Source organism: Chiroxiphia lanceolata, chromosome 3 (assembly GCF_009829145.1).
Source record: "Chiroxiphia lanceolata isolate bChiLan1 chromosome 3, bChiLan1.pri, whole genome shotgun sequence".
Taxonomy (NCBI): Eukaryota; Metazoa; Chordata; class Aves; order Passeriformes; family Pipridae; genus Chiroxiphia; species Chiroxiphia lanceolata.
Genome location: NC_045639.1, coordinates 108,563,934 through 108,708,112, shown reverse-complemented (window position 1 = coordinate 108,708,112; position 144,179 = coordinate 108,563,934).

Genomic DNA, 144,179 nt, shown 5'->3' with positions numbered 1-144,179 from the left:
TATCTGAATATCAGTGAAGACTTTAATCTATTGGTCTTATTGCAGGTACTGTGCATTTCTAGATAAGTGCTGACCAATCCTTTTTCTTCTTTCTTTTTTTTTAATCAACAGTTCAAATCTAAATTTATCAATCTTTGTTCCTGACTAGATGAAATTAATGGAGGACATATAAATGCAAAAATTACTTAAAACTAATAAACTGTGTTCGGTGATAGTCTAAAGAATACAATCCTTTTCAGTGAAAAGTCATAAGACATATACATGGGTTATTTGTGAAATCCACAGCTTATTTTATCTAGAAGGTGAGATTCATCTCTACTGAGATATCTGTGAAGTCATGGACTTCAAAGTCAAAAATATGTTCACTGCTTAGCTCTAGTGAAGTCAAAGACATTTGGATCATCCCACATAGAAACTATATATTATTGTTATTTCTTCCCATTACCTGAGATCTCAATGGGAACATAACTAGTAACGGATCTCTAACTTAGAGAGTTGTAATCACCTTTTTCAGTACTGCAAGTGTTCCCATCAAGCTTGCTTTTTGTCATGTCTACATTCAGTGTGACTATGTTAAGTGTGCGCAGTACTGCTGTGATAACGTATCGTGAGATTCTAGCGCACAGCAAATAATTGGTTTTATGCTTATATTTTTCATACCTCATAGTTTCTTTAGTTCCTGCTAGATTCTATTTGCCATTTTTTAAATTTAATTTTTAATTAAACAAATTATAAAACAGCAAAATCTTTTTCCCTCCCTTATAGAAGCTCCATATTGGTTGTTCTTCAATGCACTTCATGAACGTTAACAATTTCCAGTAGCCTAGTTACATTATTGTATCTTTCTTATCTACCATTTTCTTGCATTTCTGACAGCATGGTGTCTCTTCTATTTTGAGTCCATAATTCCTACAAATCTCCTAGCACTTAAGACTGTCAGTTCTATATTTTATATTCATCTCTAGTGAATCTCGTTCATCCTCTTACATATGATTAATAGTTTCTAGGTTCTGGCCACGTGTGATACATTATAGATTTATGTTTTTTCTACTATGTCTCTTTCCTTAACCTTTTGTGAGTGATCTTCTATATATTCATAATTAAACTTTCTGGGTAAAAACTAGTTCCTACTTGAAAGGCATATGTTTATGCATTTCCATGTATATATTTATAGGCTTCTTTGAGGTTTAATTTAAGTGCATACAAACAAACATCTATAGTCTTTAGATGTGCCTTAGGTTGTACAAGTGGACTATACAAGGCAGTTTGCTATGCTGCAGAACTATGCAATCCTCCTGACCTTTCTGGAGCAGCAGCTGAAGGCCAGATAGAATTCCTTAGAGCACCATAACTGATGTTGGATGCCCACATTCAGGCAATGGTGCCCAGGTGCCACTAAAATCTCTCACAGAGCACTTTAAATGGCAGGAGACACGTACATGGGGGTAAACCCTACTCATTGCACACAGTGAATCTTGAGGTAGACATCCAGGTTTTGTCTGCTGTGTGAATTCTATGCTTTCCATTGAGTATAAAGGGGTGTTAGACATATAATGCACTGGTTCACACCTAAATCTGTTCTTAATTTCTTTTATTAGGTTTGCCTTCTATTTAAAACTTGTCACCTCTTTTTATAAATCTATACATATCTCTTCTAACCTTGTTAATCTTCCATTTATTTCTAACTAGAAAGCTCATGCTGGTGTCTTTACAGTGACTCCCTCTCAGTGGCATTTCGTTCTTCTTTTAGTGTTAGAGCTTTAGGCAGGATACATTCTGTCCATTTTCTGTCACTTCAAGAGTAGTCAGTTACAAGAAAAATCTGTTCCCGGACATTCTAGTTCACTTTCAGCCTGTTCTGCTCTATTCTATGATCATTAAGCCTGTTCAACTTAAACTCATGTTCTGTGCCTTGCAAAAAATGATAAATTTAGTCTAGCTCCTCTGCTCAACTCTCTTATATCAATCTTTGTTCCATGAAATACTGCTACAAAATTTTATATATTTGTGATGGAATACTTTTTTACTGTCTTGACCATATTTTTACCATTAATTTCCCATTCTCCAAGAACTTGCTGTTTATCTGAACCAGAATAGCCTTGATATAACCTTATTACTTCATCAGAAGTATTCTTAAATAGCTATAGTATTATCTTGTAATGTTTCTACAGTTTTCCTAGTCAACTATTTCAGGTACTGTAACTTCCATGTAAATTTGCCATGCAAAAATAGTTCTACTCCGGTTTCTTGTAGTGAAGCCAAGGGTCTAAGTTTGTCAAACTCTGTACCTAAGTGTGGATTCCACTTTCTTCCCTGTCATTCCTGTTCAAATATGGATTATCATGATATATTTTTCATCTTTCTACTTCAAATCTATGATGTATTTTCTAATTTTAAAACGATTTAATGTTGATGTTATTGTTTTAATCTGTAATTGTATTAATAGTATTATGCAACATTTTTGCATTTTCTGTTTTGATTCCTCCTTGGCCCTCACAAAATCAAAGTATAATATTCATACTCTTCAAAAAACCTCCATTGTCTGGACCCATTTTTTCAGTTTCAGTCGACTCAGTTATTGACTTACCTTCCAACTGTCTTAACCAGTGGATCTGCTGACTGATCTTGGGTGTCTAGGAATGACTTTTTTTTTTATTTCTTTTAATGCTCTCTTATGATTTTCAGATCTCCCCTTGCATTTCAATATAGATTTTGCTGACTCCTCATGTCCTTAATAGTCTGTTACAGTTTTAGTTAAATGGGGAAGATTTTTTTGTTGAATTGTTTCATCACTCTGATTCTTAGCAGGTCTTTTGACCTGCTCTTGGATGTTTAAGACAACTCTAATGTTATTTCTTATTACTAACTATATTGCTAATAATGTTATACACAAGTACATCATAGTTTGGTGCTGGTTTCCTAAACTACTGAATTCTACTTTAATCGCAGAGAGAGAGAACCTCAAAGAATTAAAAAATTAGTTAATTTATGTGACATTTGAAGCTGCAAAAGCTGTTGTCCTTGTTCTTACTACAACAGTCTAGCCTGCAATACTAGTCACTACATAAATTCAAGAGAAATACCCTTTTTAAAACTCTCATTCCTTACCTGTTGTGTTATTTAGTGCAGACAGAGCAATAAGTTCTTAATCAGACTATAAATTATTTGGAGAAGAAACAATCAACAAGATTCTCGCTTGTACAAAATCATTATAACTCCATTGACTTCAGCAGGACAATACTGATTCTTATAATACTGTCAATGGTCATGCCTTTTATGACATTTTTCTTAGAATTTCAGCTTTGGGAGCTGTGTTTATGTGAGAATCTCAGCTTTTAAAATATGCATCTTGACAAAGCAGAGCTTGAAAACAGAGCTTAAGTAAATTATCAAGACTTCATATACACAAGATGAATAGAACTCCATACATATCTTACAAATGTCTTAAAAGCTCAAATATTTGTGGCACTTTCATAATTTCATTGTGTGAAACCAGAAAGGGCTGCAGGAAGTAGACCCAGTTAACTAATTTTAAATACTTGGATTTGGCAAAGAGAATTTGGCTTGGTATTGGCTTTGATATATTCTGTTGTGTGTCTAACAGAATGTGGGGAACTGTGGATTTACTAACACTAGGAGTGCTCCTACTATTCTGAATCCTCTTCTTGTGGTAGTGGTATTATTACCACTAACACCACTGATACTTTGTGAAGGAGGAAAACACTTTTTATCTTTTCAAATAGGGACCATGCAGCTAAACAAGAGAGCTGGTGCCTCTAGATCAAATATCTAGAGATGGAAGATTCAATGCCTTGCCCTTGGCTCCCCACCTCGAGTATGGAGCTTTAGGGACTTGAGGGTGGCATATTTGAATGAATAATTATTTGAACCAAGTCCTCTTTGTGAAGTGAGATGTGTTAAATAAGCAATGGAATTAAGATAATGACTTGTTTGCTATCATGAAACCCAAATTTTTCTTTCTGTTATCCATGACAGAGCTTTATGTGACTCACCTGAGAAGACAGGTGTCTCTTCTGTGTCTTCTTTAATAAGTATGAGCGTGAAAATGAGCTTTTCTTCACTGCATTTTTATCAAGGGAGGAAGAAATTGCTGGCTGCTGCACTTTATCTGAAAAGTGTATTTAAAAAGCAAAAACAACAAACTCATTAAAATTGTTGTTTTCTTAAGTGAAGAGGTAAGGGACTGGAACATGGCAATTATATTAAATCAGGTTGCATTTTAAACTGCTTTGTGCTCTCATAGGAGAGACAGGGTTTTATACTGAGTTCTGTAAATGGGCATTTTGAAACAGAAGACTTTTAAAAACTGTCATGCTTAATGATACCTACAACAGAATACCAAGAAGAAGATAAAAGATCAACTCTGTTATTCCCACTTTGGCTCTCAGGAAGCGTTCTGCAGAGTATCCTTCAATCTTTTAGAAATCTCTGAAAACTAGCACTAGCTGAAAAGTTTTCCACATTTAATAACATGAAATAGGTTTCAGTCAAACCAAAGTGTTCCTGAAAAAAAGTCTGCTTTCATGAAGAATATCTGGTTGAGTTTTCATGAGGAACATCTGGTTGGGTTTTCATGAAAATACATGAAACTGTAAATGGAACTTATTGTTAGTGGGAAAAGAATGCTCAATAGTTATTAAAAAGGAACAAAAAAAGAAAAATTCCAATCCATAGAATGTCTCTCCCTATACTGTGCACACAAAAGAAAATTTTTGGATCAACATGTTCTAGAAAGTTGCAAAAATTCTATACATAGTTAGAACTGGATTTTGCTACTTTAACAGTGAATTAATCCAGAAAAATGCCAGAATATAATTGGAGCAATGGTGAGATACTCAAATATTGATGGGTCCTTTTGAAATCTTGTGAAAGGCTATAGAAATATTTCTGCTGAATTCTGATGCTCTTTGAGGACCTGCTTTTTATCTTTATAGTAGTCTACTAGCCAAAGGCTTTAATAGGACTGGAGAAACAGAATGTTAGCTACGAAACCATTCTTATTACAGGAGTTTATTACTATAAATAGAGAAATAATTCGATCTCATTTAAAAGAATAATTTTATTTATTCCTAATTCTAAAGACAGTGACCATGAACCTCTGGCACCTTACTCTTTTTGTTTTTACCAGGAGTAGGGATCAAAGTCCATCCAGATATGTAGACTTTACAACAATACAGACTTCACAATATTTAGTGGTTGTGTTGCTAAATGGTAATTTTCCATTCACTTCTAGCCAGAGTATAAGAGAAAAGTTGAGATTAGTAGAGGCGTATTATTTTGATTTATTGGCTCACTGATTTTATTCGTTATGTGTGAATGATTATTTTTTTTGCTGCAACATAGGTCTAATTAATTGTTGTGGTACTAGGAAGGTTTTCACATGAACATTTTTATCATCTTATGTCACAAGAAATGAATTAGAAAATAAAATATTAACAAATGGTTTTATTTTATGGTTAACCTTGATGAAGGCAGCATCCTTGCCTTTTCCTTGTCCTTCTGTTTCTAGCATGACAATACATCTGTTGTCAGCAAAAGCTTTACTTTTGTCATTCTGTTGTATATCTTGACTGATAAGGATTTTAGGGTGTCATTAGGGATCTTCCTTCTGGAACACAAACACTCTTCTGTTTGAAAGAGTGAATCACAGCTAGCTGTTAATTGTCAGGACTATGACACTGTGCTGAAAATTTCTGTTTCATGTTACATGCAGAACAGTATGTACTGTAGTATATAAGAATAATGTATTACTCTTTTCTAACAATAACAACCAGATATGAACAAGAGAGCTTGGAAACTACAGCACAGGAGAGAAGTACCCCACCCTAAACATATGCACATATAAAAGGAAGTGCTGAGAATTCCTAGGAACTAGAAGCAAACAAATGTCATTCTGATCTTCCAGGAGGGCAAGAAGAACCCAGGGAACTACAGGCTGGTCATACTCAACCTCAGTTCCTGGGAAGGTGATGGAGTAAATCATCCTGGATACCATTTCCAAACACATCGAAGTTGACAAAGTCGGTAGTAGCAGTCCGCATGAATATGTGAAAGGGAAATTATGGTGGAAACTCTTGATAGCCTTCTAGGATGAGATAATTGGTTTGGTGGATGAGGGAAGAGTAGTTGATGTTGTTTACTGTGAATTAAACAAGGCTGTTGACACACCCTGTTGGCACTTTACAGGCCCTGATGTCCTTGACCAGCCCCACCTGAAGCCCACACCCGCATCCTCATTGCCATCTCAGCCCAGGGACTTTAGATCACTGTGAGCATGGTACAGTCCAAACAGAGATGTGTCTGACAACAAATTATAAGACAAACTTTATTAAGGCATTAAGAAAGATCAGCAACAATGTGCCTATACAGCAACTCATCCAATCACTGATATCAAACACAGGATCTATTCAATGCCATGGCTCTGGGACGCTGCTGCAGACACTTGGTGTCCTGCTCATCTCTCAGCAACAATCATTCAAATGCATTTTAAGTCCAAATAAGAATCATACCACCCCTTGGCTCCTTGTTACTGTGATTTGAGACATCACACCTTACATTAAATGTAGATGGCACCCTGTCTACCATGACAGCACTGGACAGTGGTCAGGGTGTCAAGAGGCATATGTCAGCAGTATGTTCAGTCTGACAGTGTTGGTCAGGGGGCAGGGTGTCTGCAGGCAGGGTGCCAGGTGATCAGACACTGGAACAGGTTGCCCAGAGATGATGTGGAGTTTCCATCCTTGGAGATATTTAGTATCCGACTGGACACAGTCCTTGGCAACCTGCTCTAGAGGACCCTGCTCTGATCAAAGGCGTTTGACTACATGATCTCCAGAGGCCACTGTCAGCCTCAAGTGATTCTGTATTAAGTATCTCAAAATAAATTAGAAGACATGAGCCACATCTATGAAAATAAGAAAGAAGAAAAACAGAGAGGAGAAATGTAGCAAAATATGAACAATGCCATATTCCCAGGGTTATTTAAGGTCTCTGAAACCATATCTCCATGGACTTTCAACTTCTCTGATTGAGACTAGTGTTAATTAGATGCCTTAACACTATTAAGGCTCTGGGCAAAATAATCGCTGCAAGATAAGTCGATGTACCTTTCTTTAGTTTTATGGCATTATTTCCATTCCTTATTAAGACATCTGTCTCTTTGTTATTGATAAAGGCAGTGCACCTCACCTTCCATCTTTCTTCCTCTGATGTAGACATCCAAGTGCCATGATTTACTGAGCCAGAAGACATACCACAAGACTCTCTTATTCTGTCAAGAAATTTTTATGCTAATGGAAAGAAGGTGTAGATGAGTTCAGTAGTGCCAGTTATTTAAGAGGTGTTTACCCCCAATATGCCTGTGTAAGGGGATGCTGCTAATTCAGTCCTATATGTTGCTATTGGATCAAGTCTTCTATAAGGGAATTAGAAATTCTGTTTCACTTCTGTAGCTAAACTGTGAAAAATATAGACACTTCATCCCACATATTTCAGAATTTAGAGATTTGTTAACATAGAAAAGAAGAATATTGTGAAGATATTTCAAATTGGTCCTTAGGAGAGTTACCAGACATTCAACAAACTAGAAGAAAGCCAAATATGGTTTCAGATGATATGGGCCATGTTTGTCTTTGGTATGAATGTAACCTGATTCTTTCTATAACATTTCTTTTAAACAATCTTATGGATGCTTTCTGTGAGACTAGAAGGAAAATCTAGGGCTGCTCATGAGTGAACATTCGTTTGTACAGTTCATTTTCTCAGCACTACATATGCTCTACTTCAATATAATATACTGCTATGACTGTACAGCACATGCACAACTCTTGCAAACAACAAAATGTTGCCACTCAATTAAAGGTATCAAACACTTTATAATTTGCTGACGTAAATCAGTAGATAGCACAGTGGAAGTGCAGTACATCACCTTGTGACTGTGCACTGAATAGCAGTACTGCAATGTTTTTAAAAAACTAATTTACCCAGACATGGCATGCTACAAACCAATGGAATGATATTAAATATAAAAGGGTAATTTCTATGTGGATTCAAGACAAGAAACCAGCTTCATGATACCATTCTGCACGTCTCAGCTGATTAAATATCAAGGCTTTTCCATTCACCTTTCCTAAAATCCTAGTTTTCCCATTTTTTTAAAGGGCCAGTATTTTATGCTTCTACATTTTTCCTTGATGTTAAACATAATTTTTTATTATTAACCACACATTCTCTCCCCATTTCTTATCAGCTTGATCTTTATCTATTATAAAATACAGTTATCTTTCATATAATAAGATGGTGAGCTTCCATAACCTCCGATCTTGTAGGTTACAACACTAACTCTGTAATGGAAGTGCTGTAATTCACATATGAATGCAAATTCCTTCACAATATTTCTGCTATTTAAATAGTGCCATTACATTTTTTATTCCTCTCTTTTTAAACATGATTTCCTTGAGTTCCTTGTGGGTTGCCGAAGGGGGTCCACCACCTCTTAAGGAAACAAGTTTCCCTTCCATCTCTCCCTTCTGGCTTTCACAGTTCTTTCATCAGACAGAGTTTAGGTCTGGACAGTTGCCTTGGCAATTCCCACCAGTTGCCTTTATGGCAAAATGTGTGTTCACAGCCCCCTCTGGCCACTTGAACATGGATTTCTTGGTAGAAATGTGAAAGAAGATGTCTGTGACTGATTTTTTCAGGCACTATCATCAGAGTACTATAGAACATTGTTGCAAATGGGACAGAAGATGCAGTCCTGGTAAGGGAAACACTGAAAGCCACAGGAAGGTTTCGATGACTTCTGAATTACATGTGATCCAAAAGAACTATGTGATCAAAAAAACCCTGGGACTGAAAAGGGATAAAGAACTCATCTCATCTATTCTGCAGCCCCAATACAAGATTAGCTGTCCTCAACTATCCCTCACAGCTGTAGTCTTTAAAACACAGCCTGCCTAAACTTAGTGACAAGACTCATAGATTTTCTTTCCTTACAGTTGAAGCTGAATGTCTATTGAACCAACTTAAACCCATTACCCTTGCTGTAACCACAGGGGACCTGAACAGTCTAGTCCTTTACTCTCTATAGATACTTTTTATGTTATTATGTGTGCTCTCAGTCTTCTCTTCTATAAACTAAACTACTCCAATTGTTTCAAACTCTACTCATCAGTTTTGCTTTCTAGATCACTGATAATTCCCGGTTGGTCTCCTTTAGCTTCTTTTGAAACTTCTTCACGCTTTTTCTGAAATGCAGTTCAGAAAATGAAGCACAGTGTGCTTGCTGAGACTGAGCACAGTATGCAGCACTGAAGAAAATGAAAGAACTATTTCATATTGTACAAATTATATTGCTCTTTACACACCTTAGTAAGTTGTGCATCATTTTTTCAACTTATTTTTTTGACCATTCCTTCAACTTCTCAAAAAAATTCTGTTCTGGCTCTCCAGTATGTAAAAGTTACATACTCCAGAGAAAAAAGTTACTGAGTCAGGACCCACTCGGTATTAAAGAATCTTGGCCACGTAGTAGATTGCAAGCTGAACACCAGACAGCAGTGTTAAATGGGAAAAAATATTTTAGGTTTCCTTTTGACTGTGAGACAGATCAGACATTCTCTTTGATTTTATTTTGCATTGATATCCACATAATAGAAAGCTTCCACCCTTTTTTTATTTTTTTAATCTGGGAAACATAAAGCAAATATGGTCTTGCTTTGCTGGCATTTTGAATAGGTTTAGGTTTGTTCTGGCTGAGCTCTGAGATCATGCCAGACCCGTGAAGATGTTTTTGCAGAGTTTTGAGGCCAAACTGATAAACCATGTCCAAAGTATCAGTCTGGAATGGGCACCCCTCTAGCTCTTTTCACAGTTTTTAATTGGTTCAGTGTGAAAACCAATTCAGTTTTGCCTCTGACAGAAAAAAAGCCAACAAAAATCCCCACAAGCAAAAAAACGATGCTGTGATGCCTGTCACAAGGAAAAACTCCTGAGTTCATGCAGTTAAAGCAAGAACAGGACTGAAGCAGTTTATTGATTTATTAACAGCATGTAATTAACTTGCAATCAGTGAACTATATATTCAGGATCCGTATCAGCAAGACAATCGACAAACCACAATACCAGATACAGAATGTTAATGGACACCTACAAATTTCTAAGCAACCTTATAAAACATATCCCAAGAAGTTCTAATCACACCTCCATGCACACAAACACATGCACATTCACATGGCTACATGCATCCCCTAATACACTCCTCACAGGCTGTGTGGGTATCCCACATCCCTCCCTCTATGGTGTGTAGTCCCTACGTGTGCCCCACTTCCATGGGGGACACAGATGCTCCAGCACTACGTGGTCCCTGCCTGCCAGCATCCTGGCCATTTTGCCAAGGAAGATTTTCAGGACACTTCTGTAGTGGTTGGTTGGGGTGCTGCTGGTGCTGGAAGAACTTCAACACCTGTGCTCAAAGTGCCTGTGTTTGCACTGGGAAGGGCTGCAATGACACCAGATTTTGATTTCACTAATTTTCTCAAGTGGTCACACTTCTGTACTCTGATCATCTCTCCTTTTTGCATCTGAACAGATTACTCACTGACTGTATTTTTTTAGTTACTGATGTTCTGTAGCTACCCCTTTTGGATTTCTTTTTGGGATGCATTGGAAAGGAGCTTCTTTGTGGTTTTCATATGCGTGTTTTTGGTGGGATGCTTTCTTTTCTTTTTTTTTTTTTTTTTTTTTAAAGTGGGAAAAGGGCAGTGTTTTCCTTCTAAAAGTGCTGGAAATGTTTGGGATCTTTTCTTGTCACTGGAAGAAACTGTTTTACATAACTCTTCTAATTCCTTTTAACTCTTCCCAGTTGTACTAGATCACACACAAATGCCATGTTGACTCATACTTTTGCATCAGATTGCCTTATTGCAAATCTAAAGATTTTTCCTCCTTTTAATTTCTTTTTATTTTGATTGTGGAGGATTTCCAGAAAACTGGAATATTTTCTGGGTTTTTCATGGGTTTTCTGTTTGTTTTTGTTTGTTTTTTTTTTTTTTGGTTGGTTGGTTGGTGTTTTTGTTTTTGTTTTTCTGGTGAAAACATATGTAGATAATCATTAAGGAAAGGAAGATTTTTTTAAATGTGGAAAAAAGTAATTAAAAGCACTTCCACCTTCACCAGAGCCTTCTTACCATGCAGCAGCACACCTGCTTTTGTGATATTATTTCCACATTTTTTGTTTTCTAGTTCTTCCGGTTTCAGCAAATATAATTTCTGCAGCTGTGCTGCCTGTGAATAGTCAGGTTTGTACTTTTGATCTGCTCATCTCTTTTCATTCATTTTCCCTTAGAGGTCAGACAACTTTACTGGCTACTTGCTGGACATACCATTGCAATTTTTTTACTCTTTCAAATCTACTTCATGTCAGCATTCTCATCCCCAGCAGATGATTGGGTTAGACTTTTGTCTACCAGGCATCAAAAAGATACCTACTGGGTTTTTTATATTTTGGTAATGTTGTTATCCATATGAAGAGTAACCCAGGGAATGTAGCCTTGACTTAAGGCATTGCTTCACTTCATCTGTTTTACAACTCTCAGCTTGTGATCATCTCACTGTATAATTAACAAGAAACATGCAGGATCACCTGGTGAATGATAATATTAGAATTTACTGTCAGTGAAAAACAAACACAATACTGTGTAAAAGCAAGAAAGTTATTTTAAGACCTATTGAGTAGTTGGTGTCTACCAAGAGAGAGAATCTCATAGATATAAGAGGGTTGGAAGTAGGCAGATGTTTGAAACTGCTCTAAAAGCCTGTGTTAGAAAGGCTAGTACCCTGCTGACCATGTGTGACTGGAAGTAATCTTCAGAGATTAGAGAAGTGAAGCGGTCTAAACCAATAAATTGCTCAGTGATTTCAATCCCCACTTTTGCTGTTAGAGTCAAGAGGTCAGTTAAGCTCAGTATTTCACAAATTCAGGATCAAACTCATGGAGAAGAATGCTGCCACACATAACATTATGCTATATAGCACTCTATGAGACAAATTAAGAGCTTGGATTTTTAAGGTTGGTGGTAAAGGAATATGTTGGTGAAAATCCCCAACACATACTTATTTGTAGAGGCATGTCATCACTATAATATTAGTACTTACTTGCATTGACAAGAAAATATTGAAAAAGAAAGTTCAAACAAATTAATGTAATTCTTAGACACATAAGTGAGAGTATGCCTATAAAAATGCCTGCACAAATGTGTGATAAAAATTAGTCTCAAGTATAAACATTTCACATTTTAAATTAAATAAATGTACTGATTTGGGTTGGGTTAGAGTTAATTTTCTTCACAGCAGCTTGTATGGGCTATGTTTTGGATTTGTGTTGAAAGTAGTGTTGATAATGCAGGGATCTTTCAGCAATTGTTGCTCAGTGCTCACAGGGCATCAAGGCATCTCCTGCTGCTCTCACTGGGGCTGCACAAGAAGTTGGGAGGGGATACATACAGATCTCACCTGACCAAAGGGATATCCGGTACCATATGTCGTTGTGCTCAGCAGTAAAAGCTCAAGGAAAGAAGGAGGAAGGGAGGATGTTCAAAGTTATTGGCATTTGTCTTCCCAATTAGTGCATTACGGAACCCTGCTTTCCTGGGGATGGCTGGACATCTGCCTGCTGATGGGAAGTTGTGAATGAATTCCTTGTTTTACTTTACCTGCGCATGTAAGTTTTCCCTTATCTATTAAATTGTCTTTATCTCAACCCATGAGTCTTCTGATTTTTGGCCTTCCTATTCTCTCCCCATCTCACTGAGAGAGCACCTTTGTGGGGCTGAGCTGCCTGCTGGGATTAAACCACAGCAGTGGGCAAACTAATGAAAGTTTGATTTACTGCTTTTTTAGAGATGAGGAATTGAGACCTAGAAAAAGTGTTTAATTTTAATGACCTAGATACTTTGGTATGAGGATAACATTAGCAATGCTGGATTTCTTCTGGTCATGTGAGAAAGGGGAGAGCCACAATATTTAACTTTTGAAGCAAGGAATAGTTTAAGATATTAAAAAAAGACCATGGTGCCGATATGCAGTAAGGAATAGCAAAAAATAGGCTATTTCTTAAGCATTACCTCACGCTTTTTCAGCAAAAGAGTCACTAATTCAGTGTTAGATGTATGGAATTGTTGAGTGCCAGGATAACCACAGTGGATGAGTAAATCCCAGTTATCCTACAGACAGAAAAGCACTACAGCAAGGAGCTGTAGAATTTGGGTTAAAGGTCCTCGGTAGAACTATAGGTTTTGTCTCCCAGCCTTAGTACTGACGTGCCATGACTAGTCTGAGTCTTTCACATTTCATTTGTGGTATCTAATACAGTGAAAAGGGACATTTAACAGTTTATGTCTGCCATTGGTTGGGGCTCCTCCTCAGCTTTTGGCAGTGTGTTGCTAAGCTAATGTGCTGAAGAATGGGGACTTGTATGAGTACACCTGAATGGGTTGTGCTCCTCGTAGTCTGACACAAGCCTGATTAAAAGAGACTCTGTGGGATGTGAAGCTGAGCAGATGAGCCTTGATCCATGGTCTGTGTTGCTGCTGGCAGGAGCCCCATAGGGCCCTTTGTGGTAGATGGTGCTGGGATGGCAGAAAGGACATCCCCAAGCAAGGGGACACATGACCTCCAGGGAGAGCATCCACTCCCTTCCACGGAAGTGCGACAGATGTCTGGGCAAGCCAGGACTCTTCTGAGATGGTGTTGGATCTCCAGAGAATCCTCATTTGTTCATCTACACTCCTAACTGTTAGCTACACCTTTACGTAAAAAATAGATGAATACTCTTGCTAATCTTTTGGGGGACTTGGAGATTTAATCATCTTCTCAGGCAGCAGAGTTGTGTATTTTGAAAGGAGGATTCGCAACCCTCAAGGGTTTCCTGAGCTTTCTTATTCTTTTTCTTTCAAAAGCTAGAGGCAATCATTTCTTCAATCAACAACCTTGTGGAGATACTGCCCCTCTGCTTTCATCCAATGTTTCAGGTTAATGAAGCACTGAAGATGTGGAAGGCCTACATTCAATAATTACCTTTCTCTGATAGGCTACAAGATCCATTTGAAATGAAAGTTCCAAACAATAAGTCATAACTTAATTAGAAAGAAGCAGAAGTAATAGCAAAACTGTTCCTCCTTGAGAAGCCGTTCCCTTTTATCTCTGAACTCAGCACTTATCTCAGAAAAGTGAAAGTGAACTCTTTCCAAAGGGGAGCAAAAGTTTCTTTCATTAATAAGGGGAGGAGGAGAGCAATTTTCCAGGGCTGTTGCTTGTGTATTTTACATAAACCAGTAAATAGATAAATTAGTTAACTACCTTTTCAGAAAATGGATTACTACCCAGACCTTCATAGTCAGAACTATACCATGCAAAATATAATGATACAGAGCTTGCCATGGTAGGAAATTTTTCTTGCTCTTCTTGGCGCTTTGCATGACTAATTTTTCAGTGTCTTCCAAGAGAGACTGAAAGACTAAATTCATTTATCTTCCTGGCTTTAATATGTATTTCAATTTTTGGAGCACTCTGAGAATTAGAAAACTTCGAACTCTTCAGACAAGAAGCCCAAATCTTCGGTGACTGCTTTAGTCCCCAAGTGCACAGATAAGATATTAAGGTATTAGTATTTCTTCTCTTCTCCCCTCTCCTCTTCCCTCTCCTCTCCCCTCTCCTTTCAATATGCTAAAGCTCTAGTCCCAAACTTAAGTATTACTCTGTTAATCATTCTATTAATTAATTTATTTTTTGTAAAACAATTTAATATGATTTGCCTAAGAATAAAACCCCAGAAAAACAAAAGAAGTAAAAGAAGAGGGAACATTTAGCCCAGACTAGATTAGCATGTACTGTTTTCCTTTGGGAGTAAGAATAAAGTGATTGTAAAATAGTGTTTATAATTATCACATTGGATAAAGGTCAGATAAAAGCCAAGCTTTATTATAATAGCTTCATTTCACAAATTAAAGGGAAATCAATACAATTCATTAATAGTGATTTAGGGCTCTGGATCTCTCTAAGGTACTTACAGGGCCCCCATTAACACAGTGTCTGAGCACTTACAAATCTTTAATGTATTTATCCTCCCAACACTGCTGCAAGCTAGATTTCTAATCCTTACTTCATTTTGCATTGGAGCATATCCCAAAAAGTGTGGGGAATTGTAAATGAAGGAGAAAGATTAAACCATCCCATGTCCTAGGACACTCTGTCTTTAGTAAATCATTGAATCATACAATGACAGAATAAAGCAGGTTGGAACAAGTCTCAAGAAGTGTGGCAGTAAATCTGCAGTATATGAGAAAACTGTGGTTTAAACATGTTTCAAAATGGCTTTTTGTAGTCTCTTTGCTAACTCATGCTTTCTTCTTCCCAAGACCCCCCACGACAAGTGTTATCCCATGCAGGAATGTCCTGGGAAGATGTCCTAGGGGGGGAAGAGATCCAGAAAGAAGTCCAATGTCCAATTCAAAATGAGGGCATCTTTGAGTTCACACTAGGTTTCCCAGGGATTTACACAGCTGGATCTTGAAAATCTTCAATGATTGATACCACAGAGCATCTCTGTGCATCCTATACCAAAACCTGACTGTCCTAATACAGGAAACCTACACCAGTACTAGGCTCTGGACTGAAGACATTGTGTATGACATCCCATATTCTGTACAAGATCTAAAAGTGTAATGTTTTTCTCTCAGGGAATATGGCCAAAACTTACCTATATAATTGCATAGAGCTCTTGTAAGAGAAACAGATTGATTTTTAACCCTGAAGTTAGAATTACTCATGTAGAAAGCTCAAGTTCCCAGTCTGAGAGACAAAAGGATCAGTTTTAGCCATCTAAGTGTCATTGTGGCTACAGTTCTTCTAATCCCAGGGAGAATTTTACAAGTAAATCTCATAGACATGGGGATCTACATCTCTTCTATGTCATTTCACTCTTGACTGGCTTATGATGGAGATGTAGCTGTCTTTCTCCAGATCCCTTCTGCAGGTACTTTGATTACCCTAGTCCTGGCCTCCTTTCTCAGGGATGGAAAATACACAGGGCAATTACAATTGCTGAGATTTAACACTGACCAGACCGATCCTCAAGTACCCTGAGCTTTGTGCCAAAGTGATTTGCCTATGGGGAAGAGCACTGCACACCAAAGCTAGTTGGAAGAGGACAGTATGCTGTGAAGAAGCTCACATTTCCTTGCAATTATGAGTTGGAAGTCTGATGGAGCAAAGCCAGCTTTCAACACATCATGAAGACAAAAAAACTTGGAAATATATATATATATATGTGTGTGTGTGTGATAATTGTAAAATATTTAGACAACAAAGAGGAAGGTGTTGAGGATTTACGATAGTACATTACTCTCTGTTTGTAATTTTCAGGACAATTCTATTACAAAGAAAAATGGAATGAAAATATTATAGAAATTGGAGGAATATTTCTATTTACAACATGTCCCTAGACATATACCCTTCTATTTTGGTGCTTTTTTGGGTTGGTGTTTGTTTGTTCATTTTTGTTTTGGTTTTTTGTTTGTTTGTTTTGTTTGTGGAGGTTTTGTTTGTTCATTTGTTTTTTGTTATTGGTTGTGTTGTTTTGCTTTGTTGGAGCTTTTTTTTAGTTACTAAAACACAGAAGAATTTGTGGTTTGAGAGCCAATTTTGGAATTTGTGGAGAACTAAGAAAAATTCTGATAAAATATCAAGCTGCGACTGGTATCCAGAATGAAAAATGTTCAGTGATACACTTGAAACTAAACCTTGAAAAATGCAATTAGAATTTGATGAGGCAAGTAAATCACATGGATCAAATTAAAGCTTAAATGTTATGAAGGAAGACACAAAGAGGTCCAAGGTGGAGTCCACTGAAAACTACAGATGGAGCAGCATATACTATACCTTGGAAAATAAAGCAATACAATACAGTGCATTGACTGTTATCAATTACAAGGATATGCAAGGAAATGCAGAATACACACAGTGTGGACAAAGGATGACAGTACTACCTTTAGCTCTGAGAAATTCTTATTACAAGAATGAAGTATACCTTAAGATGGATGGACTAGTAGTCATAGAACAAACAGAGAATTTATTAACTTTAAGGTACAGAGGTTCATAAGCCAATATGTCACTGAAATTGTAATAGCAGCCCAGGAATAAATAAACAAAAGAAATAATAAAAAAAACCCACACAGCAAATGTCAATAATAAGTGGTCAACATATAAAACATAGGATTTAAGGTGACGAGCATCTCACCAAGAAGGCAAACAATAGGTTTGTGTAAATAATAAACTTGAGAAAAATGCAGCCCAATTCAGGATTGCACCGAGAACAAAAATGTCCAGTATACAAAGAGAAATTATTCAATTCCTATTTTGTACTCAAAAAGTAGACTTGTTGGAGGCATAAAAAATTAAAACAACAGAGGAAGAATGTGATAAAACCTTGTAATACAAATAAACTTTCTGGAGCATATATTCAGAAACCTATATTTTGGGACCATTTATATTTACTTCAAAAATTTATTTCTATTTCAGAAACAGATTGGCCTAGTTTGTGAAGAAGAAGTGTTTATCATCTAGTCCAATGCTCTTGGCCAATATACGGAATCAAGATGCACTCATAGAACCTGGAACTGAGCAGATGATAGATAAGTATCAGCTTTTGGATACAAATCAGAAGAGAAATCTGGCCCAACTGCCTCAAATTTCACATACAACATGCTAAGAATCACTCACAGTTGCTACTTGAAATAGAGTTATTATCTGTGTCATCTGTGAGATCACCACACTTATGACCCCGTTCACTCAACAGCAATCCTTAGCAAGACTTAACTCTTAAGAGCTCAGTTTCTAAACCATAGCCTTGGGGCTGGAAAAAAAGACAAGACTGCCTTCAGAGAAAGCTGTGTTAGAATAGAGAGACTTAAACAAGAGACAACTAGATCTATGACAGTTTCTGAAAGAGGAAAAAAGAAGAGAAAATCTAGCAGTTCTTTATTCAGCTGTAAAATTTAAAACAGAATAAACTCTGATGCAGAAAGCAAAGGCAAATGGTCTCAAATATTTTTCTCTTCCTGAGTTTGAACATATTTGATACCCCTATGGTCAGACAGTTTTTCAGAAGGTCACACAGATTGTTTCTGCAGACAATATGTTGTACACAAATGCAGTACTTTTTTTGATGGTGCAGAATATCATAAGATTAAGACAGATGATTTTTTGCAGGGTAGAGAGTGAAAAGCAGTGGAGGAACATAAACGGAGGTTCCTGTCAGCTCTGACAGGGTCAGACTTACTGGAGTACCATGAAACAGTGAAAAATATAACATGTGAAATACACCTTGAAGAAATGTTGACACTGCAAGGTGCACACAGAGATCACAGGTAAAGTTCAGACCATCATTAATCTTGTCTCAGTAGACAAGAAGGAAGGATACAAAGACTCCCAGAAAGTAAAAGCAAAACAAAATACTTGCTCTATAGCAGGACACTACAAAAATGTCCAGGGGAGACAGGATTCAGTTCTAAATGAAGGGAAACCAAATGAGTTGATTAATAAATCCACAGTTGTGAAAAACCATGAAGTCTGTGTTGCTCAGAGACTCCACTGAGAAGAAAACTGTCATTACCTTTTCACATCAATACAGTCAAAACTAGAAAGAAGTGAATTTTTGTATCTTTACTGAAACAGGATGACACCATTCTTGAAAAGTGCAAAACTGTTTAACTTTAGTATATGGAGAAAAAATTATTCACAACAAGACAGTGTGAGATGGAGCTGACCATAAAATACTAATGATTTGGTGAAAAGGATTGAGAAAACAGCCTATGTTTATGACTATATTAAGTTAATCAGTTGGTTGATCCATGATGTATATCATATGGTATGTAAGTATGTTGTGTGTTGTAGAAATATACAAAAACACCAAATAGTTTGGGATTGGAAGGGATCTTAGAAATCACCTAGTTCCAACCCCCTACCCTGGCCAGGGACATCTTCTACCAGACCAGGGTGCTCAAAGCCCCATACACCCTTTCTTGATCATTTCCAAGGAGGTATTCTGCAAACTCTCAGGGCAACCTGTTCCAGCGCCTCACCACCCCCATGGTATAGAATTTCTTCGTAATATCTAATCTAAACCTGTCCTCTGTCAGCTTAAAATGAACTATTGATTGTGACAATGGTTAACAGCTCTCATTGTGAATTTTTGTTTCCCTTGTGACTAATTTAAATTTTCCTTGTTACATCTTGTTCTCATCACCTCTTTTTCATCTACTGTGTACCTCTGAGAGGAGCTTGGTGCCATTTTCTCTACAATCCATCAATAGGTAGTAGAAGACAGTGATTAAACTACCCATTAGATTTCTCTCCTTCGGACTGAAGAGATCCAGCTTCCTCAGCCTCTAGGTCATGTACCATGACCTCCTAAACACACTCCCCACCACACATACACCTTTTTCCCTATGAATCCTGAAGTTACAAACTGAATTCAGACCTCACTGAAACATGGTGGTTACTGACAGACTCACTGCCACAATTGAGTGGAGTGCTTACGAGCAGCATACACTCTACTGGCTATTAAGAAGAAAGATAGGATATTGTTTAGTAGCATTCATATGGCATTTCTAAGGTGTTACAATGAAAAGACATTTGAAGGATATACCAAGATTGTTATAAACTGAAAAGCCTTAAAAAACTATTTTTCATTTACAGTAATACAATATTTTTAGCGCTGTGAACATTGTTCACAATGCTCTTAACTCTGTTTAGGCTCATCAGATAGCTGAAAAAAAATTAAGACTCAAAAAAACTGGTCCAGGAAGAGATACTGGAATTTTTAATGTTTGGAATTTTTTTTTCTGCTTCTCCTTGATCTTTATTCTCACTCTCTTGATAAAATCTAAGCAGAAGATTATTATTTCTAAGGTAGAGATCACCATGTCACATCTATAGTGGGTTAACAAAAATAAAATCTGACAACGGCCCATGGAGTGACAAAACAACCATCTCTATTGTGATTTAGTTAGCTTGTGGAGAACAGTATCAAAATAATAAAGTGCCTCCTAATAAGAGGGTTAAAAATTAATATTTACTCTTTAGATGTTAGTGCAAGTAAAATACAGAATGTAAATAATGATACATAGATTGTTCATTAGAAAACTCACAGCAAGAACATTAACATTCTTAAAAACTGGCATTAAATCTTGCAGATACCAAAAAGTGGCATGGTTTAAGGTCATGGACTTGCTGCTAGTTCTTCAGAGCAATGTTAACCTGTTGACAGAGTAAACCCCCAGCATCACAAGATATAGCTCTGATGTGATGTTCTTAGTCTAGAGACACACTGTGGAAGGAGGGGTATCATTGTCTCAGAGCCATGGAAAAGGCATCAGAGGCTTTAAGCCCTCTTTCACAGAAAGCTGTCTGGCAGCAACCCAATAGCCAGACAGCCCCAGGACCCTAATTCATGGAGAATTAAATGACCTGGTGCTGCTTGAAAACACCCTTGCCCACATAATGGGAGAGTACCAATTATATTGTCTCAGCTCCAATTTACAGTAGAGAATTTCTGAATATTAATTAGTGAGTGGTGTATGATTTCGAAATATTTTCTTTCCCCTGTGGTATTGTTGTCTGGTGACAGCCTTTGTACAGCTGGTGAGAGGAGAGTAACTGCACTTTCAGGTGGTGGTCCTGACTGCTGCCCGGAGCTGCTCTTCATTGCAAGGGGGCTTGTGTTAACGGAACCTGAAGTGCATCCTTCAGTTTCCTTGGCAATCTCTAAAGAATACATTGCTAGAATTATTCAAGAAAGGGAACAAAATATAATTTAATCCCAGGCTTTGACCAATGCCTAAACTGCTACATAAACCTGCCTGCCTTTGGACTTTCAAAGTGGTACATAACCGAAACTTTCTAGGAGAACACTACTTCTGCGGATACTTCTTTTTTTATTACCCTTATTTCTCAAGCGAACAGAAAATAAAGTCCCTGCTTTTCTGTTCATACAGAGAAAAAGGCTTTCCAACAAACTATGGTGAAAGAATGGGAACAATGATTCCACTCACCCCTTTTCCCATGAATAAGGAAATAGAATCAGGACCTTGTGTAGACAAACACAGTAATAACAGCAAACTAGGGAAAAAACAAGCACAGAACTGGCAGTTAATTAATTTTTATATTTCCAGATGAAGTATCTGATGGGAGAAAATAACTAATCATTATTGTTTTGTTTTTTTGTATTAGAGATATATGCAAACACTTGACTTAGTGGTGAAATTTTTTGATTTGTGTTCTACTGAAGATAAATGTTATAACTTCAAAATTAGGCACTTTTATGGAAACAGATGGGATTTGAAATGAACAACAATAAAGTTAACTTCCAGCATAGAAAGACTGTATGTCAGCTCTCTAGCTGAACTTTTCAGGATCATTAATAAGAATTACAACATTCTTAAATATGCAATCTTAATGAATCAAAGTTTCCTATGGGCACCTTCTGCAATACAAGCTTTATGGACCAAGCACTGGTTTCTGTAAAAACTCTGCTGTTATTGAGCAAAAAATATAGGTGAAAATACAAAAATTATGCCTCTTCTGGCCTAACCACAAGCAAGATTGTATCTACCTAGGGATGCTGGGGCTTGTCTTTCCACTTTACTATGTTTATTGAATTAAGCTGAACCCACAGAATGAAAGGGTCTGTACACATGACACACTGATTTGGTTTACAGGACTGGAAGAAGATCAGTCCCATTGGGTTCTCCCCAGATTTATTTCAGCCCCCATCCTACACAGCAGAAGCTATTGTTTAGCTTCAATCACACAAGCACTCCCATTATTTAAGGGTATTTTTAAGGCCTCCAGGGATAAAAAAGGAATGTCTCTTTCTGGCAAAAGACTTGCTAGGTTCTCAATCCATGCAAATACTTGCAGGTCATATTTATCATTTTCCTAAGCACAAAATTTGCAAAAACATCAAATCTGTATCAAGCTTGATGCAAATCAATTTTATCACATACAGTCACCCTTGAACTTTCCCAAAATTAAAGAATTGGAAGAAAACATTATTTCCTAAGATTATAACTTTAGACTGCTGGAAAATATAAGAATTCTGTTCTTTGGCCCTTTTCTGACCATAATAATAACAAAAGCCTTTCAGGAATCTGGTATCATAGATACAAACACAAATATCACCCATGTTGCAAAATAGTACAGTAAAATTACATCTTATGGACATAGTAAAAAAAAAAAACCCACCCTAAAAATTACTGGAATTATGAAAGATTAACGAGAAAAACAGACAAAAAAAAAGAAAAAAAAAAGGAAAAGCCTAACTCTTTAACCTAGTTATATAGGAGCTATTTTTGAAAGGATAGAATACATGTAAGAAACAGATCAAAACAAGCACCTCTGAAAGAGGACAACCTTCTAACGGAAATAATCCTACTGGCAATTCAAAGCAAAAAACTGTTTTAGTTCCCTAAGAATAATTTCAACCTTTAATTTAATTTCTAGTCAACTTGTAGTTGCTTGAAATATATCTCGGCTAGATCCACAATGTAAGAAGAACCACAAGGCAAAATACCTACAAATACTTGCAAGACAACAGAATATTTCATGTCTACATATAGTTATATATATAAGACAGGCTAAGAAAATTTCAGTGTGCTCTTCATTGCAGAAGTGAGCCAAGCTATCTTAGTTTCCAAAAGTCGTAATTAGTCTTTGCTATACTTTAAAACGTACTTTCATCATCACTAAGTTCATGCAGTGTGTTCTGATTTCTAAATCATCCTTTTGGAAGTTTTTGTGAATCAATTTTTATTTCTTGATCTTCTGTTATCATAAGTGAGATTAAAGCCTTCCTTTGTTTCTATTTACTATTTGTATTGCAATAACATCTAGAAATCCCAATTATAAACATATAAGAACCAATAATATTTTTCGTGTTGTATAAACGCATATTTAAAAATTATGCCTGACCCAGGGGATTTGCAGTCCAGACAATTCTATTGTGTTTAAGACATTATATATATATATATTACCAAGAGGATTATATTAGTCTGGGTTACACTATTGATTGAAGTACATCTTAGAACAAGTAATTTTGTTTTTCTAGTTTTTCTCAAGCCCTGGAATGAGAATAGCATAATATTAATTCATCTATCCCAGGAGAGTGACAGAAAAAATCACTACTGAATTCCTGTCTACAGATTTAAACTTGTTAAAAAGGGTATAAATTTTAGGGCTTCTGACTATTAAGAGTTAATACTCAGCTGTCAAAACAATTCGTATGAGGCATGGATGAAAAAATAACAATAATTATATTTTGTTGCATATTGAGGTTTTCAAATTTCTTTTTGTTCTGTATGTTTATACTTTCTTCTTTTCCTCATATAATAGAGCTATTTCAATCTCAGTATGCCATCCTTTAGGTAAGTCTTCCATCATTTTCTTTACCTCAAAACCAGCCATAAGAACCAATATTACCTCTTGAAATTACATTCTTCTGAAGTATTTGTACTCATTAATTTATGTATTTCTGCTATTTTTTTTTAGTTTATCTCCTTCTTAACTGGAAAAAATTTTCCTGTGATCTCATCATAAAAACTACTGTAAAAGTCTTCAGCTGACTCCAAATGCAGTACATCTGTCTTAAAAAAAAAAACAACAAAATAGCAAAAAAAATCCCTGCTTGTCTCACTTTGTTTATCTCCCTGCATATTTCTGTGCTACTGCATTTACAAAAATAATCGCATTTCTATTAAAGACAGGGTACAGTGTGCTTTGTTTTGAATAGGTTATTTGTAGCCTGATAATCTTGTGAATTACCAATATGCTGCAGAGCAAGGGGAAAATGTGATTGTAAAGGGTATGATGATGATTCAATTGGGTTTGTGGTCATAATGAATCCTTTCCAACTGGCATTTCAGCCTTTGTTCTGTCTTTGTATGTATTATCTACTTGTGCTGTGTATTCATACGTTCTCTTCTGTGGCAGCTGTGCACTTTTTCTTTTATAAGAATGGTAATCACCAAAGTTTGGAGTGTATTTAGGACTATGTTTTCTGGCTTTGTGTGATCCCTCTCCTGCCAGCAGCCTTGTGAGGGAGTACTGAATTCACATCCATCACATTACCTCAGCATGAAGGACTTGTGTGGTCCCACCTCCCTCTATTCCTACTGTGCTGCTGTTTCTTGTAGCATGTATTTGTGGACAGCTCAGCTCACCACAATGCATATTTTCTTCCTTCTCTATCCACAGGTTTATGTTTCTGCAGCTGCTTCTTTCTGTCATATCATTTGAATTTAATAAAAATGCTTACATATTGATATAGTCTATACATTTGAAGGATAGAAAGGAACGTGTCGAAGAAGTGGTTCAGCTAACCTATGTTAAAATAGAACTCATCCTCTGACAATACCCCTCTCCTTTCACTGACTGTACCTGGAGCCCATATAAGCTCCTTACTTTAGAATAGTGTAAATGAGCATGGTTGATTTCACATTTTTCCTTCCCTTGTTATAACTCAAAAATCCGTTTTAAAAATTGGATTTAGAGTGCTTTCCTACACCTTGATCCTCGAGACATGGTTTATATATTTAGGCAAACTGTTACCTGAACATCAGAATTAAAGATGCTGAGTTCTTATGGGCTTTAGCCTTATTTGCCTTCTTGCCATTACATGGCACCATCTCATTTTCTGTACAGCCTCCTGCAGTGGCGATGAAGCAACCCGAAGCAGAGAAAAGTCACTTTTACATTAATGTGTCTGAGGGTGTCGACAGAAAGAAAAGCAACTGGAATAGGGACAGTCTTTCATTGCAGTTACATCAAAAGCTGAGAGGACATCCAGCAGTCAGTGGTAAGATGTCAGTTTCTCTGTTGAGGAGATTTTGTTTTATTTTATTTTTTTTTTCTTGAAAGAAGTGATTCAACACGAAGTATCTGCATCAGGTTTTGTGTGGTCTGATGGCTGCATGAAAACTGCCACGTTGCAGTGCTCCTGTCAGGTGATATCAGATACTTTTCTTTTTTTTTTTTTCTTTTTGGTCAGCTGGTAGACACCATGAAGGTTTTTAATTAGCTCCTCTCATTACAAGAAAGTGCCTAATTACAACTCAATATTCACCAGTAAGATACTTGAAAAGGTTTTGTAATAAATAGCATAGGATGGTTTTCATAATTTCTAGTTCAGCCTTTCAATTAGCACATCTGTGTGGACAAACCAAGGTGAAAAGTGACAGACATGGAATGAAAGAGGGAACTGGGTTAGTCCTGCAGCTTCCACTAGCTATTTTTAATCAAACAAAAATGATTATACAGAGGGACAAAACTCATTGATTTTGTCTATTTAGTTGTTAAAAGCCTTTACAACTTATACACCATGGCACAGTAAAGTGCAAGGAGCAAATTGGCTTCCTGTTCTTTGCAATAGGTGAAAATATGAATGTTGAGTTTGAGCACAGTGTTATTTATGCACTAATATAAAAATTACAGCTATGTGCTGTGTGTGTCACTTCACAGTTGGAAATCAAATTATACTCCTGCTGGAATATTGGCACATTGGTATCAGCTATAGCAGCTGCTTTGCCTTCTCTGACTTTTCTTACTGTTGCTGCTAATGAAAAAGGAGGCTGCTGTCTCTGCTCTTAACAGCACTGTTTTTCTCTTCACTTGAAAAGCAAGCAGACAGTCTGGGTCTTCTCATGGCAGAAAAGGAAAGGAACATTTAATTGCTGCTGAAACGCTTGTACAAAAGGTCACCAAACAATATAAGTTCTTATTTGGTACTGAACTTTAAAGTGAAGAATTAAGGATTGTTTGAAGGGATCCAGCAGTTAGTTGATGTACCAGATCTTCAGTATATAGAAAAGAAGGAGAAGGAAATCTAAACTTGATGGGAGTTTCCTAGCAGGTTACGAACAAGCTTGGCAGCCATCTGTACAGGGAGTGCTCATGAAGCCTCTTTAAGGATATCACCACAATTTCTCATCTATGGCCTCATACAAGCACAGCTGGAGGAACACTGAGAGTGATTATGCAGAAGCAGTAGGTCTTAAACCCAAAAGAGTTATGTATTGACAAAGGCACAGCTTCTCAAAGGTGGCATGAGGCACTAAATTATAAGTATCTCAATACTTATAAGTCATCCAAACCCATCCTGGCCCAAGGGAATAGTGGATATGAAGAAATTCTCTGTCCCATTAAGTAAACTCCAGACCTTCTGGTGTTAAATCAATGATTCATTAAAAACATGGACCAGCTTCGTCTTGCAAACAATGACAAAAGATAAATTGAGTTTCTTTACAAACATGTAATCTTAAATTCATGTTGAACATAAAAAGAAACCTGAGGGATTTTGCCTGCTACACGTTAATAAAAAATCAGATGTATAATCAATAGCATGATAATACAAATTTTGTCTTTTGGCATTGAAATTTTCTCTTGAATTAAAGAAGACTCTATTATTACTATTATATTTCTTTTACTGTGTTGTCATTGCTCTTATTTTCTCTAGGAGTCAAGAGACAAGTAACATCTTATGAGGATTGCGTGTTTGCTATAGTAGATGGATATTTTTCAGAAATAAAGGCTTGTTTTATTTCCAGAGCAAATCAATCCCTTTATTTCCAGAGCAAATCAATCCTACAGCCTCTCCAATTCACATACTTTTTTCTTGCTTCTTTAAGTGTTTTTCCTACTCAAGGATTTTGTGATATGTACTGTATCTTGGCATTCTATCTCATGCAGAGAAAGAAAGGTAGAGTCTTGGTAGGAATAAAAGCTGAAATCATTGGCAATGTTCTGATTTTCACCAAGTAAGTATTTAATATAGGAAATTGAGATGGCTTTTACTATTTATTCACCATCCCATCCAGGTAGGTTGATATGATTCCTGCTTTTAAAGATATTAAACGTGTTTCGCAGCACTAGCATGCCTTCTGTGTACTAGTGGACCCAAAACAAATTTCAGGGCAAACTTGCTACTGTTTATTGTGTACTGTATTGTGCACCTTTTCCTTTGTGCTACATCAAAAAATCTGAAAAAGTACCAGAAAATGTTTGTTCCTTTAGCTCAAAAATCCCAGTATGTTGTCTAGGTTCAGTCCTTGTTATTAATCAAAATCCTGGTCCTCCCATTTTATGACTGTGTTGGCTTCTGTTCTCTCCCATTTCACCACCCCATTTCTGGGCATTATTCAGTTCTGGTAACCTGGCAGGATCATCTGAGCTGAAGTGTGACATTATCCCACAGCAAACACAGTCTCCTGAGAGTTCAACTTTACCTATATGAATTCACATCCTGCCTACAGATCCTGGGATTTCTGTGGTATCCAATCAGAAATCAGGGGTTCAGTTTCACAGAGATTTATTTCTTTTTCATTCAGTTACATGTCTGCACTTAACAAACTCTCCACTTAAAAAAAATCTGGGAAAATAGAAATCCACTGAACTGCAGGGAAGGTTGTAATACCACCTTATACTCATCAGTGAATGAACGTACTTGTATTCAAATACTAACTAACATGACAGTAGATGGAGCTGATGAACATGCAGGTTATGCACAGAATTTTGTAGGCTCATATATTTTTACACAACATGCATTAAACAAAACTTTTCCTGATCTTCTTTTTACCTCAATTAATACAGATTTTAGAAGGTGGAATAAAGAATCCTCTGCATTTAATTACAGATCTTAATCCTGGAAGGATCCCAGGATGTGGGCTTTAGTTCTATCACTAATTTTAGTAGAATTTTGAAATCCTTATGAGCTTTGCATTTGCAGCTCTCTGTCTTTAGATGCGGTTGATGATTGGGCAATGCATCCTGATCTGAAGCATGATAGTCATGCAGCTCATAACTGCATAAAATTAGCCACCTATATGTGAACTATCCTCAATAAAAACACCTGCAGGCATGACCAGTCTCATGAGACAACCACATGAAAAACAGCTGCTCTTTCATTCTGTTGAGGTGAGTATGAAAGGCGTCTTGTGGAAAATGTGTAGAAAATAGGAGAAGGAGAGATTTTAACTATGGGAGGAAAAATGTTTTCGAATGAAATTCACATTTGCCCAAACCTTTAAATCAGATCTAAACCAAACTCAGTCCCTACAACTTATAAAAGTGTCTATACTTCTAGAACGCAGTGAGTTAACCCTGCCCACAACTTCTCTATTCCTCTATTATTATTTTTTTATTATTCCTTTCTTCTTCAACTTGCAGAAAACAAAGTTTCCAAGCAGAGTGTAATATTAAAGCACCAGTCACCTAAATAGCTTTGTCAGCATCTCCTTCCCCTTACACCCAGAAGGATGACTCTAGGTGTATATTCTAGAGAGCTTGTTGATCTTTTTAATGCTAATTAGCCTTTGATTAGAATCCGAGAATCAAGGTAACAGGACCAGATTTTCCCACCATCGATTGATGAATTAATTAAAGGTATCTAGATGGAATTTAATGTTGGAAGCGTGCCATGTTGATTGTCTTTTAGTATTTTGCAGGAACATTTTCAGAATTATCAATCTAACATTGCTGTACAAGATTAAGTCTCTAGACATGGTTTAAGTGGTGGGTAGGTATTTAAAAAGACAAATACCTCTGGAGTAAACAGACTCCAGCACAGTAAAGAAATAAACCTGCAGAACCTCTTACCACGACCTGATTTTCAGAATGGATCAAAACCCACAGTTCTAATTGATTTTAGTACTGTATTTTAGATACTTACCTAGAGTAAACAGCACATATGCTAAAACAGGATTAGAACAAAGTTTGTGCAATCTTACACGAAGCAAAAAATCTTTAGTGCTACATCCTTTGAGGCCTAAGACCATATAGTTCCACCACGTTTATGGATACTTCGACCATTTATACCAAACAGTGAACCTGCTTTTTCAGTTTTCCTGCTTGTAGTTAATCTATAGGTATTCCATCATTCAGTAGAACTTTTTTTTTAATATAATTATACCAACTTTGACGAAGTCACTAGTTGCCTCTAGATAGTAGAAAAATATTAAGAAAAAAAGTTATAAGTTGAAAAGAACTCAGGAATGATTTTTTTTTCAGAGGTGATTGAGACAGAATAATTTACATCAAGAGAGGAGAAACAAAAGCTACATGACTGCTTTTAAAATTACACATGTGGTTTAGAGGAAAAAAATGTATCAGCAGGTGCTAATCTTGTACAAATAACATGCATCTTGCCACAATAGGATTGCTTTGACTCGCATGGATAAACAGTCAGACCTAGATCCAATCTTATAAAATAAATGAAACCATTGTTAAATGATAGATGGATGAACCATGGGTTAAAAACTTGTTTGAAAAAGTTCTGCTGCTTTAAAAATGCCATAATGTTCTGTAAAGTTGTCAGAAAAATGGTACTTTTCTCATACTTAATTTTGTCTGGCTGTGACAGATTCATTCTTGGTGTGATTACAGATTTTTTTTAGGATCCTCAAAGGATATTTTAAGAAACTGAAGTGTATTTGCTATAGCAATAAAACCCACATATTTTTTATACATGAAAGGTGAATACATCCCACATACCTTTATCAGTGGGATTAATCTCCACTATCTCTTAACATCTTTAGTATAGACATCTGTACCTGAAAAAGTTACAGGAGGTGCCATGTGTAGTCAAAGAAAAATCAGAACTGTTGCAAGTTTTCTGTCTGTCTCATATGTTGTAGAGAACCAGTGGAGGATGGGATGAATTTTCCCTCAGGAGTGAAGGGTTAGATCTCAGCTCAACTGCAAATAAACAGGGAGGCATACAAAATAGAAAGTTAATATTCTCAGTTCAGTTTTTAAATGACCAAATATGATCAATTTTATGTAAATCAGCCCCATCACTGCACGTGAGGGATGACCAGTACAGAAGTAATTTGGTATAAATATGAAAAACTGTTGATTTTTGAAAACTGGAAAGAAGATATCACATCAGTTTTTAGTATTTTCTTTATGTTTGTGAAGAATTTTCACACAGTTTCAGCTATTTAGAAATACTTGAGTCTAAGCATATATACAACTTTTTATTTTAATAATACTGGTCAAATGTATTTTTAATTTAGTAGTCAAATAAAAAAAATGGGGAACTAGTCAGTTTGTCTTGAACAGTAGCTAAAACATGTTAGGTTTGATACTTTTGGAACACTGGAAATAAATTGAATAATGAAAGGTACTGTTTTTACTAAAACAAAATATTTCATTTCACATGGAGTTTATGCAAAGTATTTTCTCAGTTTCTTTAATCAGAACTCTTTCCAAGTGAAATATGCCCTTTTGAAATGTATATTCTTTCAAAAGCGAAAAATATGGAATTGACATTGTGTTAGTTTTTGGTGCTTGATGTAAACTGCAAAGCAGAACCTAGACAGCAATGCTTGATTAGGGGAATAACCATTCTTAACATCAGCTTTAGGGAGACTTTCTAGGCAAGCTGCAGATACTTCCATATCTGCATATCTGCAGTATTGGATACTTCCATATCCAATAAAAGAGAATCTTTTATTTATGGGCTTTGCAGTTACAGCATAAGACTTTCACATACCCAGAGTGAAAATAATTTTTATTTTTGAGTCTAACTGGTAGCCATTGTGTAACTTGTTTACTGAAGAGAACAAGAAGGGAAAGGTTTTGGAAAAAGATCACAGAATGACAGACTGGATGAGGGTGGAGGGGACCTTGGGGAATACCTGGGACCAACCCTCCCACTCAAGCAGGGCCACCCAGAGCCCGTGTCCCAGGACAGCTTTTGAATGCCTCCAAGGAGGATGACTCCACAGCCTCTTTGGGAAACCTGTGCTATGGCATGGTTGCTGAGAGGCACCAGAACCCTCTGGAACATCAGTCCCTTCTCCTAGTTTTGCATAATCAGTCAATTTGCTGAGGGTCCACTTTTACTCCACTGTTAACATTTAATGTTTAAACTATCACAATGTTTAATCATTTATATAAATATTTTTCATATCACTATTCATATTTCTATATGAAGATAGATTTCTGTATCCCATTGAATAAGTTTTTAGGGTTTTTTTAATGTTTGGGAGTTTAAATAGCCCAAATATGGAATAGTATATACTGTAAAAAACCTAACAAAACACAAATGGAGGAATGGAATGTAGGAAAAAACCTCAAGTTGAAGTTTAGACTGTGTTTACAATTCATTCAGTCCATTATTACCATGTCAGTCATTTTTTCACGTGATTAGATGCCTTGTTATCTTATTGAAAATTGTCCTGGAACAGTTGTTAAAATCTGAAGATTTTATATTACTATTTTTACAATAGAACTCATTCTTCATAAAATCTTCATATTGCATAGTAAAGATGACACATATAAAGTTTTGTATATTAGATATCCCAAGTGTACCACAGATTACAGTGTAGCAGCAGTAGTAATTGACAATATAAAATGAAAGATACGTAAAATAAAAAAATCTTACACAAAAAGTTAGATATCTCCATTCTGTAAGGATAGAGATGAGGAAGTTCACCATGTTGTGGATGAAATGGAGAAAACTTTAAATTTTTTTTGCCATAATATTATGCTACTGAAATTTATGCTACATTACTCTTTACTCCAAATATATGTGAACATATATACTATACTCTATGATACTCAACCATTGCACAAAGGGTTAAGTAAAAATATTAAACATCTTTTATATTAGCTTTGGTCATACTGCTTGTTTCAGCTATACATTGCCACCAACGTTCTTTTCCCCTCATGTTTTCGAACATTTCCTCTAAAATATCCCAGAATCACTGAATCTGGATATGTTTTTAAAGTACTAAGTTCTTTAAATGCTCATCTTTTTGGTGTTATACCTGCAATTAAAGGTACGAATTTTTGAACTTCAGGAAAACTCTCTTTTTCAGATCATTCTGATTGTAAGAAAATACCCTGCTAGTGATCATCTATAAGGATTATTACAACACAGAGAAGTAGTATTGTTATAATTGATAAGACAAATCTGAGTTGAGATCCAATACTTAAAACTTTTAAACTTTAAAGTTTCAAAATAATAACTTTGGCTGATAGTTTAAATAAACATAGCAGACCAAGTAGTGTAGACACTAAAATCCATCCTTTCCAGAAAGATTATCACAGTACTAGTACAAAAGTGCTTATGTGTATGGAGAATAGTTTTATTATATTGCAAGGTATGTTCTGACTCAGTGATGCTCTTCTCTACAGTGCAATAAAGCAGACAGCAATGTAAATCATTTAGTCCAATATATGCGTAATGAGAGAAAGGACAAACCAATGTGCAGGATGAATAAGAACGACAGTAATACATTCTATTTTGACAGATTAAACATGGTAAAATATTTACACTAGAATATATCTCAAGTGTGTTATGATCTCAGAAGGAAAAGGATTTTCTGAGTCCTCAGGAAACAACTTATTAGTAGATGTGAAATAACCCTTGTAAATGAAAGAAAGAGAATCTTTTATTAAACATTATTGCATTAAACATATTTTCCTCCCTTATTTTAATTTATTCAAGTCTTTGTTAACAAATAAATGTCAAGAAACTCCACTGGACTTCAATCATCTGTGTGAAAGATTATCAAACTTACTGAGTTTAATTTAGGCACAAATTGAAAATCTGAGTTTCCAGAGGATATTGCCTACTTAAAAATCTGTACCCATTATCCACCTATGACTTGGAAAATGGTGACCTGGAATTTCTCTAACAAGTTTATTTGTGAAAATTCTAAATCTTAAACTTTTGAAAATGTTGATATGTACATTTGCAGCACAGACCTAAGTAAAGGGAAAGTTCAGAAGGTTGCATGAGAGAACATTCTTCCTTGGAAAAGTGAAGATTTTTGATTAACCCCCTTTTAAAACATGTGAGAGATAATTAGGTCCTACTTCAGAAGATGAAAAATTACCTAAAGCACAATCATAAAGTCTTGAATCCCAAATCATGGTTTTTTTCTGAAGTAATTTATATTGTGGAGATGGATAATACTTTAGACTGATGAACAGCAAAACTTCTCTAATTTAGTTATATGAGAAAAAAGTTATATACTATAAAAATACTTTGACACTTAAAACTTTATAGTTATTAGCCTGTTTCAGGCCATAATTATCAGCAAAGCAGAAATATTCTACTATTTATCAGTTTATTATTTGAGAAACTTCTCTATAGCGTCTTTTATTGGTCCCAGGAATATTATGCATAGGAAAATCATAGAATTATAGAATCATAGAATCAGATGGGTTGGAAAGGACCTCTGAGATCATCAAGTCCAACCCTTGATCCACTACCACCACAGTTGCTAGACCATGGCACTAAGTGCCACGTCCAGCCTCATCTTAAAAACCTCCAGGGACGGAGAATCCACCACTTCCCAGGGCAACCCATTCCAATGGCTGATTACCCTCTCTGTAAAGAATTTCTTTCTAATATCTAACCTAAACCTCTCCTGGCGCAGCTTATGTGCCGTATGAGTTCTTTAAAATACACTTGTGTTTGAAGAGTAGAAACAGGATTTGTAGAAAGGAAAAATGAATTAAAAGGTAAAATTCACAGAACACAAAAAGTGACTGCATATAAGAAAAATTTTAGAATTATGAAAGCTATTATGATTCTCAAATTATTTTCAAAGGAAGTAATTGAAAATCTAACACTGTTATTATGCAAAACTAGACCAGAGAGGGGAAAAAACCATACATATATACACACACTCAGATTCAAGCATGAGAGACCCAAGTGATGAAAAAAATCTTTGATGTTTTGTGATTAAAATACTCAAGAACATTGCCACAAAAGAGGAGCCCCGAAGAAAAGATACAAGGACTCCCTGAAACAACATCTCAGCCTTGGTCATATCGATCAACATAACTGGTCTACTCTGGCCTCAAATCGGGAGGCCTGGAGACACAGCATCTATAACGCTGCTGCTTCCTTTGAGAAAGCACACAGGATCACTCTCGAGGAGAAAAGACAATGCAGAAAGAACCGTGTCTTGCAGAATATACCACCTAAGGAGTCTTTCTGCTGTGCCTTTTGCAATCGGACATGTCTATCTCATATTGGTCTCATTAGCCACCAGGGTGCTTGTAACAAATGTGGATAGAGCCTTCCCAAATCTTTGTTCATGAAGCCCAGCCATGACTCAAGAACATAACAAGGGCTTAGAACTATGCATGAGAAACACACCTGGAATAAGTGCCAGTGATATCAGCCCTTATCAGTCTGGATGTGATCTGGGCTGGGGTTTGACAAAGAGGAAGTTCTGAACAAAAGCCCCTTTTTTTTAGCCATGGTTATAAGATCTCAAGCTCTTCTTATATATTTTCCTTCCCTTCAGTTGTTCTTCCTAGTCTTACTAGGACTATGCAGGACACTATTGTATGTGCTGACAGTAACAGGGGCTGGATAAACTGATTCAAAACTATACAGTGAGACTTTCCTGAAGCCTGTAGAAAGAAAAAGGGGATGTTCTGTTAAGCAAATTTCTCTTCTACCTGGATCAAGATTATTTGTTAATGTTTTTATCTCCTTCTTCATTAAAGTGAAGGGTTAAAGTTGAAAATAAATCTGGTCTTGTGGTTTTTTTGCTAAGAAAAGCAAAAATCATGTCGTATTTGTTATACACAAAAGATATGAAATAAGATGACAAGGATAAAACTAAACAAGTATACTTGAGAATAAAAAAAAAAAAAAAAAGAAGAAAAACAACAGGAGATGTTAGATCATTTTCCCAGAGGTTTTCTATTCCTATCAAAGTGGAAGATCAGAGAATAATACAGACAAAAAATTACAGGATAGAATAGGGAATTAAAGCAAAAAAGTTAGCTTTATAGCCAAAGTACTGTATAAAAGCTTTTTAAATATGTATAAAGAACACTGAAATATGCTGACTGTCTGTGCTTTGCCCACCATGTATCCATTTACCTGCAAGACACTAAACTCAGAAAATGGACTTTTGAATATGAGTACAAACCCACCAGATTGTCAGATCTGATGGGCTTTGCTGTGGAAAAGCTGAGTGGGGTACAGAGGTCTGTTCTTTAAGTAGAGCTATACTTGAAGAAGTGACTAGATGAGGTACTTACAAGTTCCCATTTCTGCATTTACAGAGTACTTCACAATTGGAGAACTATAGAAATCGTTATATGTATATTAAAGACAAAGAACATAAAGGTGAAAAGGAAAAAAAAAATGTATTTAACCACACTAAGAAAATTTTATTTGGGGACTCGGGATACTATTTATAGACCACTGAATTTTTATCAAATTACTGTGATGGGTTGCCCTAAGATCTCTTGCCTACTTTTAGCAGTATAAATGTTGGTTGTCTAAAGTTAGTTGCTCTAAACTTGTCTTACAGTGAATAGAGAGGGAAGTCATTTCCGAAGGACATTACATACCATCCCACAAGTGGGATGAAGCAGCCTCTGATTTAATCTATAAAAAGAACCGAAAATATCTACTTGTGATTTTAGTGGCTAAATTTCATATATATAGGGAATTATTCAGGTGCTTGAGCAGAGATATTTGGTGCCATTTTAAATACCTCAGAGCATCCAAGACGTACTACATGTACAGCACAGGACACATAGTGCCATTTGGAACCAACAGCCGAAGCCGACAAATGCTACAGTAACAAGAGCACCATCTGTAGATGGATGGTGCCTGAGCTCACTTCGTGGTAGAGGTAGGGCTGGGTCAGGACAATCCTCTTCCAGATCAGGTGCCACAGGACTGTGAAATCCCGTTGCTTATAGGTCTAGTGAAAGAGAAGTAAGAGGGAGATGCCCTCCAAATGAGTCAATGAGTCAATGAATAAAAACCTGCAATAGATGCAGGTTCCTATCCTACTGGGGATAGGAACCTGAGATCCCTTCTGGTCATTTGTTCAGGCATCCCATCTCTGGCTCTGGGAAGGACTGCCTGGACTATCCACTATCTGTGGACTGCCTGGACCATCTCAGATGCCTGTGCAGCTCCAGCGTCTCCTGCAGTGGATCACTACCAGATCTCTCACTCTCTAGTGCAGGTCAGCATAAGCCCTGAACAAGATTTAGTATTGGGGCTCTGTAGGTGTGTATTCTACTTTTTCAGGAACACACGAAGATCTGGAGAGTGGGGCTCGCACACTAAATGCCTGCTTTGAGTCTACATTCTAATAAGAGTTCATGAATTATGTAGGCAACACAGTGAGAACATTTGAAATGGTGTTTGCATCTGCTATCAGACTTAAAATTTAATGGATTTTTAAGTAATTAGCATGAACTATTTACCACACTGAGTTATACTGTAGGAGTAGCTGAATATAAAAATAAATATGATAATAATATGCATAAAATGCTCATTTCTTGCAGCATTATATTTTATTTTTAAAAGGCAGTACTTAAGCAGACTATCCAAATTGACAGGGTGAATACGAAATAATGTCTTTCCTATGTTCTTTTTTTTTTTTGAAAAAGAAATCTTTTGTCATTTGCAAGATGACAGGTTAGTTTTATAATAGCTTTGATGTGACGTAAGGCAGCACATTCATAATCCAGCATGTCACAGCCCTTTTTAATACAGCATGGTATACGCTCAGCTAATCCGGGAATCTCAATGAATGATCCATTTTTTGTATTTTCTCATAGGGAGCCCAAATTCTGCAGTTAAGAACAAGGGTGGTAGTAAAAATTGTCTGATGTTTGTGTCTCACTCTGCCATCATATAGTTTAAAAGGACTCTTTTTCTGTGTGGAGACAGGCATAGCAAAAAGCCACCAACTAGAAGCTATAGACCATTTCCAAGGAGCAATAATGTGTAAATAGATTTTTAACTACGAAAATGATAAATTACTAGGCTGAACTGGAGGACTGGTAGGTTTGCCTTGTCTTGTAATAAGTGATTCTTTAAAAATGTCTCTTAAGATGGACAGTGATATCTATATAATAAATGACCAAATATGTGATGAATCTACCCAAGTCAAGTGGAGGCTCTGCTTCTCCATCACCATCTAAGGATGGGAAATTGTCAGAGCAATGTCTTTACAAGCAAAAGCAGGGAAAGGCATCTGGAAAGTGAAAGGTCTTGATTCTGGTTTGATTGTATAACCATAAGGTTAAGATAAGTAACTGAGTTTTCACTGACATATACAATAAAAGATAATGTATTGGGCAGAAATCTAAAATATGGGGATCTAGACCCTTTCCTATTTTAAAAATTTAGACTAGGGAATTTCTCTATGAACAATAAAAAAATAGATCAAGTCCACCTGGGCCCATTGTGATACTTTTTTCTTTTAAAGATTGACACTCACAATTTTAACAGGAAAAACGATGAATCATGACGTGGTGCTTTGTGATCTGCTCTTAGGGTACCTGACTGCACAATGAACAGTATGAGTGAGAACTCACTGGGGATGAGGCTGCTCCTCTCCCAGGAATCCCAATTCCAAAGCAAACATGCCAATCTATCTTGCAAGACACCAGCACCATGTTGTACAATGAAAACCATATTACCTAATTAGAGTTAGTCAAAATATGATGATGACAATAAAGTCTGGGCTTGTCTGACAATTTAAGTGATGGTTTTTTAACTAGGGATGTTGTTAAGCTTGCAGTTTCTAAAATCTGTCAGAAGAATCAAGGAAAATTCTTTAACTACTGAGGTAGACAAAGATAAGTTTTATGAAAAATTGTCCAGTTCTTGAGTAGTTCTTCGAATAACTTTGAGTCAAAATTTATCAATATAATTAAAAATATAAACCAAACCATTAAAATATGCAGAGTCTTTCAAAGGAGTCTTTGATATGAGTTCCAATCTTCATCCTTAAAAAGATTATATACTAAAAATTGTCCTGATAGCAATGGGAGCAGAGTTGGAGGAATTCCAGAAGCTTTAAAAAAAATATTTCCATCATATCAGAAGATAAATTCTGTTTCTGTTTGTATCCAGTGCTCTACAGGTTCAAATAAAAGTCAGTCAAGCATTCATTTCAAGGCAGTTTGGCACATGGGTTTCCAATTTTCAAGGTTTATGGCTTAAAACGGTTTTTGTTTCTTGGGCTCAAAAAAGAAAAAATACAATGGAAACGTGTGCTGGCCCCAGAGGGCTGAGGGCTTTTCACTCTTCCACAAAGAACTCCTTGGAGGGACGCTGATCTCACTGATGAGATCCAAGAGGAACTATTTCCAGTTGCCTTTCTTGAGCTGTAAAGGTAGAATTGCTGTGTTATATCTTTTCTGGAGAAAATAAGAAACATCAGTAATGCATTTGTAAGTATGTCACAGAATCCTTAAAATGAAAATATATTTCAATATTTTCTCAAGTGGTAAAGACAGTTTTAGTAACTTTATCTTCCATGGACAAATATATAATACCCCTGGAAATAATGCAAAAATAATCTTAAAATACTTATCAAGATTTAATATCTTTGTCTAACAAGAAAATTAAAAAGGAGGCAAATAGCAAGGATGTCTATTCCAGATCTTGTTTTCTACTGTATTGTATTTTGAATTTAATTGTGCTTTAGATGTACATGATTCTTTAGAGAGGCAAAAATATCCTTAATTTTCTACCTAGCAAACTTAGCTTTGGGTATTCAGGTTATGCCAACTGGGAGGTCTGAAATGGCTTTGAAACAGTTTTGCGCTTTTAACGTATTTTAATTTATCAGCAAAAAGTTTATATCTTACACTGAAATATGAGTTCTGGAGGAAAAAAATCCTACTAAATTATCTCCAGCATCTGAAAGGTGTGTCATCACACCAGGGAGAATGGAAATGTGTGGTTGAGGGAAAAGTACCAGCCATTTATTGTTTCTACCACAGCACCTTTTTGCCCCAGGCAAGCAGCAAACACCCCAAGCAATCTGTTTGCAGGATGATGCAACTGCAGCAAGGTCAGGTGTGTGTGACTGCCTTGGCACCTTAAGATATTTCCACCCAGAACCAATGTACTCTTGACTCTTTCAGACTATATTTACAGGAGCAAATGAAACAAGCCAGGGACGATGCTGGCATGTTACATTTTGACCAGGATCATGTGAATTGTTCTGGTTGTCTGCCTCTGAGTTCTGCTGTATGTTGGATGGGAGGGCAGAGAGTATGAAAGCAGGGAGAGGGATATTTCCTCTGCTCTGCAACACGTCTTCCTTTCCTGCAATATGTTCCCTTCTACAAAGGGATTTAATCAAGCACACTTTGTTTTTCTTCTTTATGGAACTGTCTTCTCAGAGATCAGCTGACTTACAACCAGAGAATATATTAATTAGCTAAAACCAGCCTTTCTTCTTACCCTCCCTCTTCTTCACCACAAAAGGCTACAGAGAAGAGCTCAACACTTTCTTTTTGTAAACAAAATTGCAGCATCTGTCTTGTCTTGAACCTCCTGACTGGGGTTCTTTACTAATTTTTCTTTTTCTGATTATTACCATAGTCACAGGCTGGTGTCTTTTTGACCCAGAAGAAAAAGATAAAGTGACACAGTAGTGTGTAAGATGCTCCCAACCTGAGGACTTGATTGATCTACTCTGTGTTGGAATTAATTCTTCCATTTATTAATGTTTTCTATTGAGTTGGAGCTCTAAAAACTGAGAATCCTAAATTAATTCAGATTAGACACAAGAAATGATTAAAACTGAGACAAGAAGTCCAGGAGAAAGAAGGTAGCAGCTGAATTTTCACTTGACAGGTCCATGCATATCAGATGATGAATATGGGAAATCTACTCAGGGAATAGTCTGAGCTGTTTATTGGTTTAGTGGTTTTTCCACCTTCATATAAAAATGAGACTGTGAGGAAGAATCTGATTCAATACATTAAGTTTTCTTCAAAAGCCTTGGACTGTGGCAGTCCCATCAGGTTCAGCCTGAAAAAAAAAAAGTATTCATCGAGAAAATGCGTCTTCAGTACAGTGCAAAAAGTTAGAATAATATTAAAAGTCATAATTCTATTCCCAGTATAGCCCTCTTCATTCTTATTTTGAACCTGGCTCACCAGTTTTTTGCATCTCTTCTCTAATAGTCCCAAAAATAGTTGCAAGCATTCAAACAAGTAATAAACTAATACTGTAGAGAGTCTACTTGGCTTACCTCTTCTCTTGCTACCTGTTCGGTATCATGGGGTCAGCTCTTCTGGTAGCTGCTCACATCTACTTGCTAGATTTCAAAGAAACAGTCTCTGCCTACCTCTTCAGCTTGGGAAAAGAGCTTAATGAACAAAGAGGCTTTGTTTTTCTCCTTTATATCCCGTCTTAAAACTTTCGTTTGTCACGTTGGTTGCAATGGTGCAGAGTGCAGTCTCTGGGGCACAGCAGATAATTTGTCTCAACGATTAATACAGGTTGCCTTGACTTGTTTTTTGATGAAGAGTTTTTAAACCACCTATTCCCTGAAAGCTTATTTAAGTGCAGCTGATGATCACTTAGATTTTTTTCATGCAAAAGCGGTTCTTGCTGCTTTCAGAGAGAGCCACTGTTTAAGGACTCTGGCTTTGGTATTCATGTGTATGTTGCATAAGTTGCGAAGTTTCTATGCCTTTGGGCTGGATTCAAAATGTTTAGAAGCAGTCAGCTTAATGGTGACTCCCAGACTTACTAGGCTAGAGGTCCCAGATTTGAGCAAATTTTGCAAAGGAATCATTAATTGTACATTTAACTCAAGCACTGACATTGGGCTTGGTCTCTGTTCCTCCAGACATATTGTTAATGCTGCTAATGAATGTTTAAAGTTCTGTGCCTGATTTCTAGAGCCTCCAGTGGTGACAATTTCTTGGTTCAACTTTGTATAGTTCAGGTTTTAGCTCACACGGCAGTAATTCATGCTTATGAGGTAAGGAACAAGATGATGGTTATTGCCCTCCCTCCTCCCTTGCAAATCTACCATGTTAACCTAGTTACCAAGTAACCAGAAATTTTTGTGCCTTCTCATATGTCTGGTTCTCAGCATGGTAACCATGACAGTCACTCAGTAGTTGTAACATCAGCCTTTTTAGTCCCATTTAGTCCATTTGAATATCTCTCAAGAAACTTAATGGGTTTAATTATGGGGATCCATTATTAATTAACATGTGTCTCAGTTTGAAGAGGCTGGAATGTTTGCTAAAGAGGATGAGTTATGAGACAAACCAAACTCCTCTCTCACAGCAATTGTAAATTCAAAATTAAGGGGCTTTAATCGAGGAAGTGTGGAAAAACAGAAGAAATAACAACCCTTTATTAAAAGATATACGTATGTTGGCAAGAACAGTAACAGAACACAAAAAACCCTAGACAATAGTTCTGTACCCAAAAGTCCCCTTCAAACAAAAGAAAAAAAAAGGTCTGAATATTTCTCTGTCTTTTAGCACAGTTCTAATCCCAGTTGGCAGGGGGCGCTGTTGGATCACTGGAGGTGCAGAGCCTGCAGTTCTCTGTGTTGACCTGCAGGGGCACTGTTGGGCTCTGGCGGTCACCACACGGGGAGGGGGGTCTGGGGGGTGGTCTTGGGTCGCGGGAGAAGCCGAAAAGAAAAATGGGGACCCTTCCCCCAGTGGAAGAAGGGGGAAAGGAAAACAGTTCACTCCCCCAGAACTCACTGTTGTCCTCAGATGACGGTGTCTCAAGGTTCCTCCTGTTCTCCCAGTGAGCACGCAACTCTCCGATGAAAACCCAGTAGGCCCCGGCTGGAGTCACAAGGCAGCGTGCGAACTGACCGAGGCCAATGGTCAGGCCTCGCTAGGACAAAAAGCTAGAAAGACCGGCTTCCAGGCCTTTTCTCCAAAAATGCCTGCACAAAGACCCCCATCTCCGTCCCAGAGGGAGAACCCAGCAAAACTGGCCTCTCCCTTCAGAGAAGAGCCAGCAAACTCCTCCCCCAAAACTCCTCCCCTCTCTCCCCAGCCTCTGATGGGCAATCCGTTAGGAATGCGGTTCGGTCAGCTAGGTTCTTTTGTAAAGATAATTGCCCCCCCCTTTCCATTCAAACTACATCTTTCCTACAGTGGAGGCAGGGGGAAGAAGAATTCTCCCCCTCATATTTTTAACCTCTAACAACATGTTAAAGAAAAAGGTGTTTCCTTGAACTGCTTACAATATATGTATTTTTAGAGATGTCTTTTCTGAGATATCAGAGTGCAGAGTTGCTTAAATGGGTTTCTTTTTGTGAAATCCTGGATTTTCATGATACTATTTACTCTAAGAGCATACCTTGGTAAGGGAAAAAATGATGTGAAGATTCAATATCAGCTGCTGTAAGATTAAATAAAACAGCTCCTATAAAAAAAAAGAAAAAAAAAACCACAACAAACCTATATTGCCAGAGCAGAGGGGGTCAAACAATAAAATATCCATAGACTCCTGTCAAAGTAAATCACACTAACAGGTTTCTATGGCACAGGCGTTATGAGATACTTGATAGCAATATTTTTAAGATAGGAAATCAATGTTATCTAACAATAAAAGAGGTCTGGTGAGAAATGTTTTTCTCAGGTTATGAACATGGATCTAGGAGAAAGCAGCTAACATGTACTGCCTAGCATGTGACTTTAATTTCCTGTGATCAGTTAGGCCTTTATTTTTCTCCTTGAAGTGTCTGATAAAAACACTGCTTGATAATGTTGTCTGCTTTGATCCATATATTTAGGAAATACTTTTAACTAGTTCCTACAGACCTTATGGAGGATTGTCTGCATGGCTCTGCCTGGAGCTGAACTGCCAACTGGGCACCACTGACAGATGCAGTACACTCTTGACCACCATAAATTCGGTGCTGAGTCATGGAAAATTCCTTCTCTGTTCTCACTAACCTGTTCCATGTGATAGATATTCTCTGTAGGTGTGAACTAATCAGGTCCCATAGTCTCAATCACAGAGGAACTAACTTCATCTCTGATTCATGAGGCATGTTTAAGTAGGAGAAGGAAAAATATTGTCTCATTTACTCTTCATTCATTTGTAATTTGGCTTTGTGAAGTCAAACTCAGGAGACAAAATACCTTTTTTGTGTGTGTAGTGGTGAACGTGCTGGAATACGGATAGAACAAAATGCATGACTTTCTGCATTAGATTCAGTAACCTCGTGTGTTGCTTCTGGGTAAATTTTATGACTGACCTTAATTTGAAAGGGGCCCAGGTTAGTATTTCCTTGCTGGGGAAGGTGAAGGTTTGCCATATACTTCCTGCTCTACACAAACCTCACAGTCCCTTAACCCAACAAGTTGATTTAGTCATTGGTTGTCTCTCTGATTTGTTTCTACATCCTCGGCACAGTCAGAATCAGATCTTGTCTTTAGACAATAATCTACCACAAATATTTATTAAAGCTTTTCATTACTCTTCTGCCAATTACCAACCTGAGAACATCTTGCAAGGATGTAGGGAGGAAGAAATAACACACAGGTTAAATATGCTGAAACACAATATCACCTTTGACCTGGACCATTTCATTGGTTCTTAGCCTTTTTTTTGAAATTTAGTAGTATACAGATAGTAAGCAGGCAATGAGTTTGCCTGTGCAATCAGATTTCTAATTGCAAAATTGTGCTCTTTAGATTTTGCTCCCTGCTTTTTTTTTTTTCACACTTTCCAGTTTTCACATCATATTTTTCACTGTGTTTCTGAAACTTCACAAAAACTTCTGAGATCTCCATTCTCCCATTCCATGCCTGTTGGAATCTGAACTTCTGAGCAGAACCAGAGTTTGCATTGCCAATAGAGCAGACATGGAAATGAAACACTTCTGATTTCTCTCACCCAGAATTTTTTAGCTAGAGTCCATCTGCTCAGTAGTGCCTATTTAGGAATGCACAACACCTTTTCCTTCTTCCATAGCAGCCGAACTGAACAAGAGTAGGTGGAAATATTAAAATGACACTTTTGAACCAAACTGTAACTTTTTATTAAATGAGAGGGGGAAAAAAGTGACATGTCTCATTTATAGATTCTGAGCTGGAGCTTAAAAGGCAAAATCTATCTAGTAAAATAGTCTTGGCTATATTTTCAGTAGCAAAGAGAATTTTGTCTCTGTCACCTCTGACACGAAAAAGTAGCCCTTTGAGTAAATTGTTCATATTCACTGTAGTCCATTTTTAGGAAAAAAAAGGATCATTTAATGACAAAAATAGTTTGTACATGGACTGCAAATTTCTGCTTAAAGATGGAGGGCATGATGTGATTCTGCTGAAGGCTAGAAAAATGATACTTTTAAAAGTTTAGTTTTCAAATGATCCACTCAAAACTATCGCATGCGATGTTTCACCCACAGGAAGAATGTGAATGTAAAATTTGGCACTGATTATGAACTGGGAGTTAGAAGCAATCCTCAAAGGACTTGAATTCCATATGTAAACAGCTTGAAGAAAAGAAATATTACTTCCTATCACATTTCTTTCACCAGTCCATTGTATCACAGAATTCAAGCACTTCCCCACTTTCTGTAGTGAACATGTTACTCCTCTTATCTAGAATAATATAACTGAATTACGGAAAGCAGCTGCTAGACATTTTAATTTGCTGATGTCATATTATGCGGATTTTAAAGATGTACAGGCATTCTACTGCTTCTGTACTACTCAGAAGAGATGCAAAACCACAAGCCCTGCTCATGTGCGGTCATAAATAATCTCATGCAACCAAATACTTACATCCTTCAGCTGTTACTGTCAATGCCACAATAAAACTCTTGCTGCTGTAAATATTTTCTAAGGTCTAAGGAAGAGAAATAAAATTTTTACCCATCACTTGGAGTGTGGTCTCTTCAAGTCATCTTTAGCTACACATCTGAAGATCAATGCGCTCTTGGAGATCAACACTAATAGAAAAGTGAGCTAGATAAACATGTGAAATACCTGTAAAAACTATTAATACCAATAGGAACTTTGAGTACCTACCACCACTTCAAATGATACTGTTTATTTGATGGACTATCTTTGTAATTTCATTTTGAAAAAAATCATCTGACAAATCTGTGTGTCATGCCTGAGGTTGGAAATAAAAAAAAATGGCTGCATTCAGTGATTCCTTCCATGAAAAATTTGTTTCCAACATATCCTCATATAAAGAAACATTTTACATACAGCGTCTATGTCCAGAATTTTAATTTGAAAATACCTGAAAGAAGATCTCAGATTTTCAAGAAAAATGCAGAAGTTTATTAGTAAAGATAATCAATCTTATCATGCATATATTTGGTTGGGATGTAGAAATTTGTGGTATTAGGCATTTGTGCATGGCTAGGAAGTTTCATTTGTATAATTTATTTCCACACCTAAAGTATTCACTCTAATCTGCTCTTATAGAGTAAATATTCAACACTGTAAAGATACTGGTTAGAAAAGAAGACGAGTTTGACTAATTCAGACAGTGATGTCTGCAGCAGTCAGTGGTGAAATTATAGAGGTCAACCCCATCCACAATTCTCAGAGTTTCCATATACATAAAATGGCCATATTTAGCCAATTTTTTTGGTCTAGAAGTATACCTTTTCTTTGAGATGTGAACAGCAATTAGGTCTACCTAGTATATGCCAAAATTTGGTCTCGTTGTTCTTCAGGTATCATTTACCCATTGACTCACTGGATATATATGCAATACATTCCTATGACTATGTAACATCTCCTTTTTCCTCCAGTCAAAGCTTGATTTTATACCAAAAAAAAAGACCAAAAAAAAAAGTGGAAAGATTGTATTTTGTTTCAGTGGACTTCAGAGACCTCAAAGCACCCTGAAAAAGACACTTTTATTGAGCACACAATCCTTGCTCTTCCTGCATTATCAAAGTGACAGTAGAATTGTTTGTTCTGAACTGCTCTTTATTCTATTATAACCACTCTTTTTATGTGCTCTTCTGCATCAAATGCCAGGTGACAATGTGCTGACATACTTCACATTAGTGACTAAATGATAAGCAACGGAAGCCAAATGATCTCCAGTCTTTCATTGTACTTAAAGTAACCCTTGAATACGATGTTTAGCATAAGATGCTCCTTCGGAAAGTGTCAGGTTGCCATTCTTCAAGCAGGCAGAGCATAGTCCAAGTAATTCACATGCCTCTTGAGCATATGATTTAGTGAGTGGCTGGTGACATTTTTTCTCTCTATAAAATGATATGCTATCAGAGTGCCATTATGGAAAGGTTTGGAAAAAAACCCTTAACTCTTACCAGAGGTGTCATACTTGACTACACTTGGTGAGTCTCAAACCCACCATAGTGTGTTAGGTTAGAGATGTAAATGTGCATCTCTGTGTTTAGTTGCTCAAGATTTCTGTATAGAGGAAGTTTCTGATGCCTTTTCTTGCAGATGTTGCACCTCAATCACTATCCTTGAATCATGAGCTGACTACTGGACTACACCTGCTGGAAAATCTGTCTAAGTTTTCCACAATATGAGGATTTTCAATCCCTAATATCTCAGAGCTATAGAGTGACAGGCCTTGAAAATTCTATACTTCTGAGCAGAAATTCCTGTTGCCTTGGAAATGCAGGGAAACTGTTGAAGCCGAAAATAAGTCTGATGGTATCAGAGACAGGGTTGGTGTCTGTTAAGAACTGGGAGTAATAAGGCAATTTAACATTTATACCACACGTTCATTTACAGGTGAGGTATGTCAAGATTACTATTATTTCTAACCTCATTTTCCAGAAGAGAATATTAATCCTGCAAAGTTGAGAGACTTAAAGTGAGGTTCTAGAGTACATACAAGTCACTACATATGCAAATTAAGACTGTACATGAAAAAGTTATCCTCTGAAACATTCAATAAACCATAACATTACATACTACATTACAAATTTTAAAAAACCAGTATTAAATATCAGTATTTACCAGATGGTGCAAACATTTCTGAGCTTGCGCAAAGCCTTGTGTTTGACCCTCCCAGATGGAAAACAGAGTAGTATGGGTGAGAAAAAACTGACTTACATGAACGTGCATTCAGGGGCTTAATGCTCTCTGTGTGTTTAATAATGCAAGAACATCATACAGGGTGGATGGTTTCTCTAGATGGCCAGGGCTAGATACATGAAGATATATATCTAAGTACTCTGGATTTGAAACATTCAGAGTCAAGAGTGGGACACAACACAGGCAAGCTCAAACACCTCCCGTGTCTCCTATCTTGTAGTTTGATTTCTACACACTCTTTCTGACAGATCCCTCATTCTGATAAGGAGGGAAAGAAGCAAATTATTTGTACTGTGGCACACCTTCACAGATCTTTTTAGAAGCAGTCCATAGGATTTCAGCACTTCTACCACTCCTTGATTTCTTCCCTATCATTTTGGGTGTGAATAAACTCAGTTTAGGTACCTAAAATCTTAAAGTCTAAATCTGAGCTAATCACCCTAGACTATCCCTGTAACCATGGGGAAAAAATAGCTCCAATGTACAAGCTAATTGGTCCTAGGAAATGTAGATAAAATAGGTAAGATTAATTATCCTATGGAGAAACCTCTTTCTGTACATTGACTATAAAAAGGTCTGAGAATGACTTGTTGAAATTGTTACCATATGCATGTCTGAAATTAATTGCAATGAATCGCACTGTTTAAGCTTCTTAATTGAGCCCTGACACCTCAGCTGGATAAATTCTGGAATCAGTGTTTACCAAAGGTACAGAGGTTATAGCAGTTGTTGTGTTATAAAACACACCTCAAATTTTAGGGACCAGCAGACTCTTCAGAGCCCTACCTTGCTTCTGATTTCCTGTCTGCCATTCTCCTTCTGGGGCTTTTAGTAGTGCAAATTCCACAACCTCAAGATCAGGAGGCCACAAACAACAAATGAAGATAGGATGGTTTTGAAATAGTTTTTCTCTACTAGATCAAATAACTTCCTGACCAGTGTTTTCACCTATATCATAGAAAACTTATTTCTGCTTCCTCTTTTGGAAGAAATGCTTGGATCAGAAGCTATTGTTATTCTCTGGTAAGTATCTTCTTAAAGGCTTTTCTATATAGTAAAATCACCTACATGAAAGAGGTCTTCTGATTCTCAGTTTAGTATTTTACACAATAACTTACTGATTTCAAATGAAAAATGCTGCCATGTCCACTCACACTTAATGTATTTTCAAATTGCTTTAGTAGTTAGATATCCACAGAAAGTCAAGAAAGTTTTTATTAAACTGCATAAATAAATGTCATTTTAAGAAGAAAAAATTTACGAAGTTTCATTAAAAATGCCAAAATGAAATGTTATGGCATTTTGAAAATTAAACATTTAATTAAGAATAGATGTAAGTAAAATATGTTTACTTTTAAAAATCCCTCTTTTTTTAGAAAAAAATTATTCACCTGAATTTATAATCCCTTATGCAGAGAATGTGCTATTCATGGAAAAAAGTGTCATTCAATTCTACAAGAACACCTTCTAGGGAATAGGTGTAGACCCTATCTTTCTTTTTCACCAGTTTTATCCTTGCTAGCCCTGATGTTTCCCCAGTTATCTCAGTGCTTTCTGCAAACTCGACTCTTAACTGTCTAAGTAATCCATCTGTTGCTGTTTAACTCAAAGGGGATACAGTACTTGGCAATTTTACTTGCTTAAGAACTCTCCTTCATTTCATTTATAGGTAGCTTTTTCTGAAATAAGAGAAACATTACCATCTTATTGAGGCAATACAGTTAAAAAATACACAGCCAATGCACAAGTTCAAGTTATGTCAATTTACAGTGCTGAGAATCTTGCCCACAATTTCTACTGCAAGAAGTCAACCTCTGAAATAACAATTATGGAACTTCCCACACTTGTGCCTGTAATGAAAATGTTGCTATTCTACTGGCAATCATTTGAAAATATTCCTCTTTTCAAACAGTCAGCATTTGGAAGGCTGGACCCAAAGTTTTTGTAGAGCATTTCTTGAAATAACCATTTGCCTTTCAATTTGTGTTGGAGAATTCTATGTGGAAGATGACATTTTGTTTTTCCTAATAGCTAACAGATTTTTATTCACATAATATTCCCGTGAACTTTCAGTTCCTTGTCCTCATGGAATGAACTGCCACTCACATTTTTAAATGACTCATTCTCTTCTTTGCTTAACTGGTCTATTTCTTACACTACTTGGTGCATTATAAGAATACGGCCCCTTTCTTTTAGCTACATGCTATTTAACCTTTGCAAAGCTGTCAGTTCCCTGGCTTCTCGTAGATCTGAGGATGCTATGACTGTGTATCCAGTTTCAAGGAAAGCATCAGATAATTTTGATTCTGTAATAAAATAGGCCGAGTTTATAGTCAGTTGAGTTTTTGAATTGCTACCTTCCTTTTGTGAATGTTATATATTATTCATGAAATAAATATCTGCAAATGAAATAAAATAGATACTTACAGTGTTTATACAATCCACCTCCTCTTCCTGGGCTACTCTAGTACACTTGCAAGAAAAGAGCATGTGTGACTGATGTTTCCAGTATTTGTTCTCTATGCAGCAAATTTTGATAGAGATACTATATCAATATAATAATATTTATAATAACAAATGTGTTCTATTTTGAAGTCAAGTGAGGTAATCTCAGTGCTTATTAAACAGTCAGCAGTTACTTAGCTATAAAGTGTTTAACAGTATCTTCATAAAATAAAATCTTGACAAAAGATATAAATTCACCTTAATCATTATATTTGTACGAAGATAATATCAACAGAGGAAAAATTAATGGGAATCAGAATAAAAAGAGATAAGATTAATGGAGAGGAAGGTGATTCAATACAACCAGCACAGCTTTACCAAAGGCAAGTCCTGCCTGACCAACCTAGTGGCATTCTGTTGGAGTGACTGCATCAGTGGACGAGGGAAAGGTTACAGATGTCATTTATTGGACTTCTGCAGAGCCTTTGACATGGTCCCCTACAACACCCTTCTCTCTCAGTTAGAAAGAGATGGATTTGATGAGTGGACTGTTATGTGGATAGGGAATAGGTTGGACAGTCACATCCAGAAGGCAGTGGCCAACAGCTCAGAGTCCTGATGGACATCAGTGACACATGTTGTCCCTCAGGAGTCTGTACTGGGACTAGTGTAATTTAATATCTTCATTAATGACATAGACAACAGGACTGAGTGAACACTCAGCAAATTTACAGATGACACCAAGCTGAGTGGTTCTGTTGCCACACCTGAAGGATGGGATGCCATCGAGAGGGACATAGACAAGTTCAAGAAGCGGTCCCATGGGAATCTCATGAGGTTCAACAAGACCAAGTGCAAGGTGCTGCACCTGAGTTCGGGCAATCCCAGTATCAACACAGGCTGTGGGATGAACAGATCGAGAGCAGCCCTGCCGAGAAAGACTTGGGAGTCCTGGTGGGTGAGAGGCTGGACATGATCCATCAATGTACAGTCACAGCCCAGAAAGCCAATTGTGTCCTGGGCTGCGTCAAAAGTGTGGTCAGAAGGATGAGGGACGTTATTCTTTCCCTCTACTCTGCTCTGGTGAGACCCCATCTGCAATGCTGCATCCACCTCTGGGGTCCCAGCACAGGAAGGTCATTGACCTGTTGGAGCAAGTCCAGAGGAGGGTCACCAAGATTATTGAGAGCTGGAGCACCTCCCCTATGAAGAAAGGCTGAGAGAATTGGGGTTGTTCAGTCTGGAAAAGAGAAAGCTTCAGGATGACCTAATTGTGGCCTTCCAGTACCTGAAGGGAGCCTGTAAGAAAGATGGAGAAAGACTATTTGCAAGAGGATGTAGTGACAAGACAAGGTGGGAATGTATTCAAACTGAAAAAGAGCAAGTTTACATTAGATATTAAGAAGAAACTCTTTGGTGTGAGGGTCGTGAGGCACTGGAACTGGTTGCCCAGAGAAGTTGTGGTTTCCCCATCCCTGGAAGTGTCCAAAAACAGGTTGAGTGGAGCTTGGCACGGGGGTTTGGAACTAGATGATATTTAAGGTCCCTTCCAAATTAAATCATTCCATGATTCCATGAAATACTAAAGAGGAGTGTTGAAAACTTAGTCTGTCCAAGCTAGAATTTCACCTTTTTCATTCAGAGAATAGGGTCGATGTTATTCTCTCTCCTCCAAAAAAAACACCTTTAGAGAACATGCAAATATTTCTCTTAGGCACTGTTCTTTGAGAAAAGCTATAATTTCCTCTGGGCACCACAGTTATTTGTTCATTTACTAGGTAGTGAGGGGCAAGGACAAAGGAAAGTCTTCCTTTCTCATAATCAGTCCTAGTTACAACTTAAATTAATGCTTAGGTAGTGTTGCCTGTTCCTAGTACCAAACATCCAGGTAGGGGGGCTCCCTGGGGTATGGGTGTCATCACACCAATATGTAGGCTAAACAAAAATTGAAAAACTGCTATATTCTTAAAGGATTTTTTCAACAACATGAGGAGATCTTGTGTATCTTGGTAGACCAATAAAATAATAGTTATTTGACCTAAACTATAGAATTTTCTGGTAAGATATCTGCATAGCTGTACTATGTGCTGTGATTCATATTGATTTTCAGTTATTTACAGACTGAATACATTATTATCAGAATAGAAGAGTTGGAGACAATTAGAACCACTAGAGTTAGGCAGTAGCTAATAGATTGAAATTTTAGACTTATATCCATCTGGGGTTCTAATGCTCTATCTACATGAATCCTGCCACCATGACCCCTGATCTTGGCAGAGACATACTGATCTGAATTCAGTTAGGTAAAAACACTGGGAATCAACAAATACATGATGTTTGTCAGGAATATGGAGAAGCGTAGCAGCAATAGCAAAATAAATAGAGCAGAGATAGCTAAAATAAACAGTAGAGGCAGGCTATTAGGCACACTACACCTAAAGGGCTTCATATTTGGATTCTCCAGTTGTTAGCACTGGGTATATTTCTTTTAGAGCCTTGTTCAAAAGACACTGGAGACATGGAGACTATAGATGACTTGTTAGGACTGGGTCGATGGAAATTAAATAACCTGTAGTCAAAAAAAAAGCCCAGGCTTAGCACCTTCACTGAATTAATATTTCTGTTGAAGGCAATACCAATCCCTGGTGTGCCTATCACTAATTTGAGATGTGTAACTAATCCCATTCATTCCAAAAAGTGTATTTTTGAAGTTTTTGTAGTTCTACTAGCTTCTGTGGGACTAAACACCTGCTTAAAATGAAACACATGCCTCCGTGCTTTGCTGGATTTGAGCTTTGGATTTAGTAAAAGCTTAAAGACTGACAATAATAATAACAATAAAACAGCTATAATTAAGACGGTGACACTAAGATGGTTACCGCTGTGGCTACACTGAGCGATATATACCGTAACATACAGCAGAGTAACAGTAATTACACACTTCGCTAGTTTTTATTGTAATGTATGCTATAGTGTAACTTAATTTCCATCTTGTGCATATTAACCCAAGACACATTTGGAGTGTTTACTACCTGGGTTGTTTTAGCAGGAACGAGGATTATGTGTTTAATGTGTATGTAGAATAAAAATAACATTTGCATTACTTATATGGAACCAGGAGTTATAATGAAACCTTGCACCTTCAAACCACAGGACTTTTGAATATTAACTTATTAAAACAGCCTGTTTTGAGACTGTATTCAAGCAAAATTTTCACTTTATAACCCTACAGTCTTGAGTTCCTAAAATATTGCTTTTGTTGTCAGACCCCCTTCAGGCAAGAGCTCATTATGTTCAAAGTCTAATCAATGTATATAATTGCAAGGCAAACAATGCTGAGCTACAGCATTGTCAAATTAAACCCAACTTCACATACTATAACTAGTTAAGTACTTGAGTGCTTCAGCAATTTATGATATGTGGAGTACCCAAAGCAACTTGGCTACATTTAAAAGAATATCATTGCTGCAACCCCCTTTTCCATCTGTGGGGTTTATAACTCAGCTGTTTTAATGTGCTTTGGGCTGAGCAAAGGTGGAACACAAGATCTTGAGCCAGATGCTATAATTCTCCCTCCCATAAACTCTGCAAAATTAAAAAGCTGTGGGTTAGGCTGTTTTTGAACAGTTTTTCTTTATATGGATACTTTTTTATGTTATTTTCTTTAAATAGATCTCTTTTGCCAGTTTGGGAGGTTTCATTCATACCCATCAAATGAAAAAGTGCAATCATTTTTCACACTAAGGTTGTGCAACTCAGCAGTCCTACTTAGAAGCTGATGCAAAAATTAGGATGATAAAACATGTAAACCCAGCTCTTTGCTGATACCAATAGTGATAGCTGAATTTCCAGCTATTTACCCCCTGTCAGGTACAAAAAAACCCCCACGTGTCCGTCTTATTTCTTCAGTCTCCTCTGCTTCTGCTTTCCTAAACTGTTAATTTATTTTGTAAGAATCTGTGGGTTTGTATCAGGTATGTACAGTCTTGAACATTTTGTTCTCAAAACTTCTTCTCATTTGTGTGTATTGATTAGAAACCATGAATCAGACCTTCTCAATTAGGACCAGGGTATTTTTGCATATGTAATCTGATCACTAAAAAATTTTTTTCTGAGATCAGTGGTTAATGATTTTCTCTTCCATAAGTCATTTGGGAGGCTATATTCCAAACAAACCTGACAAGTAATGTACTTTTAAATGTTTGTCACAGACAAAGAATTTAAGGTCAAAAGTGACCATTTGGTCTTCTAATATTATTTCTGAGTATATAAATTCTAATCATATATAATTTAATTTTCAAGAACCCCACTGAAAAGGGTAGACCTCTCTTTTTGCATCTTTTTAGACTATTTCTTTTGGAAGCTATGAGGAATCACATTCTTGTGGACTTTTATTTATTTACTTTTGAACACCTTCTGATTGGTTCATTATAACTAATGGAGTAGTTGCTATACACACATTTACATGCAGTTAATGTGTTGCATGCCATCTGGAACTAATGATCTTGTAGAGACAGCTTACTTGATAATAAATCACTTTCACCTATACTTATACAGGCTAAAAGGGTTGTTTTTTGCCTTTTTTTTTTTGTTTAGTATTTGTTTGTTTGTGTTTGTTTGTTAGTTTGTTTGCATTTTTCTTAATAAAAAGAAATACTTTTGAAACCAATTGACACTTTTACCATCTCTTTAAAATCTGTATTAGGGCTCGGTTTGCAAGTTTTACCCATACAGAGAAGACATAACTATAGCAGTAATGCCCTCGACATCATTGGATGTGAGAGAGAGAGAGAAAATTCTTCATTTGATCTGTGATTCCACATTTGAATCCATCCAGTTATTTAGGTTTACATAAGAAACAGGCTGTCCTCACTTTGACATAAAACACTGTATCATAATTTAAATATATCTTATTTTAAACATGAGAAGAACTAATGCTGTTATGACCAATCATATTCTTAAATGGCATTGGTGGATTCATGTATATCTATTAAAATTTTAAAGCTCAATTTTGATTCGGGATTTATGCTACTAAATTCAATGGCAACTTTCCTCTTTCTTTCTCTTCCTTTTCTTGCTCCACACCATAAAGCTGATAATAACCTGGATGCATTTGTTCTAAGATTCTCAAGGAAATATCTGGTTTAATTTTGGTTTGCCCTTCATGACAACATCTTCATCTCTTTTGTATTAGAAATACATCTTTCAGCGTGTGGAATATATGGTCCCAGAGATGACTGATCTACCTGGGGGGGACTGAGAACAACGTGGTCTCTGTGAAGCAGAACTAATTAGCACAGATATAAAATTGTACTGAGATTTTCAGGACCCAAATGATCAGCTTTGTAGGATACTGCCCTCAGTCATTAAGTCATTCATGTTCAAGTAGTCTTTAACATGGTGCAGCACCACACAAGGTAAACATATGTGTTCTGCTGAATTTGAGATTGTAACACCCACAGTTTGCAAAAGATTTTTTTTATATTTTGATGTTCATCTCAGCGTTAGCATAGTCCACAAAAATATAGCCTATACTCTGGGCTGCAGGTAGATGACTAGGTTTCTGAATTTGTCCTGGTTTTAGGTTAAACTGGCTGTACAGAAGAAGTAAAACTGTTTGGGAGTAACATGAATGGAGAAAAGAAGGCATGTGGGAAGTGAAAAAGTTGGTCAAGAAATGGAGAAAGGGAATATTGTTTTTGAGAACCATATGTTTGATGCTTCCTGAGGGTGGTGCTGGGCAGCACTGCCCTTCATTACTGGAGGACAATAAAGCAAACCTGTAGCACACCAGTCAAATATGCCTCAGTGACCACAACTGGGGAAGGGGAAGGCTTTTCCTGTGTCCTTGGAAAACAATGGATGGAAATCTCTATTTACAGAATTATCTGCTAATATAAAACATGTACATAAGGTCCAGTAGTGCTAATGCAGGTTGACAGGGTGGTATTAGACTTATATTGACATCAAATTTGATCCTTAAGTTTCCAAAAGCTAGGGATGAAGTAAGCTTGACACAGGGATGTCTGAAGTTTCAAAATCACCTCTGCTTGCTTTTTTTTTTTCTTTCTCATGTATCTGACACCTAATTCATTCTCAATATGTCTTATTTTCCCTTTGTAGACCAATTCTGTAGCCTCTCTTCATGCTCCCTTGCATTCTAACCTAGTTTCTCCTGTGGAATTAACTAATCATATTTTTCTTTTGCTAAGGGTAAGGACTTGTTCTCTGAGACTGCAATCTTGTAATTAAAGAAAGCTTACAATGCCAGTGTCAATCACACTGCTCTGAAAGTGGATAGCAATGACCTCAGCTATGTTCCATTATACAGCACCTTTCAGACTATGATCAGGAAAGTAATGCTTTAGAGACAGGGATCTGACTCAACCTGTAACTATGGGTTTAAATGATGCTCAGACTTCTGCTCCTGACCCATTCTTTTCTGTGCTTTACAAGATAATAACCACATATGAAGAATGTATGAAAGACTCTGTTTTTCTATTTTTACTCAAAACATGCTGTGCTAAAAATGCCCCTGTAGGACCCAACTGGAAAGGAATGATAGAAAGATTTGGGCTGAAAGGGATCTCTAAAGGTCATCCAGTCCAACTCCCCCGCAATAAGCAGGGAAACTTCAACTAGATCAGGTTGCTTGGAGCCCCACCCAGTAAGACCTTCAGTGTTTCCAGGGATGGGGCATCCACAACCTTTCTGAGCAGCCTGTTTCACTATGATAATAAAAAAATTCTTCTTTATATCTGCTTTTATATCAACTTTAAATCTATCCTCTTTTAGTTTGAAACCATTACCCCTTTTCCTATTGCATCAGGCTCTACTAAAAAGTTTGTTCCTATTTAAGTCCCCTTTAAGTATTGAAGGTTTGCAGTAAGGTCTTTCCAGAGCCTCCTCTTCTCCGGACTGAACAGCCCCAGTTCTCAGCCTGTCTTCACAGGGGAGATGCTCCAGTCCTGCAATCATTTTCATGACTGTGCCCTGGACTCTCTCTAGCAGGTCTACATCATTCTTATGTTGGAAGTGTCAGAGCTGGCTGCAGTACTCCAGGTGGGGTCTCATGAAAGCAGCAAAGAAGAGGAGAATTAGCTTTCTTGATCCTTGACCTGTTGGCCACGCTTTTTTTGATGCAGCCCAGGATATAGTTGGCTTTCTGGACTGCTAGTATACATTGCCTGGTCATGTCCAGCTTTTCCTCCACCAACACCTCCAAGTCCTTCTCTGCAGGCCTGCTATCAATCTGCTCATCTCCCAGCTCAGTGTGATGGGTGTTGCCTTAAGTGTAGCACCCTTCAGTTGACTTTGTTGAACCTCATGAGGTTCCTATGGGCCCACTTCTCAACCTTGTCCCTCTGGATGACATTTCATCTCTCAGATGTGTCGACCACACCATTCAGCTTGTTGTCTGAAAATTTTCTGAGGGTGCACTTGATCACACTGTCTATGTCATTGATGAAGACATAAAACAGTGCTAGTCCCAACATGAACCCCTAAAGGACACCACTTTTTAATGATGATCATGTGAACATTGAGCCATTGACTACTACTCTGAATGCAACCATCCACCCAATTCCTCATCCACTGAATAGTCTATCCATTAAATCCATCATTCTCCAATTTAGAGATAAGGATGTTGCAGGGGACTATGTAAAAGGTTTTACAGATGTCCAGATAAATGACATCTTTAGCCCTTCCCTTGTCCACTGATGCAGTCACTCCATCATAGAATGCCACTAGATTGGTCAGGCAGGACTTGCCCTTGGTGAAACAATGGCTGTCTTGAATCATCTCCCTGTCATGCAACCAGTTGTATCTATGCAGATTCTGGTCTTAAGAGTAGTGAGTAGTTCTTGGACCATTTTATTTACGAATAAAGACACAGCCTCAAGATCCATAGTTGTTTCTGATTTTTCATTTGTAGCACTGTTGTTGCATGGATGTCACAATTATGATCTTCAGTCCTGGGATACAGATGTCTAAGATCAAAATAATCATTTCACAGAGCTTTCTAGAAAAACTACAACAAAAAAACCCAAACCCAGTAATATCAACAGGTATTTTAAATTACCCCTTCCTTCCTCTCGTTATAGACTACAAAGAAGCGCTGTCTTTCAATATGACAGGTACTTCCCTTCCAACTCAAGGGAATTTCATCCTCAGAAATGTTGATCTTGATTCCCAAATGATACAAGTCACAATTAAGAAAATACAATTAATTTGTCCTCCCACTACTACATTTTTAGGACACACGTACAGTGTTATTTGAGCATGGTGCAAAGACAACTAAGGTAGGTGGACCTAAAGCTGGTAAATATGCATAACAAAATGGGAATTTGTTAGGTTGGGAGTGAAAACAGCCTAGTCATGTTAGTGTGGTGCTCATGTGAAACCATGTTCTGTGTCTTTTTGTTTTGTGTCTTTTTGTTCTGTTTCTGGTCTCTCTGCTGTGGGATAGGCTTCAGTTTCAATGCAAATATAATATGGGGTCTCCCTGAGAGTCTTAAATCCACTCTCCACAACATACACTGTTTGAAAAGATTGCTTTTGAACATTTTTTTTTTCTGAATTGTATCAATTTCTTACCAGCTACATTTATTGTGTAATTTGATCTATCAGTTCAGTCCTCTCCAAACAGAATACAGGTATAAGTGGAGACATGATTTTCTAAAGGAAGAGATATGAAATTGGTTTTCTTTTCAGAAAATCATATAAAGATAGGGTCTAAATGCCTAACATAGGTAGCTAACCTAGGACTGGATATCCTTTTAGAGGCCTTTAGAGACACTTATCTTCCTCATTAAATATATGGGAAGCCTTTAGTAAAAGGCTTTATTAAAAAGGCCTATTACTGACCTATTAGGCATAGTAAATACAATCCATGAACTTTTGAACTTTTCTACTTAAGTATAAAATACTACCTGGGTCGTGGGTTATATTTTTGGTAAAAATTGTGTCCATGTTTCCCTCTCCATTCTCCATCTTTAAGTTTTTAGATTATTACTAGTGCTTCTAGGCTAAGTGTCAATAAAATATGTTGTAATATTTTTGAAATTCATCGAGTTCCAAGTGTTCCAGGAGACCACTCGATTTGAGTAGAAATTTCAATGCTATGGCATAAGATGTCAACACAAAGAATCAAAGTCTAGCTTAAATACTTTTATATTAAGTCGCTGCTTATCAATATGTTAAATATTTTGGTAAATATTAATTAGGTAATGAAAATTATTATATTTATGAAATTTTTTAATGTCGAAGTAAGAATGGTTTAAGTTAGCGGAGCCCAGGATTAACATTTAAATTGACCTTATCAACTGGATAATTAGTTCAAAATCAACAAAATAAGATTCATCAAAAATCTACTGTGCAATATCTTATGAAATCAACTACACATGTACAAAATAAAAAGTAGCTAACGAGGCAATACCACTGGAAAAAAGCATCAGGGAGCTAAAATGGACCAAAAACTGAATACGACATCAACAATAAGATTTTGCAGAAAGGGCACATCTCCTTCAGCAATATAGGAACACTAATGTTAAAGAAAGAACCAGGTAATTATTGCTCACTATCTAGTGCTAGGGGAGAATGTATCTAGGGTACTATGTCCATTTCAAAAAGATGAAGACAAATTGGAGAGAATCCAAAGGGGGCACACAAGAATGAAGAGGCTGGAAAGCATCACCTCTGCGGAAATGTTCTAAATAATTAGATTTGCTTATTCTAGAAATGAGAGAAAGGGGTTACAATAAAGGGAGGAGGTCTGCAAGAGAGGCATGTGGGAACTGTGGTAAAATATGCAAAAGATTGCAGTGATCTGTTGTTCTCCAAGTCTACTGGGTTTGTGATAAAAAAACTGTTTTCCTTAACTCTTGAGGGAGTGAGACAGAAAATGTATTTTGCATAGATACTAGGAAATTTTTTTATTAATGTCAATATTTTTTATTTTAAAAAATCACTAATTTTAGTATTTCATAGTTTTTGATAATTTAATTTGTTTTGTTGCCTTTTCTTCTTTTCTTTTGCCCACCCTCTGGAGAACAAGAGCAAATAATTGTTCCTTCAGTAAAGAAGAAAGAGGAAAACCTTTTTAGTGAAGTTCTGTTTGCTCTATCCCACTCTGAAAATGTGTTGAAAGTTTCAAAAAAGAGATCTAAGCAGGTGACATGCATGAGGTATCGATGGCAATACTATAACACAGAATCACAGAGGATTGCAGTTGGAAGGGACATCTGGAGGTCATGTGGTCCAACCTCTCTGCTCAAAAAGGGCCACCCAAAGACAGTTACCCAGGGCCATGTCCAGCTGACTTTTGGATATCTCCAAGAAGGGTGACTCCACAATCTCTTTGGGCAACCTGTGCTACTTCTTAGTCACCCTCACAGGATAAAGGTGTTTCCTGATGGTTTTTTCTGTGTGTTTAAATTTGTGCTCGTTGTCCTTCTCCTGTCAATGGCACCACTGAAAAGAGCCTGGCTCAGCCTCTTAGCCCCTTCCTTTCAGAAATTCATATATTTTGATAAGATGCCCCTGAGCCTTCTCTTTTCTAGGTTCAACAGTCCCAGTTCTCTTAGTTATTCCTTGTAGAGGAGATTGTCTAGTTCCCAGCCATTACATCAGTTTTCAGTTCACATGAAATAGAAAATAGAATAGAACAGAACAGAGGAGATATATAATATGTTATAAAGCATATAAAGTTATCTAGTTTTTTGTTTGAAAGAGATTTCAGGAAACTTCCAATTAAACTTCCTGATGGGAATAGTTCTGACTATGATTCAGCTTGACTATCAGAGTGATAAAATCTGTAGCCTCTCTCATCTGCTTTGAATGGAAACCTGTCTATTTTTTCTATGAAAATGGGATCACCTTCTAAGAATTCAACATCAAAGGTGGGAGACGGGGAGTTGCAGACTCTAAACTAAAGTCAGGTAATTTGTGAATCCAAGGACTTTCAGACTTTTTATTTTCTCCCGAGGCTGAAAACAAAGAGAGAACCATATCTGAACCGAGAGGTTCATAAATTGGGCTCTTAGATATAATTCATTTTTAGTTGGTTTAAATAATATATTTGATACATTTAGAAATATTTGCATAGGTTCTCTATAAAGACAATGGGTAGTGAAGGGGGGAGGCAAAATGAGTACATGAATAGCCTGGGTACATCGAATATTATTACCTTTATACTCAAAGATTAGTCTATATAGAAATGTTCTGATTACCAGGAGTAGAGCACTCTTCTGCATCACTGAGTTTGTTAAAAACTTCTACTTTTAGAAAGCATTAATGTGCATATTTAATTCCATCCATTCAGCATTTACTTTGAAAATGGATTGTTCATTAAGACGTATTCTTGTTTGGCTCATGGAGCATGCTGAAATCTTGCCTCTGCACTGAGATGTTCACTGCAGATCTCAGAGAGGTCAAAACCAATGCTTCCTTTGCCTATAAGCACTCAGACATGCCTACCTCGCTTTGTTTCACTTAGTGTCTCAACATGAAGGGGCATCTCCCACTTTTAGTCTTACTAATGCTGCTACAAGAAAGATCAAGAGCACCTTGTGCAAGAAAACACGTTTTGGGTGGTAGATATTTCCAAAATACAGGGAAACTAAAGTTTAAAAAGTGTTTACATCAATACCACATGATCTATCATACATCTGTTCTCACTACTTTTTTCATGAATAAAAAACCTTATGTTAATTGTTGATAAGGTGCATCAGGGGGCTTTACTGGTCCCCAATCAGCCCCACCTGGGGCTTCCTCAATCCCTACTGGTAGTCTCAAGGGCTCCATTTCAGCTTAGCCCTGGTCTCCTTTTGCTCCTGTATGGGCTCCCTGAACAGATTCACCAGGATGAATATCCCACTTATGACCTTGCCAAGATTCCACATATGCATTTTTCTTGTGATAGATGCTGGCATAAGATGTAGTGCAGAAATATTAAATTTTATCTTTTTACTTCAGGAATTCTATGCCGGAAATCTTTCCCTGTTGAGATAATGCAAAAGAAAATAGAAGAAGAAAAAAAGAGGAAAAAATATGCAGACAGTTTCTCTGAGTTGTCACTAGTGACTTCTCTGCAGTGGAAATTGTGTCTCCTCCCAGGATCCTCTGAACTCTCTTTTTCCTGGTCTTTGGCCAGGCTAGGTTGGGTTGTGAGCTGATTTTTTTTTTGTGGACCTCACAGAGTAACAGCCCTTTGAGCAACCAATTTTTTTTCATGCACAGTGAGACATTCAGCTTGCTCAAGAAGTCTTCCAGACATAAACAAACAGCAAATTAGAGAGCCCCCTTCACTTCTACATAATAGTTACAAATCACTTGAGCTGCTACCAATATTCAACTACAAATCACCAGTTCCACCACCAGCCTTGTCAGAAGTCACTCTCATTGCCCAACTAAAATAGTAATTGCTAGTAATTCCTAATAGTAACTGGGAATCTCTGGGATTAGAAGCATAAGTCCCACAACAGAACTGAAGGACATTCTTGGTTGGTCTTTTTGCAAGTCAATCATTTGCAAAAAAAGCACTGACTAGGGAGATAAGAATGCTGGAGAGGGCTTTTAACAACAGTCATGTCTATTTAAACTGTCTTCCATACATCCTCTGAAACATGTTGATTTTTTCAGGATAGAAGTAATTCTATTCCAATGGCCTGAAGAGAATCTCTGTGGAGCAAGGCTATAAGGGCACCTTTTTATTCCTTTGTGACTAGTTTTGAACCTTTAATAATGTATCCATGATAAAAAACCATAAAAACCCCACAGACGTATTTGCTGACCGTGTGCTGTATGGTTCAGATAAGAAACAAATTGTGTTACTTAGAATCATTCAAGCTTCCATTATCATGTATGTCTTGCATCATACATTCGTGATCCACAGGTGCCGACTGCAAATTCTCTTTTCGTGCCTCAGGCGAACAGGCTCTTGCTTCACAATCAGCTCAATTTCTGGATTATTTTCTAAAGTGTAATATCAGTATTTTACTGACGTTGGGCAGAAGAAGTTTAGAATTTGGTCCAAAACTGAAAAACAAAAATAAAAAATATAAAATAATCTTAATGGACTAGTCGTTTTCAACATTCTCTTTGAGAAATAAGTAGCTGTAATGATGAGTTAGAGCTATTTAGCAACCCACTTCGATTCCTGCGTTTACCTTGAAAGAAAGTCACTCAGTCCATTTTACCCCATCTAGTGATTTATGTTGTGTGTAAAGTCCAGTGTGAGAAATTAGAGCCTGAATGTCAATTTGTTTCACCTGCCTTTATATAGCTAAGATATAGTATAGATGGCTATGTGTGTGCAATTTTGTCTGTGTCTCCTGTGGTCAATGGAGAGACGTAAATATTTTTATGGCACAATTCATTTGACACTTCCTTTAAGATGAAATGAGTTTTACCTCGGCAATATTTAGTTATCTCTACTGATTATTAGAAGAAGCTGGTGTGACTAATTTAGATAAGTATATCTACATTTGGTCAGGAAAGTCACACGACACTAGAGAGAGACAGAAAAACTTTATACAATCCCAGAAGAACTTTCAGATTTCAATACTTTGTTCTTTGCTGAATGGGTTAAAAAAAAATTCAGGGTTTCAGAAAACGTGCATACTTTAGGGAAAACAAACCAATGGTCACATAAAGGACTTGGGTATTCCCTTTTTGGTTTTCCCCCATTTTTGATACTGCACAGTAATATGAATTTTATATTAAAGACAATTTGACCTTGGTCTATACATAAAAATAGTATAGCACTAAAAAACATTTGAAGTTAAAGATTCTGGATATTAGTCATTTCAAATATTAAAGTAATTTTTCTTTTGCTGGCAACTTCACAGTTTGTGCGTGTAGAGTTGAGGCGAATATTAAATTCAGTTTCAATCTAAACAAGCTTCTGCTTATTCAAGAGGATTGCTCCAGTATTACTCTGGGAAGTAGATTGGCGTGAAAACTGAATAACTATTTTCTGTAATAACAGAATTTCCAGTCAGCTTTGCACATTGAAACCACAGCACTACCAACTTCACAAATGAAAATTCAAATATCCAGAAACAATATGCAGAGTTATAGCTGCATAATCTTTCAGATAAGCTGTTCCCACAAAGTGCCACCTGAAATTCAGGCAGTGATGAAGCATAACTTTGTCTTCCTTTCAGTCACTGAGCAGAAAACCTAGAGCTTTGTTGCTCAGAGGTACTTATCTGAAACTACACCACTGTGGAGAAAACCCCCGCTGATGTGGGCTCACCCATGTACTCCCAGAGCAGTCCCAGCACCCTCCAGAGAAAACCAGCCCCATCTGTGTGTCACACAACCATCAATATTGGTGTCCTTTGGAGCATTTTGTTTTTCTTGTGTCTCTGACACTCATTATTTTCTGGGGTCTGTTTATCTCTCCGTTTCAGTTCAAAGGGACAAAAAGAAAGGTTATGTCAGAGCTCATCTGAGCAGTGCCTTTACAGCATTATGTTGTGTGTCTCGTGCCCTTACAAGGGTGTAGAGAAGAAACAGAACAAGGCTGGTTCAGATGCCGTTAGAAGAATGTCACTCAGAGAAAAACAACAGGCCAGGTTGGGTGGAGCTCTGAGAAATCTGATCTAGTGGAATGTGTCCCTGTCCACAGCTAGGGTGTTGGAACTTCATGGTCTTTAAGGCCCCTTCCAACCCAGACCATTCTACAACCCTATGATTAAAAAGTCAAGTGGATGTACAACAAATAAACACCACACACACACACGCACACAAAAGGACAGCTACGGTAACTTTATCAGTAACTTTATGATAATTTTATTTCTGAAAATAGCCTAGTCTGGAGCAGTCCTATTTTTGAGTAATTTTTGGTTTAGTCGTGCATAGGTGATCAGCTGTGAAACTAATTACAGAAATTAGTTCACAAGAGCACTGACATTTGTGTGAAAATGAAACATGACTGATGATGTCAGAGTGGGCAAAAAAGCCAAAGTATCTTCTGACTTTTCTGAGTGAAAGAACCAGCCTCTGCATTTTGGTGGGGATAGATTTAATACACTTGAAAAGAGACCAGAGACAAGACATTTTGAACAAAGAGCACAAACAGATAGACCTTGGGAAGTTTTAGAACAGGCTCTTGAAAAGTAATTAGTATTTACTCAGAAAAATATGATCCCTCCGACTCTGTGTTGGACAGACAAGGCTCTAGCAGTGGTGATGTTGTGCAAGGGAATCCAAAATACTGTGGAAAAAGAAAAAATGAGATCAAAGACAGAAAATGCTGAAAAATCATGCAGAGTTCGAAGTCAGAATCCCCACTATATGTCATACAGAGATGCGAAACATCTAAGATTTTGAAAAGATGCAAGAGCTGCAAAAGATTACACTCTGCTTTGTGAGAGTTTGCAAGTGGAAGGCAGGGTTTACACAGCATGGACAAAGAGGATACCAGCAGCATCTTCAGTTCAGATGATTTTTTCAAAGAAAGAACAGTCAAAACTGCAGCAGAAAATATCTAAGCTATCAACTGAAAAGTAAATGTATCATTTATTAATTTAAGTTGAACAAGGGACACAGATTCATATTCTATCACCCTGTGCATGGTGAAGTGGGGGGCAGCTGTGTTCTGGGCAGTCTTTCTTCTGTTCTGTGCTTACAAAGATATGTTCTATACTGGGCAGTGTTATTGGAAGACAATAATTTTTCCTTCCCCCACAGCAGTAGACCTTTGGATACAGAAGCAGAGCCAAAATGCTATTAGAAACAGTGCTTTTGGCACTGAGCAAAAAGCCACAAGCTGTATGATTAAAACTTTGCACTTTAGGGAACTTACTCCCCAAAGGGAAGATGAAAACTAAATATATGGGTAAATAATGAACTGGAAAAGTTACAAGTTACACTTACACTGTGTGTGTATATGTATGTGTGCGTGTATGCTCATTTTCAAGTGGAAACAAGTTAAGCCTCTGGTCTCATCAGGGAATGAACTGACTGGGAATTCAGGGGATCAAAGCAATTGAGAATGAGTTAATTTATAAGAAATAAAAAACTCTCAGTAGGATCAGGAAGAAAACTAGCAGAACTTAAACATCCTGGAGTTAATGAGTTTAAGAACTGACATGAGTGTACCTAATAGTAGGGAAAAACCCCAAACAGATACTGCCTTTCATGTGCACTCTATATAACGACATGAATTTGCACAGTTCATAGTTAACCTTCCCATTGGGAGACACTGGCTCTGCCTGTTGTTCTATTACACGAGTTGAAACTCTTCCCCAAATCCAAATTCACTTACTATGAAAGCAGTTCAAAAGTAAATATGCCATCAGGGAGGATTAGGCTTTTAGAGAGCTCCTAAATACTCTCCCTGTCTGGTACAAGGGCAGGTTGTCCTTCATCAGATGTGAGTGAATCAGGCACATGAAGGGCAGGACAAGGGACCTCCTAGTTTCTAAGCAGTTAATATGACCTTTGCTCTACCAAGAGATGGGGTTTACAGTTTCTGAACTCAGTCCTGGTTTATGGATCTTGATGAGCTTAAGCATTCTCTGAAGCTTTATCTTCAGCTCATGGCAAAGGCTTGCTTCACAGCTTCTTCACACAGCAGTTTGGATTGTGTTAAGAACCTGCAGCGCTTCACAGGAAGAGGAAATGTGTTTTCGATGGGATGATGTGGCTGTACATATGACATTTTGAAGAAAACATGACTAATGGCTCTGAGGTCTCTGCAATGACTGAGGTGATGTTCTGGTGTAAAACAACCAGGACTGTAAACCCTTGAGGGATAGAAATAATGTACCTGAGAGCAAAATGAAAAAAAATGGTACAGTGATGTAACAAGACTCAGTATCTGGGCATTAATATAGCAGACAGAATCCAACAAATATAAATTTTAAAAGTCGTGCGCATGGGAAAAATAATTTAATCTTTACATGTGCAATGAGGGACTCTGAGCCAATTGTTACCACTCAGGAATGAAATCTTCATATTATAACAGGCTTTCTTTTGAAAATATAATCTCTACACTTCTTAGTGATCAAAACCCAGTTGGAATACTAGGAATTATTAAGACTAGAAAAGTAGAATTATTAAGAGTAGAAAAATACTAGGAATTATTAAGCATAGAGAGATGTATGCTGACATATAAACTACTGTACAATGTTGATTATCAACATCAGTAATATATAGTGTAATGTATACTAACACTAAATAACGGCATGTCCCTATGTAAATCTGGCTTGTGGCCTGGTTTATCTTCTGTAGAATTGTGCACAAGACTCTACAAGGTTCGTAGAATTGTAACACAGTTGTTAAAAAGCATTGAATAGCTGACTAATGAAGCTGGAAGATAATTAAGTAAGTATGGTGTTCAGCCCAGAAAAAGAGGGAGTTGAGGGGATGGAGAGAGATCTTGGACTGAGGTTAGCAAGGTTAAAAACTGGATAGAGAAGATCATTTAGTCATAGTCTGTTCCAGTGTAAAGCTGAAGAGAGTTGGACATTAGTGGTAGATTCAAGGTGGTCTTCAAGTGAAGGCAGACATGTAGTGAAAATTCCTGCAACAGGATGCTAAAAGTTTATGTACATTCAAGATACAGTTGGACAAATTCATAGGAGAGGAATTCCTGAGATTCTTAATACAAAAAAATCACCTCTGGTTTAGAAGGTCTTTGAGCTGAAAATTACTAAGCCCTGGGAGAATTCCATGGAGATGCATCACATGCACTTGCTTTCTTGTCTTATATTTTTTTCTTAGATATCTAGTTCTGATCACTACTGAAGACAAAGTTCTGGGCTAGGTAGACCTTTGGTCTGATCCAAAATGGATACTCTGTGTTTTTAAATATCAGCAGATAGATACAAGTAAGACTGAGGCCATTACAACTTTATTTCATCACCGTGAATGAAGGAACGCCAGGCTGGGGGAGGAGAGGGAGTGGGAAACACCCACTGCTTTGTATTGTCCCTATAGCCAGTGCAAATCTAGTCAATACAGTCTATGCAGTTTAAGCTGTGGTGCAGCGGGTCAAAAATCATTGGCTGTTTTCAGAGAAAATGTGTTCCAAGTTCGACGGATTGACTGGCTGTGAACTGATGGAAGCTGAGAGTGATATGTTCAGACAGAGGAACTTACATTGCAGATGACTCAGTCAGTCAATTGAACTTTGAGACCTTCTAGACTGGCAAACTGAAAAGAAATGCGTGCCTAACATAACTAAGACAACTTGGTAGTATGACTATGTAAAGATGTTCAAAAACTAGAGTATGCAATTTTGTTCAAGAGAACAAAAAGTATAATTACACAGATGTCTGTCTTCTCTCACAGACATACAGAGCTATGACAGTAAGTATAAAATCTAGTTATTCTTAACGCTCTGAAAGCACAGGATTTTAGGTAACACTTGTTACAATGATAAGAGATAACTTGAGTGCCAATAGTTAGGACACATGGGGTGGAAGGAAGGAGGAGTAATAATAAAACGAATCAAGACCACTTCAATAAAGAAGGGAACTTTGGCTTTGTTATGTCTGTAACTTTAGAAGGATAATGCCAGAGTTGATGAAAAGCACTTACTATGTTGGAAAAAAGGGGCCTGCTGATTGTTTCCCTTCCCGAGGCTCAGAAATACAAAGACTAAGTTGCAGCTGTCTGTAAAATGTGTACAATTCCACTGCTAAGGAATTTTCTTGCAGCAGACAGATGGATTTGACTACACTGTTTGGCAGAGGCTTAGTTTATATATGGTTGATCAGACAATGGAGACTGAATGCAGCATTCACTTTTCATCCTCTGCAATACTACAGAGCAGCACATTCAAGTCTATAGAGCAACTCTTCAAGCCCCTCTTCCTTATGAAGCATATCCCGAATTTCACCTATAGGTGGGTAGGTAGTCAGAGTTAATGCAACCTACTTTATGCAAATTAAAATACAAATCAAAGTAGAATATGTTTCCAGGTAATAGGAGGTATCTTTTGGTGCTAGCTTTCATTATGGGGAATCAAGAGTACAAAAAAGTGTCCAAACACAAAATTATGGATTTTTTTTTTTAACTTTATAAGTCCATCTTATCTGAATACTAAAATGAGGAATATTGAATTTGTGATGGTTCATTTGCAGAGCAAAAGTAAAGCTGTGTTGTAAATTATATTTTTTTTCTTTGAAAAAGAAAGATAATATTGATTCGACAGTTTTGGTCTTTAAAGATACACTGCAACAGAAGGGAAGTTATCATCTCTTTGCAGGTATTCTGTGCATGTTCAGATTAAGAGTTTTTGCTTAGAACAATCACTAAACTAGAGCTGCAAACCAGGGAAGGATCTGTTCTATTTGCCTGCCCGTGCGATAATGTGCCTAAACCTAGATAACACTGCCAATTCCAGATGATGTCAGTTCTATTTTTTAATTTTTTGTCATTTAGAGTCACTGCTAATTTTCTGAACCCAGAACTTTTCATTCTATAGTTTCTTACTAATCTCACAACAGTTTTCAACATCATATTTGTACACAAATATGTGATTTGGAGTTCTTATCATATTAGACATAGATGTCATGCCCACAATTGTTTTCTGCTCTAATCTACTAATCATATGGGGATACTTAATGCAACAGGAGTGCCGTGTTGAACTCAGAAGCATTGCATTAGTTGCACACAAGTTAAAGGTATGTAATACCTATTCTATTCAGTTAGAAACTCCTTAATGTAAGTTTCCATGATAACATAGTCCTACTGGGTATTGATGCTGTTGTGGTGCATTCAAAATATTTTTAATATTATGCACAAGCATAACCTCACACCACCACTGCCTCCATTGCCCTTACAGAAGTCTGTAAAGGGACCATTAAAAATCCATTAAGCTTGTTAGTTTGCAGAGCTTTCAGGGAATCTTGCTGCAAGTTTTGCTATTTCAACACTTACAGGCTTCTATTAAACATAGCAGACTTTGAGCTATAAGGGTTTACTGGAATAGCCCATTAAGTGAGAGTTTTCTAGGAGGGATTATATCTGGGAGAAGGAGGGGAGATCAGAGTTGTAATTATACAAATGGATTTTGCTTTCTGCATTTTGTTTTTAAAGTAAAAGTGATTTCTGTTATCTCAAGAAGCCCAAAAGCAAAACGTTAAAGAGTAAATGGATAGTGTCATGATTAAAGTATTTATAAGGGATTCAGGAAACTAGTTTTAAGTATTTGACTTCAGATATCAGAGAAAAAAAATCACTTAAGAACTGGTGTGGAAGTGCTGAATATCTAAAAAGTTATGTCTATTTAAACCGGAGCTGTAGCTGTCAGAATCTCTTAGAATCAGACATTTTTCACTTCTGTAGTACTGAGTTAATAATACTTCCTTTTATCCTCCTGTCTATTTGGGTATTAATCTTTTTAGGATAAGGGCAGGCTCATTTATGACCTCTAGTTTCTCATATGGTTCTAAAAAATATTAATAAGGAAAAATATGCCTGTCTGGAAGCTCTTTTTACTTGCTTAATTGGTATTCACATAGGAGTCTGTCCTAAAGAATCATTGGATACTCTTTTCAGCAGCATATGTAGCTGTACTTGTTCTCTCTGACCAGTTAGTCTTGCATTTTTACATGAGTTCTTTCCCTGGCAATCACTGCCCTTGCATTATGAAAGAAGATACATAAAGACTCATTGCAAGCTATTGTGAAGATAGTTTGGTTCCTTCCTATGAGATCTAGCTTTTGAATTGTTTGTTATTTCTGGGAAGGCATCAAGTTCTTGAAATACCATTGAGCTGCTTATGGAAATTTGTGGTACTTGTCAGGAAAAGTAAGGTTTCACATACTCTTTGTTTGGGAAGTGATATCTATCTCTGACTTTACCATGCATAAAAATCTGGATAATGTTTTCTAACTTTAAAAAGAAACACAATTATTTGTATTTGATGTTTTCAGATAGTTGAATATTTCTGTGTTTTTTAAAAGGAGCTTGAATTTTGGCATGAGGACAGTCTTGGGGTCAGGAAAATGCCTTTACTCACCTCATGTCTCCAATCCATTCAGGTTTGTCTCAATTGTTAGCTGCCAAAAATCACTATTCCCCATCTGTGCTTTCCTCACTAGAGCTTGCTAGAGGCTGTCTGCTAAAATCCGTCAGCTTCCTATCAGCCCTGCCCATGCACCAACCTAGCATCTCGTTTAAGTATGCCACAAGGATGAAGCTCCAGATGGGATCATGCAAAACTGGTTCCCTTCCAGATGCTCTTTCCTCATTTAAACAATACTGTGGGCTCATATGGAAGGGAGATTGGGCTGATAATGGCAAGAGCATAAGTTCAAATTTTACTTTTTTTTTCCTTAAGTTGCTTCTCTTAAATCTGTGCCTTTCTCACTTCTTATTATGCCTCATCAAAAAATTGCACAATCTGGAGAGCAATCTCTAATGTGGAGCAGCCAGGATGAACCAATGCTGTTCTGTCAAAAGGATCCGCCAAGTCTTAACATAACTCTTGAACACTTTACTGTGTTGTCTATGTGGTGAGATGGCTTGTGCATATATAACCTCAAGTGCAAATTTCAAACTTTCAGGTTTGATCATATTAAAAAGGAGGTGTTTTTTCTCCCTAAGGTGCAAAAGGCAGGAAAAGATTTATTATCTTTTCACATGCAATTGCTTGTAGGCAATTCAGAGACCTGAAGAAAACCTAAAGGAGGACAGATTTGTGCATGCAACTTTAATTTTCAGATGTACTGACTGTTGAACACTTGATGTTGCAAATGTGGTGACACTTATTTGAAGTCTCACCTAAAATGCAATATATACTAGGTTTACCTATGCCTGCAGCTGATTTTGAACATAATATATACCCTTGAGTGATGCCCTCTGCAAGGCAAGTGTGTATATGTTGCCAACTAACTATTTTTATAGCAGCACAGACAGCCATCAGACCTGGTTTGTTCAGCTGAAGTGAATCTGAATAACTTTGAGGCAGTAGGGAGTAGAGGAAAATATTTATATGTCCAAGAAAATACACAAGATGACTCAGGAATCACCTCCATCCTTACACTTCTGCACTTCCATGAATATAATTCCTGCTTGTATGTGAACTTGCGTCTTGTTTCACACTTTATTTAGTAAAAAGAAAGGAAGTTACATTTTTTCTGGGAGTGGTTTCATTTCCCATAGTATTCTGTGGTGCACTACACTGTGCTGGGAGCCTGATGGATCTCAGAAACTGCAGTAATGGGAGCTGACAGTGATGGATAGTGGGAAAACTAAGAACCTCAAGACTGATCAGAAGAGGGTGCTGTTATTCTGGGATGCTCTTGCATCATCCATGCCAGAACACAGACAATGCCTCAGTGAGATTCTGGAGGATGCTGCCTTTCAGCACAGATGTAATATTAAGGACTTGGCTATCTGTAGTAGTAATTAGGAGACAATAGCACTTTTCACAGTGAGACAAAGATTTCCTGAATAAACCTGCATTTGGCCACTTGTGTTCTGCAGATAGAAGCTCCCCTACCAAATCAAATTATGGAATTCCTCCCTTCCTACCCTGCAGCAAACTACTGTGCATTGCTGCTCTACACTACTGAACAGCTGTTCTTGTTCATCCTACAGGCAATTGCATGTGAAAAGATAATAAATCACTGCTTTCCTAATCTTGAAAACACGTATGCGTATTTCAGCCATAGAAACCATGCTGGGTGAATCCATGCTGCTAAATAAAAGACCACAAGACAAAAGAGACAGTCTTTCCCCTTGGTGATTTATTTCACTTAATTGTTCTCTTACCAAGGAGCCAAGATGTCTTTGACTGCAGACTCCAGAGACTGCTCCTCCAAGGTAATGAGGGTGAAACTGCATCAGGTTTTTTGCTCTCTGCCCAATGTCATTCTTCAGTACTGCCCCCACAGCCTTGGTACCTTCAAATAGCCACTGTCATGCACTGTCCTACAGGTCATCTTCATTTCTGTGCAAAAAAATTTTATGCTGTTTGACTGAAACCACAAAAATGTTATTTCTGACACTCTGCAAAGAAAAGCACATAAAATCATAATTACGTCTTAAAGCTGCACAGGCACCACTGGAGCCCAGAGGTAGTCCAGGGACAAGCACTGTGTAGTTTAAACACTGCCAGTCTGCTTAAGAGTAAGTCAGTCCTAAGCCCTGTGGCAATGAGTCAGTTTAGCACTGTCCTGTCACAATGTAGCTATATCTACCCATTGACAACTGCTATGATAGTAAGCAAAATGGCCCAATGATCACTCTGACTGAAATCATAAAGCATAACTCACATCCATGAGGCTAAACTCACTTATCCACAATGAAAAATTTTTTGACAGTTTTAGGTAGCCAAGACTGTTTTAGAGTTCCTCCTACAACAGTACTTACAATCTGACTGTATGGATAATTTCAGGGTAGTCCCTGGGCCTAGGAACTTTTATGTTTTGGTAGCACAGATGTAGGCACTGAAACCAATGTCTGTCGAGAGAGACTATTCATATAAATAGAATTATGCCAGCAATGGACTTTTCAATTTTGGGAGTAATATATTTGATAAAATTAAGGCTGAGATTTGATAAAGACAAAAAAAAAAAACAAAACCCAACAACAAAACCAAAACAAAAACCACCAAAAAAAGGATTCAGTGTAATTCATAAACCTATAATCTTTAATTAATAAAATGTGCAAGGCAATATTTTTCGGCTCTGAAGCTTAGTGACACAGCAGAACTTGAACTGCACAATAAAATACTCCTATTCTCACAACCACTGCTGGAATAGTCCTACCTGTGCCACTCAGATCTTGCCCTAACGTTGAATAGGAGTCCGTTTGTTCATCCTGTCCAGAGTTAGGCCAGGGTGGGTTAACAGTTTAGCAGGGTGAAGAGTCAGGTACTACTGTATGGGCCATAGGCCTTAGCCTTGGCCCTATTTATTTTGCTAGTATAGGCATATATTTACAGGGTTAAATCAAAGATTTATTTTTTTTATGTTAATGTCATGTTGACATTTGAAGAGAAATACAAAATGATTTCATTTTGTATTTCAATATATGTGTGCTTTTTCTGGTATATGTGTGGCACCAGGCTTGTATCAGGTATTTCAGAATAAAGAGTGAAAAACCTTCCAGAAAAATGCTACATAATCTTGAATGGGGTGAGTTTGTCTGAGGCCTGCTCTTAGAAGCATTTTGTCAGTTCAGAAAGCGTTGTGCTGTTTTTGTTGAATTCACTGCTCGCTGACTGATTCAATATTTGTTATTATACTGCTACTTCTGTTATTTGCATATATTTTAATTTCTGTTTTAATTCTGATAGGCATTAGCCTCCTTTGGCAACACGTTGTTAGTCCTGATCAATAACAGGTTAGTTTGTGTTTTTTTTCTCAACGTGAACCATGCGACCTGCTCAAATTATCTCCAAAAAACTTGCTTACACAGGAACACGTGGAAAAGTTCATCTGAACAAACTAGAAGTTTGGTTTAAAATTATATCAAGAACCTATATGAATAACTGAAAGTCAGCTTTGAGTCATTTTCTTTACCTTGTGTCTTTTCCTGTCTACCCCTTCACTAAAAAAAATTTCTATATTAGTTTCTCCATGCAAATTTCCACTTAGTTCCCCATGACTTGTGATTTGTTCACTGTAGCTGGAATCTAAGGAGAAAAAGCTTTGATTAGTTAATGCCTACTAATTGACTCTGCAAGGGGGCCCATGCTAGAATAATTGTGTCATATGGCTTAGATTTGAATTTACTTCACAGTAACCTCCTGATGAAGGCCAAATCTTCACTGCCACCTGGTAAAGTATTATACATAATTCTGAAAGTTGGTACTAGGCACAGAATTCAACAGCATCCAAGCTGGAGGATGTGGGGGGTATCCCCAGACAGTGAGACCACATGTCATGTTCCAACTTTTTGTGGCTGGAATATTTACTCTACCATTTTTAATTTGGATTAGGGGTGTTGGTTCTCACAAAGGAAATCAGAAATGAGACTACTCTTGGATTAAATGAAACAGAAGAATACAGTCCACAGGCAAACTACAGACAGTCCAAATAAAACTCCCTGAACACCCTGTACAGTGTAGACAGAGGAACTCAACACCAGTTGCCTCACTTGACAAACACATTCTTACTTGTTCTGCATTGATAATGTAGGCACAGCCATAATGGGGTGATTAGTGCTGATTGGAAAATATCCAGGGGAAAAAAAAGGTTTTAGTTGGGAATGTCATGAAAAAGCAGACAGAGAGTTAAATTTAATAGCAGTTATTTTAGACATCAAGTAGAAGAAACTTGCCTGACAGGCATCTTCCAAACATCCCCAGTTTTTTGAAAACTCATATACCTGGCTATTGGTTTGTTTTGCTGAAGAGACCAGACTATGAAGCTTCATGTCACTGAGGCAGCCAAGCAGGGAGATTGCCTCTAATCCAGAAATCCCAGGGCTTTCAGAAACTGGAGCCCAGGTTCAGTCTCTCAGAGTGGATTGCCTTTGTATTAAGAACCCTTGGACTATTCCTGTCACTGAGAATTTTGGGGATTTGTTCTGAATCAAAACTAAACTAAGTTTTGAATATCAAAACCTGATGGTATAATTAAATCCTCTGTGAAGCAGAGCTGCCTTTCCCCTAGTAATTCTGATTAAAAAAATGTGAACAGAAATAATGATTTTAATTCAGGTCAGAGACAGTTGCATTAGTAGGGCTATGCAAGAATAATACCCCATCTATAGCAAGTTCTGCTTATGTTTCAGTTTCACAAGCATGATATTCACATACTGAATTTGAAAGATTCCCACTCCTTCAAAACAGTGTAAAAATATCTGATACTCAATTTAAGCTATTCTTTTCACATCTCCTCACAAACACATGAGCTCTGCAAAGCCTTTTGTCTCAGCTGGAAGATGTTTCTGTTTGCTCTACCTCACGTCGAAGCTGATTGCCTCTCCAAAGTGTCTGATCTCTGTATATTAGAAAAAAGAATAGATTTGAAAGATGCTTACAATTCATTTAATTTCAATTCCTTTACTTTCTTTCATCCAATATTCTTGATAAACAAATAAATGAGGTAATCATTTCAATGACTATATCATTTTCATTTTCTATTCAGTATGAACAAAAGCCAAAGCTATTTTTCTTTAACACCACTATTTTTTCTTTTTTTTTTTTTTGGTCACAAATTGTAAAACAGGAAGATCTGCTTGTGTCTTTTTTTATGATCTGCATACATTCTAGACAAACCTGGCTGCTTTAAGGGATATTGTTTTCCAAATATACCTTAAAAAAAAAAAAAAAAAACCTGATAAAATTAATTCCAAGCTCTGGAACATTCAGCTTTGGGGCCAGAACAGTTTTCTGTTCTTTTCTGTACATTTTCTGTCAATGGAATATAGGATTTGATTCAACCCTGTTCAGTCAAATGTTACATTTTGACCAACACAAATATCTGGGAGAACTTTAGGGATGTTAGGGAGAGCCCTAACACCCCTAATGGTTCAGGGTCCTTTCCAACAGCTTTTGTGAGCCTACAAAAACCAAACCAAGATAAATCAAAAGGTTGACTAGGTGACTCTAATGCTGAGTTACAATATTGATGCTGCCTGTGTCACAAAATGTTTCAGACACTCCAATAATTACCACAGGTCCATTATGGGAGCGATTTAAGCTCGCAGGAGGAAAGAAACAATACCTGCCTCAGAGAGATGATAAATCTTCCTGTCTCCTTCCCACACATGCACTCTGATGCAGATTAAAATATGTGTTTATCTGACTCTCAATGATAGTAATGATCAATGACTGTAAATAAGAGGCACATTGTTTGCCACACATTTTAGATTTCTAAAATGTAAATTAAATCTCCCATTTTTTTTCAGAATTATCAATCAGAGGAAAAAAATCCTCAACCAGTCCTTCCCCATTTTCTGTTATTTGGAATTTAGTTAGATTCAAGGGGTTAAATCTATTCAGTTTTAAAAGAAGGAAAAAACAGAGGATTTGATTGTTCATGACATTTTGTTCAGAATCAATCATTGTCAGCTCAGGTTAGACTGATTTACTATGAGCCTACCATAGAAAAGATTTGCCACAAATGGCAAGGCTCTGAGCTGTTTCCACCGCACTGAACATAATGATGGATTTATCATTGCAATCAAGATGGTAAAACAGTGTGGTCCCCAGAGTCGTGCACCAGGCGAATTGATCACAACAGCCCTGAAGTTATATAAGGGCTTTGTTTATCTGGTCCGAGTCTGCAAGAGTAGTAATCCAACTTGAGATAAGATACTCTGATCTTTACAGAAGTTTGGACAGGTTTCATCTCCTAAACCAGTATGTAGTAGAATTATATCTGCTGAGGAGTAAAAGAACTACCCATTAAATATATAAGTATATATTAAATGAAAATTACTCCATCGTAAACCACAATAATAATATAATAATAATATTATTATTAATATTATAATCCATCAGTATTGTCTTAATCTGAATTGAATATGTTACATTAATTTAGTAAGAAAATTAATAATATGGGAGCAAAAACATTTGTTTTAATACACTGACTTTTCATTACAGGCATTCTTTCTTAATTCTATGAAGAATTGGTAATACTAAGCTTTCAGGTCCAAATGAATTAAAGCTAAAGGAAAATATTAACCTCTGTACAATAGCACAATGACAAATCAGGCTTTTCCCTATGCAGAACAATGAAGTCAACCTGTAGCTTACATTTCTGAAATCATGTTTGGAAGGGAAGTATTATTATTTATATTTGTCAAATGAAGATTGAGCTTTGGCGACAGGAAGTGATGCTGTGGAGGAAGGAGATAAACCACAAGTCTACTGTTGGGACATCATCTGTGAAGGCTCTAGCCTGTGGCTCAGCCCTGCAGACTACTGCTCATTTTCCTGAAATACGTATATCTATATATACATCCTGAAATAGAACCTGAGAAAGGGATCTGTCATGTGGGACAATGATATGTTTTTTTCCTGAGGACCAGATTATTTGGTGGGGTCATGAAGGAATACTAGATCTTCCAGAGCCTGGTTTTTTTCCGTATGGGGACAAACCCCTATAAACCTTCTTCAGCCAAGTGCCAGAGACCTGGAGAAACTCTAATTTTGTCCTGCATTCAGCCAATGAACACAATTGGATTTTTATTGTCACATGAAACGTACCTAAATGTTCTTTGGCATGAGCCTAGACCCAGAAAATAAAAATCAAATGAAATCAGAATTTAACATATTTGTAAAATAATGAAGGATTTGGGGGCACTTTGTAGATTCCAAAGGCAGAATTAAGCTAGAGTCAATCCTCAGAAATAGCTGTGAAAGATTGTGATGTGCTCCCAGACTGATAAATCCTTAAATCACATTATAAGTTCTCAGGAGCAAGGAATCTATTTTCCTATTTATTTGACAGTATCTATGCTGATATAAATGAAAGAACATAGATTAACATCTCTATCTTAATTTGGAATTTAAATTACGTTGATTAAATAGTTTTCTATTTTGAAACATAAATGTATCTTTATAATGTTTGATTGCATAACTGGAAAAAAGATCTATTGCAAATTATTGATTCACTTTGGATACAAATATGATATAAGCTATAATTCAAGGGCAATAATGATTATAAAATGTTTATTTGGGTTTACAAATGCAACAGGACACCACTTACAAAATAAAAAGTTTATTTCAGACCTACTGGATTCTTCAGGGATTCATTTTGTGCTCTAAGAGAGGGGCTGTTCTCTCTTTTTACATAAGGATTCTCTTTAGAGCACCTTCAGAGCACCATCACACAGACATTGGCAGCACTGTTTGACACAAAATGCATTAAGGCAAATTTACTGTCAACCTAGCCTTATAGTAAGAACATATAAAGTGAAAGTAAAGAAGACTTAGTTTTCACTATTTTGATAAACTTTTTATTGTTCAAAAGCAGTGGCTTAAAACAAGCAAAACTAAAATGTAAAAAAATAATGTTTTTAACCCAAAAATTCCCATTAATAAGATAAAATAGAATATTTCGAGTTCATTTCTTCATTAGACTAATTTAACTTAGGAATTATTCTCTTGCTTTAACAAAAAATATAAAAATTTTTGTGTTCAAACTTAAAAATCTTGAAACTTTTTAGAAAGGTGAATTCTACCACTTCCACAAGAGCTTAATAAATAAAATTAATTCCTTTTTTGAGTCACAGAAAATATAATAGATGAACTTTCTCATAATTTTATTTTTTGGACAAGTGTCCGTGGAATCAAGCAAGCAAAGTCCCTGGAACCATCCTCTAAAACTTTTAGACAAATTATTTCAGATTTTATAGGGAATCACAGAATAGTTTAGGTTTAAAGGGACCTTAAAGACGGTCTTATTCCAACCCTGCTGTCATGGGCAGGGACTCTTTCCACTAGACCAGATTGCTCAAATCCCCATCCAACCTGGCTTTGAACTTTTCCAGGGATGGGGCATCCACAGTTTCTCTGGACAACCTGTTCCAGTACCTCACCACCTTCACAGAATCTTAGTTTCTCTATGACAAACTCAACTGTCACAATGTGATTAAATATGCTTATTAAGAAAGAAAAGAAAGAAGAAAACAAAAAAAATAGCATTCTGAATGAATGCCTAGTCCTTCACCTGCAACCAGACTTGATTCAAATAGTCCATTTATTTCCTCCTCATATAAAATCAGGTGATATTTGATGTGTTTACTTAGGATCTAAGGATCTAAAAAGAAAAAAAAAATCACATTCCTGAGATCTCTCATGTAAACCAGTTGCTTTCTCAAACCATTCTGCCATTTTTTGAGTTAGTGAAGTTACTGACACAGATTCCCTCCCAGACTTGTCTGATGCACAGGGGAGAGCAAAGCTGACTTCTGGTGTGGAAAGGCAAGAATGTGGTCACTAGGAGGTTACTGCCCCAAATTTTATTGGGACAGCTAAATATTAATGTTTTTGCACCCTTTATCACCAGACTGCTATCGTAGCTGAGCAGATCAAGTATATAAAGCCCTTATACTTTATTTCTGCTATTTTCTTTATCAAACACAGCTGTTACTTTGAAGTTTCTTTTGTCCACTATTTCTCTTTCTTTTTCTTGTCTTTCCATCTTTCTTTGGAGGTTAATAGGATGTAGCTCATCAGTGATCTCGGGTCAAACCGTTTGGCCATCCCTATCTAGAAGTCATCTAATGAGTGAACTAGCTCTTGATGCTGGCAACCATAGGTCAATCTGATTTTGTATTAACTTGAAGAAGGTCAAATGGTCTCTAAATTTGATAAATACCCCATTTCTTGAACTTCTGATGGAAGAGAATAGACAAGGTGAAAGCTAATACAATTCTGGACTTATACAGCCACAAAAATAGGTACCACAGCTTAATTTTCACAGGACATAACTCAGACTCGGCTTGTGCTCCAGAAACTAATTTCTATGTAACCCAATTATATTATAACAAATAATGACAAAGAGTATATTTATCTGTTTAGCCTATTTTAGTACATAAATAGTCCCTGAACTGCCTGATACTTTTAAGATGCATCTCCCATTATAATCTTCCTCACAGATGATTATATCAAATTTTAAATTGTGGGTTTTTTTGTTCCTGATGGATTAATCATTAAAAATAAAAAAGTAGACAAAGGTTATTTGAATTTAATAAGCTAGAAAAGCCTCATACGTGGTTTCCCTCTATGAGACTGGTCAAGTAGGCAAACATTCCTAGCATGAATACAGACAAATGAATGTGAAGTTTTTCTACCATGTTTTTCTGACCTGCTTTATGCATACACGGAACAGAGAAAGAGTTGTGTTATAGGCATATCAGAAATTGAAAAAAAAAAAATCAGTGAGAAGTATAGAGAAAAAATAAGGCTGTGGAGTGACAAGCACTTAGGAGAACACTGACAAAGGAAAAGGAAACCCAAAACAAGGAAAGAGAAAGAATAAAAACAAAATACTGTGACAGCAGAGTATCCTGAGGTCTGGATCTCGGTTGAAAAGTGGGAAGTTTGTGACTTTCTGTCTTTCTGTCACATCCCACTGGAGATGTCATACCTTCTTAGGTGTTAACTCAGGCTCTTAAAGCCTTCTTAGGAAGTTTTCTTACCTTTTTTTTCCACAAATATGGTGCTAGTATAATGCTACATCATGGAGGCTGGGCAAAAGTAACCAGAAAGCTTTGCATTCAGCAACATTGAATATATTTAGAGTTTTGGAGGAATGTTTAAGTATTTCAGTTTCAATTTCCAGCTATACATATATATACACCTTTGGGTCGCAAGGAGAACTCTCATAATATGTTAGGTAATCCTATTCAAAATTGTGTTGGTTTTTTTTTCCCCAGTTAATTCATATAAGGGAAATAAAGCTGGTTTTACTCAAAGTTTTACAATTCACAGATAGTGTCTGCAAAGTGCCTGAAGGTTGCTGTCAGGATAGAACCTTTCATACAAACATAAAGCTCACTGGGAAATGAAATGTCCAGGTTGTGAGACAGGAAGTTTCATCTGCCAAAGATAAGAGAAGGTCAGAAATATTTTGAGGGTATATGAGGAACACATAAGTTAATTTATTATGAACTATTGATAATATAGGTTCACTGCTAGTATCGCATTTATTAATTCTTAGTTTGACCATTTTAAATGACCTGCTTTTAAAATGAATAATAAAATTTTCTTTTTAATATAACACTCATGCATACAAAAAGGCCACTTATAGTGAGATTTAATCTGTATGGGGGAATTCTAAACCCACAGCTGCAGAATTTCAACTAGCTGATAACAGAAGGCTTTGAAAAGTATGAAACTGGATGAAATCAGAAACATGATTATTGTTACTGATTATTCCTATCATCTTTATATGCCCTGTGGCATACAGATACATATTACTATCACAGGAATTGTAGAAAATAACAGAAATGTTGTGATTATGCTAACCAAAGCTTTTGAATAGAAGGGGACTTATTGATCAATGTCTGGGGTTTTTTTGTTGTTGTTTGTTTGTTTGTTTTATTGAAAGCTGAATTTAATAAAATGGTGAAATATGGGATTTCCATCAAAATGCCAAATAATTTTTTCTATTTCAGATGTTGATTCTTCTCTTTCTTAGAAGGTGTCTCCTGGTAGTAGTTCTGGACTTCAATATCCTAAATTTCCTGTGTCCACCAACTGAATGTGGTGACTTATGATGAATTATAATAATAAGAAATTGTGATAGTGCATCATAGGTGAGATGTCTTACAAGGAAGACTACAGAACGTTCACAGAAAATGAGAACAGATACATCAGTAGATCATCTCCCATGAAACAAAACAGTAGTATCAAAAGAGTTCATGCTGTGGATGGAATAGATTTTTTTTCAGACATTCATATGACACCAAAAATATTCCACCAATTGGTATTATAATAAAAATAAATAAATAAATAAATAAATACAATAATAATAATAAAAAACCCCTAAATTTTGAAGCATATTAGATTCCTCACATTGTCTTGCATGCTTCTGGGTGAAAGTGCACACTCCAGCTCTACATGTTGAATTCTATTTCCAGCATGAAATGACATGCAATTTACCAAGTGTGTATTTTGAAGCTAACGGGTAGAACTTGCTATTTAAGAAAAGGAAAATATATTCAATAATATAATTTAGGGATCTTTTCCTTCTACTATTCTCTGTTTATTTGAACTTTTTCTCTATCAGCTGTTCCCCGTAAACACAGTGGGGTTGCATTCTCAGGAGACTCTCAGTGGTGCCTCTAGGCAGTTTATTGTTTGAAGGATTTAACTGAAAAGTACCAGTTGTCCAATACATTTCAGGTAACAGGGAGGCTGAATATCTTAAGGAACATGGACATTTTGACAGTTTCTGAACAGATTGCCTAGTCCATAGAACTATGAGTATTAAATACAGTAGAAAAAAAAGAATTGTCCACCACACTGGAAAGGGCAAAACATTACTTGCATGATTTTGAAATATTCTATTTCTGTTTCAGAGCAAGTAAATCTTGGTAAGTTTGAGTTGGCTTGAGATTGACGTTGAAGCTGACAAGCTAGAATAGTATTTTGACCACAGTCAAACCTACGGTTACTCTAAAAAGGACAGCAACAAGCAGAGAAGTGACTAAGAGCAAAAGGATAAGTGCAGGAGAGAACTGCTTCATGGGCAGTTTTTAAAGGCAAGTAAGATAGGATGGAAAAAAAACAGAAAAAAACTTATGCAATAGCAACAATAAGAACATTCAGCAAATAATACTCAGCTCAGGCAGGGTCATCCCAGAGCATAGTGCACAGGATTGTATCCAAATGGTTCTTGAACATCTTCAGTGAGACAGAGTCCACATCCCCTCTGGGCAATCTCTTCCAGTGTGCAGTCACCTCCACAGTAAAGAATTTCTCCCTCATGTTCAGGTGGAACTTCCTGTGCATCAGTTTCTGCCTGTTGCTTCTTATCCAATCTCTAGACAGCACAGAGAAGAGCCTGGCCCATCTTCTTGACACCCTCCCTTCAGATACTTTTCCACATTGCTGAGTTCCCCTCTCAGTCATCTCTTCTCAGGGCTGAACAGACCTAACTCATTTAGCCTGTACTCACAAGACAGATGTTCCAATCCCTTAATTGTCTTTGTCACCCTCCACTGGACCTGCTCCAGGAGTTCCCTGTCTCTCTTGTGCTGAAGAGACACAGCACCACAGATGTAGCCTCACCAGGGCTGAGTAGAGCGGCAGGATCACCTCCCTCAACCTGCTGGTCACACATTTCCTAATGCACCCCAGGATACCCTTGGCCTTCTCAACCACAAAGGGTACACTGCTGGCTTATGGACAGACTGCTCTCCACCAGGACCTCCAGGTCCTTCTTTTCTAGCAGGTGTGTCACTAGCCTATAGTAGTACATGGGATTATTCTTCCCCAGGTGCAGGACCCTGCATTGGCCTTTGTTGAACTCCAGAAAGTTCTTCTCTGTCCATCTCTCCAAACTACCAAGGTCCTTCTGAAAGGCTGCACAGCACTCTGGGGTATCAGCCACTCCTCCCAGCTTTGTGTTATCAATGAACGTGCCGAGGAGGGATAGCTCACAGTGTCGTGGTAACCATTGCTGAACATGCACTGTGATACATGCATGTGCAGAGCATGCACATGTAGCATGGTATCTGATATTGTCTACTCAGGGCAAAAGTTAATTGTCCACAAGCATTTTAATGAATCTGTTTTGTGGGAATTAACAACATGAAATAAACACATGTTTAAATCTACTCCTGCTAATCAAAGCACTTAACTCTACATACACCTGTACCTCAAGCAAATTGCAAGCAAATTAAGCAGGATTTATGCAAATTAATATCACCAGGGTCCAGAACTACCAATCAAGCACCTGTGGTGAGACAGTGTAATATGCCCCAGATGAGACCTTGACCTAACATGAGTATATATCTCCTGATGCCTGAGATAGCTTGTTTAGCACTAGCTCTGATATCTTTCCATAAACCACCATCATATCAAGAAGATTTATATTAAATCCTTCACTTGGTCTGTTCCTTAAATACAACTGGAATCACATTAACACTTTCTGAAATGATTAATTCCAAGGTCAAACTGAGTACCTACATTCCTTACCTTCACTCATTTGATTTTGGTAAATCAAGGTGTAGGGTACAACTATTGCATTAGACCTAATCTAATTAGACCAATTTTGCTGAGGAAAAAAACGTGGATAGCTAAATTTAAGCCTTATATATTAGTAATTGCTTTTGGACTCCTAGAAGATAATAGGAGGTTGTTTTTTCTCCTAGGATCACTAATTATTTTTAAAAAGCATTGCATCTCATACTAAGGAACACTTTTTTCTTTTTTTTCTGATTCTGGTGCAGGAACACATTGTTCTTTTTGATTGCTATTGTTGTAATTTGTGCTGCTTTGTAGACAATGCATTATCTACATGGCAGCACAAAATACGCAGCTTTGAGAATGCTTTTTGTTGGGACTGTCAATGGTATGTTGAGTTAGTCTGCTAGTTATTACTTGCAGTGTGCCTTAGGATAAATTTTCTTTATCATTAAAAGAACACATCTTACCTCAAGTCTGAGCTTTACTGAGTTCCACCTTCTGTTCTTGATTTGTCTGCTCTACTAAAAGCCTTGTAGTATTACTGCTTTAGCCATTTCTCAAATTTTGATAAGCTAAGATTCAAAAGAAGACATCTGGACCAATAATAGTTTTACTGAGTCATCCAGCCAGACCTTGGTAATGTATGCAAAGTCAGGAACCTCATCAACAATCACCCCATGGATGGCAGTAACCTTTTTAGGCGTTGACTTAACAATTTAATAACATGAATCCACATGTCGAGTCTCCGTCAATCAACAACATGTGCACTGAATAAGAGATACTAGGTAAAGCTAATGATGCTGACTTTATATACACCAAAGTGTGCTCAGGACCTTACTCTCCCTGTTGCAGTTTTATTTCCCTTCCTTTGTTTATAAAGAGCAACATAATCCTTCCTGAAAGGGGGTAAAGCAGTAATTTCACCAAATTCTCATGACCTCATCAACTCACAGAGTACAGAGGCTTCAGTGCATTTTTAAATCAATCTGATTTGAAGTACATGTAAACACCTGTGCTGAATGGTTGCTACAGTGTCTAAGACAGGTTTGTTCTCTTCTGTTATGTTTCAAACAATTGCAGGGTAAGGTAAGATATGTTTTGTGAAATTATTAGGGTTTGAATATGTTTGAGTGTTTTCTCCTCTTTTATCTTGGCCTGTGTCTTCACAGGCAACATTTAGATTATAGTGCACCAAAATTTTAATATTTTAAGAATTTTGTAAGAAGAGTCATGAGTTGCTCCGATAGAACATAGGAACCATATTAATTCCCAGAAAAGAACAAAATAAAACAAAACCGACAATGAATTAAAGTTATCCAATTAAAACTACGTTCTCTTTTCAAGTCTAGGTTTACAGACAGTCTTGTAAATGTTCTGCTACATGACTTAGCAAATAAATCTAAACAGTAGTTTGTAATTTTTGGAACCCGTAATGTGAAGCTACACTTAAATTAGCTGTCACTTGAAATTTCGAGCAGCAGTAATGAGTTTATTCAAGATGCAGGGGAAGGGGAGAAGGTAGCTAAAGCTTCTGTGATGCAGACTTCTGATTAGCAATACTTTCTGGTGGCTGACGCAATCACTTGCCTTCATGGAGAAGTCAGTGTGAGAGACTTCATTCTGAAACACTTGTTAGATATTACAGAACTTATTTAGTAGCAGATATGCTCTTGAAAATCTCTGAAGGACAAATTTATGCATACACATAGGATCTTTTCTTTAATTCTCTGATTCATCCTTCATCATAACTGATGATATGGGTATTATTTAGATATTATTCACAGACATTACACTAAATTTTAGAATTTTATTAAATACATATCAAATAGTTCTGAGGAGTTTTCAGAGAAAAATAAAAAATTCTCATTTTTTAATCAGTTAATAATCTGATACACTTTTAAAAAAATAAAATTACTGATGAGAACAAAACTGAAAACATATTGATTTCTTAAAGGTTCATTTGTTTTCACATTTTCTCCTTAAATCAGATGTTTCTTATCTACTAGAATTAGGAGTGAGATATACTTTAGTCCTAAAATTAGTTTTACATAAAGACTGTTTTAAAGTCATAAAGACTGTTTTAAAGATAAGAATAGCAAGGACCCAACATCTAGAGTCCTCCCAGCAAAAGCAGCCTATGCAAACCTGTTGGCACCACCCACATGATGTGAATGAACAAACATTCCAGCAAGCTACAGTTTCTCTCAGGCAGAGAAGTTGGATTTGGAATGTAGCTATTGCTGAATGACACCAGTTGAGTTTGTATTTGTCTTTTTATTATCCCTTATGTCCAAAAGGAATTTCTTGGAGTCTGATAAAGGTGAAATGCCAAGTCCTGCATCTCAGAATCACAGAGTAATTTAGGCTGGAAAAGATCTCCAAGAACATTGATCACGGACTGATCATCGCCTTGTCAACTACACCATAGCACTAAGTGCCACGTTCAGTCATTTTTTTGAATACTTCCAGGGAGAGTGACTCCACCACCTCCCCGAGCAGTCCGTTCCGATGTTTAACAACCTTTTCCATGAGGAATTTCCTCCCGAAATCCAATCTGAATGTCTCCTGGCACAGCTTGAGGCTATGTCCTCTTATGCTGTCACTAGTTGCCTGGGAAAAGAGACAGCCCCCTCACCTGGCTACAACCTCTTTTCAGGTAGTTGTAGAGAGTGGTAAGATCACCTCCTTTTCTCCAGGCTAAACAATCCTATTTCCCGCAGCTGCTCCTCATATGACTTACTCTCTAGACCCTTCACCAGCTCCACTGCCCCTCTCTGGACAAGCTCCAGCACCTCGATGTCTTTGTTGTAGTGAGGGGCCCAGAACTGGACACAGGACTTGAGGTGCCCCTCACCAGTGCTGAGTACAGAGACATCTGTGGATGAAGGACAACGAAGATGGTGAAGGACCTTGAGGGGAAGTGTTATGAGGAGCAACTGAGGACACTTGTTCTGTTTATGCTGGAGGAGATTGAGTGGAGACCTCATTACAGTCAAAACTTCCTCTTGAGGGGAAGAGGAGGGGCAGGCACTGTTCTCTTCTCTGTGGTGACCAGTGACAGAGTGGCCAGAAGTTGTGTCAGGGGAAATTTAGACTGGTTGTTAGAAAAGAGTTCTTCACCCAGAGAGTGGTTGGGTACTGGAACAGGCTCCCCAGAGAAGTAGTCACAGCAACAAGCATGACAGAGTTCAAGAAGTATTTGGATGATAGTCTCAGGCACATGGTGTTACTCTTGGGGACGTCCTGTACAGGGTTAAGGGTTGGATTTGATGATCTTTTTGGGTCCCTTCCAACTCAACATATTCTGTAATTATCTGATTCTGTGAGTAATTCCATACCTGAAGAAATACTGGAAAAGTGGCTTTGTAGGAAAGAGGCTTTGCAGGAAAGACTGCAGGGTCCTGGGGGATAACAAGCTGACTGAGAGCCAGCAGTGTGCTCTTGTGGCAAAGGTCTCAACAGTGTAATGGGCTGCATTAGGGGAGCATCACCAGTATGTCAAAGGAGGTGATTCTTCTTCTGTACTTAACACTGGTTGTAAGGGTCCAAGAATGTTAAGATGATCCCAGATATAGGGGCAAAAAACTGGAATACTTTATTGAACACACAAGTGGAATTTAAGGGTCTTGGGGGGCTGGACATGTTAATGAGGTGGACAAGTTATGTTAATTAGGGGATAGCTTTATGTTAACTAGAGGATTACACCTATTTCTGCTACAGTTACACAATTGATTTATGTTTCCCTTAACCAGGATTAAATGGAGGGGAGGAAAACAAGGGGGTTTCAACACGGTTTGATAACTTCATCTCGAAGTCCTTCCTTATCCTGCTACAGGAGCCAGATTAATCAACATGGTTGTACATCAACAGGTCTTGTGAGGAAGGTCCAGTCCTTCAGGTTAAGGGATTTCTCTCATCCTTTGTTGCCCAAGGTTTACCACGTTGACCCACCAACCTCCTTTCTGCTGACAGCTGGGTTTTGGCTCCTACAATCGGTGAGGCAGCATCTAGTGCTGTCTCTGTTTCTGGACTCCTGAGTAGAAGAGGGAGATAGACATGCTGGAGCAAGTCCAGAGCAGGACCATGGAAGCGATTAAGGGATGGGAACATCTAACATGCAAGAAGATGCTGAGAGGGATGTGGCTGTAAGCTTGGAACAGAGGGGAATCTCATTAATTTGTGTAAATACCTGATGAGGGGAGTAAAGAAGGTGAAGCCAGACTTTTCTCGGTGGTGCCTAAATAAAAGACAAGAGGCAATGGGGCACCAAATGAAATACAGAATCTTTGTTTAAACATAAGAAAAATCTTTTTTTACTATGCAGGTGGTCAAACAATAGAACAGATTTCTCAGAAATGATATGGAGTCTCCATCCAAAATCCAACTGGCCACATCTTCAATGTGTGTATCTACCTTCTGAGAAAACATACTCTGCCACTCAGCGTGGAAGCTGGGAAGAATAGCAGACACATTTGTCAGAAAAGGAAGGGAAGATCTTGCTAACTCCTAGTTTAAGAGGTCTGGTTATTCTTAAAAGAAAATTCAGTTTGCCCCAGTGAAAAGTGAATGTGTTTGGCCTAATTCCATCAGTTGAAGCTAAACTGATAAATAACTCTGGGCTTAAACAGTCTTTTGAAAGCCTAAAAAATATTGGCTCCAATTTTTGTAGTCATGATATGAATGATAACCAGCCACCTTTTAGACTAATGAACAGGACTTCTGTAGTCCCTCAAAGGACTGATATGAGTCTACATGCCATATATGACATGTGATGAGATTAATATCTCAAAACAAATAGTTTTGACAGAACTGGATGCGTGATGCTCTAAATCATTGAAAAATGCCTGTATTTAGTATGTAAGTAAACTGAGCAATTAAAAACTTAATAGAGGGGGGGCATGACAGGCAATAGGAGACTAAATCATAAAATGTATAGCTTCTGATTAGGTTCAAATGATGAAAAGTCATGACTGTTATTCTTTGGATTCCAGCTGTTGGTCAATTGGGTTCTATTTATTTCATTAGATCATAGCACCTTCTGCTTTTCATGCTGTTTTGGATAAAGAAACTTGAAGGACAAATCCATTGTATGGTCAGGCTCTATGGCTGGCCCAGGCTGAATGAAACCAGTCTTGAAGGAGGAGTAAGAAAAAGGAAGAGTCTGAATTTAGTATTCATCCAGTGAAGGAATAGAAAAGACACCAGACTGAAGAGATAAATATTGTTTTGGGGAAATAAGAATGACTCATATCTAGAGAGCAATGGTATATAAAATAGTTTGCAATCAGAGCATAGGCTGGAAGACCCTTGCTTAAAAGATTTACTTGGAGCAGCAATAGCATTCGTAAAAATCAAAGCCTGCTTACAGGTAATTCAGAAACTGAAAGGGAGGCCAAATTTATCAAATAAATTGTTTGCTGCAAATAGTTCCCCCAGATCTTTCGTCTGTACCTAATTGGCTATCAATAATGCATAGAAATGCTGAGGCACTTAAAGAATCATGTAACAGGCATTCCATTATGTAATTAAGGATCATTAACTATATTAATGACTTTTCTAATTCTTATATTGTTAACCAATGAGTAATGCTTTATGTCACGAATATACTTTCAAACTTCCCAATACCAACGAAAAAGATACATCTTGCTTATCTAACTTCTGCAGGTAATTCACACAAGAGATTTAGTCTGAATAAATCTTGAGGAAGCTCAAACAAAAAGCAGATGACTAGATCACACTGCACTAGAGGATTAAGAAAAATAAAGATTGGCAAACCTACTATTTCTAGATAGTGACTAGAAAGCTTTTAGTGGCTCAAGGGGAAAAAAATGTAGCTATATATGTGTATGGGCAGAATACATATGAGATGATAAACCTGCTGCAGAAAAACTGTAGGACTGCCAATATGAAAATTGCGGATTTTAGCATCTGCCATGTGAAAATGCTGGTCACATGACTTAAATCTGTCAAAGGCTGACAAAACTTGTGCTGTTTGCTAAATATAGAGTACAATATTCCTCCAAGAATGCCTAGAGAAGTTGTGAATGCCTTATCCTTGGACATCTTCAGGGGCTGGCTGGATAGGGCTTTGAGCAACCTGGTTAAGTGGAAGGTATCTCTGCCCAAGGCAGGAGGTTGAAATTAGATGATCTTTAAGGTCCCTTCCAACTTGTCAATAGATTTTTTCTGAGAAGGACTGGGTCTTGAGAATCACAGACACCTTAAATCACGGGATGTAACGTTAACCTGTGTGTTGAATCCAAAGATTCAATCTTCTGGCTCTGCTAAGAAGGAAGTCTTTAACTCAGACATGGGTAAATATAACAAATATCCTTTACCTAATAATAGGAATTTTTAATCTGTTCATGCTCAAGTTATTTATGAAGGAAGATAAATATTTCTGTTTTATGGATTACTAAGCAGAGACCAGCGAGTTGAAATGTTTGGTCAGTGGTCAGCAAGGTGGAACTGAAAGAAAAAAAAATATAATTTTTAAATTCCATTTCCACAGTACCAAATTTGAAACTTTACAATTATTTTTGCCTAATATCATCTTGTCTATCTATCTTCATAAATACATAATATTACAGCAAGACTTTTGCAATAGCACTTACCAAGAATATTTTTAACAGTATTTTTTCCCTAATGATTACCTTATAGAATGGATAGCAAACTTGAGATTTGGGATTTTTAATTTTTTTTTTTTTAAAGGTAGTTCTATCATCTCTTTGAGCAGTTGCCCTGTGTTGTTTATCATGTCTTATATTTTCTTAGTGACTGAACTCACTATCCTTTTGTCTGAGACAGGAGGTTTCATTGACCTTACATTCTGCTGATATAACTATTATGTGGATCTGGGTTGGGTTTTGTTTGGTTTTTTTCGCCTTTCAATACAGCCTTCCAAAGCAATATCAATATTCCAGAGTTACTTTGCATTGTTTACAACTCCTGTGTAATTCATTCCTCACCAATGAATCACCCAGAGTTAGATGTTAGCTCTGTGCTTCATTTTTTTTGTAGCAATTGTTTAGATACTACAATTTTTTCTAAAACTTATAATCCTTTCAGCAAGCAAATCATGCAGAGATGTTTTCATATTTCAGAAAAGTGCTTAAATATGTGCTTATTATTATGAACATGCATAGATCCCCTTGACTGTACCCTCACACGTGTCTGTGTTGACACATTTGTCATTATTTGTCTTTAACAGTGACATTTTCACAGGAGACCTTGTTGCTGATTTTTAAATGTGAATCAAATATCGACCTCCTACAGTCGATCTGAAAAGAAACTCTCCAGTCTATACTTAGTTAATACAACAATTTTTAAATTTTATTCAAAAATATTCATCATAAAGTCCTATGGACATATAGGACCCATTAGTTGGTCCTATTCAAAAAATACTTCTGAATATACAATCATGGACCTTTGCAAATGAAGTCTAAGAACTATTTTGCATATCAAATACTGTTGTGAATCTTTAAACTCTTGTTTTGTTTTCTAGATGAAGAGGAGAGGTTAAAAGTAAATGACAAGTCTGCATTTCCTACCATTAAGAAGCTGCTGGTAGTTCTCTTCAACATTAAAAATGTTTTCTCCTCTCACTTAAGCAAATAGTTGTGATCGCAACAATAGATATTTTCCTGTGCAAATGAAAACAAGCTTACATGGATGCTTCTGTTGTCATGGGTTAACCTTGGCTGGATTCGAGGCACCCACTAAAGTCGCTCTGAGCTGGGAGAGGTCACAGAGGCAAAACAGACTTAACATGGAGTTAATACTAAAATTTATTACTAATTGGATAAGACCTAAAGAGTGAGAAATAAAACAGTCTTAAACACACTTTCCACCCATTCCTCCTTCCTTCCATGTTCTCCCTCTTCCCCCCGCAGCAGTGCAGGGGGACAAGTCCACCCCTTGGGCAACAGGTCTTCCAAATCTGCTGTCCCGTAGGTCACTCTTCCATGGACTGCAGGGGGACAGCCTGCTTCACCATGGTCCTCACCATGGATTACAGGGGGGGGTACAGCTCTGAGTCCTTCCCCTGCTCTGTGGAGTCCCTCCATGTGTAGCAGTCCTTGACAGACCTCTCCAATGTGGGTCCACCCCTCAGGCAGTAGTTCTTCCATATCTACTATCCCGAGGGTCACTTCCCCATGGGGTGCAGGGGGGGGTCTCTGCACTTCGATGGCCCTTCCTAGAATGCAGTCCTTCATAGGGTGAGCTGTACAGATGTCGATGCCCCACAGAGCCATGAGTCCTACCTGAGAATAACCCGCTCCAGTGTGGATTTTCCTCTCCATGGGCCACAAGTCTCTTGAAGGACTTCACTCCATCCTGGGCCTTCCACGGGGGTAACGGCCTTCTTCCATGCATCCATCTGCTCCAGCATGGGCTCAGCTGCACCGTGGTGGGCCACCCCATCCTGGCCCAGCTCGACTTGGCCGGCAGGGAAGGGAGGGCAGTGCCCGCTGGCAGGGGCCACTCTGCTGCCCTGGCCTAGTCCACGGGGCACCCCCCGCTCCCCTCCTGCCCTATGGCGGGGGGAGGCGCTGGATCTGCCCAGGAGCTTTGGTCAGCTCTCTCCCGGCTGGAATTCTTCTGCGCAACAAGCTTGTTGTTAAATATATTATCACAGAGGCATAATTATTGGCTCTCCCTTGGCCAACAGTAGGAAGTCCCTCCTCTAGCCAGTTATCATTGGCTTTGTTGGGGGGGAAACTTCTAGCAGCTTCTAACCAAAGCAACCCTATGTAGACCCCTACTACCAAAGACCCAGCCACCTCAACCCACGATATCTGTATTTTCACAAATGAATCAGCTTTAAAACATGTTTTATACTGAAACCATCTGCATTGCAGCTTTTTATTTTCTTTAATATTCTCTCTAGCTTAAAAAATATTTTTAAGTCCTCTGAGAACAATATTGTCTCATCTGCATCATCCAGATAAACTGTATCTGAACAAGTTAATAATATTCTAGCAACAGTGTATCTGCCCCAGGGGTGCAGGAAAAGTCAAGTCTCATTTGGACAACATTATGCTGGATAAGAAAGCCAAAGACACAGTAAGTAAAAGAAGAACTTTAACTCTGAACCCATGTGAAAGTCAAACACTGTGAGGGTACAGGATAGCCTTTTTAAGGATTTCTATTTCCCTGTTGAAAGCAAGAGGTCCAGCAGTTACTTACAGCTTTTGGTACCCTTTGAGCATGGAAAGCTTGAAGAATAAGAGAGGTTTGAACATCAGCTCTTTCCAAATGGACTCGACTGAGTTTATTTCCAGTGTAGCTGGAGGTAGAATCATTCTTTCACTGCCTACTCTCATAAAAGACAAGACACTCTGAACTGGCATGATCTGATTTTTTCTGAGTTTCATTACCACCAAATCTTTGATACCAGAAAGCAAGCAACCCTTCAGAAAGTAGTGGAAAGATATAGATTGGTAGATACAGAGTTCTCTTAAAGCAGGGGCCAAAGATCAGAAATGTTTTGCAGGTCTCGGAAATAAGTGCTCATATAAAGTGGCAGCTGCTTTTGATGAAATTACTGAAAGCTGGTACACAGATGAACAAGAAAACAGATTTTCCCTTAATGATGTCCCCAGATTCTTAAATTAAGTCTAACACGTAGCAAGATCCTTCCTGGATTTCAAAAGATATCTCACATCCAGGTGCTGAAACACATTTTTTAAAGCCCTGGAAACAAGAGCTTAAAAATTCAGCATCAAAAAAGCGCCTGTAATTCCTCCACAGGTATCTCATTCTCAAATACAACACGAGAGACTTTGTCTAATGCAGAGCTAGGTTTCTGTGTGTAGTTCAGAGTGCTTGTAAGCGTGTTACAACTTGGAACTAGTCACATAAGACCTCAAAGGTGTAACATCCACATCAGTTGGATTGCTTTTGGACTTTGAAAGTAGGTAAAATGGCAAGTATTCCTAAAGGAAACAGCTATGCTTGAAGAGATAGATAGCAAAAATGCATACTGAATTCTTTCAAAATTACCAGTTGGTTGACTTGTTGAGAAACGCCCTGAGGACTAAAGTTTTTCCTAAGTATTTTTTATTTTTATATCAGTAGTCCTTATTAACAACAGTGTTCCTAATGTGTATCTTCAATTACAATTTAAGGAAACCAGAAAGATAGTATTGTAATATTCTTGCTACAGGAATGTGAAGCTGGCAGAGCTGAGCCCGTGTTTTTTGGCTTAAAAGCTAAGTACAAAAGAGTGGGATTCATTTACCTAGACTGCTTAAATGATATCTAGTATAATTTTAGAGTCACTCAAGTACTCAGTCTGACCTTCAGAAGGACGTAGGTTTATCTAAAGTGGTATGTCATATCTGCCAAACCAGAGTAGATATTTTGGACATCTTAAGGTATCTCAAATGGTATTAGATGTCTGTGTTTGGGCAAATTAATCACATCCTTCTACTGAAAGATAGTAAGTTAAGTTTGCCACAGTTTATTTAAGATTTCTGGTAGACTGAACAAATTTATTTTGCATAGCCATATGCAACAAATGTTTTTCTGAAGCGCTGACCTTATCAGGTCTGTGGTGATGCAGTTCCTTTGCAGCCGTGTTATAAATCTGGGGCATCATACAGAATTCAATGCATTGTGTGTAAACTGTCCAGCTGTCATGTTCATGCCCAGTTGGTTTTGCCTTCCTTGAAGGCATTTGCCTCACCACACAAAAGTTATATGCTGCATATGCTTGTACTTCTGTCTGGAGATTTTTGACCTGGGAGACCAGAAGATAGATCTTACCAGTAATAATTGAAGCAAGAAAGACTTTCAGTGCCTTGAATTTATCTGCAGGTTTTTCCAGTCACTAGGTCCCTTGCTCCACTAAGCAGTGAGGACCCCTGTCCTCATATTCTCTTTAGTTTTATTTTGCTGATGACATTATTATACAAACTCTTTTTCACACTCTTGAAATCCCTATCGGGATTAATTTCCAGCTGAACTTTAGCTCTTCTAACTCCATCCCTGTATGCTTGAGAAATGTCTCTGTACTTCTGGGTAGTGTCCCTCTCTTTCCACTTCTGGTCAACACCATCCCAGGTGCTTATTTTAGGTCAGAGTTACCTGTTCATCTAGACAGCCTTTTGTTGCACTTGTGTAACTTCCCACACATATGGATGCACCATTTTTGTGCTCAAATGAGACTGTCCTTGAAGACCAACTCCCTGTCCTGACACCTTTGACCTCCAGATAAGTTTTTCATGGAATCTTGCCAAAAAGATTCTTCATCTAACTGAAACTGGAACCTGGAGTCCATATATCTCACTTTTTGGCTTGCAGTTTCTCTCAGGATGTTAGTCTACAATCCCACCCTCACTGCTACCAAAGGTAGCCGTCTTCACATCTTTCTTGTTTGTGAGTGCTAGATTCAGCAGATTACCTGATGAGCATGAGCACATTTACCACCTGCAGCAAGAAACAGGCTTTAACATACACCAGGAATCTCCAGCCAGCTGTGTTCCTCTTACGGAAAACAGTGGGATGTTTGAGGTTCCCCATGAATATTGGAGCCTGCAGCTGCGAGGCCACTCACAGTTGCCTAAAGAAGTCTTTGTACACTTCATCCATTTGTAACAGAGACCATGACAGGGTGTTGGCCTGGCATTTCTAACACATAAACCTTTATCTCATAGGATTATGGAATGGTTAAGGTTGGAAAGGACCACAGTGGTCATCTGGTCCAACCTCCCTGCTCAAACAGGGTCATCCTAGTACTTGTTGCACTGGATTGCATCCAGACGGTTCTTGACTATTTCCAGGGAGGGAGACTCCACATGCTCTGCCACAGCCTGTTACTGCACAGTCACCCACACAGTAAAGAAGTGAAAAGTGTAACCTATTCTGCCCACTCATTAGCTAGTATTTATCAAAAATATAACATGTGAAACCAGTATAGATTGTTGGTGTGTATTTATACTCAGATAATCAAGAATTAACATCTTTATTTGATCCTTCTATTCATGTAATTTTATTAATAGTATAAAGTTTCTGTCAAAAGAAAACCACTTTTAAATTTTTTGTCCTTTCTTCTACAATGAGAAAAGGTATTTTTGTTAAAGAGACTGAAATGGAATAATTAGTGTCTCCTTACCTTGCGTATAGCTCTCTCTATGCAGAAGTTACACACAATTTAAAACATCAATAAAAGGTAAATTGTTGCAAATTACTATTCTTTCCTCAGTATCCAATAATTTGCTAGAACCAATAACAATGATGTCAGAATGTAACCTTGGATCAGTCCTCTTCTGTAGTGAACCCATTAATTGTTCACACAATACTAATCCTTTAAGAATACTCAACAAGCCCATGCTAACTCCTTGAACTTTTTTCTTGCTTCTGTTTATAGACCTGAGTGCTCTATTTCTCCTGGTGTTAATGCTCTTGAAAAGCAAGCAAAAGAGAAAGAAAAGAAAAGCAAATGTAGCCAACTCAAAACTTGAGTTAAGTAAGCTATTATCACAGCATTGATATAAAATTGACTACTCTGCTAATAAAAGAAAATTATGATGAAATCCTCTTTCAATTCTTCTGCCTTACTGTTTCTATCAGTGCTATGAGAACTCCTAAGTTTGGGGTGAATGCATAAATGTGCATTTTTCTGAGAGTCCTTGGTTGATATATTCTAAGAGTATGTCTTCTGCCAAGACTAAGCAAACCTTACTTTTGGAGGTGACTTGATTTCTCAGATCCAGGAATATACCTGGACCTGCTTAAAAGTAGGTAGGAGGAAGAATTAACAACTATATCTTTGGTTTCCAAGTAAATGTACTAACTAACCATAGAGCCAGAAACAGCATCTCCCTGTATTGTTCTGAACCATGAAGGAGATCTGAGATCTCACATTTGCTGTGAGCTATGTACACACTCTCAGACAGCTGCTGTGGAGCTGCTGATGTGCAGTAACATGTTACCCTGCAATAACTCATTTATGTTTTGAAGCCTTGGGCCAACAGACCTAAATCAAGCTGTTCTGCCTGTAAATTGAGAATCTCATCTACTGAACTTGACACCTACAGCTGGTGATGTGTTGCTCACTTCTCATGGAAGAGGTGAAGTGTTGTGCCAGATAACTTGTGATTTTCTGCCTTCTTCACAGTTGTCCCATCCTCATTTCACAGCAAAAGTATGATACTGAAGCATGAAGAGAATGAGAAGGTGTCTCCTACCTCAACTCCTCAACTCCTACCTCAACACACTTATCCATGGCACAGTCATACTGTGGACAGAGGTCTGGCAGGTGAGTTCTTGGTTTAAAGAAGTGGCATTTGAGAAGAGAGTACCATTAATAGAATTGAAAATGGTTTGGGTTGAAAGGGACCTTAAAGATCATGATATGCTCTCAGGCTCATGGTGTAACTCTTGGGGTTGTCCTGTGCAGTGCTAAGAGTTGGATCCCTTCCAACCCAGCATATTTTATAATTCTCTGATTCTGTGATCTTCCAGTTCCAACCCCCCTGCCATGGGCAGGGACACATTCCTAGATCAGGTTGCGCAAAACCCTATCAGATCTAGCCTTGGACACTTCCAGTGATGGGACATCCACAGCTTCTCTGAGCAATCTGTTCCATTAACAATACATTTTCTCCTGAAGAAGCATTTGACTGGTGAGATGAAGTTCTGAAGAAATTATTATAATTGTGTGCATACATAGGTCTCTTCACTTCTTAATAAAGAGAGTGTACCATGCCCTCCTAGACCCAAAGGAAGGTAGTTATCTGTTCCTACTTTCTTCCATCATAGAGGTTTAAATTCCATTGGAGTAACTTATACTTTCTTGATTCACAAATAACCTCTTCCTCATATGGGAGAAGGTGGTAGTAAGGAATAATGCAACAGGGAAAGGAGAGATCTAGATAAGAATGGTTCTGGTTTGTTAGCTGTGTGTAAATTCACATATGTGAATTTGATAATGAGCACTGCTTCTTTTGGAAGAATGCTATTCACTGGTGTTCTCAAACATGAATCTTGTGTCTTGTATTTAAGCATCATGTTGTTATCATGAAACTAGTGGATTTTATTTTGTATGTGAAAGAAGTGATAGAATTGTAACTTCACATTTAGAAGAAAACAAGTTCACAGAACAAAATACAATTGCTAAACAGACAGTAGAATTAAAGGGTACATCAAGACTGGGTTTATGAGTCTTGCCAAAATTTTTGACAAATCTCAGATTCAGAGCATTATGTTTTCATTTTTTTTAACTAATGGTACTGCATATTCTATGAACTGTAAAAGCATTTACAAGTGAAGCAGCTGACTGCACAGTCAGACCAAGGCATTGTTTCCACCAAACTCTGAAAATCTGTATTGACAGAAGTCTACTAAGCGAAAAAATCTTCTCAAAACCATCTTTGATACCATTGCAGCAGTACAGAGATTTTTCAGTAGAATATGTGGGGATTCTGATGAACAACAGGTTGAAGATGAGTCAGAAATGTGGCCTTGGAGCAGCGAAAGCCAATTACACATGGAGTTGTAATAGCAAGGGTGTAAGTCAGGAGCTTGAGGGAAGTGCTTTTTCTCCTCTCTCTGGTACTTGTGAAGTGTCTGGAGTATTGTACTCAGTTTTGGTCTCCCCAGTACAAGAAAGACCTTGGCTTTCTGCAGTGAGTCCAGAAGGGCTACCAAGCAGGTTAGGGGGGCTGGAGCACAGCAGGTGTGATGATGTAAACCTGAGAGAGGCATCTTTTTCACCCTGAAGGTGGTCACAGTTTTCCCAGAGAGACATCTCAATCCTTGGAGATATTAAACATTTAATTGTACAAGGTTGTAAGCAAACTGATGTAGCACAAAACAGGTCCTACTTTGAGCTAGGAAATGCAGTATATGGACTGAAAAGGGCTCTTTAAATTTAAAATATTCTTTGAGGTTTTTTATCTGTATTGTTACAGTTAGGGAGTGCCCTGAACTTAAAGAAATACGTATGACAAAGGTGGTAACACACGTTTTTGAAATCTTTTCCATGAAAAAGTGTAGCAAAGTAGATGAAACATAAGGACTTCCTCAATAGAGGAGTGAAGTTAGAGAACAAAAGACAGTAGACTATATGCAAAAAGGAAACCTATGGTCTATACTGCCCATGAATGAATCAGTAACAATTCCAAACATGGTTTAAGTTACCTGCCAACTGAGATTTATGGCAGAATGTGAAGGGATAAATAGTTCAACATTTTTGAAAGAAGTTGTTGAATGATTAGTGAGGAAATCCATATATTTTTGAGGGAGTTTGAGTAGGGAACTACTGGATTAACTTAAGTGTGTGAGAGTGTACAGACATAGCTACTTCCATGAAAAGACTATCAATGTTGACAGAGTCAGTAAGAAACAAGAGAGTGTCATCCAGTGCAATACTTTTTGGGATCATTGATCACTCAGAAGCATTGGGAACAAAATCACTGCCAGCACCACTATGAAAATATACTCACTTAGTGAATAAGAATGACCTTAATCAATGTGCATGTGTTAAATTCTGATATTTAGCCATTCTATGTGATGAAATGAAACTAATCATCATCAGCTGCTACTGCATACTAAACTCAGATGCCTCTCCATGGAAAAGCACTCTGGAGTCTGTCTGACCTTCACGAAGAATTTCAACTGCTCTTGAGAGATAAGTCATTCCTGTTGAACACCTCTATGACAAGATTTCTTGCACATCTAGTTTCCTTAGGTAAAATTTTCAACAATCTGTCTTCTTTCCACTTGCTGTTCTGGAAGAGTAAGGCAACAATATTATGGTAGCTGCAAGGCAGAAGGATTTCAGGGCAAAATTGATTGATTTTCAGAAATAAATACTCTTCCAGAAACACGGGGTTTACAGGGTTCCTGCAGTTAGTTTTAGTCTCAGGGATCAGTGTCCCCACCACGAGAGATGTTATCTGGAAGGATGTTGCCATCTATTTAAACACACTGAAAAGGAAGTTGGTTTTTGGTTTTGTTTGTTTGCTTTAATGTATGGAATGCTTTCACAGTTAGTGTGCAATTTGTTCTTTTCCAAAGCCATACCTTTGTGTCATTTGTAAGTAGATCTCCTCAATTATCAATGTTATAGTCTTCCAATGTCATAACTTAGCAGCGAGGTCTGGATGTGTTTGAGGGAAGAGTTTATTGAAATATGTACTAAATTATTGCTACTTTCATTACTTCTTATCTCAACATGCCCCGAGCAAAATGGACTCTTCAGCAATGAAATCGAAGCACAGGAATTGGTTTGTAAGCATCAATGTTTTACCATTATGCCTTACAGCCGTCAAGAGAGGCAGGCACAAGCCTCTCAAAAACAAGCTAGACATGACTGCACATTTTGCTCATTTTTTAATAGGAATAGCACATTTACCATCCAAAAGTGTTCCCTTTTAGCAAGATTTATTTATTATTAAATGATCTTTTGTGGCTTTTGCTCTGGGGAAGCTCACAAGTATCAGATTACCGATGAGAGAGGGAGTGCTGGCAGTTTTCAAAAGGGAAGGTTGGTAACAGAGAGACTTCGCAGAAGACCACAAAGATTTCATCAAAACTATCCATTCTGTTCAGAAACAGGGTTGAGCTATATCAGTTTCACAATTCCAACCCAGAGTCCAACTATGAGTTTATACCATTTCCCATTTCTCACATCTGGTTTCACACCAAGCAACCTTTCACCTGTGGAGAGCTGATACTTTCAGCACTGTGAAGTCTAGAAAAATAAGATCCTATTCAGGACTTTGGAATCAGGGTTTTTCAAGGAACAAGTCTTCAATCCATGGAAATTTTGTGAACCCCTCTGTATTTCAGAAAACTTCTGTCAAGTGGAATGAGTACTTTCTGAATAAAAGTTCTTCTTGGATCAGTCCAACCAGCTGTTCTTGAATTCAACTGTGTTCATTTTCACTCTGCAAATATTGGAATGTTTGTATAGACAATCTGGAAATTCAACTGGAAACTTGCAGGACCTGACTGGGCAAAGTCCTAATTGACATAGATTTAATTCAGCGTTGACGTTGCTTGAGGTGTAGCTTGGACCAAACACCAGGTCCTTGGACTGCAGCTGGCGACTTCTCAATAACTGATCCTGTAAACCCCTTTTGGGATCGTCAGGATCTACAGTAATAATATGAGGTTTTTTTCTTTTGCAAGATGATGCCAAAAGAGAAGACTTTACTTATTGACATGGCTACTGTTTACTTAGGAACCAAACACTTCTGAAACTGCCTTTAAGCACTTATTATTGTTTACTATAAAAAAATTAAAAACATGGATTGAGGTTTTAATATAGACTTGTAATATTTTTTAAAATAAAAACAGGAAAAAAGGAATACTTCATACCAACAAATTATGAAATCCCATGCTGAATTAAAATCCCATGTTGACCCTTTTACAGTGTCCCTTTTTTAGGTGTTCCATCATTTACAGGAAGTGATGACAATATGTCATATTTGTTGGAAACAGAATACAAGTTCTGACTGCAGTAACACTCTTATACACATGTGTTGAATAGTCTCTTCTGACAGATAGAAACCATCTTGGACAGACAGTGACAGGAAAGGTTGTGTAATGAAAGAACCTCAGTCCTCATCTACCTGTGAATCAAAACCTTATCTATTAACTGTATGATTTAATAAAAGTAATTAGCATTGTTATGCTAAAGTATTCACATTTATTTACAGCAATTTACCTGACTTCTATGTGACTCCTCCCAAGTAGAGGTAATAATTGCCATAACTACCATCTAAACGTTTTCTTTAATGTATCCCTTCTCTTTTAGTTAAAATAAACCAGAAAAATCTAGCTAAACATTACATTTATTTCCCTTCAATAAAGCAAGAAAAAAATCCTCCAGGTTTAGGTTTTTTTCAATTTTTTTTCAACAAACTTAATGCTAGGTAACCTGTTTTACACATTATGTACATTTCACCTCAATAACTGTCATCTTTTGTTTTCCCAGATAATAATAAAAAAATCTATGAATAAACCTTTCCCAAAAACTTGTTCATCAAGAGGTGCAGTCACACTACTTTAAATGTGAAAGGGGTGGATTTAAATAAAAAACAATGGATGACAGCTGGAAAAATGAAACTTGGGAGAGTATATGTACATAGGACAACAGAGTTTTCATATTTCATCAACACAGAGCATGATGTCAGTAATATGTTAGTAGCCAGAAACAACTATTTTCAGACCAATTGAACTTTACACAAATGCTGGGAATTTGCCATTGCATTTTGCATTGCAGAACTGAGGCCATAATCTTAATTTATATTAAGATTTAATATTTTAATAGATCATCTCTGAAAAAGGCAGTCCATAATGTCTGCTTGCATTTACTTAATAAATATACAGAAATTGCTTCACAGTCAAATTAAAAAAGCAATACTAATGTCAATAATAAAGAAATAAAAGATATGGTTGATCATCTTTATAATCGCTCTTCAACTAAGAGAGACAGAATACTGCTTCAGGCTTTCTGTGCACTCAGAATTTTACACTGTCCAAATTTGGCTAGATATTTTTTTCCGCATTAACTTTTGGATTATTTTTCATTTGCTAGATTCCCACTTCCCCGGATTAAGATAAAACTGCATAGCAGGCATAAGAGATTTTCGTCACAGCTTGACTTGAAGTACTGAGGATAAAAAAAAGGAGACAAAACAGAAAAATCCTCACTCTTAAATAGATGACTGCATTTTGTATTTAACATCTTAGCATAAGTGCTCTGTGTTTTAAAGGAATAATGAGGCATTGTTATTAAGGAAAACTTTTTTTTTTTTTTGCTTATTGTATCATTAGGTGTACTTTATCAGGACCACTAATGCGGAAAGAATCATGTCTTGCAGAACATACCACCTAAGGAGTCTTTCTGTTGTGCTTTTTGCAACCGGATGTGTCTATCTCGTATCAGCGTTTTTAGCCACGAGCGCACTTGTGACAAACGTGGGTAGAGCCCTCCCCAAATCTTCGCTCGTGAAGCCCAGCCGTGATGATCAGGACCACTGCTGCAGGAATTGCTTGCAGATTCACAGAAGACTCTTCTCTGGAATTGTAAAAATAACTGTGGAACTCTGATGTCAAGATTCAGGTTGTACAATTGTATTATGCGGAACATAAAGTCGTGAACCAGAATTGCCATGAATTCAATAAAGTAGTGAACAAACCTGTGGGTATCTTTTACCTGGTCATGCTTTAGAACTGTAATTTGTTTTCATTCCTAAAATGTGTATTACTCACATGGTTTTATTTCACTCTAACAAAGCTGATTTGGAATGATTTATGCTACCTTAAGCTACTATGTGTTTCCAGTTGTAATTATCTTTTTGGATGGGCATTTTAATATTTTTTTTAGAAACAGAGATTAATTTCAAAAGGAGAACTAATCTATTCCAAGTATTTCCTTCAAACTTGCAACCATATGTAGGCGTAACCTTTCACCCAACTGTAGCCCTGCTGAAGTCAATGGAGCTGGTGTAATTTCAATTAATTTAAAAACATAAGCATTGACATTGATGTTGGTATGAAGGGGTAAAATTGCATCACTTCAACTCATGGCATGGAGCCTGTGACTCTGCACCATCTGTACAGTAACTTCCTTGTTACATGAACTTCCTCTTGTCTGTCATCTATTTAATTCAGCAATTTCAATCATTTCATAAAGCATGTTCATTCAAATATATGTTTTTCAGCTAATTACTTTAGAGTAAAGTCCTATTCTAAAAAGAGACTCAGGACAAGATTTTTAGGTATATTGAAGAGGCCTAAATATACATAGGTGGGATTCCAGAAGCGGATTTAGGGAATTTTGCATATTTTTAAGCAATAAGGAACATCACTTGCCATAATAAACTGAGAAACCTACAGTCCAGACACGTGTGAAAGTCCTGTCATACCAATGGTTAGGATTTTCACATATGTCTGAATAAATATATGAGTCTATCTATCTACATACACTTAAACCCACATAGAGTTACAAGTATGTACACATATGATGCATTTTAAAATGTGGTTGATAATGACAGAAACAAGAAAAAATTCTTAAACCAGCACAACCTTCAAGAATGAGACGTAACCTGGTTCTAAAATGTAGTATTCAGATTTCTGGAACAATTATCACCTCACCTGGGTATTCTAACAAGTTAATCAGTAGATGAATTGAAATCCTCATCAACACACTATGTAATTTCATTGAGAGTATCTACTAACTCAGATCAACTCAATTAATCTCTAGTGGAATGAAACAAAGAAGCAGATGGTAATGTGTTTTAGTCAACACCAACTTTTTATTCTGTATACATTTCTAAGTACACTATTCCTAGGCATTACTCCTCAGGCATTGAGAAATTGCCTTACTTTTAATCTAAGGCTTTAAATAGACAGCAGTATGACACACTCATATTCCATTTTGTCAGTAATGATTACAGTGTACTCAAATAAAACATCTCCCTTAGGCTCAGTTCTGCTTGATACTTATCCTGACACACCCATTAGTTTCCATGGGAGCAGCACGGATATCCCACCACAGCCTTGACACAAAGAATGTCCTATCCAGTGAGCTACACTAATATTTGGTTAAATGCACTAACTTCTGCTCCCTGTGCTAACAAATGGTGATCAGTAAGGATGCATTTGATAGCACTTTTTCTGTATTTCTACAAAGGTGAGGATTTGGCATCCTAAACTACCATGTCTCCATCCTCATGCAGAAATAATAAGGGTAAATCTCTTTTCCTTTGGTCTGGTGGTCAAGACATTTGAAATGGTGACAGAAATATGAGTCCTGAACTTGATCATAATATTAGTCATAGCCTCAAGCTGCATCAGGGGAGGTTCAGGTTGGACATCAGGAGGAATTCCTTCATGGAAAGGGATGTTAAACATTGAAATGGACTGCCAAGGAAGGTGGTGGAGTCACCATCCCTGGAGGTGTTCAAAGAATGATTGGATGCGGCACTTAGTGCCATGGTCTAGTTGACATGGTGGTGTTGGTCAAAGACTGGACTCGATGGTCTTGGAGGTTTTTTCCAACCTAAATGATTCCGTGGTTCTGTGATTATTTATACATTTTGCCTTCAATGACACCAAGATCAAAATATATAGAATTGGAAGGAAGGAAGAACGGTTGAAACCAGTTATTTCCTATTCTTAACCACATGCCATAACTATCAGTCAAGGGCCTCACTCATGGTCCAGCTCTTGTCAGCTTGGCTGCTTGGTCCAAGACAGAAGCAGTGATGTCAGGAGAACTGGGCTCTGACCTATGTCACAGTTAAGTTTGTAGCCTTCAGTTCAGGGCAGACTTGGAGATATTGGGAGACAGTTTTAAATATTGTCCCATTGGGAAATAAATGAAATCCAGGCCTCCAACCTCACAATGTTCTACCTGTAATTATAAAAACAAACAAACCAACCCAACAACTGGGTACAAACCTTCTGGTTTTAATGTCTTTTGGAGGAAATTACTGTAACTTTATTCTTTGAGATAAATTTATCTGTATGTCGAGTTTTATTTCAAAATATCTGGCTAGCAGTTTGGATTCATCCCATGAGATAAACAGATTAAAGATGAATTTCTGAATCCTGTCTGTTGGAAGGCCTTGAGTAGCTGACACTTAGGCTTGGGCAAGCAGAGAAGCAAAATCCCTGTGTATAAAGAAACAAACTGTATAATTTAACTAGTAGGTAGCAATTTACCTATCTTCAAAGTGAGGAGACTGCTACAGGTGGGCTATTTAATGTCAAAATTTTGGCTCTGTATCTCATCTATGTATGTAGACCTTTATAGGCATCATGTTTTTACGGGCATCCTTACTATGTTTTAGCCAAGCTCTTCATCACTTGCAGAGATACACGGAAGTCTACAGTATTTTTAGTTCTTAAAAAGGAGAAGACTAGGCAAGATTTAGTTATGCAGGGAAGACATGACTTGTACTGATAGTGTATCACCAGTATAGCAAGCAAATAGAGCTCTTTTCTTAGCTGGGGTTTGCATTGTTTGACCACATGGCTGCAGCAGTGAGGGCGATGTATATTTTTTAACCCGAGGGCAGTCCTAGCAAGAAAAACAATCTTGTCTGTTCCACCCCCAGACAAGATTTAACCATCCTTCCTCACTGCTTTAGTTTTTTGAACGTTGTTTTCTACTTTGTTTCCATGGCTCCTGTGTTGATTTAGCTGCTATTTCTTATGTTTTCAATTTATGTATCTCTTGTTCTGTATCCATATTTCATCTCTTTGGCCCTCTCTTTACCATTTCACTTTTTTCTCTGTCCTTTTTGCTCATAACCCATCCTTTCTCCTGTCAGTATTTTATGCACCCTTATCTTTGTTAGCTTTCTATCCCCTTTTCTTGCTTTCTTTTTCTTTGCATTTCCCTTTATTCATTTTTCCTCTCAGTGGGCTTGTTAAGAAATATATTATGTGAAGCAGTTGCATGCATGATATTTCTCAGAAAACACAACTACATTTACAGTAATAGAAGCCAACACATCGACCTGCAATATCAAATTGTGGATGAATTTAATTTCATTCAAACTGAATTAATGGATTTATAGGGTGTCATATGTGTACCAGATCCTTTAAAAACAAGAAAATATCTGCACCAAAAATATTACAACTGAACATTCTCAATTTTATAGAGTCTATTTCAGTTTGTGCTACATAACACTTTTCAAGGAGTGTAGATAAAGTTGGTGAAGAGATCAGGGTAGGAAGGCTCCTGAAGGAAGTCTTAATCAAGGACTTGGAGAAAAGAGATTGGTTGATCTAGGTCAGGATTTTGAAGATAAACTGCATGTCATAACACTGGCATATCTACTTAGTCCAAAAGCAGCCTGGATCCTACTATTTTATGTTCCTGCACTTGCATTATATATACATTTAGTGTATATATTTATATTATATGCCTAGACATATAATATTTATTCTATATCTATTACATATCTATTCTAGACATGATTTTGTGATTTACACGTGTTTATTATCTCATTCACCTCTGCTTCACTATAAATACTGGAGTTTTTTACTATATAGATATGGTTTTTTTCCTTAAGCTTTTGTCCAAATAACTGTCTGCAGATGTTGATGATCTTCTCATTAAATTTACAGTTATTGGGATGGATCTTCTTTCCTTGTGATTCATGTCTTATCTTTATGACAAGTAGAACTCACTTCATCTCTCATATAACATCATGAAATAACCTTATACCTACTCTGCCTTTAAAAAAAGGACAATTTTAGAAATGATTCCTGGATTTTTATTTTTTTTTTATTTTTACTTGGTATTTAAAAGAGATCTGTTGAGTTTTACTGTAAAGACAAGAAAGGAAGATATTCATAATAGTTGATAGCCTGAACATTGGAATGACCTTCTAGGATGGAAAAGACAAATACTTTAGCCCCTGATTTTTCTTACATAAATTTATGTCTTCCAAAGCATGGGCTAGCTTCTCTAGACAGAATATAAATTATCTTTTTCTATTTTTAAAATTAACAGAAATTTAATTTTTTTCTGAAAATAAAGTGTTCCTATTAGAAAGTTGTAATACATTGAAAATTCCTGCTCATTTTAAGGATTATTGTTATTTGTCTGCTCATATATTCTGTCATGGACATTAACAGTATATTTCTACTTAGAATTTATTGTGAAACAGAATTTTTATCCAATGGAAAATTCTTATATTTTAGCACAGTTTTCTCTTTCAAATAAAAAACAAAACAGCAAAATACTGAAAGACATCACATAAACCCCCCCTGAAAATGCTGAAATAAAAAAGAAAAAGAACATATCTGAGTAAACAAACTAATTCAATGTATCATATATTTCTTTTGTGCTAATGATCCCTTTTTTTTGAAAAACAGACTTAAAAAAATTTTCTTTTTTCTTTATTCTACCTTTTAAATATAAAATCTGTTTCTTAATCAGTCATGTGATTACTTTATGAGAACTTCCAAATGTAAACCAAAAGACATTAGTGTAAAATATTTCAGGCAGAAACAGTATTTTGTAAACCCTGCCTCATATTCTGATCATATTTTAGTGTTGCCTTTATCTTGATTATAATTTCAAAATTTCTCCTGTTCATTCTGGTTTTCTTTCTAATATTTCCAGAACTTATCACTTATAATACTAGACCTCTTGCCCCAGCCTTTATTTGCTTAAATGTTCATAAAGAATATTTCCCATTTTCTGACCTATGTTTCTGTTCTTTTGCCCAGCTCAGTTTCCCTAAATTTTCTGATGATATATCCATTCTCCCTGTTGTTTGATCCATTCATGTCACCTATTCTTTTTCCCATATGATTAATTTACTCTGCTCTCATTCCAGGCAATGAATGAGGACCCAGAGGACAAAAGTTTGTATCAGTGTAGGCACTGACACTCCTTTTCCTGCTTCATAGTGTAGGAGGTTAATGGAAAAAATGTTGTAAGGTACTCTTTGCCAGAAACAATATAAAATAAAATTTGGACAGAGAAACCAATGATGATTGTGTTTAAAACTAGTATTTGGATTGTTCTTTTGAAAAAGAACTGCGAGATTCAAGATTAGCCAATATATAAAACCAGAATCTTACTCACCTTAAAAAGAATTTTTTGTCATGGCCAGTGCAAACTCAGATGAGCTGTCTACTGCATAGGTGGAATTTTGACTTTGTCAAGCATTTTACTCCTGAAAATCTACCATTTCATATCTAATAAGGTACTTTAATCAACCTAAGTGACCTAAGTGACTGGCTGGTTCAATTAGAAACCATTTTTATTACTTGTTTTTGTTTTTGTTTTTGTTTTTTTAATTTACATTAAAAATGTTAAAAGCTGTGGAAGCATTGATAGACGAAACTGCAGTACAACTCAAAACTTTTTGGAATAGGTCAGTATAAGAGTTCAGTGACCAAATATGAAAATTCTATATTTATTCAGTTCAATCACAGGAATTTCCATATTGAATCAGATTGGATCATAATACATCCATTTTATTATTTTGTTGTTAACATTTGTAAGGACCAAATGTTTCAGTGAAGGATAAAAAAGCCACTACTTGAAAACCTGCAATAAACAGAGATGGTATAAAGTTTCCCTAAATAGAGGAAATCTAAACCCTATAATTTAGAAATTGGCTTAACCACTAAGTAACAATGCCTGTATTTCTTATGAAATTTTTATTTATTATATATGAACATGACTAATTCTTCTATGCAACAAAAATTAATTATTTTTATTATACCAATAGCCTTTTATTGCTGCCTGAAGAAAGCAAATTTGTTATTCTTGGTGCTGATGGTAGTTGTTAGTACCCAGCCTTGTGTCTAGGACCAACAATGTCAGTATCTGTTGGGTACCTTTGACGACTAAAGGCTGCATTCAGACTGTTATTTAATCAAAAATCTCTCCAGGTGAGCACAAACCACTTCTGATTTTTGCTCAGTGATTGCATACTATCTTGTTTATTTTGACCAGTAACTAAGATTTGCTAGTCCATGCGGGATTACTTTTGAATAGCTGCTAAAAAAAAACAATCAAAGCAGTTTGATTAAATTCTGTCTAATTCTGGAATCTTCCTGAGCAACTTTGCATAATTTTTGTGATGAAGAACAAGCCCTGTTTTGGAAGAGAGAAAGAAAGAATGCTGCCCATTCCCTTAAAGAAATATTTTCCCCATGTGTAACAACTGTGGAATGACATACACCTTTTTAATAGACTTTTAAAAGCTATCTGGAGACTTAGTAAAAAGCTTCCATGCCCAGTAGATAACAAAATGTTATATTAATTTTAGTGCCAGACCTTAATTAAAAAGAAAACCATAAACTCTATAAATGGGCACTATATAGAATGATGCAGCTTTGTGGAACCATTTAAGTCTCTTCATCACAAAGATTACAGAAATTAATAAGAAGACATAATTTGTGTAATAGTGTGCTAGACATAAGGCAGTCAATATATTTTTACCCTTTGAACAAGCAGTTGTTGCTGGGAGAGCACAGTTCCATCTTTCCAGGTAAACTCTTCCATAAGGGATAGTCCCCAACAAGCAAGCCTGTTGTTAAGGCTGTGTCTGCAAATGAATTGTCTATAAACAAACTCAGCATCTGGCAGACAGTCCAAGGTGAAAGCCAAACAGATGGCTAATTTAATATAATCTAAGTGACTTTGGATCAGATAAAGCAATTGAATTAACAGCACTTTAAATGAACGTATACCACACATTCTCACTGTGCCATTATAATAGGCACCTTTTTATATCTTGAAAATCATTGCTAATTGAAGTTTCATATGGTGAATGCTTATATCTGTAAGATGTACAGCTAAACAGCCTGAAAAAAATGCTGTTATAAGTAAAAGCAATTAGTGTTATAACGTTTAACTCCAATATAGTTATTTTCTTAAGAACTCCTCCAGAAAATTTTTGAATCAAGGAATGTAGACTTCATACCATATGAACTCTTAAGTGCATATGCAGCAGGCATAATTTATTATGCCTATGTATAGACATATACATATACTTTAACTCTGCATATATATGCACATACATATGCATATAAAGCATATACATCTATATTCTGTAAGTTTGGGGTTTCAAGGTAAGTGTTTAGAAAATCATAAAAAAACCAAAAACAACAAAACAGAACAGGTTTTGAATTATAATTATTATTAGTTGTTGTTAATTGTGACATTTTTGAACTGGAATGCTCTTTGACCTATAGCAAAGAAAACAAAAAATATTTTCTCTTAATTACTTTGTACTTCACAACTGCAATGAGAGGGTGAAACACTTTATGAATACTGAGCTGTACTGTTTGCACACAGCCAAAGGTAAATGCTTAAACTTCCTTTGTATTTGTTTCTATATATACATGGAAGTTAGTTCTTGGTGCATTTTCTTATCCCTCTTCCAACAATACTCTTTGTGACACGTGTAAAATAGGTGAAAGGCGGATGTAACAGAGTTTGCATTGTACAAAAGAGAGGATGTTTGAGAAAGTAGCTCTTCAGCTTCTTTTCTTTTCTCTCTCACTTGCACAGAACTCTGAAATCCCTGCCAAACCCACAATTGCATTATGCTCCAGAGTTAGACACATGATCTATTGGGGATGGATTAAATACTGGCCTGTAATACTGCATGATGTAAGGGAGAGCTCCTTCCTGGTACTCAGGAGCTCTGTGGGAATGACCTTAAGTCCCTGGGAAAAGGGCCATTCGCTGTCCTCTGGCAGCATCTGCCAACGAATGTGAAATTAAAATAATGGGTAAATTCATGAACACAATTATAAAACTCAGATGCTGGCAATTGCAAGCGACTGATTTGATTACCCAGGGAGTCTCAGTTTTCTGTTTTTTGTTTTCCTATACACTGAAACCTCAAAAAAAACCTTTCTGGTGTTCTGGCACAGGTTATGCCTAATGGCTTGCTGCTATTTACCTTCTAGAAAAAAAAATCTGAAAGACCCATTAACTTTTTCAAATGCCTAACTTTTTTTTTTTTAGCATATGGCTTAACATCATTCACACATGGTAAGAAGCAAAGGAGCCCAAAGCAGGTGGAATTTTGTGAATTTTAATAATCACTAAAAGAAGTCAAGTTTGCAGACTTGGCTCGTCTGTGTTACAGTCTCTAATGTGTACCTGTCACCTTATATTATTGAATACTCTTCGGATTTTATCAAATATTGTATTACAGTACTTCTCTTGCAGAAGGAAAATTTTCCTTCAAGCTACACAATAATAATTTTACAATCTAAATGCATACATAATGAGCATGTAATGGATATATAAACATAAATACTTGTATTTTATTGAGATATAGAAAAATATATGAGTACAGGCCTGGGTCTGCCACAAACCCCTATCATATAATACTATTTTTTCTTCAACAAAATTATGTGAACTCTTGTCAAAATCTGAGATTTTAGAGCTACCTGTGGAAGATTGTCAGGCCTTAGGTATAAATCTAGTCAGAAGAACCAACATAGATAACTGAAAAAAAAAAATTAAAAGTAATTTTCCTCAATCTAGTCATGCCCAAATGAGGATATTCAGACATAAGGCTTTACCAAGGAGACTTCCAACCATTCTTTATTGGAAAGTAGAACACCATCTTGATCCTACCCTTTAAAATACAATTCATAACTGCATAACTATGAGGAAAATATTCTTTTTAATCTACAGCAAATTGAACTACAAGTTAGGATTTTCCTTTTCTCTTTTCTTTCAATAAAGGTAATTGTTGCAGTCTAAATCTTGTTATGAGCAAAGGAGAAGGCTCTTTTACACAAAACAAAGAATTTACTGTAGATTAGCAGTCTACTAAAACCACAACAAATAGTTTATATTAGTCCAACTGTGATGATATGAGCACTTCTAGTCAGACTCAAATTCTTACAGAAAAGCCTCACCATTAATACATTTATATATGTATGTATATAGATTTATGTGTGTGTGTATGAATATATATATATATATATATATATAGGGGCCCTCTGGTGGTCTAGTGGTTAGGATGCGGTGCTTTCACCGCCGCGGCCCGGGTTCGATTCCCAGTCAGAGAAGAAGTCCCCCGGGCAGATGGAGCTCGTTAGCCCTGTAAGGCCATCCATCTAAGAGAAGGTCACTCTAAACAAACCTACGTCCTGAGGACCTCACTGCCACCGTCCAAGCTTGCTCGGCCCCGGCAGATGAACCTTAGGATTAAAGGGTGGGCTCAGCTCAGCGCACGCTGTGTCTCACCTAAAAAAATCCACTGCGCAGGCTCGAAGGGTAAAGACCCTTCCCAAATCTTCGTTCGCGAAGACTGGCCATACATATATATATATTTGAGCTTCTTATACACTTGAGCAACTCTTTCCCTGGTTCTATGGGACGCTTCCTCCATCTCATAGGTAATGGGGCAACAATTTGAATGAGCTTCAGGAATATAGGAATAAAAAGTGGGTCACAGTGAACTGGCAATATCTTCATTGTGTGGAGTATGATATTGGTTGTGGTGGTTTGTTCCTCTCCAGTCTTGGGTCTACTTGGCATTATTTTTACACATTTTCTGACAGTTTCTTGCTTGATCTTACCCCACTATTTCCTAATTCCATGTGCCCTCTTTCTTACCCTTAAATTTGGGTTTGCCTGGCTCACAAGATGAGGTCTTTCCTTTATGAAAAATGATTGACTTCTATAACCTGTGATCATGCTCTGGGATTTCTGATGTCATCTGATACTCCTATTCTTCTCTAATATATTATGATCCTAGAATGAAAGGCAGTTCACCCAATCCATAATAGCTGCTTGGTTTTACTCATTAATTAGCAATAGGTGTTATGCCACACAGGGGTACAGAGATAAATTAAAGCTATAACAAATTTGGTGGTCACCTGACAACTAGAGAACTGCAAGCTCAGCCAAAATAAGTTAAATGCGTCTCAGGCAAGTCCCAAGTCTAGACAAGTCCTAGGTCCCTTTACTCTCAGATTGATACAAAGCCTGTCACTTTTTACTAGTAGCATTACAATTTAAAAGTCATATTTGTTGAGGTATGCAGTCTTTGGTCTTCTCTATACATATAAATCATTGGAGTTAATAGGATGGTTTAATGAAAATTAGAAGACATATGTGGATTGGTGTAAGAGCTAAGTCTGAAGTCAAAATTGCTTTACTAAGGATTTTAAAGTTTATTAATAGTTGACTGTTCATTCATTATGGCTAGACTTCACGAACAAAGATTTGGGAAAGGCTCTATCCACATTTGTTACAAGCACCCTGGTGGCTAATAAGACCAATATGAGATAGGCATGTCCGATTGCAAAAGGTAGAGCAGAAAGACTCCTTAGGTGGTAAATTCTGCAAGACACAATTCTTTCTGTGTTGTTTTTTCTCCTCAAGAGTGATCCTGCGTGCGTTCTCAAAGGAAACAGCAGCATTATAGTGTCTCCAGACCTCTTGATTGGAGACCAGAGTAGACCAGTTATGTTGATCAATATGGTTGAGGCTGAGATGTTGTTTCATGGAGTCCTTGTATCTTTTCCTGGGGGGTCCTCTCTTGTGGCAGCCGGTGGCAAGTTCACCATAAAGCAGGATCTTAGGGAGGCGGTGGTCCTTCATCCTTGAGACGTGCCCTGCCCAGTGCAGCTGTGTTCTCAGCAACATGGCCTCAATACTTGTGACTACCACTCGTTCTAGAACAGATGTATTGGTCACATAATCTGACAAGTGGATGTTTAGGATTGTACGGAGACAGCATTGATGGAAGAGTTCTAGGAGTCACGGGTGGTGGTGGTAGATGACCCATGATTCGGAATCATATAAAAGAGTAGACAGCACAATGGCTCTGTAAACACTGATCTTGGTACTTTTCTTCAAGTGTTTATTACGCTGGGGCCCGGCCCCAGGTGTGGAAAGGAGCGAGAGAATGGGAACTTCGCCTGTGCGGACAGTGCCACTGTGGGACATGAGAGGGGAGCCCCGGAACACACAGAAGAGAAGGACAACTCTAAACCCGGGCAGATGGAGCTCGTTCAGCCCTGTAAGGCCATTCATCTAAGAGAAGGTCACTCTAAACAAACCTATGTCCTGAGGACCTCGCTGCCACTGTCCAAGTTCGCTCAGCCCCGATTAAAGGGTGGGCTCAGTTCAGCGCATACTGTGTCTCACCTAAAAAATCCATTGCACAGGCTCAAAGGCCTTACCCACATTTGCAAAGCCCTGTATCACCAGCGTGCTTGTAACAAGTATGGGTAGAGACCATTCCCAAATCTTCGTTTGCGAAGACTGGCCACGATGATGATATATTACGCCATACTCTTTTATGGAGTTTTCCAAAAGCACTATATGTCTTTGCTAACCTCTTGTCTGTCTCTCCATCAATCTTACCACCTGAGGAGATGAGGCTACCTAGGTAATTAAACTGCTGGACTGATTGGCCAATGGTAATATGGGGATGATGGAAGACTTCCTGAGGTGCAGGTTGATAGAGAACTTCTGTCTTCTTTAAGCTGGCTTCCAGCCCAAAGGGCTCAGCAGCATCTGCAAAGGAGGATGTTAAATGCTGCAGGGTTGCTTCTGTGTGGGCAACAAGGACGGTGTCATCAGCGTAAAGCAACTCCTGGACAAGATGGTTTAAGGTCTTAGTGTGGGCCTTCAGTTGCCTTAGATTGAATAGACTTCCATCAGTACAATATCAAATGTAGATACCGTCCTGATCATCGAGATCTGCCATGACCCTTTGAAACATCATGCTGAAAAAGATTGTGATTAGAGTTGGTGCAAGAACGCAGCCTTGTTTCACACCATTAGTTATTAGAAAGGGCTCAGAAAGAGCATCGTCATGTCTGACTTGGCCATGCTGGTCCTCATGAAGTGAGATGATCATTTTAAGGAACTTGGGGGGACAACTTAAACGTTCCAAAATCTACCATAGACCTTTTCTGCTCACAGTACTGAAAGCCTTGGTGAGATCAACAAAGGGTACATAGAGACCTTTATTCTGTTCCCTACACTTCTCTTGCAGTTGTCTGAGAACAAATACCATGTCTGTGGTACTCCTGTTGGCTCTGAAACCACATTGGCTTTAGAGTTCCTTCTGCTATGGCGGGTATTAATCTGTCCAAAAGTATTCTTGCCAGGATTTTGCCAGCAATGGAGAGCAGAGTAATACCACGGTAATTTGAACAGTCTGATTTATCTCCTTTCTTCTTATACAAGGTGATGATGACTGTATCACAAAGGTCTGATGGTAGTTCACCTAGTTCCCAACAGTGCACCACAAACTCGTGAAATTTAGCATGGAGTGCAAGACCCTCGTGTTTCCAGATTTCAGGTGGAATTCCGTCAACCCCCACTATCTTGCCAATTTTCACCTGCTGTATGACCTTAAGAGTTTCTCCCAAAGTGGGGGCAATGTCCAATTCATTCTTCACCGGTTGTTGGGAGATGGACTGAATTGCTGAGTCTTGAACTACACAGCTAGTACTGAAGAGAGCCTGAAAGTGTTCAGACCAACAATTCAGAATGGAGGTTTTATCTGTCTGTTATTTATCTGTTATTTGACCGTCTGTGCTGAGTAGAGGGCTTTGGACCTGGTATGTAGGCTCGTATGCTGCTTTCAAGGCCTCATAGAATCCTTTGTGATCACCTGTATCTGTGCATAATTGAGTTTTTTCAGCTAGATTGATCCACCACTTGTTCTGGATGTCGCGAAGTTTCTGTTGGAGCTTGCTGCATGCAAGACGAAAGGCTGTTTTTCTTACATGAGAGGAAGGCAGTGCAAGGTGTGCTTGATGACGGGCATCTTCTACTAATGCAGTCACACAAAGATCAAGAGACAAAGGTATACACTTGCCTCCAAAGGTGTAACCAAACTGACTCTAGCATGCTGGAACATCAGAACCATGCTTGATTCTGCGAATAGCGGATGCCCTGAGCGTCAGTCTGCCCTAATCACCCACGAACTATCACATATCAACATCGACATAGCTGCTCTCGGTGAAGTCCGTCTCCATGAGGAGACAGACTTAGAGAACATGGTGCCTGTTACACATTCTTTTGGTCAGGTAAGCCCAGAACCGAAAGGCATGTCTCAGGAGTTGGCTTCATGATCAAAAACTCTATTGTTCCTAAACTCGAAAATCTGCCGACAGGTCACTCTGACCGCATTATCTCCCTACACCTTCCACTACACAACAAGCAACATGTTGTCCTCTTTAGCATATATGCCCCAACTCTCCAAGCTGACCCTGCCGAAAAAGATAAATTTTATGCTGACCTGCGCCTCCTTACCCAAAAGGATCCTGCAGACAATAAGATCATTCTCCTTGGTGATTTCAACGCCAGAGTAGGAAAGAACTTTGAAGCCTGGAAAGGAGTATTAGGCAAGAATGGTGTTGGAAACTGCAACAATAATGGTCGACTCCTGCTAGAATTCTGTGCGGAGCAACAGCTCACCATCACTAATACTATCTTTCAACAGAAAAATAGTCTGAAGACAACCTGGATGCATCCTAGATCTAAGCATTGGCATCTCATCGATTATGTCTTGGTGTGACAGAGAGATGTTCGCGATGTCCAACACACCCCCGTGATGCTCAGTGCAGAATGCCAAACAGACTATTGACTGGTGCGCTATAAACTTAACCTCAATCTTAAATTCAAACCTAAAAGGGGCAGTATCCCAAGGAGAAGACTCCAAGTTAACAATCTCCAATCAGCCACAGTGAGAGACAGATTCCAGGCTAATCTTCACACTAGGCTTGATAACCATTCCACAGATTCTACAGATACCTCTCCTCTAACACTCTGGCACCATATTAAAAACAGCATCCAGCAGTCCTCTGAAGAATCCTTAGGGTTCTCCTTCAAGAAGAACAAGGACTGGTTTGATGAAAAAAATCAAGAGATCCAGGAATTGTTGAGGAAGAAAAGAACTGCTCATTGTTCATTAAAACTTTCTAATTATATATAATTATTAATATTATGGCTTGATTACTGCCTAATATTCTTAAATGTGGTTTATCCATATCACACAAGTTAGGAATATACAAATTTAGAGAATACAAAACTCTACTACAGACCACAGGATTTTGCAACACAGGAAAAGAGGAAGAATATTATAAATTACTAAAGGAAAACACTTGTAGTTAGTTATTCTAGTATATTTCCAATGTATAAACCAATATTTCTGTATATGAGCAGTATGCAAAAAAGAAGGAGTTTATCTGATCTGTTAAGAACTTTGTTGAAGTCAATTTTTCAGCATAAAACAGTTTCTTACTCTCATCTACACAATGAAAAGAAAATATAATTTTCAGGAGACAATTAGCTCAACATTAAGGTGGGTATTAAAGGCAGATAAGATAAATAACCTTCTCATGATTTCTACTTCTATGTGACAACAGCCAGTACAGAATTTATCCACCATCTTTTGACAGCACTTGAAAGTAATCTATCAACTAACATAATCATAGCTAAGGTCACAAAACAGCTGTTTCCCACAACTCTGCAGGAGCTGTACTCTGTGAAATATCCTCCATAACACTGACCTAGGAAAGAAGACACATTAGGCTAATTGGTGAAGAAAACCTTCAGGGACATTTACCGGCATCTTTGTAGGTAAACTCAATGTGACCAACTCAATTGACTCAATGTGACCAACAAGACAGGCTTTAAAATTTGTGCCAGAAATGATAATTCATGTTTGACTGCTGTAGGTGAAGTTAAGAATGCAACATATGACTATCTGTAGCATTCATCTAGTTGAAAAAATGTTAAAAATTTTATGCATTTAAGATCAGAATTTGCTAAAATTACTGTTACAAATACCAGGAAAATATTTTCTTCTTTGTGTGCCAGAGTTTTAAACTAGATTTGAAGGGGGAACATGATGAAAACAGACTCAACAGAGATAAGCCTGGGGACATCATGCCAGTGTCTGAGGGACATTGTGTGGCCAGGTCCTTCAGTCTGCTGTCTCAGTGGAGGTAAGGGATGGACATCCGTGTGATGGATGGCGGCTGTCCTGGACAAAGCAGTCACAGACTGGATGAGTAGAGGATGATGTGGATTGAGAACCAGATCAATATCAGATTTTTTATTACAAGTATTTTTTTTACAAGAAGAAATAAAAATGATAGGTTATAAAAATACTCTGAAGTTGTTAGTCATCAAATATGTTTTAATAGACCTGAAGGGCTTTTCTTATCCCTTTTTTCTGGTTGGGTCAAATTTTCCTGCTGAAACTTATCTACACTTCTCCCAGCTTCATCCTTATTCCTCAGTGAAAGCCAACAAACACAACTGCCAACTCAGGAACACTTGTTTCCTCTGTGTGCATGGATTTGTTCCTTGGAAAGGGACCAGTGTTAGCTTTGGATGTGCAAGTCTTCACTTTGTATCCCAACCCACCTCCAGTGAATTTTGCTAAGAAAATAATTTTTAAGTGACCTTTCCTTCTTATTTATGAGGCAGACTAAAATAAAGAGCTATTAAATCAGCTCTCATATAGCTTGCGAGCTCTGTCAAGCTTTGTCTAAAGCACAGAAGGAAAGAGAGGCAAAGAGGAAGGGTTTTTTTCCCTGCTGAGCTGATTTTCTCAAGGTCTAAACAGTTCAGTTTAAAAGCAATAAAAATTCAATTATATGTTCAAAATTATAGATTTTTTTCCCAGTAGCTCCTTCTGTGGTTAATTACTATAATGGTTCAGAAATAGCTGTTATTACAGAACCATCTTATGTTCCAAAGCTTATGGATCCCTGCTCACTGTGAGAGTCAACTCATAAAAATACAACCATTTTCTAAAAAGTAAAGAAGGAGGGAAAAGTAAGGTGGTTATTTTATATGCTACAAGGAGGTGTGATTATGTAAGTTGACTTAATTTTGATCTGACTCCCTTTATGTAGCAATAAGACATTCAACTCAAGCACACAAAATTCATTACAAGTGTTGCAGGCAAACTGGCATTTGTTGAAGAAAGTTTGTGCTACAAACAGATGTGACATTGGAAACAGAAACACAAAATTTTTTCCCTAGGACCATTCTGCTTTATTAGAATCATAGAATCATAGCCCTCAGGACAAGTGGCCCTCAGGACAACCGGCCTCTAGAGCAGATAGACAGAGACAGAGAGCTGAATAGCCCTCCTGTATTCCAGGAGGATGTAGTTAGCGACTTACTGAGCCAGCTGGATCCTAACAGGTCTATGGGACCAGATGGGATCTATCCCAGGGTGATGAGGGAACTGGCAGAAGAGCTTGCCAAACCGCTCTCCATCATCTTCCAACAGTCCTGGCTCTCTGGGAAGGTCCCAGATGATTGGAGGTTGGTGAATGTCACCCCAATCCACAAAAAAGGCTGCAAGCAGGACCCTGGCAACTACAGACCTGTCAGCCTGACCTTGGTGCCTGGCAGGGTTATGGAGCGGATCATCCTGAGTGCAATCACACAACACCTTCAGGATGGACAAGGGATTAGACCCAGCAAGCATGGGTTTAGGAGGGGTAGGTCCTGTCTGACCAACCTGATCTCTTTTTACGATCAGGTGACCCACCTGGTGGATGAGGGGAAGGCTGTGGATGTGGTCTATCTAGACTTCAGCAAGGTCTTTGACACTGTCTCCCATAATATACTCCTGGAAAAGCTGGTAGCCCATGGCTTGGACAAGTGTATCCTCTCCTGGATTAGGAACTGGCTGGAGGGTCTGGCCCAGAGAGTGCTGGTGAATGGAGCTGCATCCAGCTGGCGGCCAGTCACTAGTGGTGTTCCCCAGGGGTCTGTGTTGGGTCCAGTCCTGTTTAACATCTTTATTGATGATTTAGATGAGGGAATTGAGTCCATCATCAGCAAATTTGCTGATGACACCAAACTGGGAGGGAGTGTCGACCTGCTGGAAGGCAGGAGGGCTCTGCAGAGGGATCTGGATAGACTTGAGAGATGGGCTGATTCCAATGGGATGAAGTTTAGTAAAGCCAAGTGCCGGGTCCTGCACTTTGGCCACAACAACCCCATGCAGTGCTACAGACTGGGCACAGAGTGGCTGGAAAGCAGCCAGGTAGAAAGGGACCTGGGGTACTAATTGACAGGAAGCTCAACATGAGCCAACAGTGTGCCCAGGTGGCCAAGAAGGCCAATGGGATCTTGTCCTGTATCAAAAATAGCGTGGCCAGCAGAACCAGGGAAGTGATCCTTCCCCTGTACTCTGCGTTGGTGAGGCCACACCTTGAGTATTGTGTTCAGTTCTGTGCCCCTCAGTTCAGGAAGGACATTGAGGTGCTGGAGCGGGTCCAGAGAAGAGCAACAAGGCTGGTGAAGGGACTGGAGCATAAGTCCTATGGGGAGAGGCTGAGGGAGCTGGGGTTGTTTAGCCTGGAGAAGAGGAGGTTCAGAGGTGACCTCATCACCGTCTATAACTACTTGAAGGGAAGTTCTAGCCAGGTGGGGGTTGGTCTCTTCTCTCAGGCACTCAGCAATAGGACAAGGGGACACAGGCTTAAGCTCCCAGGGGAAATTTAAGTTGGATATCAGGAGAAAATTCTTTAGAGAGAGTAATCAGGCATTGGAATGGGTTGCCCAGAGAGGTGGTGGATTCACCATCCCTGGAGATTTTTAAATGCAAATTGGATGTGGCACTGAGTACCATGATCTAGTAAGTGGACTGGATTTGGACCAAGGGTTGAACTCGATGATCTCGGAGGTCTTTTCCAACCCAATCGATTCTATGATTCTATGATTCTAAAAGTTCTACAGTATTCTTGATGATGATAAATAAAGAAAAAAATATCTCTTTTATCTTTGTTTCATTGCTTTCTGCAATTGTGGAGACAATAGTATTAAAAACTGAGTTTCTGAGCTTCTGTTTATTAGTAGAAGTAAAATAAAGCATTTGAAAGTCTCCCATAGTGTCAGAAAATATTCAAGTTCAAATTTTCCTGATCAACTTGTTAGCTCTGCAGTCTTAAAGTCTGTATAGTATGTCATCTGGGTTAATACAAAATGAATGTTTCTTTAAATATCTAGTTGTATTGTATGGCATTAATCAGAGATATAATCCATAATAAAATATATTCTACCTCTTTGCTTTCATGAGATAAGTAACTTTACGTGTCATTTACTTCAAATACTATTATGTCTGTTCTCTCAATTCACACATATAACATTCACTAATGCCAATTGAAGTCATTCATAAGAACAGAAAAAAACAGCATTCCCCCATTATTAACTCCCTTTTGCATCTCTCTATTAATGACATTCATACAGAGATAGAAGACGAAAAAACCTGAAATGGAGGATGGAAAGGAACACATATCCAAACTTGTTCTTTTTAAGTGCATGAGATTCAGCCAAAGGACAATTTAAAGGGAAGTAACCAGCAGACACACCCACTTCATCCATAGGTTTGGTTAAGAATGCAAAACTTTGTGGAACATATAATAGGAGAACAAGTTAATAGTTCATTATTTGGATTATGATACAATCTGGAGACCTATTGTGCTGGACACTTCACAAATGCATGGTGCAAGTCAAACCCTGTCTGGGAGTATAATCCAAACAGACAGGAGAGGTGAATGACTTTTGGGAGCACATGAGTGGAAAAACAAGAAATTACTCAGAATTGGGACTGTAAGACCAACGAACTATCCATTGTTACACATTGCATTTCCAGTGAATTTTCAGTTTCTTCTATGTATATTCAGGTGATACATAAATCAGAAGGGAGCAAGCAATGCTCATGACCTTGTTTCTAACTCCTTCTTCCCCCAAAGACTACAAAAATAATAACACATAATTATTTCTTCAGAACTAAAAATGATTAGCAACTCAGTTTCTTCTGAAATACCAGTCCTACCACACAAGAGGTTCATGGAAGAATATTTTAAGGAAGCATAGCCAACTCTTTATATTTCAGTTTTGTATTGATTCCTGGAACTAACAATAAACCTTCAGATTAATCTTTTCAATTGTTTATTGATTTAATTGGTCCTTAGGATTTTAATGAAAATAAAAGCTGTTCCACTCTTTTTTTCAGTGTTTTTGGGCCAGGATTTATTCCACTTCCACTCATCACTGAGGGTAGTGGTCAGTTCATGTAGGTTGAGCCCTGCTAGTTCATTCAGAACCTGCTGTCCCACAGTCGGAAACTGTTCTTCTGGACACATCTTCAAGCCCTTTGTCGTATTTCCTGAAGATTCTGCTCTTCAGGAGGCCTGTCTGACCAAGCTTGACACAATGAGAGAAAGAATATGGAAAGAGGAAGACAGGAAATTCAGTTTTTCCATAAACTGAATGACCCTGACCTTTTGGATTTATTTTATATTTTTTTCTGTTTAACCACGTGGGAAGAGCTGGGCAGAGTCCCTTCCACTCATCCTCTCCTAAGAGTACATGTAGCAAAGCAAGGTAATCTGGACATTAGTCTGCCTCTGAGCTGGCACAGGGAGGCTTTTAATTGCAAACACAGCCCAAAAAGCCAGCAAGTGATTTCATTTCAATTAATACTTTATCCCATTTGCATCAGGTTGTTTCCTATAAAATTTATATCTGAATTACACCTTCACTTTTGCTATTCGGTTATGGAGCGTATGTCTAGATATGAAAGACTGAAGTAGAGAGAAGATGGAGGAGGGAAGACCCAAGGAAGGCATAAAGGCAAACCAAAGCAAACATTGAATTATAATCAAGTTTCTGTCTTTTTGGTCTTTCTGTTTTCTTCTGTGCTTCATTGTCCTCTTATTGCTGATGAATGCAATTCTTCAGGCTGGTGTTCCTGCTTTTCTCTTTGAAAGCATAGCTGTTTAAAGTCGTGTCATCAGCTATTAGATATCACAAACCCTTTCATTTACTCAGATACAGGCAATTATATTTCAGAGGGAATCTTTCTTATGTCTTTATGTTTGCTCTTTGCATGCCAAAAATAATACTTTTTTACATACCCTAACTCAACACTTCAATAATTTGTCGCTTTTCCTCTCTTATTTTGTCTTCAGTTTCTCTTGGCCAGCAGCCAAACATTCCTGTAATCGTGTCCCTATAACAGTGTAAACCCCAAAACATTAAGTTTTAGCTTCCTGCGAGCAAAAAAAGTAGTTTCTGTTTGATTGCAAGTTCAGGACAAGATGGGTAAAATTCCAGAGAGAGATCTTGAGCCTCTGTATCAACTCTGACTTGCTTTTAGTCAACTATGAGCAGTCTTCGACAGATCAAACAAACTGCAATATCTCAGGTGTACTACCTGTTTTTCTTAACTTGGCTCTGTTCTCTAGATCTGATGACAACTTTTGAACACTTTTCTTTCTCTAAGTTTAATAGCAATAACATTGGTGTTTGAAGACTGCCTGAAACTGCTTTTGCTAAGAGGAAAGTAGAGCTGAATAAAAAAAAGAAATAAACTTTTTAGTTGGGATTTGGTGATCTCAAAATTTAGTTTCTTTTATTTCTTTGAAACTTAGAACTAAGGTTAGTATTTTGCAAAATGCTTAGGAGTGCAATGTCTATTAAAACACTAAATTTTAATATTTGATTTCTTTATGGTAATGACGGAAAATAATATATATTAAAAAAAAATAAAAATCAAAGTATGACCACTTCAGAAAAAGAAATTAGCATATAAAATTTTGTTGTTATCAGAATATTGTTTTCCCTCTTGCTTTCATTCAAAGCAAATGTCAAAGTAATTTAACATAGATCTCAGTGTACTTGGCAGATGATGGGGAAGGCACCTTCACTATCATTTCCTATTTTAAGTTTGATCCACACTCCGTATTACTATTATTACTACTGCTTTTTCTACTAGTCCTGCTACTGCTTCTACTGCTGCTAGTACCAATAATAATTGTACATAATTTGTCTGACCTTTTCTTGCATATCTACCGAGAAATTTTACTCTGTTTAAAAATATTTGAAAGATAATGACTTTTGCAGAATGTACTGACAAATCTGTCTTCAAAAGCATACAAAAGAAAGATCTAGAGATTTACAGACCAGTTTACTTCAGTTTAGCCCTTGAATAAAACAAACGGAATATATAATCAAACACCTAAATAATAATCATGTGTTGTTGAGTAAAGAAAAACAAACCACAAATAAAAAAAAAAGTTACATTAACTTAATTTCCTCTTGCAACACGACAATTAGCCTAGTGGATTGCCAAATAGTAGACTGCAAAAGCTTTAACTTCAGAGACAGTTCTGGCATTGTATGCAATGACATTCTCATAAATGAGCTAGAAAAACATAGTCTACATGATATGAGGGTACAAATACAACAACAGTGGTACAATAATGGTAGAATCCCCTCCCATATTTACACCATTTTTTCCAGTCTTTCATTTGTCAAACTGATCTGGTAAATAGAATAAAGTTACAAAGACTCTGTCAGAGGTTCAGAGGTTTTATTTGACATTTTCATTAATGACTTAAATGATAGAATAAAAATAACAGTGAGTTCATTACTTTTGTAGACACAGTAAAATTGAATAGATTGTACACATATTGGAATGTGGAAGGACCTTCAGCCCAGCATGCTGTTACAGAGAAGGTAATAGAGAGAAATATTTGCACAGAAAAGTGCATTGACTTTGGGTGAATGGGGAAAGGGAAGACAATTGTTTGGATCAGAACCTGGATCCGGCTGTGAATTTTGTTTCCTTAGACATTTAATTTTTTTTTACAACTGTGAATGAAATCTGAGGTGTTTTGAGAGCTGGGTTTGTGTTTGAATTTTGCAGTTTAAGTCTTTTATGTACTTTAATGGGATATGCTGTGACATACTGAAGTGGGAGCTTGATCCTTGACACTGTGAAATGGAGAACAAAAGTGCTTAGGAATCAGATTTAAAACACAGAATCAAAAATACATCTTTACCACTAGAAAACTGAAGAGAGATAAGATCACAGACTATACAGGATATTATGTTCATTTAATCACAATAGCACTAGAGTTTAGCATGTCTCACTGTGTGAGGAAACATTATCTCTGTAATACTTCTTAGAAATTTTCTGTCATTGTTTTGGATATTCAGCACTAAAATAGTGACTGTCAAGGCAAGATTAGGAATTCTAAAGCTATTCATTTTACAGGAAAGGGAACAGACTGGCATAGCCTTGACCCAGTGAAGATTTAATTTCTGGTGTCTCTTCTTGAAAACAGCGATAAAACTAGCAAACATTCAGGTCACAACATGATATATCACAGTGTGTTGCATTTTCATGTGTCACACTTCTTTTTTTTTAATAGTTTTGTAATGTAATTATTTTTTATGATGACCTGAATTTAGGTATATTTTGATTTTTCATAAAATGCTGTGCCATATGACAAAAATCCTGTATAACTCCATGAAGTTGTATGAAGCTTACAATATAGCAAAAGGTGACAGAGAAACAATTGTATCAGTCTCTATCAGGAACTTTCAGAATGTTCCTTCAACATCTATCTGGGGGTTCAAGAGATTTTGAAACGTCAGAGGGCAAAATCTTTTGAAGTAACAGACATTCTCTTGCTTTTTGTTTACAATATTTAGAAGACTAAACCCACAAATGTTTCCTTCATACATGAGATTAATTTCAAGGGCATCATATGCTCAGGTCCCTTACGCAATGCAGTATATGCTGTTCTCTTAGAAATACAAAAATACCCCAAAAAACAAAAAACACAACAGAGAGCAAAGATGTATATATCTTTACATATAGCTCATTATTTAACTCTCCTTTCCAACTAGCTAATTGAAATGTAATTAAAATTTTTAAGGTTACAATAAAAGTGGGTGGAGTTCTGGATTGTCCTTCATATCCTTCATATAAAAGGGTATTTTGAAGATTATACATTCAAGTAGTGTTAGCTAAAATCGTGGTGATTTATCATAAACCGCACTAGGAATATTGTAATACCAGAAAACACTGCCATTTCTTGTTTTAAGATCCAAGTATATTTCACACTTCAAAGAGGAGATACCAAGAAGATGTGATTTTCACACTGCATCTTCCTAATTCTAGTCCACTTGTATTTAACTTTCCTTCCACATAAATCAAAAATTCCCCAGGAGCTTTAACTTGTAACAATCAGTCTAGGGGAAGGGATGACATTATTTCTCCCTGGAGAGGTATTTGCGTGGATGAACCCTACTGTCATGGTTTGAGAGCTCCAATATCACAGTCAACCATTGCTGTTCAAATCTGACAAAGAATGCTGTTTTGCAATGTCTCCTGAAAAGTGCACATAAAAGATTTAGGCAGAAAATATTAGTTCCAAAATTGTAGGTGTTGCTTAGAGTGCAAAGTTAATATAATTGATTATCACAGTTACTTTCACTTTTTCTATCCACCTTCTCCTAGGTCCCAGGCATCATTTTTAGCTGACATACCAAACACTATCAATCTGTAGGAGCCAAATTTCCCCCCAGTAGGATGAGAATAATTAAGTGTAAGAGAATCCCTCCCTGCCATACAAAAGTAAGGTATATGGATGGATGGGTGACTTTAAATTTGGGTAGCTTTAACACAAACACAATATGTATATTTGTACTGAAAGTGTCATACACTTCAGAACAACATATTGTGGTGTGACGTGTGCATCCAGATGTGAACATTAAAAATAGACCAAACTTTTTTTTTATCTTGAGAAGCTGATGTTCTAAAAGCTATGATTAAAGAAATACAGTTGTCAGAAGCAAAAAGCTCTAATAATAACAATGCCAAGAAGAAAGAGTAGTTTAGAAAATTTACCATGAAAAGCAAACTCTGCAAAACAGTATCTCTGTGTACAGCAAAACTGAGTGTGGTGTACAAAGTTTGAGCCACTAAAGTTTTATTTACACTGTATTTACAATACAAAAAGTACTAAAATAGAGAGCACCTCAGCATTTTAGACTTATGCACATAAACATATTATTCCATCATCATTTTTGTATACTATTTTTATTACTAATTTGTTATTTTAAGATTCTGTTTTGTTTATTCTTAACATAGAGGCTGGGCTGTACTCAGATAACTTAGGTCACCACTTACAGTTAGTCACCTTTTTTAGTCAGGTATGCTGAATGATAGGTATTTTGACAAGAAATAGGTCTGGAAAACTGAAATTTAGTGAGATTAGCTGGGATGGCTGTTTATAACTGGTCAAATGAAACTCATATTGCATTAGTTTTTTCCAGAGTAGCTAAACAGTTTGGAGTGTGAACATTCCATTCTTTCCATTAGATGCATTAATGAATTCTCATTCTCTTCCTGTCTGTCTGGTACATATTTCAATATCTCATAGAGAGATTTTTTGTTTTAGTAGTAATGTATGAAATTTTTTTGACCCATGACTGGCAAAAAAAAAAAAAACACAACAAGATTTTTAGACTGCCTGCAACAAACCTAAGATATAATTGGTAAAGCAAGAGTTCATTTATATAGTGGCATTTCCCCACCTCTCTGTCCCCCCATAAATATAAACTTTGATGTTAAGGGAGTCTGATTCTATTCTGAGCCTCCAGGGTAGAACATAAGTAGGGCTAACAATAAGCTCAGTTTTAGTCCTTTAGGCTGGGGTATATTGGAAGTGATGCTACATTATGAATTTTAATAAAAAATTAGATTTTCTTGAGTTCTGTGACATGCTCATCAATTTTTCACCTTACATTTATACCAATAGCAGTTTGGTTTTTATTTTTTTTTAAATAAAGTGTCTGTAGGTTAAGTTGTGGAAACAAATTTACATACTTTGATCTGTCTATGATAAAAATATGATTGCATTAGGAAAATAATTTAAATATTATCTACATATATAGGGACTGAAACCTATAGGAAGGAGAAAAGGTGACTTATTGGATGCTGCTTGGAATATGTTCCAGCTAAGGTAGTGGAGAGCTGAAACCTTTGAAGGTATCTGAGTTGAATAAAGAGACCGTCTTAGACAATTTTCAAAAATGAAAAGGATCTAAATTGGGATGGTGATGTATCAGAAAGCTTGAAAATATTACTTTAAACATTGTAATAAAAGATCAGTATTTTCCTACAGTGAGGAAAAGATTTCTATGTGGTTGCTTTACTAGATAACTGATATGGTTTGAAGTTGGCTCCCTGCCAAGTTTCCAAACCTCACCACAAGAACTACCCCCCCCACCAGACCTCAGGGAGAAGAGGGAGAAAAACAACCAAGAAAACTCAAAATGAGAGAGAGACCTAAAGCAATATATATAAATATATTTACACTTATGTTACAATTGAAATATATACAATTTCACAAGGGAAAGGGAAGGGGGAAGGGAAAAAGGAACAAAACCAAAATAAAATATAAATATATATATCCCTATTAGTAGCCTGAGATCTAGTAACTAAAGAGTTAGCAAAGAAATATCCCACCACTCTCCTTGGGACAACCGAGAGTTACTCCGGAATGATCGCCGGCAACCTCTGCCTCCCAAGGTCCACAAGACCTTACCAGGCCTCGCTCCCCAACACGGCAGACTCAACAGCAGGGAACCTGCACCTCCAAAGCTGCCGGAAGGAAAGAGAGCGAAGGCCTCTCCTCCTTTCTTCTTATGGCCTGGCTTATGTAAAAATCGTAGGGAATACTGGGTAAATCTGGACCCTTCCTTGGTTACAGACTGGTCACCAAGGAAGGCCCAGACCAAACTACCACAATAACCTACAAAAGTGTGTGAGTGAAAAAAGAAGTTTTTTCATTTTATTCAGTAAAGTTCTGAAGTCAGATGGTTAATATTCTAAGTACAATGCAAGTGCCGATCATTTCTGATTCATTAGGTATTCTCTCTGAAACTACTGAATTAGTGTTAATCTAAATAACATAAGGAATATATATGGTCATGACAGATGTAAAAACTCTGCTGTAGTTAATTTAAAGATACTTTAGTGTCAGCAGGAAGTGTTTGGACATCTGTAGGCACATGTGTGTGGTTATCACCAGTTTTCAAGCGCTATCAGTCTGTATGATTTTTTGTCATTTTGAACACAATGTAGACAGATCTATTAACATTGTCAGATGTGGAGATACTGACTTCTTCAGTTTAAGTTTAATAATCAGCTTTTTTGAGTTTGCTGATAGAATTTCAAGTTATTGATGCCTATACACCTGGTAGAAAGTTCAAAGGATTTATCAGCAGTGATCTTTCTTAAACAGACATTAAAATGTGTAGGTGAAGGTCTTTAGTCTACAATATGCATGAGGTCAGACAAATTCTCCTAAATGGTACCTTCCTACTGAAAAATCTATGGACTAATAATGGGACTAAAAGTGCATTAAACTTCTGCATACAGATCTGGGCTCTTTGTAGGGAGTGGAAAACTTGCACAGTTTCCACACGTAGCAAACATGATTCACTTGCTTGAATATTTTTATATGTGAATATGTTACAACATTCACATTTGGAATTTCTTCCATACAAAGCTCTAAAGTAATTTCAGAAATATACAACATTGTAATACAGAAGTAAATAACTAGAATTAATGTCCTTCTTATATGCAACAACTTTGTGTGGGTTTTTTTTCAAGGTTTCTGGTCACATCTTTTCCAGATTTGGCAAATAGAACTCCATCTTTATCCTTCTTAATAACTCTGCGTACCATGATATCCATTACATTATAGTTAAAACTCTCTGAGCTGGACATTTCAGGACTTACTTTTAAAATAAAATACCTTGTAAGAGTAACATAGAACTTACTTTCCTTAGAAAAAAATAAATGTAGCTAGAAGATAGCAATGTCATGTCTTCAAGGAAGACAAGCCAAAATTTAGACCGTGACCTAATTTTAAACACACAAACTATCTTGTTACATTCATCCCACAGAGAATATCATCTGAAGTCAATAGCACACCAGAGAGATAAGATGGCCTAACTAAGCCTTTTTTACTGCTTTCCATACAATTTTAAGCCAGCACACATTATTAACCTTTCATTGATAAAGGAAACCAGTTTTAAGCAGATAACATCTTCTAATGATGGGCCTAAAAGCTGGAATTTAACACAAGTAAAGACATTTTATTTTATCCTGTAAAACATCTAGTTCAGCTAAAGCTGAGGAGCCATTTCAAAAAATGTAATTAATAAACACGTCCTTATTTTGAAAAGGATAAACCTAAAAATGTCTCCAAGGGCTGTGCACATATACATCAGAACAAAGTAAATCAAAAAAACCCAAACAGAACTGGTATTTTCCATAAAGGTGGAAACATAATATATCCCCAAAATGACTGAACTGAATTAGAAATCATAGAATCCTAGAATAGTTTGTATTGGAAGGGATGTTAAAGATCATCCAATTCCAACACCCTGCCACCAGGTGTTGGTAGGGACCTCTTCCACTAGGGGTTGCTCAAAGCCCCATCCAACCTGGCCTTGAACACATCCAGGCATGGGACATCCACAGGTTCTCTGGGCAACCTGTGCCAGAGCCTGAACATCCTCCAGCAAACAATTTCTTCCTTATATACAATCTAAACCAACCCTCTTTTAAAAGGTTGAAATAGTCATTCCACCTCATTCTATCATCCTGTACCCTTGTAAAAATTAACTCTCCATCTCTCTTGTAGTCCTTTCAGGTACTGAATGGCTTCTAAAAGGTTTCTTCAAAGCCTTCTCTTCTCCAGGCTGAACAATCCCAGCTCTCTCATCCTGTCTCCACAGGAGAGGTGCTCTAGCCCTCTGATCATCTTTCTGGACTCCTCTGGACTTGCTCCAGCAGGTCCATGTCATTCTTATGTTGAGGGGGTCAGAGCTGGATGCAGCACTCCAGGTGAGGTCTCATGAGAGTGCAATAGAGAAGAAGAATCACCTGCCTGGATCTGCTGGCCATGCTGCTTTTGATGCAGTCCAAGACATAGTTGACTTTCTGGGTTACCAGCACACATTGATCATGCTGAGCTTCTCATCAACTAACATCCCCAAGTCTCTCTCCTCAGGGCTGCTTTCAATTCTTTCTCTGCCCAGCCTGTTTTAGTGCTTGGGATTGGTCAAGTGCAGGACCTTGCACTTGACCTTGTTTTCTTCATGAGTTTGCATGCGCTCAACTCTCCAACCTGTCCAGGTCCCTCTTCCACTTCCCTCCAATGTGTCAACTGCACCACACAGCTTGATGTCATTGGCAAACTTGCTAAGGGTGAACTTGATCCCACTGTCCATGTCACTGACAAAGACATTAAACTGCACGATTCCCAGTGATGACTCCTGAGGACGACACTCGCCATTGATCTACACTTGGACACTGAGTTGTTGACCACAATTCTTTGGATGTGACCATCCACCCAATTCTTTATTCACTGTGTTGTCCCTCTGTCAAATCCAAGTCTCTTCAGTTTGGAGACAAGGGTGTTGTGCTGGAGAGTGTCAAATGCTTTGCACAAGTCCAAGTAGATGATGTCAGTCGCTCTTCCCTAATCTACCAACACTGTAACCCTTTTGTAGAAGGCCATCATATTTGTCAAGTATGATTTTCCCTTAATAAAGCCATTTGGATGTTACCCATTGCTGCCTCATTTTCCATGTGCCTTAGCATAATTTCCATGAGAACTGAGGTTAATTACCATGACATTAAACAAACTGTTGATGTCAATTTATATTTATATTTATATTTTACTCATGAATTTTCTAGGAAAAGAAAAAGCCATTGTCATGCTTTTAGCATTAATTATATAAACATGGAAGTCAAAGGTGATCTCTATGAGACCTGAGTTCTGTTATAACCCCGAGGAATCATAACTCAAGGCCTTTAAAAATGTACTTAAAATTCAGCTTAAGAGTACTTTCCTTTCATTAAGTAGGCCTACTTGGGTAACTAAGCAAAAACTTTATTCTTTCCTCCTTCAGGAGCCAAGGCAATGCTCAATATTCATAAAGCTGACATAACCTGGCTTAGTGACAAGCATTTACTTCTAGTTAGGGCTTTTGGGAATTAACTACATTAAAATAATTTTTTCAGACATCACTTACATCGTATTGATTTGTAATAAAGTGTCCATATGTGTTTATAAACAGAACGTGATCCATACCCTGTGCACCTTCCTTCATAAATCTCCAATATCTCCTATGTATGGGTATTTCAGTGAGAGTTAAGTCTAATTGAATGATAATTTGCCATAGCATTACAAATTGTGGTTTAACTAGAATTATGTGGAACTTATATAAAACCCAATCAGACAGTAAAACAGATTTTTAGCCTTAAACCAGAGGTCATCCTTCCATTGAATTTTAATGAGTTATTCTGAATCCCTCAGAGAATAGAAATGTCTTTAACCCTTGCATTGCAAATAGGGACTTCCAAATAGCAGTACTTCAAAATTCCCTAATAAATGACATTGTGGTAACATCAGGAACCATGTGACCTGATGCCAATTAACCCAATTAATCATAATTAACAGCAGAAAAACTTTCCACTAACCTTTCATAAAAAGAAAATAAGAGGATTTTTCCATACTGTGTCACCAGGGCAGAAAAAGTATGTAGCAGTGATTAAGACAAGTCCGAAATCAGAATGTAACTGCTTATAGAGGGGTTTGGCAGGGAAGTTGTAAGAAGAATACAGCTGTGGTGCTGAACAGCAATCACAGAGTTTAGGCTTAATTCCTGATTTTTTTTCTGTGGACCTGAGGAAAAGGTGAAACATACTATATATCTGTGTTTTCAGTTATGGAATGCATCTGAAAAAAGTAAATCCCCTGCATGTAAATTATATTTATTAACAATGATAAGCTTATATGAGAATTTGTACTGAGTTCTGGAACAATTTTGATGTTAGAAGTTAATTTACTTTTAATGTCTGTGAGGGCCAACTTATACTGAAGTTCAGAGGAAACTTCCTGTGTTTCAATTTGTGTCCATTACACCTGATTTAGTCACATACACCACTGAAAAGAGCATGCATTCATCTTCTTTGCACACTCTCTTCCCCTATTTATATACATTGGTGAGATTCCACTGAATCTTATCGTCTCCAAGCTGAACAGTCCCAGACCTCTCGGCCTTCCCTCACATGTGAGGTGATTCGGTCCCATCATGATCTCAGTGGTCCTTTGCTGGATGCTCCGTGTATGTCCATGCATTGAGGAGCCCATAACTGAACACAGTGGCCTCACCTGTGCTTAGTATAGAGGAAGAATCACCTCCCTCAAACTACTGGCAACATCTCTAATGCAGTGTATGATACCATCAGCCTCCTCTGCCGTAAAGACATATCTAGGGCTGTGTGGCACAAGGCACTGGGGAAATGGCACCATCAGTGCAAGACTCTTGGGACAATCACTCTGGTTAGCATAAATAGCCTTCTCAAACTCATGGCAAAAATATCTAGTTTGAGTCCTAGTTCTTCTAAATACGGAGCATAAAGAGGCAAAACAATGTCTAGTGGAGTTATGAATAGTAATAAGCATCCACCCCATGCCTGCTTTAAATTTATTCAAATCAGCTTTTCAGGTCTTGGGCTGGATATATTTGGTTTTGTCAGAATCATTAGTAGACAAATGCAGAGCATTACAGGAAAAGGACTCTATTCTGTCTGTGTGCTCTGTGTGTCAGAGCAGTGGAATGCTTTTCTCTCTTTTTGCCTGCAGACCTTTCTTGTGTTTGAGTAGATAAATGTAAATTGGAGATTGAGCAAATAGTGTTAGATATTTTAATGCAGGCAGATATGGTTGCTGCTGGATAAGAGCTTATGCTTCTATTATGTTCTAAATTTGAATAACTTGGTACAGCAAAATTCCTTTAGAGTTCTTAGCAAAAATAAAATCAGGAAAAAACTTGAGCAGCTCTGAGTTTATGGCCAGCAATTTATCGTGAAACTCAGATGAAGCCCACAGAGAATTCATTTTATTTATTTTTTTTAATAAGAGTGGAAGAGAAGCCTTGAAACATACAAATTCACAAAATTGCCCTTTTGATGTCCTGGGTATTGGAAGGGAGACACCCGCCCAGTGGCAGTCCATGCTCTGCAAAGACTTATTCACCTTCTGAACTTTAAGTGTATAAAAACACTCTCCTACATGCTTGAAGCTAAACAAACAAATGATATATCATACTGCAGTGGACTGCTAAGGTAGCTGAGCTAGATCTGTGTAAAGCATCTCAGATGCATACACTGATGTCTGACACACTGGGAAGCTCATAATGAGCTAATTTATCCAATTTCTTAACCCAACTAAGTTCAGTACTCTTTAGATTGCTTTCATTGTGTAAAGCCAGCCCATCTATGGTTGGCTCAGGTATCTTTTTAACAGATCAGAGAATGTTAAAAGACATGCTATTTTGACACCTTTTCAAGGTAGCTCATTGAAAATTCACCTTAGATGAGGTTTAGATTACGCAGCTGTTTCATGAACCCTCCTCTAAGATATTTGCAATGGCAGCAGCACTTCCCAATGATTATCAGTTGGCAATGGGATACTTCACTGACCAATATATATTGTCATCCCCGACCTCAGGTTGGTGCCTGATGCCTGGGGCTGGGGATGTTCCCACTCCACGTCCTCCCGCAGCTCTCTGCCTGCCCTGCCCCTCACTGGGGTGGTGGGACCAGACCTGGCTGTGGGGTCCTGCCCTGACCTTTCCTGTGGTAAACACCACTACTCCCAGCTTCTGCTGCAGGGATGTCACTGAGCCATGGTAGTTTTAAGAATTCAGACTTCCAATTAAACTTGGTGAGTTTTGTAGAGTGGGTAGATTTAGCAAAAAAAACCAAAACAACCTTTCAAGTAGGTTGCAAAATGGTTCTCACCTGTGTATAAATGTTGTCTTTACATAACATTGCTTTTTGTCATAAAACTTTAATGTCCTGTATGCATTTTTTCATGGACTTTTAGGTCTCTGTATTTGTATTTATTATTTAAGTGTTCATATGATCTGTCCTGCCCAGAGAATATAATAAATTGATAGACAAAATGAATTGAAGATTATATATACATTCCTGTGACCAACAATTTTACTTTCCTGAGCACTGAGTTGAAATCTACTTTGAAGATTCAAAGAAGTGTTCTGGAAAAGTACAAGAGCAGCAGAATACTTTATATAATGTAGGAAAACTCTGGATAGAGCCAAAAAATAACAGAAAAAGAACTATAGGTACCTTGCTCTTAATCACTGACTGCTCAAAAGCAAAATGTCTAAAAATTACTCTACTGTTAACAATCTGTATAAAGATATTTTAATGGGGCAAGGCAAAAATATCTCAGGTTATATTTCTCTGTTGCTAAGAACACCAGGTTGCCTTTGTATGGGGTATTTTGTTTTTTTTAATCAATTCTGGCCTAAAACTTAATTTGTCTTATTAATAGCTATATGATTTGAATTGTAAGATATTAATTCTATGTATGGAAACTTTAATTGATTTTATTCTTTTAAAAATCTATTTAATTTCAGAAAATGCATGTATACATTGAGGAAAGGATTCTTCTCACACACAGGAGTTCAAATGCATGTAAATCCCTCAACCTGCATTTATGAAGTAAATTCTTGGTTTACTGTAGTGCAAATAAGAGGGGAATCAAATCCGTATATCCAGTGAATTACAGTACTATAATAAACATAATGCTGCTTAGTGTGCATCCTGAAGAATACCATTTATTTACAACCTACTATCAGAGCTTTTTGTTGGTCTCTCTTTACTGTACTATGAGAGATAGTCCACAGACTCTTCTTGTTTGTATTTATTATAACACACATAAAACTTTACTAAATTTTTATGGGTACACTTTACTAAGTTTTTAAAGGTATTGCAATGAATACCAAACAAGTAGGAACAAGCCGGAATCACAGACTTTGCGGGAATTAAGACACTAAACCTGCCTTTCACAAATATCCCATGGGTAGAATTTCTAAAAGCAATTCTTGGAATAAGGTACCCAGTTGCTATTGATTTTTCATTAGACACTTAATGGATGTAGTGTTATAGAATTTGTTTCTATCTTTTATTAAAAAAATAAATCTGAGTACAGTATAATGCAGTGACTTTCCCAACTTAGGTCCATGTATAAATATTGGTTAAAAAGAAATCACAGCAAATGTTCTTCCAAAAAAAAAGCATAACATTTGCATCTTGAACTGTCCACACAGTGTGTTTAGTTGATGGTTTATATGTACACTGTGTTCTTCAGTGGTCAAAATTAGAAATATTGAGGAACTATTGGTATGGTGACAAGTATATTTAGGAACCATTGGCATGGTGACAAGTGTATGAAGAATTTACAGCTTTCTGGGCTGATTTTGATTTTCAAGAGACAGTAGTGTTATGAGTTAGGTCTTAGTGTCACTTTGTAACTTATAAGTTTCACAAGATTCTGTACTTAAACCACCATATATATGTCTGCTCAGAAAACAAAACCAAAAAACCCAAAAAATCACATACAAAAGAACACTCGAAACAAAACAAAATCCAGTGCACCATGGCCGTAACCTGAAAGCTAGCGAGCATCCTGCAAGCGCTCCAGGACTGCAACTGAGACAGGAAATCACTGGTGTAGGTATGTAAGAACTTGTTTGCAATTTTGAGCATAACTTCTGTAATGTGGACTTTCAACTTGATACAAAAAACAAGTGTGGTGAATGCATTCTCTGTGGTCACAGATGTCCTGCCAGCAGTTCTCAAGCAAGGGGTTTCAAAGCTAGCTCAGATAGATTATACATCCAGGAGCAATGCCAGCCCCTCTAATATGCTTTCCCTGGCTTTTCTTCCCCACAGATTCAATGAGCTGTGAGCCCAAGATTTTATGGAGACCCAAATCATCAACTATCCTGTTGTGTAACTGTTTTGCACTACAGAAAGATCGAATGGCTCAGACAAAGAAGAGGTATTTAATCCACACAATAACCTTAGTAACTCTCCCCATGTGGCTTCTGCACAGCATTGTTAATTATTTCTGCGGACAGATTTGCCCTGAATGTTTATGTAAGGATAAACGTTATGTGGTTGCCATTTCCATGTCACCTTATATCTATAACAATTTTTAATTTCTACCGCAGAAGAAGAAATTACATACAACGTTACGACCAGGCTTAGCTATACCAGTCATTTCTGTCTGAACAAGTCAGAAGCAATCATAGGCAAATGCACGTTAAGCATTAGAATCAATAATCAAAACTAAATATGAGCTACTTTATTTTGCTAGAGCTCCTGTCTCCACCATGTTGACACTTCTTTCTACCAATGTCCACGCAGGGAGTGTGTCAGAAATAGTTAGTGCACGTTATATTTGCATTTTAGCATGCTTTACACCAATAAAACAGGTCAAGGTTCCTGAGATTGTGCAGTTCTGTCCTTCTTGATGCTTTCTATGTAGAAACAGGGAGGTGGAGAGGTCACAGTGCTGCACTGCTACTGTCCCTTCTGCCAGATGACAGGACCCCCTCCTCCAAGAGGCTCGGCTCCTTAGATACACTCTTGAGCAGTGGTTCCTCCTGTCTCACATCACCCACTGTGCCCTTGTTGTGTTACCTGGCACAGTGGTGTCTCATTTAGACAAATACAGATATTTGAGAGATTTGCCCAATTTCCAAAGTTATATAAGCCATAAATTTCAGCTAAAATGAAGGAGTCTTGTGGCATGCATTTGGAGAAAGCTTTCCACACCCAGGTCAAGGGTGAATCCCTGTTCTGCCTGTCTTTTCTGACTGGAACCAAAGAACGCTGCTGCCTTTCTGCAAATTTAAAGCCAGCTTGTCAACTCTCATTGCTGTTTTTCAGCTCCACATGGGGAACAGAGTGACTGAGAAAAATCAAGCCAGATTTATGACTAAAACTTACTGATATCATTTAGGGTGAAATTTGAATAACATCTCTATGCTAGCAAAAAGCCTAGCAGTGCTGCAGTTCCCAGGGAAAAAAATTGGATGAAACCTTTTACTTTTCTCCTCCACAATAGAACTGCATCCATAATAGAGTGCTTGCCAGTATTAGCTGTACTGAGAGATATATCTATTCCAGTAAACCTTTACTAGTGTAGGCTAGACATCAATTTCACTCTGCTGAAGCTCAGGAAATCAATGACCACCTGCAAAGACAGGCACTGGAAATAATCACTGAGAATTATGTTAAATCCTTCTGGAGTTATGAGATTATGGAAGAAGCTCAGTCTACATGAAAATCTGCATATATTCCAGCTCTTGTGGTTGCAGAAAGATGGCAAAAAACACAATGTGGCTATCAAAACAAAAAGAGCAAACCCTAAAATGTTATGAAAAAACAAAGATGAAGGTTGCTTCCCTGTTCAGCTCTTTCTGTTACTGTAGCAAGAGACTGACATAATGTTTCAAACAAGAATTTATGAGGCTGGGTTATAACCATGATCCTAACTCTCAGTCCCTCAGCCTCATCTGGCATGAAGATATCACTGAACACAACAGTATTACGAGCTCATTCCAGGGACAATTGATTCTATATGAGCATCTCCAAACCTCACATTCCTGCACAGATAGAAAGTATCAGTATATACAATGATACCTATATATATATATATATATATATATATATATATATATACGTGTGTGTGTGTGTGTGTGTGTTTCTGTCCAAGATAAGTGAGAGTGCTACTGCTCCATATACCCAGGTGCAACCAGTAGTGAGAACAAAGATCTAAACCCAGCACATACATGCACACAAAGCACGCATATATACTATATAAATGCATATATACTATATTAATGTATATATACTATATAAATGTATATGTACTATGTCCACATGTTTTCATGCACATATAAATATATACACACATATATAGAAACATAGAATTATACAATTTTTCATATTGGAAAAGACCTTTAAGATCATCAAGTTTAAACATTAACCCAGTACTGCCAAGTCCAGCACTAAACCGTGCCATATCCACACGTTGTTTAAATCCCTCCAGAGATAGTGACTCCACTACTTCCTAGGATAGCCTGTTCCAATACTTGACAACACTTTTGGTGAAAAGGGTTTTTTCCTAATATTCAATATAAACCTCCCCTGGTGCAATTTGGGGCCATTTCTTCATACACATTCACACATCATATATACATATAAACATATGCATATATACACGTGGTCAGCCACACTGATCAGACACACATGCACTGAACACCAGTGCAAACTGAGATAACACCAACAGCCTCATCCTGCTTCCCTCTCGGCTGGGCAGGATGGAAGTCTACTGATGAAAATATGTACATATACGTGTATTGATATTTGTGCAGGATCCCTCAAGCAGCTGGACTCAGACACTTTGTCTGTCCAGTAGCTGGCCTCTGAATGGCAGTCTCAACAAGGCCGTAGCCCTTCTCCAGTTGCTGATAGAGTGTCACACAGAGTGATTCAGGACTTCCCAGATCCTATAGTTGACATATCTGTGCTCTCACTCCTTGAGAAACACAGTCACTCTCACTAAGAGACTCACTGTACCTGCTGGCTCCCAGGCTACTCAGTGGTTAACCAAGCTTGATCTTCACTAGTGCTTTCAAACTTGTGCTGTTTCCACTTGTTGCCACCAGGACACATAGGATGTCCAACTTGTGGTCTAACTGGCTGTTGGAGCAAGACCCCCATACACACAGGTGTACACACAGCATGGAGTCCTCACTCATGGAAAAGGCTGAAGGGAATGCAATAAGATGCTCTCTTCAGATATGTGGTCAGACAAGCACACTGACCAGGAAACTATTTACACCTGCTTGACCTTTTCCATCCTCTCACCCCTCTTTTTCCACTTTCATTCCTTCCAAAATCATTTAAGCCCTTTCCTTGTCCTGCCTTTGGTTCTTCCCCTAAACATCTCATAATAAGCATGATCCAGAACCTGTTTTTCCTGCATCCTATATATCCCACCCCTAGGCAGCCATAATCCCTCATAATCCAAAAGGTGATATAGAGAGAGCTTCCAGTGACCTGTGGATTTCATGCTTTGGCACTGGGGCTGACGGCTCTGCTGGAACAACCTTGGGAACAGTCCAGACAGGGTGGGCATTCCTTAGGAGTCTCTGATTCAGATTCCTGTCTGCCATTGTACCCCTGTGCTACTCTGGGCTTGTGCAGAAGGGCATTTGATGGGCTAATGGCCCCTGTGATGGGCTAATAGCCACTGTGATGGGCCAGGAAGTAGCCTGTCAGGGCAGTGTTGGAGTCTCCCTCCAGTCATTGTCTCTCTGAACTCCTTTGTGGGTGTGTAGATGGGCTTTATCATATAACCTAGAAGGATGTACATAGCACATAAGAATGCATTGTTTTTAGATGGGAAGAGCAGTGATCTAAACAGACCTTGATTGCTATTGTACTATCTCTTGTCACACATGGCCTGCCATGCTTCTAGTCAAAACCCCATCATTTTAATTCACTGTGGTACTTTTATGCACTTGGATTTGACATAGTTTTAAAGAAGCTTATTTAGAGAGAATTTTAAAGTAGCTAGAGTGTGTGAAAGAGCCAGTAATGACATTAATGAGTATAACAAAAGTAATGAGAGTTCTGAGAGAATATGTAGGGCATAGGGCCTGATCTTTGCCCTTCTCATAAGTGTGAGAGAAGGTTGGGGTGTCTGAGCCTCAAAGTCAGCTTCAGTAGTGATCCAACTTGGGAGATTCTAGATGAATTTATTGCAACCCGTAACACTAATGAGTCACCAAAATAGTGTCCTCACCCTCTGTCCAGTGAGTATTTAAGAATTTTCTGGCAAATTACAAATTCTAGTCATGATATGAACAAACAAAACTGTGATATTTTTGAAGCTTCTTCCAGACTGTGCATACAGTCTGTTTACTGCATCTTGTCTTTTTCTCATGAACTTGATACAATGGCAAAAGATTGAGATTAGTGACATGTTAAATTACACTTACTGGACAATAATTATACTACTGAGAATTTTGAAATAATAGAACCAATTCTCTTTTAACTTTTGTAGGTGACTAGTATTTGGATAATAAAAAAATACCAGGCACCGAAAAGAACGCTAAGGGTTTGAAGAGGAGGATGGGGGTATAAACTAGGGAAACTTCACAAAGACATACAAGTGTTGTGTAGGAGTGGGAAATAATTATGAACAGAATTCCAAAGCAAGAAGACATCCACAGAAGGTTTGATTGCCACCCAAGAAGGCGGATGAAAATCAAGAAGGAAATTATATGCAGGGTTTATTATTATTATTTGTGTTATATGCTTCTTGAAATAATGGTAGTGATTTCAAAATCTGGGGAAAATTATTGGTAAAGGAAGGGTGAATTTCATTATCACATACTGAATATTAGTTAAAATCCAAGACAGCCATGGGAGATTTTTTTTCATGGTAAGAGGATAATGACTCCGCTAAAGGAGTCAACTGAGCCCAGTTTCAGTAAAGCAGCACTGAGAATACAGCAGGTATTTTTGCCACAGCTTTGGCAAAAATAACAGGTAACCTAAAGCACAACAAGTCTGACTGGTCAGGTTGCAAGGCAAATACAGCAAATACACATGCGCACAAGAAACAGTGCAACAACATCTCCCACTTTGTGGTTTTCACACTTTTACCACTTCCTTACCTGGGTAAGAGGTAAAAGATGTGAATTCCCTGCAACATCCTCACCTATTTGCTAGGGTAATTCTAATTCAGAGCTAGCTGTGTCTGCAGGCCTCCTGTGTCCCTGCTCCCCTGCTCTGCCACGGCCCTGGCCATACTGCTGTCACCAACCTAGCCCTGCTCAGACTCTGCCTGGTCAGTGACAATGCTGCCTCTGCTGTGGTGGTCCCAGCTCCCCAGCTCTGACTCCTTCCTGGAGCAGACCTGTTTTTACTGATCTTTCTTGGGACACCTATATAAGAAAACTAAACAAGACTGGGGCACAGGTGAACACTGGCACTGAGCTCTCCACAGTGTTTTAGCCTTGTACATGGCACAGTTTCACTGACTCAAGTTCCTATGTGATTGCAGACAGCATTTGGTTTAGTGCATGGACCTTTTCCACTGGCCTATTTGGAGGAGTTCACTTTGTAAGTAAGAGGGTTCCGGCCACGCATGTGTGATTCCATGCAGCACTCATTGGCCTTGGGGATAGAGAGAGGTTTCTAACTTAAATAAGCAAGTATGGTTATTTAGTTTCTATTTCCCACTGAGATATTGAGAAGAGATGGATTTCAGTGCTAACAAGTAGAGACTTAGAGGGAGACTTAAATATGACATTAAGAAAATTTGTTTAAGCTAACATTAATTAGGCAGTGGGTGACCTAAGATGGTTGTGAAAGGTGTAAAAGTGGTGAAGTTAGGAAGCAAATTTGTAAGAATGCAGGAGTATCTCTCCTACCTCAGCAAAATACAGTGGATTGGTATAGGTTGCCCAGAGAAATTGTGGATGCTCCATTCCTGAAGATGTTCAAGGTCGGGGCATCTTGGATGTTCTTGGATGGGGCTCTGAGCAACATGGTCTAGTGAAAGGGTGTCCCTGCCCATAGTGGGGTGGTGGGAACAACACGATCTTTAAGGTCCTTCCAAATCAAACCATTCTGTGATTCTACCATTATATGACTATTTTAAAAGGATATCTTTTTAAGGCTTATAAGTAGTTTAATACTCTTCTGAATAGGTATAGAATATGCTACAGAAATAAAAATAGAAGAAAGAGGAGAAGAAAACATATAGAAAAGAATGTACTTGTGAGAGAAGGTAAAAACAAAGACATCTTTGAGAAATAAGAAACAGACACAGCTCAAGGAACAAATCACCATAGTCTTATTAAGAAAAGGGAAACACAGAATGAGGGAGGACAGGATTATCCATGTGACAAAATCTAGGGATAGAAAACTGTTAACTCGAATGAATAATTTATGCCACAGTTGAACATGGGCTGTTTATTAAGGGTTAATGAAGAACATTTTGCAAGCAGCATTGTAGTGATTCTATTTAAAGCACTCACTTTTCTTCTGTCTATTCTGTCGCCTGCTGAAAATTGCACAACTCTGTTCTCCAACACTATTATGAAAAAAGCAATCAACTGAATTGTCTGGGGTGTATTGATGCTGACTACCTCCTTCCAACATCCAGAGAGAGAGAGAGAAAATAAGATAAATAACCTGAGACAAAAGCACAAATCATTAGATTTTAATAACCTTCACCAACAGAAAGCTGAACACTGTTAGTTATATCTGCCAACTACCGCTCATGTCCAGTGGACAACACCTGCACAGGGAGCCCAGAGATTTCTGCCCTTCTTTCAGCTCTTATAGTCTTGCTGCATAACAGCTTAAACAGATCACGTGAGCTTCAGCTTTGAGTAGTACAATGGAGATCATTAAGTAACATATAAATAGTGCTGAAGGTGTAGCATTCTGGGAAAAAAAGATACACCAAAATTGAGAGCAACCTTTCTCTGTTCTTGTTCAGATAGGAACAGTGACCTTCCTAAATGAAGTGTTGTGACCTCATGTAAGACATGAGGTCATGAGCCTGAGGGAAATTCAATTGCAGATGTGGGGTTATAAGTCTAGAAATAGAAGCAGACAAGTATTTCTGGCAAGAGGTTGCAGGAAACTGAACTAGAAGTTATTACTGTCAAGACTGCAGCTAGAACTTTCAATGTGCACAAAGGCCCAGAAAAAATCTCCAGGAAACCATAGTTTGAAAGCCTTTAATGCCTCTGTTTCTGGTTCATTCTTAGTTCAGTTCTCCGATCTCTCTGATTAGGTTTTCCATAGTGTTTTTTTCTGTTTTTTCTTGGCAAACCAGAACCAGTATGGTCTGGAAGTATAGCTGTGCTGGAGATATAAAGAAACTTCAACCTGCCACAGAAAAACTAAGAATGATTACCTGGTAGTAAAAAGATATCAAATGGCAAAAAACTAGAAAAATTACCACAGTCCAAATCAAAGGCGTCACCAGA